Source organism: Mytilus californianus, unplaced genomic scaffold (genome assembly GCF_021869535.1).
Source record: "Mytilus californianus isolate M0D057914Y unplaced genomic scaffold, xbMytCali1.0.p SCAF_3, whole genome shotgun sequence".
NCBI classification, from domain to species: domain Eukaryota; kingdom Metazoa; phylum Mollusca; class Bivalvia; order Mytilida; family Mytilidae; genus Mytilus; species Mytilus californianus.
In genome coordinates, this window is record NW_026262679.1 from 102626056 (window position 1) to 102770234 (window position 144179).

Here is a 144179-nt window from a genome sequence, read left to right on the forward strand (position 1 = left end):
CTTGGGGAGTAAGACTGAATTTGTTGTGATAATCTTCTATGTCTAAACATTTGAAGATCCCTTCAATCAGGTTTACAAAATAACAGCACTGGTCCCAGTTGGTGTATTTTTTCGAGAAATGATTATACACAGAGTGTTTTGATTCGCGCGACGGTTAAAAAATAGAAGATACTTGTTTCTAATGTTATGCCTAATTGTAATATTGCCATGGAGTTCGTAGGAATTCCAGTTCTCAAATACGAATTTTGGATTCGGGTTTTTGTTGATTTTTTTATTCAGTATTGATCAAGATCTATACACTTTTCTTAAATCCAAGTTGTATTTTCCATGGTATTGACACTCAAAAGGAAGGTGTATTTTCCCATCTTTTTGTCGAGATTTTCAGTTGCTTTGGTCTACAAAGAAAAAAGAAACCCAAACGATGTCAGAATATAAGTTATACGCGACTCTTTGGAAATTTTGTTAGCAATGTTTGCCAATCTCATGCTATTACATTTCTAAATACTACGGAAAATATAAGAAGAAAAAAATCGTTTGAGGCAAAATAATTCTCTTATTTGGATTTCTGGGTCCTCGATGCTCTTCGGCTTTTTTGTTTGGCCTTTTTGGCTTTTTTGATTCGAGCGTCTCTGACGAGTCTTTTGTAGACGAAATGCTCATCCTGGTATCTATGATGAGTTTATTTGCAGAAGCTAAATTCTTACATATGTTTGAATGAATATTACGAAAATATCATGATAAGTATATATGCATGCATTACACAGAATTGTCAGCATTGTATTGTATAGGTACCGAATATAGAGCGAGCACTGTGCAATGAAGAAAGCATATATACTAGAACAACTGTTTGCACAAAACAACTGAATTCTTACTACTACGTATAGGAAAGTATATATCATCAATACAGTTATGAAATGGGAAGGTTAACTTATATTTATGGATTGAATAATACATTTTGAAATTATGATGAAAACTTCCCGAAAGATCCCCGGACACATCAATTTTGAGTTTAGTACATAGAAACCTTATGGAGATGTAATCGAATGAATGTACATTTGCCCCTCCCCAATATTACTATATATTTCTATACTCAAGATAATAAATGCTAGGAAATGAAAGATATGGTTTTTCAAGAGGTAACTTTAAAGGGGCACTAGCTACGAGATTTATAAAAAATTTAATATATGATTTTTTTGTTCAATCATTAATGAAAGTGAAATAGTGAAATAATTATTCGCTTTTGGCCGCCAGTATGGTTCAGTTTTGTCAAAATAAGCTAAGAAATATTGATGATGAATTATTCACTTGCAAGTGAATAATTCGACCTCATTGAATCCGTATTCATGTGAACTTCAATTTAACCCCTTAGCTAGAGATGGATAACACGTGAATTATATGAGTAAAGTTATTTAAGGGAAAAGAATGTCAACATTGAAAGTGAAACAAAGGTAAATCATTTGATTGACTGATCCGATCCACAAAAAATCATTCTTATACAGGTAAAAATTTGACAAAAATAGGCAGGACAGGAGTTTTGAGTAAAAAAAAGGGCAGGATGAGACACTTACTTAAAAAAAGATAGGATGACAATTTAGGTAAAAAAAAGTCAGGATAAACTTTAAAAAAAAAAAAGGCAGGACCGAATAGAGTGAAAAATAAAAAGGCAGGACAGAGATTACAACTGAAAAAAAATGCAGGACAAATTTTTCATCCTAGCCCCTCCATAAAAATCAAATGGTAGCTCCCTAATCTATTTATATCTTTATTTATGTTTACATCGCTTATATGGTTATCGGATGAAATTGGAGGTCAACTCGATAGTTAATTAGATGGCGTCTAGACTAAAATACACACGAAGCGAAGCTACGTGTTATCATGCCCATGTCCTGTTAACTGTTTATTTTAGACTTTTAATAGTTTGGATAAATGTTTTACATTGTTATAAATCAAATATGAGAATTTGAGTCAAATCGGTGAACATGAATTTGACAGCTAGTGCCCCTTTAAAATACATTCAGATTGTTCTCAAGGTATAGTTTTATAAATTATAACTATAATGGAAGGTTGAACCCTTTCAAATGTTGGTATCAAGAGACTACATCAATACTGCAATTATGTTCCCTTTGAACTTTGCAATTGATAATCTCAATTGTACTTTTTATATATATTGTAATTGCCAAGAAAAAAGCGTAATTGTTTTATGAGTAAGCATGTTTCACGAAAAAGGTATAAATACACAATTTTTCGGTAGGAAGTAGCGGATATTAAACCTCAAACAAACAATAATAGATAATTTTGATTGACAAAAAACTGTGTTAAAGTTCATTTTTTGTTCATTTGTTTAATTTGTTTTATGCGACATTTATAAATGTATATGATATTCCCAAAGGTTGCGTTTAAATGAAATTGCACACATAACTGTACTATATAAAAAGTGATTATACCATATAGAGTAAAACAACTCACGAGGATAAATGAAGTAATACATCAGAGTAAAAATTATGGGGAGTTATCAATTTTATAGATTGTGAAAATACATGCGTTCATTGGTGTCATTTATGTCTAAATTTTACCGACAGGCTATAGCTATATATAGAATTGCAATTTACCTAAAACCAGATTCAATGGATATGCCTTATAACTTTATTACTGATTTGCATACTAGATACACGATATTCACTAGTGTAGCTCGATCTGCTAACCCTTCCGGAGTAATCTAGTTCGACATTCTCGTTTTTTTTTTTTTTGGTGGGGTTATTGCTGTTCAATCTTTGGTTTTCTGTGTAGTGATTCGGAGCTCTTCAACTTCGTACTTTATTTGGCCTTTTTAACTTTTTTTTATTCGAGCGTCACTGATGAGTCTTTTGTAGACGAAACGCACGTCTGGCGCAAATACAAAATTTCAATCCTGATATCTATGATGAGTTTATTTGCATGTGTCTGTTGTTCTCTTTTTTTTTTTTGCAATGGTGTAGTCATTACTCGACTGATGATTCGAATTACCAATGATACTTTCACCCTTTTTCATCCTTTGAAATGGTCTCAAAACTGATTATATATTTGATGATAAATCTTCTATTGCTTCGATATACTTGCACTGTAGATTCCATTGACCTAACTGTATACATTATATAGTCACCCCTTGTCTAATTAAGGTGTCTTTATTATTCATGTTCAATTTAAATACTATGCCCAGTAGATCTGGCAACAAATGTCCGAGTCTGACAAATCTGAAATGAGAAGAAACTGACAAGGCACAGTGGAATCCGAAATATTGATATGCAATTATCAAGGTTCTAATCAAAATATAATTACAAAGTCGAGTTCAGTTGGTTTTGTTATTTACTATACACTTTATTCACTGTATAATTCTGTTGTCAAGAATAAGGAATGGAAATGTCCGTTAGTATTTGCATACATATTTCTTTATTTTAGAAATCATTTTCTGATTACAGGCCAACGATTTAAGATTGATAGAAATAAGTCAGCTTTGAAATTACCATGTCAAATAAAATGACTGGATGCTTTATAATGTGCAGTGGGACATTTAGATGTTGAAGGAAATTGTAGATTTTTTTCACTGAAAGACAGATTTAATCGTATATGTCCGCCAATTTTATTTTCTGCAAAATACTATTTAGAGAATATGTTCGTAAAAACATATTTTAGAAAAGAAATTAATTCAAAGGGTATACTTTGAATCTGTCCATGAAACAAGGACAAATTTCTGGAAAACTAGATGAACAGTTACGTAAATGATAATGCATTTAGAATATTTTTTCAAGACAACATTAAAAAAAGAAACGAGGACTATCATTTTGTACTCCAGCGTTTCGTCTACAAAATACACATCAGTGACGCTCGAGATTACAACAAACCAATACAGTTGACTAAGGCATGGTATTGGTTGCAAAAATTTGATATTTTTCATTTCAATGGAATATTTTTTATTTAATTGGTATATTTCTTCATTTAAATGCAATATTTTTTTATTTAAATGGTATATTTTTTCATTTAAATGCAATATTTTTTATTCAAATGGTATAAATTGTCATTCAAATGCAATATTTTTTATTCAATTGGTATAACTTGTCATTTTAATGCAATATTTTTTATTCAATTGGTATAACTTGTCATTTTAATGCAATATTTTTTATTCAATTGGTATAACTTGTCATTATAATGCAATATTTTTTATTCAATTGGTATATTTGTCGTTTTAACTTTAATTTGCAATGTTTAGTAGTTTTTTTTATTTATATGCAATAATTGCATTATGGAAAATTGTTTGCAACAACGTTTGTGATTGGTCGATTCTGGATTTTATATTTTATCTTGATAAGTAACTCTTGTACGTTTTTTTTTAAGTTCATCGTGTAACTACAACATATAAAATTCATGACTCAATATTTGGAGAATGAAAATACAAAGTTTGTTATTCTAATTAAAACAAACTTATAATAGAAGAAAAAAAAGACAAAAAATGACATGGCAAACAAAAGAGACGAAAAGAAAAACAACGGACCACAAAAAAAAAACATCACAGACCACTACATGACTGAGCAACACGAACCTAACTAAAACTGTCGAAACATGTGATCTGGAAGGATAAGCAGTTCAAAACGGACGTTGTACGTACGGTTTTGGGATTTTCCCAAGTCAATTAGTGACACCGGTAGTGTAACTTCAGTTTAAATCCGTTGTAGAGTCATAACCCTTTATAATGAATCATAAACTTGCAGATTGGTAAATCTTCCTCGCTATATCTATACATAAGACATAACCAAAATAAAACATCGGAACATGTTAAGTCTCCTACTCTAAATGTTAACAATTTGAAATGAAACCATTTTCTTATGACAAAGACATTAAATACCTCAAAAGATAATACAGAAAACTAAAGCAAAACTAAAACGTCTCCCCTCAAATAAAATCTAGGCGTGAACTAATTAAGGTTCTCTGGAAGGTTAGGAATATCCTGTTCCTCTAGTGGAACCCGCAATGTTGCTCATGTTATGCAAAATTCAGTAACCAACAGGGAGAAATATTCATGGGAAGAAGAGCTCTATTCATCCATCAAAAGTAATCGCCAATAATGAAAGATTTTCTTAAAATCCAGACTCGACCAATCACAAACGTTGTTGCAAATTTGACCTTGTGACGTCAAACAATATCCCATAATGCAATTATTGCATATAAAGTAAAAAACTACTAAACATTGCAAATTAAAGTTAAAACGACAAATATACCAATTGAATAAAAAATATTGCATTAAAATGACAAGTTTATACTAATTGAATAAAAAATATTGCATTTGAATGACAAATTATACCATTTGAATAAAAAATATTGCATTTAAATGAAAAAATATAGCATTTAAATAAAACAATATTGCATTTAAATGAAGAAATATACCATTTAAATGAAGAAATATACCTATTAAATAAAAAATATTGCATTTAAATGAAGAAATATACCAATTAAATAAAAAATATTGCATTTAAATGAAGAAATATACCAATTCAATAAAAAATATTGCATTTAAATGAAAAATATCAAATTTTTGCAACCAATATCATGCCATAGTTGACGAAGAAAACACCAAATGGGTTGGTCTGTATGTTAACAAGTATTATTATTTTTTGATGTTGTAAGATCTTATATTTTTATCTCTGAATAAACAACTAACCAGCGGTAGCAACATTTAGTACGTATAAACATATCGATTGCTTTTATTTTTCATTGTAGTTTTTTTTCGGCTCATACGCTGCAACTTGTTGCATTCTCAGAAGAATGTTAAAGATGTCCCATTTGATGAAATCTAACACAGATCTGAAGTTTTAGCATGCGATAAATATCGCAGGGCTTATAATAACAATGAGAACATGTCTTAAAGTTTCTACTTCTGGTTCAGATATTGCAGTTCGTTTTCAAACAAAACTTTCCGTTTCAGTCAACAATCTATTTATTAGTTTGTTTCCATTGAAAAGACCAAAACATGAAGTCTCTTTATCTGGGTTCAATGTATGGAGTGTTATGAATTCTCATAAAAACAACAACCTCGTTGCATTCTACTATACAGACAGTTTTCTGTTTGACGTCTCGTATAATTTGTCTTTCTTCAGTATGACAACAAACGAAGACAAACGAGATTCAATAACTCTATAAAGAACATCTGATGTGAACCTTCACAATAAAATGAATGCCTTCATAAATAACACAGAGCCATCGATCTGGAACTTAGACTAAATTGGTCACAGATTGTAATTGTATTACACAGCATGTACTTAACAAGAGGATTAAAATGACAACAAATCAAGATGAACAGTATTCTGGTTTGTATCTGTTGTCAAAAATTGCATTTATTGTCCTACAACATCTCCTTGAACATACAAGCTCATTGTCCGTTTTTATCCATCATATTATGTAAACATATCAGTGTAATGTCTTTCTACTGACCGTCCACGCGGTTCGATACTTAGTACAAAAACTGTATTTGCAGAATACTGAAAAATTGTATATAAAATTCAAAAATGCCGTTAAAAGAAGCCAAACAAAAAAGAATTACAAAGTTCAAGGTTGCCTGTAGATTTGAGGCCCTTTTTTGTAGAAAAGGAACATTTTTAATCTAAATATTAAAGCCTGTATAGTTAGTATCAATTCTCTGTAATAGTGTTCAGTTTAGAGGGGCGACGTGTATTTATATATTGAAGCAATATTTCATTTATGAATTTAATGACATGTCAAAGGAAAACCTATTAGTGAAGATCATCTAATGTGCACATCATGCAATGTAGCGTGCGGTCGCAGAAATAATAAACAATCCCTCTTAATAATAGATTTCTTCTCACAAAATAATACATACATGAGGAGAGAGGAGCAAAAGCCATAATTAGGACACAAAACCATAGTTAAAACCATAGTACAAAAGAATATTAACAAATATTACATACTAAACTTTAAATAAAAATGTGGAGATGTGGTAAAAATATTTAATTTTATTAATAAAAGATGTTTAAATGTAAAAAGAAAAAAGAAAGAAAAACAACGACTAAGCGTTGACGTAACTTGATGCATCAATTCATTTTATATGCAATTATAACGTGAAGTATTCCTTGTCAAATTTATTATCCAGAAATTCACTTGAAAAAATATTGCCTGTGCACATTTATATATAGATGTACTTTTTTTTTCATTTGGAAATTTACAATAATAATTGATAAGATCTAACACAACCAAAATAATGCTTATCAGCATATTTGTTTAGGATACCGATTGTAAAAATTGTTTCTTAACTGTAAAGCTGAAGTCTATTCGAACGTTTTACAGACACCATCATGTATTTGGTGGACTTTAGGGAATGTCTATGTCGCAGATGGCTTAGGATGTATTCTTCTTTTCTTAACCACAATCATGTCCTTCCTTCCGTGATTAGAACTCCACAGAATACGGACATCATCATGCCTTTGGTGAACCTGCGTGGAATGTCTATGGCTCAAATAACGTAGGATGTATTCTTTTTTCTTAGCCACAATCCGTGATTATGACTTCTCAGAATACGGACACCATCATGCCTTTGGTGGACCTCTGTGGAATGTCTATTTTGCAGATGGCTTAAGATGAACTCTTCTTTTCTTAGCCACAATCATGTCCTTCCTTTATTAATTTTGACTTCACATAATACAACTTATCACATTCTTTTCCCGTACTAAAAGCAACAAGACGGATTTCACTTGTAGAACAAGAACAGCTTACCCTTCCAGAGCACACTCGGTCGTCAGCGCACCCCGGCTTTTATATAATGATGTTCGTGCTGCATTACCTTTAGATGTAGGTATTGTTTTGAAGACTGTTGCTTGAATGCTCGCCTTTTTTCCCCCATTTGGGTCTGTTTAATTGTTAATATCAATTTATTTACTGTAAAACAACTGGGATTGAATCTACGACTGATGTTCATCGGGTCAAGATCCTATTTTTACAAGTAAACATTTAGCATGTTTAGTACAGATTAATATCAAATTAATGAATATCATATATCAACTCTATTACTGCTGTAAATCCGTATTGCTAATCTGTTTCAAGAAAAATGAATATATCGACATGAATAGTTACATTGTTCATATAAATTGATGGTATCACAGTTATCTCCCCTGATCTTTGATGAAGACAATATATGTATAAATTGAGATAAATAGCATTATTGTAGAACCGACAGTTATCAGATCACAATACTTTACCAGTCAATACAAGTTAATTATTAGTCAGCTTATTATCTGTATACTATTCTTTCAAGATTAATATAAATCATAACCTGTAAAGATGATATATTGTATGATGGTTTATTGTGAAATATTGATATGTGCATTTATATTAACTGCATCAAACACAGATCAAATATAACAATTGAATAAAGATTAAAAAAAACAATAAATTATATTGTGTTGCAATTTCCCTGTCCATATGTTTATTCTTGGATTTAAAAAAATTGAGAATAACAAAAATGTATTGAACTTAATTGTATAGATATATATATATATATATATATGTATGTTGTGTATAAGTTATCATTTTGTACAAATTATAATTATTAATGTGTACAAAATGACAACTTGCATTTGTACACAACATATATATCTATTATTTTGAGAAGCCCCTCAACGTTGATCAGTGATAAACTGGCATAATATTCCTAATCTGGAACAGATATTTTACATGTAAACTGATTTTAACACATACCAAACCCGCCGCTTATATATTAGGCCTTTGTTTTAACAGTTCTGTCTCCTATTTTAAATGAAATAGATATATTGTGTTATCCTGAATTGTGGTGGTAGTTATTGTTCTATTATTTGGTTCATCTGCTCGCCCAAGCTGACTGTTCAATACCTTTTAACCTTTTGACATAGGCTTTTGATATTGTACATAACCTAAACAAACATGTGTCGCATACCATTTTATAAGACATTTGACCTTGACATTTGACCTCAATGTCAACTCACTGACTTTGAGATGACATGATCTTAACCGGGCAATAATTTTTCAGCTTAATTGATATATTTTATATTTAAATAAGAAGACGTGGTATGAGTGCCAATGAGACAACCATCCATCCAAGTCACAATGTGTAAAAAGTAAACAATTATATATGTATATATTAGAAAATTTTCACTTGCAAGTTTATCTGGTAATAATGTCTTTAGTTTTTAGAAAGTATTTGATTATGTATCAAACAAGGTCACAAAACACTGCATAGAAACCCGAAGACTGAGCATCACGAACCCCATCAACTACCGGGGGTAATCTCAGGTGCTCCGAAAGGGTAAGCAGATCCTGCTCCACTAGTGGACCCGCCGATGATGAGTCTCATTCAGTTATGTCACGCTCGAGGAAAATAGCACGTATATTGTGGTTACACAATTTTGCTACATAACACAAGAATTTAGTTTAGAGATCATATATGATCACATATAAAAGATTATTTCTAATTCTGCATTTTATCTTGTATTGATGTGTTTCATACTTCGGGTTGTTTGATCCTTTAACTTTGCCTGTTATTTCCAAATTGTTTGTTGTTGTGGTAAATATGAAATGTACATTTCGTGTTCGTGTGATTTTGATTTATTATTGTAATTGGAATTACAGCAAATTCTAATTATCTAATTCCTATATTTGTTAAGGATACCACACATGTCAGATATATCATTGTATCTGATGCTGTCTGTAGAAACTTTGTATCTTTGATGTCTTGACAAACTCAGGTGGTTACTCTAACTTTAATAAGAAAGCGCTACAAGTAAAGTAACACGATATTAATTAAAGTCCTCCTTCAGAGCCTTGAAATTAAACAAAATGTGATGGAACTGTCTGTCTGCTCAATTCTCAATTCGCTTGTTCAACGACCTTTGATAGAGATGAAGCTGATTAACAGAAGTCGCAGTGCAGAAATTGTGAAAAGGTTGTCTAGTTTATTGGTGTTCGCAAAACACATGTTTTAGTCAATTCATCACAGTCAACACGAATCTAAGCTACAAAATGTCTCATGTCTTCGACTTTTAAGATAGGTGGATGAAGCAGGCTACATACAATTTTAATAATATGCAAAATTTGAGACACCCACATAGCTGCTTCTTGAAAAACTGTGTAGTAATGATTGGGATCTTAGTTGCTGTTATCTTTCGTAAAAAAATATACAACAAAACATGGCAACAAGAAAAAATTTTCATACAATTTTATGCTGTCGGGTTACTTTCATTACCGCAGAAAAGATAATGTGGGTATTAGAATACAGAGTTTCCCAGAAACAGCTGTGTGATTGTAATGTATATAAGTACAAATAATATACTCATAAGACGAGAAAAACTAACATCATGGCAAACAGCGAAAGACGACGAAATTTAAAGATAGACAAGTTCATTAAACAATACATATAGAAAACTAAAGAATGAGCAATACGAACCCCACAATAAAACTGTACTTTATTTTCAAATGTAAAGGAAATCTTGAAAAAAAACCAATTCATATAGTTGACCTAATATATATCAATCTATTATACAAAATGGCAGTACTACACAAACAGAAAAATAAACATATATTGTGTAACGATACTGAGAGATATACTAGTATACGAATATGATGAAAAAAATCGTTTTGAAAGACAAATATTTCGGCACAACAATTATGGCCTTCATAAGTGTCGATATTTGTGTTCTCTGAATGAAATAATACAGTATTATATCAAAACGATTGCATATTCAAATTGCATCATAATTTTAAAATTTTAAACATCGGTATGATCTATGTAATTTTCATCCAAATTGACCGTTGATTATAAACTAGATTCAAAAGAGACTTGTATGTAATTTCTGCTCAGTTTTTTGGCATGTTAACTGAACAGATATTTGCTATACGAATTAATTGTATGATATATATCATATCAGATTTATTATACTTGACCTAATAATTGCCACTTCCCACACAGATCATTTTTTTAACCATGTCGATGGAACAGTTTCATATAAAGTTTTAATATGAAATTCCATTAAGATTTGCTTTTCCTAGATTGACACTGTGAGTGCAAAAAATAACAGGAGCTCTAGCATGCCAGAATTACCACACGTCTTTGCAGTAAATTCGTCTATTTTCTTATTGCTTATAATGCGATCAGATACATAATGTATTATAATAAACTTGAATATGTCAATATAATGAAAATGCCAGGCAATATAGATGGTTTATGAATAAGTCGATAAGACAGCACCCGAAACTTAAAAAGCACAAATACTGAAGCATTATATATCTGTATGTCGTGTTCTTCAACTTATTATTTCACCCAGTAAAATATTTTGTTTTTAAATTATGTATATCCCATGTAACCAAAACATCAAAATAAGTAAGTACAGGTTAGAAAATGGGGCGTTATGAAAAAAAAATATGAAGCAGGTGTCATTTTCCATGTACCATGTAAATAGCACGGATTTAATTTGATTTTTATATTTTTTTAAATTTTAATCAGATGATGAATGTTTGAACTCACTATTTATTTCATTTGAAAGAAAAAAGAAATAATAAGCGAAAAATGTAATGGGGAGTTTTGGCGTACTTAGCGTGTGGTATTTCTGCAGACTCTGAGCTATAGGAATATTCATTTCACAATAATGGATACATAGCGTATATTTCCTAATCGGATTTGAAGTACCCTTATTTTTTTTTGAGTGGTATGAGTACTATTCTGCTTATTATCGTAACAATTCAGACATGGTACTTCAGGCAGACGACACCTAAAATCATGTAAACAAAGAAACAGTACTTGAGATCAGATGACATCGGGGTCTCAGTTACATGTTGTATAAATATGGTGGGATATTTGTTGAGTATATATTAACATTCGTCTAAAGAAGTTATATGAAGTACTAAGATTTAATTGACAATGTAATTTGGGCTAATGTATGGTATGACAGCATTCATAAACGCATGTGATCTATTACTTTAAATAGTTAATTCATCTAGTGCTTCACGGTATTGTATAAACTTTATTTAAGTACCAAAAGCAAAATAGATAAGACATATTAAATGTTTAAAAGTATAGAATTTGGTCGTGGGAAAGTTTTTATTCAATTAATACCAAAATCATATCATGCATGTACGTTTGTTGGTGTTTTTTTAATTGCCTTGGATTGATTGCGAATCGTAAAAGCTTTATATATAATATGGATTGTTGTCGTTTTGACCCTACATACATGTATTATTCATATAGATGTGTACAGCCAGATGTGTTAGAAACCTGTTACAAGAAAATATATTTGGGGAAAGAAATTCGTGTTTTATTCGGTAAATTATTTTGAAACGACTATTTAATATGAAAAGTTTAAGTTAACACTGATGAAAACTGCAGTCTAAATAGCTTCGAAAAGACATTATACAAAATAAAGATACTAGGCTTAGTTGGTTTCGTCGTGCATTGGACTAGATCATATGGAAAGCTGGCCTTTAATTCCCCATGTCATAATTAAATCCAAAATATACTATGAGGTCTAGGAAAATTTTTGGAGACAATGTCCGAACAAATTTTTAAAATGATGAGTACAAATGTAAAATTGATTGAATTAGTTAAAAACGTAATTGTCCCTACTTTTACAGAAAGTCGGGTTTTTGTTTTGTGTAAAAATACCTCAATGATTCAAAGGACATTCTTAATTGCAGAATTATAACTCTGTGGAAAATCCTTGGACATAAAAACATATAACGTTACATAAACTTCCACTTTTCATGATGCATTCGTGTACCAAGTTCAAAGCTGATACATTGAAAATGAGGATGCAGACGCCAAAGAACATTCAAAACTCTCAAGTCGAAGAGAAACTGATAACTTATGGGAAAAACGAAAAAGGACGAAAACATAAACAAGATTACAAAACACTTCACAGGATACCAAACACTGAACGACACCAACCCGGAACACAAAACCTCCGTAGGTGATTGTAGGAAAAATTCGGAAAAATTCAAAAATAAATGACTTTTTTTTTTTATTTCAAAGGCAGTAACCATGAGAAAACTTATTTGACCGGAACTAAACACGAATTTGAACTGTAAATCCTCGTAATAAACGTACACTATAGGTACAGCAAACATAGATATGATGTCTCAAAAGGTTTCAAAAGCATCTGGAAAACCGTATAATGCAAATAAATAATTTAAGTTCAAAGTACCAGAAGAATATGCAGACGTTTACTGTACATAACCTCCCATGATGTGCGTTTATATCAGATATGGAAATATTTAATTTTATCTACATGTTATGTAAATCTAACTTATTTTTTTTTAAGATTTGGGAGGACCCCCCGCCTTTAAATAGTGTGACAAACTGAATGACTACAGACGGGCGGGATGCAAACCTATACCTTCCTTTGGCATTAAATAATGAACAAAGAAAGGTTAACTTCAAATCATTATTTGTCCTTTAATTTTGATCATATATGGTCGATGCATATATAGGTCAAAATTGCATTTAAATTACAACAAAGACAAAAAAAAAAAGAATAAAAGAAAGATTCCAAACATCTAAATGATTTTGGAACAAAATGAATCATTAGGTAATTCTTCAAAGTGATGGAATTCTACTTTATAAAAATCTCCTGGGGGAATGCAAATAACGCAATAATCTATTAATTAGATAAATAATTATGAAGAAAGAAATCCCATGAAGAAGGGGTAGATTTGAAAGTCTTTATATTGTTGGAAGTGCATCAAAAGTATAATCAGAGGAGATTTGTTTTTCATCCAACAAATAAATTGGATAAAACCATTCAATACGATTCTTTATGATAAAATAACGAGATATTTTAGTCGATATCAATCGATGATAAGCATTATATATCAATATCATAACTTTTGTTCGCCGACAATGGCATAGATTCAACAGCCAAATTTTTACCAACACATAAAATGGGGAAAAATTAAGAGAGATACATTTGTAACATGTACAACGTGTATTCCATGAGAGTGAAGATGGTTCAATCGTTTTCATTCTCGACCCTTTTCGCACGTATTTCTCATCATTAACTTATGATAAGAGACTGAATAAAATAATAAATCCATCCTTGTTTCATAAAAATTACCAACATAGATATACATTTCTTGTTTGAGAGAACTGATAAATGATACTTTGTAAAACAAAAATGTTTCAAACAACCGGCTAAATCTGTGAAACTAATATGATGCTTGATATTTATAATCGACACATTTGCTATATTATATAGACTTGGTTTTTTTTTAACAGACAGCGGACTTCCTATGGGAACCAACTTTGTCCCTCTTGCCGACAGATTTCTTTATTTATTAAATTCAGACTTCATTGTTGATTAGTTATAACCTATCTATATATACCTATGTCAACACGATTTAATAACAACATCTTCGTATAATACCATCTTATATTAGTATCGTTGTGCAAATCTCTAGACTTATATATATATATATATATATAAACATTTTGGCAAAACTTCTAAGCATATAAATTTACAAGACTAAGAGGATGTTGAAATAGACTTTTTCACCTAATCTGTATTAAAACACATTTAGAGGTGATCAGGATTCTGCCAACTAGTATTGTTTTAATCAGAACCCGATTGAAATCAAAGGCCGATTGTCAAATATGTAGGCAGCAACAAACCCTTGTTTACCTATAATAGACGAAACTCCTGTCTTTCACCCTGGTCACCCTAATCTGCAGAACCTATCTATTGAATTGTTGTTAATTTGTACTCATTCTGAATATGTATGACCAGGTTGTTGGTCACCTCTGTCATATTAATTAGTTTCGGGGGAAACTAGCGGTAGTTTAGATAAAGTCCAAGTCGCTGGAAAGTTTACATATTTATTTCGCATCCATATATTTCAATCATTAAAACATCACTGAATAACAACATAAAAACAAATCTAAAATACAAATTCAAAAGACTGATTGACCTGCGGAATATCAACCAATCAAATATCTTTTCATTAAATAATATTAATTCGCGTTTTGCCGAAAGCGGGGATTACGGATTAAAAACATGCTTCGTATAAGTTTGTCAAGAATGGCTTTCGGCAGTTATCACTTAGTGTCAAATTATCTATGTTCTTTGTTACAGAACCTTTTATCTTAAAGACGGATATAAATCTTTGATAATTAATCTGAATGAAAGGATTATAGTTAAGTGTAAAATACAAGTAACTTTTGAATAGCGTAAAATACAATAAACTAATAAATTATTAAAACGCAATGAGGACTCGGAATAATAATAAAAAGCTAACATTTATAAAAATATACAAAATCCTAAATGTGAACTCTGTTACTACATATTTTAAGTTTCAGGAACATTTGTCCAAACTATCTCTGTAGTACTATATAGATATTTATGTACACATCTTTGTTCTTTCACATTGAATACATCTAATTGAATGTGACCATTTATCAAAATGTCGCTTATACCTGATATCTGTTTTAAACAAAAAACGAAAAGTGTAGATCATTTCGATACTTGAAAAGGCATTGTATGGAACATTGTTGATAATATTGATTTTAAAATTAAAAATATATATTTGCAAGTAAATAAACTCTCAACAAACTCATCTAAAAATATTATGATAACTTGGCTACTAATATGAAATGCTGGTAAAAAAAGGGGGGGGGGTCAAACTGTTGAACTTCAATTTGAGAAAATAAGACAAAAGAAGCAAATACGTATAAAATTCAAGTGTAAAAATCTTTCTGGTTGTAAACGTGCTGTGTATTTTTTTAAAAACAAAACAGGTTCTAATGGAATTTTTAAGATACTATTTTGTCTAAATAAAGCAATTCCTACTTATATTATGATAAATGCAAATGACATTGTGTTGTGGTGTTGTTTAAAAAAAATGCATGTTTTGAAGTAAAATACATGTTTAACAATGGTTTCTTAAAATGCAAAAAGCAGTTAAAATGATTTTTCAAGATTTGATCGTTTCAGCATAGGATCGTCACTCCTATATTGAAACTCCTTTGAACACGAATTGGGTGACGAGTCCAAATCATGCTCGAAAGGGGTCGAAAGAAATGCCAAACGTTTGGTACGCCTGTATCCATTATACCATTGTTAGAACGTGAAAATAACACCAATTTTGTTATTGCTGTTACTTGATGTATGAATTGTCACTGATGGTTGTCTGATAATACGACCATTAACTTGCGTAAAAACACTAGGTCCAAACTTACGACAAATATACTGTGACAACCCAATATGAATTTGAATGTTGTTATACTAACATTACTGTTTGAGAAAAAAAAATATGACTTGTTTTCTATATATTTTATTCTTGATTATGTTAATATCTATCAAACTGTGAGAGAGAAAAACGGCTTGTGTGCAAGTTTTGCTATTTGACTTGAAAAGTGATGTGTAATTAAAATGTGTAAATCTACAGAAGAATAAGGAGGGGGGGAGGCTATTTCTATCTCTTTGTTTTACGTGCTTTTATACGTTTAGTTTGATCCATGCGAACTTTAAATTCGTGTCTTAATTCTGGAGGAATATTTTCTTCCGGTTCCCATGAATTGCTTCTGTTACTAAACCCTAACCATTTTATTTTGTAATGCATTTTTTTGTTTATACGTTTTGCGTGAATTATCCGTTCTACTTGAAACAGATCTGGATCATCGTTAGTTCGGATATCATCGGTATTTCGTTGTACTTGGTTCTCTGGCTGTGTATCGGTTTCAACAATTTCGTCGGCATCTTGGGCATTTTCTTCTTCATCCTCTTCATCTTCGGACATTTCATCGTCAGTTGGGATGTCTACATTGTTTGTAGGCCTATCTTGGGGATCGTGATACTGTTTCAACCTGTTTGCGTTGACGGGTCCTTTGATTGGTACATCGTCTGAACAGCGCCGTAATTTGTATGTATTCTTTCCGGTTACCTCAGTTATGTAATATGGACCTTGCCATTTATTACAAAGTTTTCTTGAATATCCAACTGGCGTAGTCTTTGTATCCATCCAAACTTTATCTGTAATTTTAAAAATTGCCTCTCTCGCATTTTTATCATGCTGTGCCTTGTATTTCTGCTGTGCTTCCAGTGAATTTTCTTTAGCTATCTCTCTGGCTAATAAGACATTCCTATGTAGTCCATCGATGAACAGTCTTGCGTCTGGTCCAACATTTGTGGGTGCTGTCAAAACTGTATCAATCGGCGTTCTGCATTCTCTACTAAACACCATGTAATACGGGGTATACTGTGTAGATTCTGTACATACGCTTGTGTTCATCGCATGAGCAATACTGGACAATTTATCCGGCCAATCTAATTGGTTTGCGGCGATGTATGTACGAAGTTTTTCGGCTATTGTTTTATTATTCCTCTCGCAAGTACTATTTGTTTGAGGTCTGTAGCTACTGGTTCTCATCTTTTTGATCTCGAATATATTGCAAACCTCTTTTAATATATTAGACATGAAATTTTGTCCTTTATCTGTAAGAATTGCATCTGGCGCGGAATAACGGCATATCCATTGGTTGTAAAATATGTTGGCTACATCTTTTGCACCTGTATTCTTCATTGGAAAGATTTCTACATATTTAGAGAACGAGTCTACGACAAGTAAGACATGTGAATATCCATCTGGACTCTTTCTAAATGGTCCTAAAATGTCCATATGAACCCGTCTGAAAACGTCTAGTATTGGAAGTGGCTGTAAAGGTGTCGGGCGTTTGTGCGCATCCGGCTTAGCTCTTTGACACTGTATACACGTCTGTACGTATTGTTGAATGTCACTGTACATACCCGGCCAATAGTACTTATATCTTATGGTATGATAAGTTCTTTCAATGCCACCGTGTCCACCAAGTAAACTGTCATGGTATGACTTCAGGATATCATCTCGTAGTGTTAAGGGTACTGCTAACCGTTTGACTATTCTATCCGCTCTGTGACCTTTTCCTTTCGGGTAGTATAAATGATATAATACGTCATCGTCTATAATATAATCTTGGGATTCAATAACAGTTTTTCGCGCTTGTCTGGTCTTGTCGGGTAGTTCTTTATCTAATATGTATTTAATGACATCTTTGAAATTTTCATCTGTTCGTTGATCATTTACGACTTTTTCTTTTGGACTTGTGGTTATTTCGCAAATGGACGCATATGGGTCTAACTCGATGAAAGTGGCTTCTGTCTGTGTTGACGATTCGACTGTATCTATTGTAATAGTAGCTATTTCGGTATCATATGGTCTTCTACTTAACGCATCAGCGTTACCATTAGCCGTTCCCTTTTTGTGAATTATTTCATAATCATAGCTTTGTAGAAACATAGCCCATCTAGCAAGTCGGCCTGTGATTTTCTCCTTCGTCAGTTTCTGGGTGTGTAGAAGTGCTTCATGATCTGTATATATTGTGAATTTTCGGCTAGCCAAATAAACATGATATTGTTTAACTCCTTCAACCAAAGCTAAATATTCAAGATCCCTGATACAGTAATTCTTCTCGGCTCCTCGTAACGATCGTCCACCATACGCAATGACTTGTTCTCTACCTTTACGGTCCTTTTGTCCAAGTATGTAACCAATAGCGATCTGTGAAGCATCTGTGTACAGGATAAAGTCTTTTGAGAAGTCAGGAAACGCAAGAATTGGAGCTGAGATTAAAAGTGTCTTTATTTCATCAAATGAATTTTGACAATCATTGTCCCATATAAATTTGGCACCTTTAACAAGTAGTCTGTGTAATGGGCTGGCAATTTTGGAAAAACCTTTCACGAATTTTCTGTAATAGTTCGCAAGTCCTAAAAATGCTCGCACGTCTGTTATATTTTGTGGAACTGGAAATGTTTTAACAGCATCTATCTTTGTTGTGTCGACTGCTATGCCATCTTTTGACAGAACATGTCCCAAAAACTTAACTTCTTTTGCGGCGAAAGTGCATTTTGTTGGTTTCAATTTAAGGTTGACCTCCCGTAGTTTTTGAAATAAAATTGTTAAGTGATGTAGATGTTCTTCGAAAGTTTTTGAAAATATTAGTACATCATCCATATATACCAGTGCGCTTTTCCAGTTTATACCACGTAAGGCTTCGGACATTACTAGTTGAAAAGTATGAGGACTATTTGACAGGCCAAACGGTAATCTGTTAAACTCGAAGACTCCCTCGTGACAGGTGAAAGCTGTTTTATGTTTAGTCTCCGGATCTAACTTTATTTGATGATATCCATTGAACATATCGACAGTACTGTAGAATTTCGCCTTCGCCTCGCCTAACATATCTACTATATCATCCATCTGAACAATTGGGTAAACGCGTTTAACACAAAGCAAATTCAATTGTCGAAAATCAATGCAAAATCTATATTGTGGTTGGTTGGATGCTGAGGATGAAGATGTGGAACCTTTTTTTCTTACTAGACAAACAGGACTCGCCCATTCACTTTGGGACGGTTCGATTATGTTGTTGTCAAGCATTTCTTTGATATGTTTGCTTGATTCTGTTTTCATGGCTGGTGATTGCCTGTAGAACCTTTGTCTTACGGGTGCTGCATCGCCAGTATCGATACGGTGGGGATGAAGATCTGTACAACCAAGTTCGGATAAATTTATAGCAAAAACGTCCCTATTTGTACCTAACATTACCATAAGTTTTTGTTTTTGTTCTGTTGTTAAATCAGAGTTTGAAAAATCGAAATTTAAACTTTTAGCTATTTCGATGTTCTTTGCTTCATTATTATTATTTTGTGTATCCTTATCTATTGAATTTATTTCTATTGTGTCATCGGTGATTTCACTTGAAATCGAGTTCTCTATAATTTCACTGAACTTGCCTATTTTTGTGTGTTTTGATAACCGTACTTTGGCATTTGTAGGATTAAGAACTTGTAAAAATGATTTATTGTTTATTATTTGTACAAGACATGTGGCACCTACAATATTTTGTTTACCAACCAATGCTGGGTTCGGTTCAATAATACCTATTTTAGATTTTATACTCTTGTCAACAGTTTGAACGGGGATAATGACTTCTGACCTACTGGGAATTACTTCGTCGTTAATTAAAGAAATAAAGCAAATACTATTGTCATTATAATCACCATTAGTAAGGGGAACTTTAGTAATACCAGACTGTAGAACAAGGGTTTTGTCATCAAAATTCAGCCTAGCTTTTTGTTGATCTAAGAAATCTAAACCAAGAATAATTGAATGTGCGAAATTTTCAAAAATATGAAAGGTTTGTTGCATGGTTAAACGACCTATTTCTATAGGGACATCAATTGTTCCTATTCCTCTTAAAGATGCTCCACTTGCTCCTGTTGCAAGAAGCGATGCCTTTTTAAGTGTAACCTTCTTATGCAAATTTGCATAATAAAAATCTGCCGAAATTGCGCTAATAGTAGCTCCAGAATCAACCATAGCCATACCAAAATGATTTGCAACCCGAATTTTAATTAAATTTGATACTTTTGTGTTATTTAAACCTGTTGCCGAAATAAATTTTGTTGGTTGCGCCAAAAAATGTTTTTGTTTTGATCTACACATTTTTGCTTTGTGGCCTATGGATTTGCATTTATTACATTTTATTCTAATAAAGCGACATTGAGATGGTATATGGTCACACTCACCGCATCTGTGGCATGGGTTACGTCTGCGTTGTCGTCTTGGCGTTCTTGTACGTTGTTGAACTTTGGGCTTGCGATCAGCATCCGAATAAAGAAGTGGTTCCACCATTGTAGGGCTGGTTGTAAGTTGTTTTATTGTATTGCTGTTAACGGCACTTATTTGTTGAAACATCATATCTATTTTAGGTTTCAGTTCTGACATAATTTTGTCTTCAGTTTCCTTCTTCTCGCATTTTTCTAAATAGTGAGAGTTTGCTTCTACTGACCGCAAGCGCACTTCTGCCTCTTCGACTGTTTCCGGCCATTTACCTAGGGACATAAGTCTAACAAGTTCTGGTTTGCATTTATATTGCAGTTTCGTCAACTTGAATTGCTGTCCAACATCTTGGTCTTCAGACAAAGCGTTAACTCGGTTAATAAATTCTGCAACAGATTCTGTTTTTTGTTGTTTTAAATCTATAAAGTCCGAAAGTTTTTGAAAGTTCTGTCCGTATGAAATTTGATACTTCTTCAGAAATTCGCATTTTAAATTTTCACGAGTGTTTGTTAAATCTTCCGGTAATCCATTAAACCATATTTGTGCGTTTTCTTCTAGAAATAGTGGAAAGGCATTACAAAATTTAGATTCATCGTAATATAACGAAACGAAGTTTTCAAATAATTTCCACCAACGACTTGGGTTTTCGGTAAAGTCACCTTTGAATTTAGCTAATAATTTAGTAGGGTCCATTTTGAAATCAGTTGTACAGATCTATATTTATATTAAAAGTTCATCATAGTTGTGATAGGAAATATGTCCAATGGAAACGGAAAACACATTTTTCTCTTCTTTCGTCGTTTCATTTCCTCGCTAAAATTTTGTCAATAGCACTTATAACGAAATATTGTTAATATTAAAAGTACATTTTGTCACTCGCTTGGCTTTTGAGGTACACTTCTGAGATCACGGGACTTAATCCACCACATATGACCAGGTTGTTGGTCACCTCTGTCATATTAATTAGTTTCGGGGGAAACTAGCGGTAGTTTAGATAAAGTCCAAGTCGCTGGAAAGTTTACATATTTATTTCGCATCCATATATTTCAATCATTAAAACATCACTGAATAACAACATAAAAACAAATCTAAAATACAAATTCAAAAGACTGATTGACCTGCGGAATATCAACCAATCAAATATCTTTTCATTAAATAATATTAATTCGCGTTTTGCCGAAAGCGGGGATTACGGATTAAAAACATGCTTCGTATAAGTTTGTCAAGAATGGCTTTCGGCAGTTATCACTTAGTGTCAAATTATCTATGTTCTTTGTTACAGAACCTTTTATCTTAAAGACGGATATAAATCTTTGATAATTAATCTGAATGAAAGGATTATAGTTAAGTGTAAAATACAAGTAACTTTTGAATAGCGTAAAATACAATAAACTAATAAATTATTAAAACGCAATGAGGACTCGGAATAATAATAAAAAGCTAACATTTATAAAAATATACAAAATCCTAAATGTGAACTTTGAACGAACAATTGTCGGGTCATATATGCATGACATTTTGTCACATGGGAATTGACTCCCCGGAGCCGCATTGTAGCCTTTAAACCGCATTGAAGCTTCGACTACCAAGGGTTAAAATCGTTTGCCGAGACAAACGGGACAAGCTACAACACCTTCCAGAAACCAGTCTGTGACCAAATGAGGAAGTAAAATGGGTTTTGTAACTCATATCAAAGAACAGTATAACAAATAAAAAAGCAGACACGGGGTTGCCCTCCGACTTTTCTTTCTGATAATCACTCAACTGACAAAATCCAACACTAAGATATAATGAATCAACATACTAGTTTTAAAATTATGAAGTGCAACCTTACAAAACTACTGTGACGTTGCACACAGTGTTCGTTTCAGTATAAGTGTAACATACATATAAGAATACTTTGGACCGCTTTAAAAAATATAAAATAAACAATATTTACGACTAAATTGTTGCTGTTACATTTACATGAAACTATTTCTGCCTGTAAATGTAACATAGGGATTTCGTATAAACAAACTGCAAAAAGTAACAGATTGAAATAAGTGTGTGTAACAGTATGTTAGTTATGTCTCAAAGCAGTAATAACACATATGTATATGCATATAATATTTGTGAATTAAACTACCATAAGGACCAATCTTTCGTATTCTGGTCCATTTTTGTATATCATATAACCATACGATTTAGCGTTCAAATACCTTGATTTCAACTTTTTCTGTACATGTAAACATTTATTTTTATTCAATAGGTCTATGTGTGTTTTTTTTATTTTGGTTTATTTACATGTTTCGGGGTTTAGCGTGGCGTCCATTACGCTGAACTAGACTAAGTATATAATTGTTGTTTAGGGGCCAGCTGAAGCCCGCCTATGGGTGCGGGATTTCCTCGCTGCGTTGAAGACCCATTGGAGACATTGGGTCTTTTCTGTTCTTTGGTCAAGTTGTTGTCTCTTTGACACATTCCCCTTTTCCATAGTGTGTCTTTCTATGTTGCGATGTTACACTATTGTTTCAGAAAAAGGGTGAAGGTTTGGTACCATTAAAACGTTTAAACCCGCTGCATTTGTTTGCACCTGTCCTAAGTCAGGAATCTGATGTTCAGTAGTTGTCGTTTGTTGATGTGGTTCATAAGTGTTTCTCGTTTTTTATATAGATTAGACCGTTGGTTTTCTCGTTTGAATGGTTTTACACTAGTAATTTTTCGGGCCCTTTATAGCTTACTGTTCGGTGTGAGCCAAGGCTCCGTGTTGAAGACCGTACTGTGACCTATAATGGTTTACTTTTATAAATTTTGACTTGGATGGAGAGTTGTCTCATTGGCACTCATACCACATCTTCTTATATCTATCAACTATATCTCTAACATTAATGCATACGGTTGAATTGAACAATGAAAAACAGTAAATATCTGAATGATGTTTAAATAGTCAACACATATATTCAACCTGTCGCGAAATCCAATCAGTTTTCTATGGGATTCCAACACTTATTACTCACGGTACTTCTACTTGTTTAGTGCCCACAAACTGTTTTCAAGTAGTACATTTCTTCTAAGACTGTATACAATTAGAACTATACAACAAAACACAAAAATTGTTAAACAGTGTAGCCATCTGTAAACAGAAATCATTAATTTTATCTCTTTTCTATCCTTTAACATGTGCAGAATTTGATAAACGATAACAAATTAGTTTTGTTTTACCTCAGCATATAACCAATCTTTCAATTTGAATAGCGAAGCCATTATCATGCAAATTGCTTCTGTATCATCCATAATGTTATATAAATGTTGTCTGTATTCAACAGATAACGATTTTTATTTTTCCTAAGAAACCTTTCTTAAAAGGATATCAAAGTAACGTTTAAGGACTGTTTTTTATTTAAATTGTGAAATAATCTTCACCGTTTGTTAAAAAAAAAACCGAAACCATAAAATATTTTGAAAATACTATAGTTGCATTGACATATTGTATCTAATTAATTTCAGTATAATTGTACTCATTGTTCCGATTATATCGTAAAAGTCCATTCTTTTCTTGCTCCATAGTGATACAAAATTGTCAGTGTTGTGATTAATTCAAATGCCTTACAGACTACGAATATACTTATAGGCCAAATACAGTTATTTTTTATCAGATTGTTCAAGTTTGTTTTCTTTTTGCTCAAGTAAGAAATCATCTCCTGATAATTCCAAACATACAGCAACGTACACGATAGCATTATAGGAGTAATACCACCATTGATTTTCCCCTATTAGTCTTTGATAAATTGGCACTTTTCAAAAAAATGTGCAGAATTTATCTTTGTTTCAAATAAAGAAATACTTGGCATGAGTAAAGTTTAAACTTATCCTGTCCAGTACTACAGACAAATTTTCACATCACGTTTCATTGCATATAAGATAATGACCATCACTGGAAGTTAACCAATCAACTTTTCACCCTTTTTTTCCCTGTGTACAAGCTTTAGTAACCATGTAACCTCAAGTTTCCAAAATATTTTATAGAAACACCAAACAAAAAAAGAATGGTACTTTGAAGCAACCAAGCTTTAGTTGAAGTCATTATAATTTTTTTTCTGCAATGAAATGCAGGGTTAACTTCCTACAACTGTCATATTCAAGGGAATATATTTTTTTTCGACTCTTTTTCGCATGAAACCGAGTGTGACGTACTATGATTTGGTGGTATTACACCTATAACAACATTAATTGTGTCTTTATCATGATAATTTGATTTTGGATGTAACACGTCTTCTGATTGGCTGAAAGTTTTTTGTCTATTATAACTCATAGACATATTTTTGTCATGTGGCCGTGACGTCATCAACGTTTTTTTCATGATTGACTCCTTTAAAAAAACGGAATTTAGAATCAAATTATTCGGAATGACTGTAATAGTTTTTCTGTCTATTCAAAATAACCTAAAAAATGTGATGCACACTTTTAAATAACGCGCTACGTATCATTTATCGATCAGTTTCATCATTTATATAGATGTACATTGGTCAATGGTTTCTTGTACACTGGAATTTTTTTATTTAGAAAACAAGTATAACAAAGGTAATTAAACGCTAACTTTTTAAATTTTTTTGGTGAAAAATGATAAATACCACTTTAAAATGTCATGTTATAATATTACAAGAAAATTGACAGTTTGCTTCAAAATCAGATTAGATTTTTGAGTAACACAATAAACAGATTGACTTTCAAAGAATGATAAGTAGCTACTACGAAACAAAAATTAAGAAAGGATATGGAAAAAATCAAGTTCTCCGGTTTTTGTTTTTGTACGTTATGATTTTTTAAAGAAAAAACAGAGGATTGCATGGATTGATTGTTCCTTGCTTAACATCTAGTGACTTGTATGTCATTCGTATTCAGAACAAGATAAAGAAAATACAATAAAGAGACAGTAATCCAACAAACAATTCTGATACATATGTAACAAGGAGCGTTTACATGTACTAGTACTTAAAATTGTCAACCGACATTTTCAAATGTTTCCTTTTATCCTTTTTTTATTAAGCTTTCAAATTTGTTTCGCATGAATACAAGGAGGTAACGGAACAGTATAATAAAAGGTCGGTTTATTTTTTTGTGTTGCTGTTGTGACTGAAGTTAATGTGAAAAGATTTATGAATCTTAAAAGGAAGAAACTTCCGTATCCCATTGAAAAATATATGAATTCGCCGTTTCAGAATCTAATGCATTCTGGGTAATATTTTCAAAAGCGTAAACCAACAAGTTATGAGTGGTTTTAAACGTACTAAACAATGGAAGTTCAACCAATGACGTAACGTTGTTTTCATATTGGTGTACGAACAAAGAGAATACCCATATTTCTTTAGATTCTGAAAAGTGAATTACCCCGTATGACAGGAATGTAAGAATGAATAAGATAATCAGATGAATAAGCCAAGAGTCAAGTTAACTGAAAGGAAGCCGCTATAATGTATTTTACATATTGAAACCATTACAAAAAAAAAATAGGTTGAAGGACAGTCATCCTCGTCATCTTTTTTTTTTTATCTCTAGAGTTAAATCACAAATAAAACAAAACATTAAATAGTTTAGACAAACACTGAACACGATCTAATTGGTATAACAGACAACAACAAAAAAACATTACAGATGAAAAACAAAACAAAACAAAATGATACAGCATCAAAGGATGATTGTAGTTACTGAAAGGAAGTTCGAAGTAATTCATATGCTGATGTAAAAATAATGTATCCTTGTATACACTCTTATGTACCTGTCATAAGCAAGGAATCTCGTCAGTGGTGTTTGTCTGTCTTTGTATGTTGTTGCTTGAAAAATAGATGTTGGTTTTAAATATTTGGCATTATGTTGTAATCATTCACAGCATATGTAGACTCTTGATGGAGAGTTGTCTCAATTGGCACTCATACCACATCTTCTTATTCATATAACTGGTGGATTTATAGAACATACTTGGGAGAATGTAAGTCTATCAATGACGACGGTGGCTTGATCATTTAACAAAATGTTGATGGACTTGTGTTGTTGGGTATCTGCGTTATTGACGTTTAACAAAAAAAAAAATAGTTGTCAATATGTCTGGTATAATTGGTCAGCTTAATATGGGATTCTAAAAAGATTGATTAAAAAGTCAAGTATCATTAAGCCAGTAGATTCATCGATTGTACAATAATTACATATTAGACAAAGATTTCTGGCATACTCGAACAATTTCAGTAGAAAATAAATATGCCGCATTTGGTAACTAATAAGAAATATCTTAAAAAACTATAGATGATAATTTGGTAAATGAAATATTCATCATAAACACATTCGCAAAAATGCATTAGAAAATTCTTTCATTTTGAGTTGAAATTTCAGATAAAGAAAATTTATATTTTGAAGAAATAGGCATTAATCTATCACAGATTTTTTTCTATTGTGGAAAACATTTGAAATTAAGAAAGAAAGAATAAGAAAAATAAGAGCATCGGAGGAGCATATAAAGTCACACTGCATCAAAAAGTAAAATCACAACAATACTGAACTCCGAGGAAAATTCAAAAAGGAAAGTCCCTAATCAAATGGCCAAATCAAAAGCTCAAACACATCAAACGAATGGATAACAACTGTCATATTCCTGACTTGGTACAGGCATTTTCTTGTGTAGAAAATGGTGGATTGAACCTGGTTTTATAGCTAGCTTAGCCTCTCACTTGTATGACAGTCGCATCAAATTCCATTATATTGACAACGATGCGTGAACAAAACAAACCGACATAATAGGTAAAAATGTCAAAAATAGGGGTACAGCAGTCAGCATTGTGTTATCATCTTATTCACTATAAAAACAAACAAATGTAACAAAGAAGCACAAAAAGGCATACATCAAATTTAACATCCTCAGTTTGCTTTTTTATTATACGATTTCAAAATATACATGTCAAATAGAATAAGTATTTCTTCGCGATTTCAAATTAGATAGTGTTAAGGCACTAAAGTACGTTATCACAACAGAAAAGGCGCATAGCATATCAAACTTAAATAATCCAAAATTGTAAACGAAACTACTTTTGAAATCGATTCAGAAATGACTAACTGTTAGTCTTAACTAGACTGGAAGTCATATCTGCAAATAGGGTCATTAAATCAATATTACTTCTTGAAAACAAATATGTGAAATGAAACGGAGTCAGTAAATTCCATATTTGGTATCTGGTGGATTATTACAGTGAACAAGTCTTCAATTTTAAGAACCTACTTGCACTGGTGTATACAAAAACAAATGCCAAAAATAATAATATATGTATCTTACCTCCGTTATACTTCTAGGAATATAATTGGTTAAAAGCAAACACACGGAAAACCGTGTGGTTTATTCTAAATATACATGTACACAGTTAGTTCTTTGATAATATAAACGAAGTATGATTGCTTATAAAGATATCAAAATTCCTTTATAAAAAGGTACGGCCAATTTCCTCTGAATTTATATTTCTAATTATACCAGAGAAATAAAAAAAGTCCTTTAATCTTTAAATTACTTCAGTTCAAAAAAGACAGCTTAATGTGTATATACGTAGAGGTTCTTACGATGTGGCTTATTTCTAAACGAATCACAAAATTGTTATAAACGCCCAAATAATCCAAATTTTGACGGATTGTAGCATGCTTTGATTATTTCCCAAACTGTATTTGAAGGACATTCTTATCTAAAATCAAAATTTAGTTAAATTTGTTTTCGGATTCAAATTAATTCAATTTGGTTAGAGACGTCCTTTGGTGTAAAAGTTTACAAAAACATTCAAAATTATCAATTTTGTATCATAATGTATTTAACAGCTATTTTTAGCGCTGAATATGTTGTTGACAAATGTTTGAATTTCAGTATGTTTTGAATACTTTTAGATTTTGACCCTGTGAGTGAAAAAACGTACAGGGGGAAATTGGCCTTATAACCTCGTAAGGTGTAAATATATATATAAAAAAAAATGTAGGTTGACATATCTGTTTTTTTTCTTTTTCTATCGAATATTTGGATGTTTTACAATAACTAATTTATATTTCAATTCCTTCTTTGTGTATGACATTCAAACCAAGTTTAAATTATATTTACGGTGTTACCTTGTACTAACAGAAGCAGGTATTTTTTCTTATTTACATATAATTTTATCTTAAATTGAAGTGGTTAGATACAAAAAAATGTATGTACATGTTATACTTTACTTTCTTAACCATGTCGTAAATTTATGTTGGTTATACAACTGTGATGTCGTGTGATAAACCAATATCTTATCAACAACGATGTCGTCTTTCAAGGGTGTTTTGGTATATCAAGGATTAAAACTAACATTTATGTTCTCAGCATGCATGTATCAAATCGTGACTTTATTCTATATACAAAGAGTGAGAAGATATCAAATGTGTTATCCAACACAATAAGTCCAATAAAAACAAATAACACGTGTCAAGAACCTCGTCCGTTGTTGTCGTATGTCATATCTTTATGTTTTCGTTATATGGATGAATTGGCTGTTAATTGCTGATTTTAATATAAATTATTTCTGTTAAATTTTCAACAACTTCTATTAATATAGCCTATGGATGAATTAGATGTGGTTATATTGTATAGACACCTGTCTTTTGTTGGAGATTGTATTTGGGTCTCTAAGCGTCTTTTTGTTGTAATTGTCGTCGAGTTGCTGTCTACTTATAGTTTATCTCACAGCTACTTTTTTGTTCATAATATTTTGACCAAAAACAAAACCCTATACAGAAAAAAAAACTGAGCAACACAAACCCCACTAAAAATCGGGAATGAACTGGCACCTGTGGTATTACTCATTTCAAGTAAAAATTTGATAAGTCGCACTCAGTAATGTCGCAATCGAAGAAAATAGAACTAGACGGTGGCTACGAACATATACATGATCATCAGTTATCCTATAAAGGATAACCAAACCATGATGGAGTTCGTTCATTATCGAAGGGATGATTTCAACTTTACCATTTGGAACGCATGGTTTAAAAGAAACAGCAATATGATAAGAAACGCAAGCCCTATTCCTCAATATTCATTTTTTAAACATCGGGACTGTCCCTATATATATAAATCTTGTGTTTTCATGTGTTTAAAGAGCATGAATTTTAAATTTATGCTACTGCTAATAAATCTTAAAAGACGGATTTTATGTTATTTGGCTTCTTGTTTCCCTTTATATTATGCGTTCTTGGGGTGGAATTTCATAATCATTAAAAAATCGAATACGAAAAACTGGTGACCTAGATTACTTTTGAACATAGGAGAGTCTTAATGTTCCGGCGAAACTAATTTGGGAATTTCTTAATATTAGAATGAACGAATCTGAAGTAAAATAATTTGGGATAAAATTCTATCATAGAACCAATGGAACAAACGGCGCTTTAATTACAACTGTTATATCATCAATCTCTGTAAAAAGTATTTTTATTATTCCCTCGACATATCAAAGAACATACGGTTTATAACAATTATCAAATGTTGGAAATATTGTATTTGTGTATAAACAGATGTTTTGTACCACCACTGATGTATGTGCGTGTAAACATCTTGTACGGTTGTATTGATAAGAGCAATCAGCATTGTATCGATGGAAGACGATGTTTGGACAAATCTCAAGAGACACTACTTGAGGCTTGTTTAATAGAACGATGTTCTTGTTTTACGGTATCTGATTTATTTGTTTTAACCTTAGATTGTTTAGGTCTGGTAAAACATAACTGCATCGTTAAGAAAGAAACTTGGCATTTTATGCATTACATTTCTTTGTAGTTAGGATATGAATATGTTTTAAAAAGAGGAAACATAGTCTTGCTACATTTCCATTCCTAATATTTTTTCTATTTTATACCCTTTAACAAATTTACTACTATATAACAAGTGTTTGCCATTATATTGATATTACGTGCAAAGGCAAGGGCAATGAATGTCCTGGGACAATTAGTATTATGGCAGTTAGTAAGAAATAAATCAGCAAGAAAGAAAATTGTAGCACGTCTATAGGAGAATCAAACCTTGTGCACATGTATGCAAAGAAATACACTTGTATATGCTTTTATAGATGTTATAAATACTCGGAAAAGAAGACAGAGATAAAAAGATGCAAATAAAAGTGTAACAAAATACGAAACTGAATCATTAGTATTAGAATATCACGACAGTTTTTTTCCCCAGATCGGTGGTTTATTCCGAAAGTCGGGCTGTCTTCTTAAATAAACGAATTCTGTTATTACTGTTCATCATTTTTGATGTGCATATTACATGTTTATCTCTTTTTTATTTCTTAATCGGTACGAATATCTAAGCAATGACCATAAGCCAACAGAAACATGTTTTAGCCAAATAATTTACCCAACTATGACTAATACTTTGAAAGCTGTTTTATTCTACAGATTATCTGATTTAGATTTTGTGAGAACAGCTTTTATTTGTAGAGGTTTGTTACGGCATATGTTTATTTGTTCCCTTCTCTGTTTTGGGTTGTATCCACAGTCATTAAACAAATCGTTTTGAATTTAATACATCATATCTCTTCTTTATCATTACATTGACAGAACGTGTCTCTCGTGGTTTACGGACACAAAATGTTGCCATATGTTTGAAGTGTATGTTACTATATTTTTACAGCTATATCGTACTTTTTAGTACATCACTTATCTTAATATGTTGTACAATTTGGAGTTTAGTATGGCGTTCATTATCACTGAACTAGTATATATATATTTGTTTAGGGGCCAGCTGAAGGACGCCTCCGGGTGCGGGAATTTCTCGCTGCATTGAAGACCTGTTGGTGGCCTTCTGCTGTTGTCTGTTCTGTGGTCGGGTTGTTGTCTCTTTGACACATTCCCCATTTCCATTCTCAATTTTACTAAATTAACTTTTTCTCGATTGGTCTGTTTCAGTATTTTATTTTATTAAAACTGTTCTTCAGACCATTCGACTTCATTTGCCTTACTCATGTATTGTTTCTTACCAAGTTATCTGTACAAACATCATAATGTGCCCGCGGTTTTTGACAAAGAATTTACGGGCCAATTATGAAAGTATTTGTTATATGTCTTTGCCCGTCATCGTCTATAATAGCCTTGTTGATATTACCAATATATAGGTCCTTGTTTCTCGATGCGCAGAAGTAGAATTATAGAAATCTAACAAAGAGAATTCCACTCAAACAAGTGTTAGAGGCTATCATGAATTGCAGTGAATTGTGAGATTTTCAAATTTTATGTGTATGAGCAACCATAGGTTTGTCCCAAAGTGGTATTTAGTTATTATGACTTCAGATCTACGGCTATTTCGATGTGTATCAACCGTCTATAGTCCTTTCACACTATATACTCTTTCTATGAAGGGCCACTTGGGTCACAATACAATTGTTGACACGTTCACTATGGTACGAGAACCAACTACAACATGTTGCTCTAGGTTACGCGAACATACTGCAACGCGTTTTTCTAGCGAATGTGTGAAAAATTTGCATAGTGACCCGAATGACCCTTCTTATCCTTCTTCTTATATAAAAAGGATCCTATAATTGTATCGTTAACTTTAGATTTAAATCGTTTACATGTCTTGGCCAGTTTGTTTTTTTCAAGAGTAACACGAAAAGAATGTTAAGTCTTTCTCGTGTCTTAATTTGAGCCTTTCAGCATACAATAATGTTACGAACTAAGTTTATATGCGACTTTTCTTCTGATGATGTCAGAAATGAAATAATAATGAAATTGTTTAATGCGGATCCATAATGTGCACTCATTGCATATTTTACTTTTTAACTGATGTATTAACATGATAAATGTGTATACTGATATTAACATCGAAGCTTATCATTATGATTGAAAGGATATTTGAGATAAACATCAAATTAACAGCAACACAATAAACCTTAAAAACATCTACATATACACATAAAGGCAAGAAAACAAATACAAAATCTTACAAAATATCATCTTTAATATATTATTTTCAAGTAATATTTCGTTGTACAAATTTTCTTATGACGTATAGGAAAAATAAACAGATTAAGTTGTGTCAATACGATAGATGATTTAACGAACGCACTCATGTTATGAGAAATATAGAAAAATAATCAATCTTATATCTGTTGATAATATACTTCAAAGAAATGGATATAAAAAGTGCAACAAATCATTAAATACGATTCTTATCAAAGAAAGTTTGTGTTGTTTAAGTATTCTGGTGATAAATTTTCTGGTTATAGAACATATTTTTGCGATTTTAAGTTTATGATGAAAATGTTTATTGACAGTTTGAATTTTTTTCAGAATGATTTACAAATTGTACCGATATTTAAGTCATTACCGCAATATTATTACATGTTATTCCATTTGGTACAACCTTCTAAGTATACAATGCCATGGACTTACTAATGGATGAATTTGGATATTTTGATTATCAAAACTTGTAAAGCTTTGTTAAATTTCAATACAGCAACCTCGTAAGCAAAATGCAAAAAACCGAATCAAATGCATTTAGTAAGTGCAGTTCCCATACCTTTTGTCAGAACTTAACGGTGGACGTGAATCATAAAGGGAGGGAGCATATAGAAATATACTGAGTGTTCCGCATACACATGCAGTTGTAAAAATATATAGAAACAAACGGTCCATCACCATGGCAATATACTTCCAGTCACGTGCTTCCTAAAATATAAAAAAATGAAATGTTATACATGATTAAGTAGCATAAGGCAGAGTTAAGGTTCGTAGTTACATATACATGCATATTGTGAATACTATACTAACACTTACCTTAAATGTTGTCGCCAACATGACACGATCCATGTTCCATCAAAAAAAATATTTAAAATTGGTAACGATTCAATAACCGTGCATGAATCTGTTATAGCATCGACTCACACTTATAATGCATTATGACAGGAATTTTTTTTTTTTTTCTGAAAAAATACTAAATGACAAAAAAAGTTCCTAAAAGCAATACACAGAAAACTAACGATTGAACAACACGAGCCCCACCACAAACATCGGTTAACTCAGAGGCTCTGGAGATGTTAGCAGTTCCTATCGTTTATTTGTGTTAAAATCCGACAAGTAGTAGTCAGTGATATGGCTCCATACCACAGCGGCTGTGTAGAAAGATGGCCTTTATCTTATAATAGGACATAACATACTTATGTACTATCGGTACATGGAAATTTTCTAATCTTAAGGGAACGAACATTTGATATTTTTGGTGGGGGCGGGGGGAAAGGATTTTTTTTTGCGGATTGACTATTCATTTTCATCTGTTGCTACGAATGCTTATTTACACTTTTGTGTACGACTGTTTCCTGAATTTTGTGGAACAGTAATCCCATTTTCATCCTGTCTTATGCAAGATTATCTATTATCAGCTTTCACAGGGCCAGGATATTCATTTTCAAAATCTTCCTGTCCCCCCTACCCGAATATCAAACGGTCGTCCCCTAACCATGCTAAATCATGATCGAATGTATTGAACCTTAAACATGACCGAATATGAACACGTGAAATTAAAATACAAAATTTCAATAACACTAAGATAACTTAGGAATACATCCTTAAGTTGACAATTTTCTACTGATGAAGACTATGTTGACAAGAGATGTTTTCTATATGTTCGTTTGGTTATTAGTGTTGGTTGGTTGCTGTAACACTGACCTATGCTCCACACCAATCTTTTTATACATATTAAAAACAACGAAAATAATTTGTATGGATAAGAGAAAAAGACTCCAGTAGAAAATTGATCAATGTAATGGAAAGTCTTATTTTTATTACTAATTTCTTAGTGGCCTATACTATAATCTAATATCATAATCAATTAGGCAACCATTATCAGGCGAATGTGTCAAAAATAATATCCTTGACAATCATTTACAGAATCAGGCCATTACTGAATATATTATATTATGTGCTTTCACTACTGGTCAATTAGACGGATGGTACACGCAAATCACGAAGGATATTCTAATCGGTAAAATGTCATGGATAAAAAAAGTTTCTTTTGATCTACATGATCTACGCATTCTTTAAGAAGATGCTTTAATCATAAAAATGCATATGGTTCATTTATCTTACTCAATATGAGATCAAGGAGATGTGGAGAAAACGTTATTAAGTGACCAACCATCAAGAAAGTTCACTAAACAGATTTTTTTTTGTATATCTGGTAATATATTTCAGAGATATTGAATTTGAATACCGTCAATAGTTTTAACCATTGATCAACATAGGCCGGATTGATTTAAAACAATTTTTAGACCGACAATTGCATTCAAGTATAAATGGCTGTTTATTGTGCTATAAGGTACAAGTTTTTCCTGATTACTTGAGAAATAAAGCGAGTTTAAACAATGAGGTTTTTTCACTGATGACATCTGATCCCATTGCTCAACAATTATCATTTTTTTTAAACAGTTTATAAAACCTTCTTTAAGTCACTCTCGCTTGTGGGAAATATTACAAGGCAACATCGCTATGGATCAAAATTCTTTTTAACTAAAACTTACAGAATTTTCTTCATCCTCAGTTTTTAGATGATCTGCTATAGATATAACTCCTTGAAACGCCTCTCTAATTTCTCTTGGGTATTTTGTTAAGTCACTGTTAGATTGAGTGTTCTCATATGTAGTTTCTGTTGTCCACTCTTTGCTATGAGAAGACGCTTGTGAACTGGAATAAATGTCTCTAACATCACGCATTTCTATCCCGTTACAAGTTCGAATAGGCACTCTAGTTGTCCGTTCCATATCCGGTCTACGCATTAAAAGAATTCTGGGTAATATTTCTGTAAACACACGTCTCACCCATGGACTCATTCTATGAGTCGCAGGCCGACGAAAATTAATTCCTAAGGTATACACAGCTAAAAATATGGACATAGTCACAACTATCATAGTAAAAAGTAAATATTTACCTATAAGAGGTATGACAAATGAAGTTGGAGGATTAATATCAGAAAGCAGCAGGAAAAACACAGTCAACGCCAGCAATATTGAAATTGATAGCGTGATCTTTTCTCCACTATCTGATGGAAGATAAAACACCAACACAGTTAAACATGATATAGATACACATGGCATAATCAGATTTAAGGAATAAAATAAGGTACGTCTCCTCAGTGTAATATTAAATGTAATATCAGGATACGGTTCTGGGCAACACGGATAAAATTTTTCTTTCCGCCTAGCTGTTACGTTTATTATATCCCATTCAACGTTTGGGTAAAAATCTTTTATATCAATTCCCCATGTAATAACTTTTTCTTTTGTTTCTTCATTATATACAGCTTGTGCATCACATATATGTTGTAAGTCCAGCTCGTGTCCATCATATGTCCAAGAACCAAATTTCATAAAACATTCCTGCATGTCAAAAGGGAAATATTCCACATCAATTGGACAGTAACTCTTGTATATGACAGGCGGTTCCCAAATAATCTTCCCATCAAAATGTACAGTAGCTTTTGTTAGCAAAGTAACAACAAAATCACCATCAGCACTGAAAAATGGAAATTTCGTTGTAAGTATTGAGGTAACATGTTATTTTTTGTATGACTATAAAAATACTTTGAACACTGAGTCACGTTGTATCTTTAATGTGAATAATAATAAATACGATTTTTCTTTTATTTTGATTAGCCTTAAGCTTGTTAAATCCAAAAAAAAAAATGATTAGTTTTGTTACCACAGTTAGCCGAAATGTTCAAAATATCTTATAACATAGTAGGAAATAAAAAAAAGAAATTTGCGCTGAGACCGAAGAACTTTTTTCCACTAGATAAGAAAATGAACACGTCGTTGTATGAGCGTTAACTCACGTTACTGGTCCCTTTTTGATAATAAATCTTTCAATTCACTAACGAGACATGCAAATAAGTGATTAAATCCGTATGTTTTTGCTTGATAATACTTGCAAAAAATATGCTGTGAAGTGATTGATATTCCAGTGGGTAATAAATGTGCCCTTTTAATCGCAGATTTATTCCTTTGAAATCTATCCAGCATTACTAATTATTCCTACTAAATTTAACCTTAATAGTGATCATTGTCCATTTTGCCTGTTCAAAGTCAAGAATCTAGTTGGTTGTTGTTTTTTTTGCTTTTATGTTAAAGTTGTTTGTCCGTGAGGGAATTTGGTGATGATCGTGTATCATTGAAGACTATATATTAACATAGTTTTTTTAGAATCGGGTCCATATAGGGCTCGACAAATTGCAAAGTAATTGTAATCTATGTATAAATCATAATAATAGTTATTCCTTATATAGAAAGAGTGTTAAATAACTGTACTTGATGTAGAACATACACTATGTTTTATGTTTGTTTATTTACAACTTTTGTTCAGACTTGGGATGACTTAGGGCATGACATATATAGAAGAGCGTTTGTTAACCTTTTGGATTTCTTTGGGGTTTTTTTTGCTATCATTGGTTGATATTTCTCTGATTTTATTGAGTTTATTGATTTCACGTACATACGTTGTCTTTAACTTTGAGTCGGGCAGCAATTTATATGCATCTTAAAAAATTTTTATAAAAAAAGTTGAACTTCTTTTTAGTAACAGTAATTTAATACGGGAAGTTTTAGTGATTATCAGAGAGAAACATTATTTCATGCGGAAAAAGAAAATGACAAAATTGTATCCTTTATACTTCACTTGTCCATTGATGCACAATGATTTCTTGAAAGAAATCAACTTTGATTTATTAGGACAGTTTGCTTTTCGTAGTTTACTGTTATAGTGCTGACGAAAACCAAGATTTTATAATATGATTTGGTCAGAATCAATTTAATCAGTCTGAGCAGTGATTTCCAAATTGATGAAGAAGACAGTAAAATGAGGGGTCACACTTAACCATATTTTATCATCAAAAATATATTGTTCAATCGATTTACATGACAAGTAACTTTACTAAAATGTATTGTAATTTGATGTTGCTCATTCTCAATAAACTGTTGTATTTATTTGGACGCCATTTCTAACTAACACGATTACAACTATGCTCTAACAAAGCCGAACCAAATTGCACAGACTTAATTACACGGGATGATAGAAAATGTCATGTAAAACTGGGGAATTCCATACAAATTTCTTCATTTCACACGGAAACAAAATATTACACCATAACTTCATTGTAGCTTTAGATCATTAGTGAAGACGGAGGTTTTGCTCCAAGTGCTGTCAGACATTTATAGGTTTTCAGGTTTGTGTTACTAATTATTCTGAACAAGCCTGGAACAAGATGACAGTTCAACTACTATTTCTCTCTATCTCTCTTGCGCGCGCGCTCTCCCTCTCTCAAAATCCTCTAATCTTTTTGGCAGTTTTATTTATAAGAAGACCCAATCAAAAGTTCCTGATTTACCACTGTGTTTATACGAATTGAGTTTCAGTAAGGTCACCCTAACATTTAATATATCAAAGTTGGGATTATACTGTATCTAATTACCATTTTACATATTGGTATAAAATAAAGTTGACATCAAGCCTTCGTTTGTTGTTATGCAGTGATGCACAGATTAAAGGGACAGCTACTGTAAGTTGGTATCATCCGGACCATTGCAGTACCACAGTGAAAGATTAAATTTACATAGATAATAAGTTTATATTACATTAGACAAACAAAAACCGCCGTGATTGGTTAAACAATGGAAATTCAACCAATGACGTTACGTTATTTTCATTTTGGGGTACAAATAATTAAATTACCCATATCCCTAAATAGATTATGTAACGGCCAATTATACATACTTGTTGTAAAGAAGCATATCAGGACGCCAAAGATGATCAGATGGGATATGCGTCATTTTGATGCCTCCATATTCACTTGGATTCCATTTTAAACGCTGATCAAACCACTCCTGTTAAAATGTAGAATAAAAGTTTCTTTTGTTTCCAATCAACTGCAACAGAGATATCATAAAAATCTACTTACTGTTTAGTGTACAAAACACATTGTTCATGTCAATATTTGGCCAAGAATGAAGTCCCCTTATGAGTATGCTGTGGTATTTTTAGAAATATGTAACAGTGCTTGAATTTGTTCTACTTTCAAATCGAGATCATCGAACTTTAATTTTCCTTTAAATTTGTATGAATCCAAAATGTATATGGGGGACGATTATCTGTAAAATGGTCCAATTCTATTTCATCAAAATCCACTTATCAACGCAAAGCAGTATTGATATCTGAAACGCAGATCAAATCATTTGAATCATTCAAAACCCAGGCATGGATTACAAATATTAAATTGTAATTTAAATTTCAAAGTTTAATTTAAATGTAGGAATAAAAAATGTACGATTCGGTTACGTTGAGTTCTATATATGTGGAAGAGGGAAATAACTGGGACCGTGTTACGGTTTTCTGAAAAATCCCCAAAAAGTCTCACTGCAGTTAGATTTTTCTACAAGCAATGTAGATAGCTATGGACAACTGTCATCTTATTAATCAATTGATTTACATTTGTTCATCACTGTAATCTCTGTCATATTACGACTAGTATTTCTTTTTTTTTTAAACACACACATAACAAAAACAAAAATGTTGTCGTGCCTAGCATACAGCAACTCGTAATTGAAAATATCGGAAACAGAAAGATTTTAAATAAGTAAATCGCTCACAAGTTACAATTCATCACTGTCAAGCTCCTGAACAAATATGAAATCATTCTGTTTAGTAATATCCAAGAAAAGTATGAATGTGATGAACAATTTTTTTTAAAACAAATTAAAAAATTCAAAGTATAGACAAAACGGAAGTCGGTGTCAGGCAGGTCGGAAAAGAACTTGCACATTACAACTCCGAACTGTCAAGTAACTGACCAAATATGAAGTCATTCTATCAGGTGTACCTGAGAAAAGTGTGACTGTGGCGAAATTAAATGTTATACGAACGTACTGACAAGGAGAATGTCGCATAGTCCCCACTCCTAGAGTAAACTTAACTCAGTATCTCTGTAAGATTAAACCATAAAAGAAAAACGAAAAAGCATACCTAGGTGTATTATTGTTTATTTATGTTCCTATCGTTTGTTTGTTTGGATTTTTTTTTGGGTAATGGGGGGGGGGGGGGGGGTTGATAAAGGGAAGCATGCAAGGCGGATATGTTCATTTATGGTGAGTGTTAACAGTGGCTTTCAATCTGTTGTTTAATGAATGGTGTTTTTAAAGGAGTTCTAGAAACTGTTGCCAAAGTTTGTTTGTATAACTTTTTTTTTTTTTTTTTTTTTTTTTTATTATTATTTTTCAAAAAAAAAAAAAATTGTTCTTGACTTTTATGTCATTTGATGTTGATATTTCTTTGACCGAACAGTTTCTGTTTTATATTTGTCTCTCATCCTTAGAAAAAAAATCACTTTACATATTTAGGATTAACCTGATTAAATGTAATAGTATACCTGCCGAAGCCAAACACTTGTTGTCATAATCTGATTCTTCTCATCCTGAAAACAAAACCTAAAAATTATTAAATGAAACCTCTCATTTTTCAGTGTTGTCAATCTCGGATGAAGGTGGGGCAAATTTAACTGAAACAAAAAAAGTGATTTTTATTTCCTAAAATATTATACTAGTACTGGAATCTTACTGTCTACTTTGTTTCTCTGGCAATGTTATTTCATGCTAATGGACATTTAATCGATTGTGAAGGCTAATAGAACTCAAGAATCAAACTTGAAATTTCGATAAATTACGAAAAAATTTGAGTATTTATCTTAAAAATCAAAATAAAAGAAATATGTCAAAATTAAAGCTGGAATTGACTTTTAGATTGCAAATTAACTCATTTGGTTATAAAGTTTGTAATTTTCTTATACATTTATGAACATGTGAACATGTGCATACTAACGGGCGTATTGCATTTGCGCCATTTTTTGAAGAAAAAAAAACCCGCAGTATTTTATCTAGTTCAATCAGTTTTCATTATCGTAAAATTAAAACAGTAAGTAAACTTTCACATAGCAGTCAAATATAGGATTCGGAAAACAAGTTTGGAGAAACACTTATAAATCTTTGTCCCGAAAAAAACCCTGAGAAAAAGTCTAACAAACAATATGACGTGCCAACAGTCATATTGTTTGTTTATCATATACTTAGAGTAAATAAGTTGTAATTTATACAGTATGATAATAGTTTACCATTACATTTGCGTAAATTTCGAATTTTCCGAAATAGTGCTGAGCGGGCTGATTCCGGGATACATACCTAAATGGTACGTTTTCAATGAGAAAAAGTAACAAAGTTGGACGAAAGACAAACAGTAGGAAACAGGAAATATATAATGAAAAATGCAGAACAAATTATGTAATAAATGCATTTTGTTCAAAGATTTAAAACCTTGTATTCTCACAGAAGTATAATACTTCCATGGTACTATGCTCTATGAAAGTACTGCTAAATTTAACTTTAACTATTTTAAAAATGAAGGTCTGTCTAAAATGTTTTAATACAGTTTGTCTGTTCAGAAACATCAATATATAATCTTTAAGAAATATAAGAACATTTGACTGCGCCATTCTACGGTTAAATATTGCTTATATATGATGAAATATATTTACTTTTTATGTTGTTGTCTTGCAGTACAAATTGCGTAGTTGAGACTAATATTTTTTAAGTAAAACTTTTGTTTTTACAATGATATTTTTCGAATTAGAAGTATATGACAAAAAGATCATAACATGAAATTTTACGTATCTATTCAGATGGATTATCAGCCCTCGAGCCTTCCGCTCTTGGATTGATATCTTGTCCTAAGGCTGATAATCTATCTGATCTGAAAACTGCCATGTAATAATCTGATAATACCATTTGCGCCACAAGGTTATATTTCATCATAACCAAAAATAAATGCTGCTTTTGCGCAAATTCACAGTTAAAATATAACGGCAACGTTTTAATATGTTGTATCCTGAATACGAGGCTCGTATAGGAAATTTTGTGCATTATCCCACTGTGTAGGCAAGTGAGTTCATATTCATGGTAAGACGGACATAATTCATTCGCAGACAATAAGAGAATATACTTCTATATTTGTAACGACCACACATGATATATCTTAATATGTACTGAAAACCGCAGACAAGTCGTATAGATATACCCTTAAAAGTTGTATAGCCAGATCACAACAGATGTGAACAGCAAAACTATTATATATCAACATTGAATAAACATAGTCTACCTCGATACCATGAATATGTATTCAAATAAGATTTTGTTGTTTATCATTTGTATTTGTCACACATATTGTATTTACTTACATCACAATAAAGAATTAGTACTATGTTGTCAAAATATGTTGTCACATTATTATTAAGTCTTTTTCAAAATATCTAATAAGTATCGGCGCAAATGAAGTGTTTTATTTTGTTCAAAATGAAAGATTTTTTGACGCAAATAAAAGATTTCTTTAATACAAATGATATGCCAATTGGCGCAAAAGCAAAGCACTGATGTTGAAAGTACAGGTATATTTTTAAAAGCCTTTGATTGTTGAATAAGAATAACATAACAAGAACATAGAATGACGATTGTTAAGTTACTGTGTGCAAACTTAAACGAATTATGTTCTTGCCTTTATTTTACACCAATGTCCAAAAATTAATAAATGCCGTCAACAAATAATACAGGCAACTTTCTTAACTTTAGTATTATTATATAAAGTGGCAAATCAGTCAAATTCCACGAATACAATAAACAACAGAACATTTACAACCAAATATTTTATAGCGGATTTTGTTTAGTTATCTATCAAGTATCATCAGTATGATAAAGTCCAGAGATGTTTTACAAATGTCTGAATTTGCTTTATAATATACATAAACAATATTTAAAAATTATTTAGTATTATTTTACGTGTTCTTTTTGTATTTTTCGTCTGTAAAACTGCTATTATTATGGAGTTAACAACTCTCTGTCTGCACTGATTGTTGTATAGTTTCTATATTCTTCTTTATCTGTTGTTCGTGATCAAAAGAGGAAGTTGGTTGAGTGCCCAAGAAATTACTTGAACATCGCCATATGTTAATTGGCATGTCTCAAGTCCTAGTCAATTGTGATGATGTCCTTATTATTGTACTCGCAACCAGGCGATTTAGAGCTCGCTTTTAAATAAACATTACATGTTTCATACATGTAAACAGTATACACGCAAGAGGAACAATCGACATATAGCTATTTTTTTTTTTGTATTGTGTGTTTTACCCTAGTGTTTTCCCTTTTGTACATAGAAAAAAAAATAAAACATTGCTGTTTAACTAAATTATGTAAAACAAAAACATCATACAAATACCATTGCACATGGCCAATTTGTAAATGAGAGCCTAGTTTTTAAAAGCTAAGGCGTACACTTAAAAAAATCATGCTCGTCTATACAACAGTGATGTCACAGTATTTGGTTTTAGCAAAATTATAACATGCTAATCGCTTAGCTTTGGTAGGCCTTGATATTCCCTTAGTACAACGTTAATCACTATATACACTCCATCAATCTTTATTGTGATATGATTAATTGCATCATATATTTGCTTTTGTAAGTTCGTTTGGTTTGTTTTTTTTTGTTGGTTTGTCGCTTCTTTTATGATCTGACATATTATAAACTTTTACCAAAAGTCAAAGAGGAGGCGGTCAATATATCAATGGCATGACCGTTGGCGTAGTTGGCCAACATAAATTCAGCAGATCATTCAGTTCCAAAACCACTGCCCTGCAAAAGTCATTTTCGACAGTTTGTCCGGAAACAATTTCGATGTGTGCAGTATTCTCGTAAAATTCAATTATATATATCAATGAAATTATTATAAATTGTAATTGTAATTACTTCTTCACTGAGTCAGTCAGTATCCCCTTGCTAAGTTCTCTTTCTTGAATTATAGTTCTTTCAACACTCTGAAGGCCGTTAACAATAAATACCGTATCTCCTATTCATTAGCGCATCCTGATCAGACGTGAAGCTGCCCAGTTAATGGGTAGGCGTCAATCTTGTTTCCGTGCAATTTATTCTTAATGATCTCAATTCAACTAACACATCTGGGGTTGTATCAATGAAGGAAACATTACAAGATCTATAAAACTGTATAGTTTTTAATTGTAAAATAATGAAATTATTGATTTCAATTTGATTTAACTGCGTGTAATGCTACAACCGTTTGTTCAATGAGCAAGCTTAACAATCCACAGGAACATAGTATGGTATCTTACCCGAACATATTCTCCTAACTCCGTATTTTTAATGGGATAGCGGTAGTTCACACGGTAACAATCCACAGGAACATAGTATGGTATCTTACCCGAACATATTCTCCTAACTCTGAGCCGACCAGTCTATTCATTTACTCCTTAATGCTTCGAGCTAAGCGCAGAAACGGCAGTCACCACTTTTTGAACCTGTTTTTGACCAGGACGGGGATTAAACTTTCGACCTCTCGTATTCGAGACAATCGTGTTTCTACGAAGACAAGGCGGTACCAACTATTTTAATAAACTGGGACATTGTAGACAATCGTATAACAGTATTGATTATTCCATTCATTATTCCTTACATACTTCCTGAAATATATTTTTGGTTGTATATGCTTCTGTTTGTAAAATTTCTATAACGAGAACACTATTTTGCATACTGCATGATTTACAAATATACCAGCTGCTGATGCAGATGTTAATTACATGTTCCTATAATCTTGAATTGAAATCTAACAATAGGAAAACTGCAGTGATCGAATTTGTCAGAATCCTCAGTTATTTTGAGTTGTCCATGAGTGTACATTTCACGAAAAGATGTGGATAAGAAGAAGACCTGGCTCTGTAAATTGTTAATTTCAAGTTCACATAGTGAAGTAAGATGTAAATACTCAGTGAAAAAAAAATATTGAGCAAAAAGGACAGTATCTAAAATTAAAGTTTACTAGAATTGTGTTATGATTTATTTTGTTCTTGTCTTTATATATCTATAAGTGCCATATTGTATTTTAAATAGTGAATGACTTGCATCATCTTGAAAGCATTGTTCAAATATTTATACTTTCCATTTTTAAAGGGGTCTGAGGTTTCATAAAGTTTGTAGACCCAAATGCACCGAATGTTTCTGTTTAGTTTTGTATCTATCCCTGCAAATTATAAATATCTGTCCAATGTGTTTAGTTCTGAATACATCTTCGGTGTCATGAAACAACTGTTTTCCCAGTGATTTTCACTGGTGTTATATGACAATCCTTTCCTTTTATTGCTGCCTATACGTCTTCAGTATCATGCCGTTAACATTGTTATTATAAGTATCTGTAGTAGAATTGCTGTTTCTGGCTTCAGAATTATGCAATGTTACACTGAAGGCACAAATCAATTACAATGTCATGCTATCAATTGACCATCTGTCCCAGACACTCAAACTCTGTCATATTATTCGCAGCCAAACAATTAATTGTTTCCAATCTGTAAAATTCTATTTGCAGGAAGAAAACTGTCGTAGTTAAAAAATAAAGAAAATGTGTTTCCACTTGGGTTTCCATAAATTGATGTTATAAGCTACTTATCGCAACTGTCAGTTATAAGAATTCAGTAGTAATAAATCTTTTTTCCTTGAAAGCATTTTAATGTTTGGTAATAATCTGAACAAAAAGAAAACCATGGGTTAGGAATGATAACAATAAAATCAGACAGGAAAGGACAAATGGCGATGATTTTTGACGCGCAGATCCTCGGAATAATGATCAACTATCATAATATTTAACCGGCAAGAGCATACCAATTGTAAAAGATGCATTGGGGGATAAAGTTGAATTAAATTCTGTTATGTTCCTAAAGTGGAAGCTATTACATGAGTATAGTTCGGGATGTCGATGCTGCAATTGTATTAAGTTGCAGCTTTGTTTTATTATATTAATTTAAATACACTGCTTCAGTACTTCCTTCTGAAACAAAGTTATTTGTTAGATCTATAAATATTTATCTTCTTTCTTTGTATCCTTACGTTTGATAGCCTCGTCTCACTAGACAATGCTTTCATACTCCAACTTGAATGGTTTTTTTCTCTGTTCTAAATATCCTTGACATTCTTATCCTTTAACATGCATTCCTTATATATTTCATCTACCCTATCTTTCAATCTTGAGACTTGCTACCATGTCCTAATCGATGGTATGGCTGATATACATAGTCACTTTTAAGCAATATTTTCTTCTTGGAACAATACCAAGAAATATACATACATTTCACATACTTTGCAAAAGTAACTCTCAAAAATATCTAAATATATCATTTACAAATATAAAATATGAATGTTTGTTAACTTCGAATTTTGTATGTTTGTAAATATTGTCGTTTGTATGTCATTTGTGTTTTAGTGACACTTCAATATTTGATTTTTCACCAATAAATAATTTGATTTGATTTGATTTGAATTGATTTGATTCATAAAAATGGAAAGAGATTTATATTGTACAGAAAGACACTTTTTTATTTGCATTATAGCACTCCTAAATTTGATTCTATATATGATTCTATATATTAAATTTTAAGGTAAAAGGAATCTTATCAGGTTGAATAAAGAATTTAATAACAAAGCAGGTATTTGCTTGGTTTTTTTTCAATACTTGTCTTCTGAAATTTCTATTCCTCTGACTTTTCATTTCGAGTGAAACATATTTGACAAACTATTTTTTTATGCATTTTTGAATCTACATTAAATTGCCATCTTGATTTTTCACCTGGTAAATATACCTCTGAAGAAGAGAATATAAGTTATCCTTCAATACCCCAAGGGTGACTGGGGATTAGAAATATGGTCACGTAGGTCTTCCTCCGACGGACAGTAAAACCCTTGCCAAAGCGGAACGTCCGTTTGGCGGGATGTACTAGTACGCAAACGAGTCCAGTAAAAATGGCGATGTTAAATCCGATGCCTCGTGTAAAGAGAGTGCCACGCTCTTTGCACTTTAAGAACCATTACAATTACTCTTTGAGGGGTCGTAGGTGGCCTGTTGCAAGTCCAAATTTCTGTCCATATTCAATATACCCTAATTTTCCAGTGGCAGTCCAATTTCCCCAGACTTTCAGCTCGGATGGCCTTTATTACAGAATCTACCTACCGGTATAGCATTTATTGTTAATTTGTTCTAGTCCGAAACATGCATGAACTATTTGCCACTGGACGTTAAGCAACAAACAATCAATCAATCTTCTTTAACATGTTCAAACTGCATTTGAATTTTATGAATATTCTTTTTTAACAAATTTATTTCATTAGTTTAATTTTTTAGTCGTCTCTTGAAATTGATTTGAATTAAAAACATTTTCTTTATAAATAGTTACTACTGTCATGCCTGTAGAAACACTATATACTACATTGTCAGTGCAAATACAAACTCTTATAAGGGATTTACTGTCATACCTGTAGAAACACTATATACTACATTGTCAGTGCAAATACAAACTCTTGTAAAGGATTTATACACTTCTATAATATATTTTTTTTAAACTCCTTAACTTGTTTACCATTCTGACAATACTATTCCGAGTACAGAAATTGAAAAAAGTGCGATTAGTCAATTTATATGTTAACGACCTTCTTATTTTATTTGGCGAGTTCAAAACAGTTTCCTAGACTTATAAATCTGATAAATAGCTTTAAATTTGTGACATGTCAGCCGAAAAACAGATTCCGGAAGCAATTAGCGACAAAAATATTCCTATATGCGTACATATAAATAGTTACAATTACGGCAAAATATGTTAATGACTGCTTACTAAAAAACTATTTTTATTTTCAAATTATATTTTTTTTAAATGCGTTAATAGAAGTCAAACAAGTTCTAATTTCACATCGTAAGTTTTACTATATCTATCTATCTATATATAGAGAGATATGGTTGCAACAATAACACTAGTATGATTGGTACATTTCTAACTATTCAAGACAGGGTTCAAAACAAGCGTTGACGGTAAATCAATCATCATCAAACCTCATCATTAATCAGTATATGAATAAATGGGGTATTGGTTATAAATCAATGAGACAGCAACCTAATGATAAAAAACAAACAAACGACATCTAGAGGGTAACTTACAGTCTTCATCAATGGACAGGTGTCTTTACAATATGTCAAGATCTAAAACTTAAGAGTCTTTATTTAATATGACCTTTTATTTGTGGGTCGTTATTGTTGTATTGTCACATGTCATAGACAAAATCTCGTTGTTCTTAATTACTGTGCTATAATCTTGATAATGCACAGCTAAGGTGGGTATTAACTGCACAGTTCATAAGAAATCTTGTCTTACACAGTTGATGAATTAACGACTTCGTGCAAACTTCAGCGTTTCGAAATACGAAATAAAACAAATACTGTAAAGGTGCTAGAAATAGAACATCTTCCTAAATCTGGTTACTTTTTTAAATATTTTTTGTACAAAGAAAACCTCGAATTAGTGATTCAAAGGCAAACTAGATAATTATTCTTTGATAATTTCGGGGGGGGGGGGGGGAGGGGGGGGGGGCAATCAAATTTCAGATTTTGAAAACGTGAATAATATAAATTAATTTGGATTCGTTTGTGTTCAACGGAATTGATTTCGACTTTTTAAATATTTAGTTTTGTTTAGTGACTACTTCTCGGCCGAATAAATGAGGATCGTATTTTTAATGTACCTAAAATTCGCCGAATACAAAGGAAATAAAAATAGGGGATTATATAATGAAAACATTTTTCTTTTCCGTTTTAGTTTGTCCATAGATGTATAAACCTTGGGTTAGGGTTTATACATCTACGGTTTGTCCAATAAATATAAGCAGACCTCTCTTCAATCAATCTTGATCTTCACAAGTTATTGAAAGAAAGACAAACTTAACTCAATTACACTTTCAGTTATGATTTGTCATGAACCGATTTTGATGTATGACTAAACGTAGACGTGGTATATTCGTCAATGAGACAGAAAGCCAACGATAAAAATAGCCGTAGGACATCTGAAGGGCAGCATTTTGTTTTATGAATTGACAGGTGTCTACACGATGCCAAGCTCTAAATAGGTCAGAATCGAAAAGAAAAAAAAACTGTGAAAAATTCAACAGAAATTCAAAGTTTTGCCGATAAAATTCACTTCATAAAATAAAGTGACCATCAAGAGATAGACTGAAACAAAAATAAATTAAAAGTAAACAACAATTTACTTCTTAAAGGAGTATTTTCTCTTGCAATAAACTAAGAGGGGACTTTCACAGCAACCGTGGATCAAAGACGTATTCCGCATTTAAAATTATGTAATCTCTTCAAAACGTTTATGAAAATTGATGACGTAGTGTGTTAAAACAGTATTGACCAATCAATCAGTATATGTTAGTTATAAGTGCACAGCTGAGGTAATCCTACTGGACCCGTTCGACGTCAGGAGTGACGCAAGGAGTTCGGATCAACGGGTCACCGAGCTGTGCAGTATAACTAACATTATGATACCAACTTGATTTGTCAATAACTATAACTTAATATTTACGCCAAATCCACTCATGAATTTGCCACAATGTTACGTACATTTTAAAACGAAACCTGATGGAATATCAACAAGTTGGTATCCATAATTGATTTTATTAAGAGTTATACTTTTAAGAATAACTAACGTGGATAAACAGTACAAACAGGCCACGTTATTAAAATATTAGACCATTTTGATTGACAATTTGTTTTTTACTTCTATGAACAGGATTTCCAGAACGACAGCTATGGTCCTTTATTATACATCGCACTTTTTATGAAATTATTTCTTTACTTGCACAAAGCAGCGTTTATACAAGAACTATATTCTGAAAGATTTGTTTCTTGTATTATCATTTATTTACTGAGAAGGTGTACCTCCATTTCGTGTGTGTGGTGTTTTTATTCTATATTGTTTTAATGTGTTCTAAGAACAACGTTTTTTTTTAAGCGGTGATGCAAGTTCTTTTATTTGAATAAGCATTGCATTTATATTTTAAGTGTTCGATAAGCGTCGTTTTTGTTGTTTGGTCTTCTCTATTATGGATTAGACATGATTATTTTTTTTGTAAGATCTTAGATTATGTCTAGTTCATATGTTCAAATATATGTTTATTAAAGAATTCGATCTTTCCTTTTTCACTTGCTTGTAACTTAACAAAATTACTTTATATAAATACTATCATAATCTTTTCATGTGTTGACGAAGTAAAAGTCAGTGCAATTAAGATCTGTATTAACTACCAGATTGTTAAGTTTGAATAGCTCCAAGGAATGAAACTTCAGACTTAGAACGCGCTGTAATTGTATGAATTGAAATCTTTTCGATTGCCAACTCGACAGTTCTTTTAAGACACTGATGAAATGACATATCTAATGAAATAAAACATTTTCTTGAATAATTGTTAAGCATTTTATCTCTTGAAGGAGGTATTTCAGAACGATTACAAAAGATTCAATATCGTTTATAAGTCTTATCCGGGATTGGTGCCGTTTTTAGGTTGATTCATTATTGGTATTCAGCGGGTAAATGAAGTTTGTAATAATGATTTCCTCTATCTCAATCTAACTTGTATTTACATCTAAAATCAAATGAATTAAATGAGTAGACTCTTGATCAGATATTTACAAAGATCAATACTAGATGTCTTGTTACCCATGGATGAGGAATTGCAAATATGCTATAGGTCATTGTATGTCTGAATTTGTTATCATTTACTTTGTATCCAAAAGGATAACCTCTTGAGCAGACGATCCATTTATGTCAGCGTAAGAAAGCAGGCGTCGACGACTTAAGAAATATTCATTTCCAAGCCTAGGTATTCGAATTGGAATTTTCCCATCTTGTATAGACCTAGTCGCACTGTTTATTTAAAGAAAGTTGAACTAGCAATATAAAATCTTATTATGACCAAATATGCCCTATACTTATGAAAAATGAATGTCAAATGTGCTTTTTAATAATAGTTTATCATTAAATATATATATATTGCAGTTGTGAAAAGAAACAATTTATTTACATTAAAGTATTTCGTGATCAGTGAACGAAAATATATACAATGATTTTGATCTTATTCATGGAAGCTCTGTTAATTTAATACGATCAGAAAATGCTTCGCGCTTTTTAGATTTTTGAATATTCTCACATTACTAATGGGGAAAACAATGAAATTGTTCCATTTATTTTGACATCTCCGAATGAGACCTATCCTCCGAGTTGAACTTACATAAGCAACACGACGGGTGTCACATCTGGAGCAGAATCTGCTACTCTTGTTGAGCATCCGCTATCGTCCCTGGCATTTTTATGAGGTGCAGTTGGTTTTGCTCAGTCTTTAGTTTTTATGTAGTGTTTTGAAGACTGTTGTTTGCCCTTTTGTCGTTTTTCGCCATAGTTTTGTCGGTCTCTCTTCGACTAGTGAGCTCTGGTTGTCCCTGTGGTATCTAACGTGGTTTTTTTTAATTACGGTTTTTCAGCAGGGTTAATCAGACAACATGTTCGTCTCTTTTATTCAAAGTTTATAGTATTAAATTTTTCAACACCTGGTTTTCATCGTGTGCAATCAGATGTCCTTTTTCGGATATGTTCTTTTCCAAAGTAAAGAAAGTGAGTAACCGATGTTTAAAAGGATATGTAAATTTCACGCATACATCAAAGGATCTCTCGACAATTCAATAACAAAATGGTAACACTCATAGCCCAAATGTGAATATGAAAAGATAACAACTATAACAAAGGTTATTTCGAACAATTATAGTAAAAAAGTATTTTGTAAAAATGAATTAATTTTCTACTCAATGTTGTATCATAATTTTAACTGACATCAAAAAGAAATTTAAATCTACAAGAAACAAAATGTTGACATATCGCATTCAGTAATCAATTCAATTCTAAATTGGCATGACATTTAAGAGTAAATTATTTGAAACATTTGTTGTGTTACTTTCAGCAGAAACGATTTAGGAAAAATTAGGAAAAATCTATAAAAAAATGTTAAATTATATTCAAACATATTTGAAGCAAAAACAGACAATAGGATTAACAAATAGTCATGACATTCAAATTTTGACTTTGCTTAAGGCAGTAAGAAGATAATTTTGCTGTATCAAAATACAAAAAAATATTAATTAATAGTTCATCATAATGTGCAATGTGGTCCGAGGTCATAAGCAAATAAGCTGGAGTTTCTAAAAGTCATATTTACCATCATGCTTGCAAAAAAAATAATCATTGTGTGTATTATTCAAAACGGAACTTGACAGACGCCTATTGTGTAAAACTGGATGAAAGCAGATTTTTTAATGCATAAATCCATAACATCACTACAATGACTAAGTTAAATTATTACAGAAGCTGAGACGTATATTTTAAGTGTAGTCAGGTAGTTCAGCATGATTTTTTTTCAGCAGGTTTTAAAAGTACTCCAAGCTTGCTTTTAATACTTGCAAGCATTCTTTCATACGTTTTTTTTATTGCTTATTAAACTGTTATTTCAAAGTTAAGTGCTTTTCCAGTTCTGGTTGTTTTTGTGTGTTCTTTTGTTTATGTTTTGTTTACCTAATGATCGAGATTAAAAAGGGGGAGGGTTAAGATATTAGAAAAATGAATATACCCGCGACTTTTCGTGTGCCTGCATATCCCAAGTCTGGAACCTCGTCATTATCCATGTCATATGTTAACTTTATTTTAAGAATTTAGTGTTACTTATTGCCGATCTTTGATTGTTCCTGTTTAGTTATTTTAAGAATTTAGTGTTACTTATTGCCGATCTTTGATTGTTCCTGTTTAGTTATTTTAAGAATTTAGTGTTACTTATTGCCGATCTTTGATTGTTCCTGTTTAGTTATTTTAAGAATTTAGTGTTACTTATTGCCGATCTTTGATTGTTCCTGTTTAGTTATTTTAACAACGTTTACAGTGTTTATAGAACATGACAGACTGTATATGTCTATTGTTGAGGACTGAATCTTGCCCTTCGAATATCTGTTGGTTATTTTGTCGTTTGGTTGCTGTCTCATTGGCGTATACCCCACTAATCTTTCATTTATATGATTTCTAAAGTACTTGCATCTAACAATGCATAATGGATATGAATCAATACAAAACCACATTCAGCGGCAGTCAAAACAATAGTCAACTAACTTTTTCATGAATATATATTTAATAAGCGTTTCAAAGAATATTCATAATGTAAAATAATTTGCACTTAAGTATTATGTTGGTTTTTTTTTTATTCGAAGTTCACTTTAAATACAAAATTTAATATTACAGATCTTACATTAAATTAATCCTTGCCACTTTTGTGTCTTTAAAATTTGAAAAAAAATCGGTGAACACATGTAGCGAAAGGCGATAAGGATATTTGCTAGATTATGATCGTTTTAGTTTGACCTTTTTACACTGCTATTGTTATACAAAACTTGTTGTTGACTCTTAAGTGGCACGATTGCTATGTGTCAATGTGAAAAATGCATTTGTGACATGAATCTTATTCTAAAAGATTAACTGAACTTAACAATATGCAATGACAGATGATGCTTGTTTTATTTAGAGTTTAGTCCGAAATTTACACGTTTTCGGCACGACTTTCTCTTTATATTGAAAGGGGGTACTTATTCTTATCTACTTTAATGACATCATCGCTTTAATGGTTTTACTAAATAAAAGTTTCATAATGACATCCTTTAACAACATTTAAACTATAAATAACATACAAACATAATGTATATAAAAATGTATAATATTCAAACTTAAACAGAAAACAAGGCGAAAAATACAGAGAAGCGAGTGCCTCTTTGAATATAATAAACTTAATCGGACACTAAATCAAACTCTCTCACAAATATCCAACCTCCCCCCCCCCCCCTCTCCCTATTCATTAACTGATTTCTACATTAAGTTTGACATTGACTTACCATATCTAGAAGCTGAGATAGACGTAAGCCTACTTTAACAGTAAGCCGTTGTAGATTACTATCAACAGGTCGGATGAGTTTACTGTATGAACGAACGTGGAGAAGATCGTGATGAAGACGATTTTCCACCGGTTCTGGTGCTTTCTCAAGGCAATAACACAACCCTATAATAGTCACACTCAAAATTCCAGTCAACATTTTCCTATCAAATTAGTTTCCTTCATGTCAGAAAAACATCACTTGAAATACGACAAATATTTGTTGTAATTACCATAAAACACTATCCAAACTTATTACTCAATAATCCTTACTATTGGAGACAGGCGACATAATCTTTAAGCATTTATCAAAAAGTCTTAAGACTGTAAAATTGATTTTTTTTACAAATAATTGTCCGTGTCGTTTAAATACACCACACACATCAACATACTTATCATTTGTACAATAGAATGTAAATATTATTTCCGAATTACCAGTATATAATCCATTTTTTCAACATATCTATACTGTGTTCATTCATGTGTTGTCGAACGATTTTATTTGGGGGGAATGTAGCGACGGTACATGTACTAACTGCTCCGTTAACACATGGGGCACTATGTAAACAAATAATAATAAACTTGGCATGTCAGAAACTCGACTTATGATAAATTGTGCGTTAATTGTTGCTGCACGCGGATACAATATAATATTTCAACATAAGTGTGTGAAACCCCGCGCCAGCTGTTATTCATAGCATCTTAATATTGTAAATGTAAATACAGTTTACTTGTTAAGCACATATGCTACAACACTTATGTGTTGGACATTATATTGTGTGATACGGAAACATAATGAGATTTTCATTAACAATATCTACTACAATACTGTAAACGATCATTATATATCGTTTTCTTTGACGAGAAATTAATATTGACAACACAAATCCATCCTATTATGTAAGGCATACAAATGCTTTCAGTTACAAATATATCATTGTTTATATTTGGTGCATACATTTGGTGTTTATATTTGGTGCATAAAATCTCTTCAGTGTTTATCAAAATTCTTACAATTGACTATAACTACCAGTAATAGTAAAACAAATCCATGTATTGTTTTCCTTGACTTGCAATAAATTATTATTCAACTATATGCAAAAATCCTTTCATTTACAAAGATAGCATCGTTTCTCATATTTTTGGACACCTATTGCAGAAGTGCAAAAGCAAACAAAACGAAACATAAATTGTTTACATAGGTAATTTTATTTACTAATTGACATAGACATAAATGCATGGTGGGAAAATTAAACATAGCCAAGATAAGTGTTGTTTAATTAATGCAAAATGCATTGCGGATATATGACAAACATATGTTAAATACAAGTATATTTTTTTCACTAAGAAATTATGGATCAGCATGTACATGATTATTATGCAGTAAATCACATAGAAATCTGTACCACAAAAGACCCGCAACACGTGTTCCTTTTGTTGTCTGTATTTAAAAGGAAAGCTTACACAGCTGTTTTTCAAAGACAAAAAAATGAAGTTTCTGTTCGTGCTTACTTTTTAATCACCATGATTTTTCTTCTACGTTAGCGCATAGAGTTGCTCGTTAAACAAATATGCTAAAATATGCATAAATATGTTGCAATAGTTAAAATCAAACGGAAAGCGCATGTAAATGCTTTTAAAAACTTTACCTGTAGATTAAATGTATGATTGATAAAATTTATATAGTAAACAAAACAATATTACGTACATGTTGATTTATCATTTAATATAATATAAACAAATTTATTGATGCATGAAATGTTATTACTTTATTTTTATAACTTTTTATGTAATATTAATCCAATATGTAAATAATATAAATGCCATTATATGCAATCAATTATTAGTCAGATATTTACTTGCAGATTAGTCCTTTTAATGTCATTTTTGAAGTCAATATTTTTGTCTTTTGTATACATGTGTGGTCACTTTGTTAAAGATAACTAATTGTCGAATACTCAAGTATTTCCCAAATTGCTCAGGCAATAGTAAAACACAGACTGAAATAAAACAAAGATGTCATAACGTTCCGATATAGTATTGGGTTTTAAAACTTTGTCGACTCTTTTGTAGTATATGGAATATAATTGCAGAGGCACTGACCCATTGGCAGTATAAAGCAGAGACAGTGTAAAGGGTTATGACAGCAGATGTGTATATCTCTTTGTAGTATATGTCCTAAAAAATTTAGGATTACGATAAGCGTTACTCCATGGTTACATTGTAAACATTCATCATGTACGCTAGATTAAATTAATTTTGGATAGCACATACATAAAGCGTTAAAGAAAGTCCAACCCAAAATGTGCTAAACACAATAGACATATGGAAATTGAAATGTTATGATTAAAATGAATTGATTAAATTGCTATATTATTACCGAAGCACTGGCTTATTTTCATTTCCCTTTTCTCAATAAAAAAAAGGATGATAGAAATCCTTTTTTACAATGTTTATTCTTAATACTGTAATTTCTCACTCTTTCGGGGTGGGAGTCGGTGTGGTAGGAATGAGCCATTGAATATCACTATTTCAAGCTTCATTATATAAAAGACAAGAAAAGTACATTAAATATATGATAAGATTGATTTTATCAAAAGTATCTGAATCAGATGTTGGTATATTTTAAAGATAGGATTGAAACAAAAGTCACAATAGCATCAAATACTTGTCAAACCTAGTTTATACAACTAGATTTAACTCTTTGGAAAATGCCTATACCAAGTCGAGAATATGACAGTTGGTTTTCACTCATTCCGTTGATTGATAACCTTTTATTTTGTCAGTTTTTAATGAACTTCCCTGGAGTTCGGTATTTTTGTTTTTTCTTTGTTACTCTCCTTGAAATAGCTGAAACAAGCTATATGACTATTGTTTGTCAAAAAAAAAAAGTATATGAAAGGGTATGCATTATTGAATATTCAGAATATAAAAAGGGTTTAAATCTCCCCCACCTGAGACTCAAATATATGTACATTGGTCAATAGCGGAAGAGGAATTTAGTTTAAGGTGTCCGAAAAAACACTATTCAATTAGCAGTGATTATTATTATATATGGTTTTTAAGATTATCCATTCAACCGATACAAGAAAGATAATCAAACATTCCTATACTTGATCATAAATATTGTTTTCTACTAGTATACAGTCTATCATAAAAATATGAAGCTTGTTTACCGAAGTCAGTTTAACTATCATGAAACCTCGTATAATAAATAAATAAACATGGTAATGAAACCAGTCAGTATCGCTTCAGTTACAAGCTAAGTTATACCTGATGCGGCGACAGAATCAGCTGATATTTGACAAAAACATTGATTGGAGCATACTTTAAGGCTTAAGATTACTAATTTCATGGCCCATTGTTTTCTAAACTGACTTATGAATTAAAAACATTGATAGCTATTTTGTCTTAAATTTAATTAAAATGAATGTGATGAAAAATACTACATTTTCTTGCAAATTATTGCGCACTGGTTCCCGAAAGTTAAGGAATACAAAAAACAAGTACATCAGATCTGGGATTAATACAGTGAATTTATATATTGGTCCCAACTTTGATCTGAGAAACAGGCTAAATATACCCTCCTATTTCAATTTATATAATTTTATATCGTTCAAATCAAACTTTTAGCATGGGTTGTTATTGATCTTAAGTCCTTAAGCTTTCATTTGATAATTTTTTTACACTAAAATTATCAAAATATTTGGTTTAATATCGAGAGTCACTGACGAGTCTTTTGTTGACGAATTGCGCGTCTGGCGCATAAAATTATAAGCATGCTATATTTGATGAAAGTGTTTGCTTTGCGTAGGAACTATTTTTTTCTAAAGTTCTTTCTGACCGGGCACAAATACGTAGGCATATACATAAATAAATCGTTCATCCAACAACAAAATTACCTCTTCGTGTCAATTTACGGTCGTTAATTAAGAGATAACTGTATTGTATTTGAAGCTTTGCGGACGTCCATCGATAGTTTTACTGTCGCAAATTGAGTTTACCTGGCGATACGTATTATGTAGTCAAGTCCAAAACGAATTAAACAGACAATCCATGTTTATGTACATGTCTTCCATAAGTCATATCTAGAAGCAAGCGACAGAACTATGATTATTATGTAAATTTAGAGAAACAGTAGTTTACCCATGTACACAATTTCATCAATCCATTAAGAAAATACAAATCAAGATAAAAAAAGGTATTAACAAAAATACCGAACTCTAAGGTAAATTCAAGGTAAATTCAAAAAGGGGGAAGTACATAAAAACTGACGAAATCAAACGTTAGACTATACCAACTAACGGAACGAATGGAAAACAACTGACGGTCATTCCTGACTTGGTACAGACATTTTCCGAAGAAAATGGTGTGTTAAACCTGGTTGTATAGCTTAACCTAAACCTAAACTAAACCTCCCACTTGTATGCCAGGCGTTTATAGTTCCGTTATATTGACAAAATTGGATAAGCAAGCCAAACAAACAAAATTGGTTCATGTGACAATGATTGGGATCCAGCAGCATAAACTGTGTACATGTAAACATACACCAGACATACATCACAACTGATTAAACAATTCAAACAAACATACAAATAAATATGACAAAGATGCCAACAAAAAATTTATTGCAGTTGATAGTTAATCTGATAAAGACGTCAACATAAAAGTTTTTGTAGTTGATAGTACATACAGTGAATACAAAAACAAATAATGCCGTAGTATATACTTTTCCGATAAAGTGCAAATAAGGTAAAATATAGATACAAGGGTAAACAAAATGGAAACAACACTTTGAAACCTCTTGCGCCCGAATCAAACCTCTGGGCCCACCTTCACCACTAAAGCCAAAATTATAATATGAAGGAATCGCATGAACTTCAAAAAGAACAAGTCTTGTTGCGTCGTCAGGGTAGGTGTCACCTACTTTGCATGCCTCCTCCGCCATGTGAATCCACACTCAAATTATCACAATCGAGAATAGGACATAATAGGTAAAATTACAGTTCAGACAACTATTCTGGTATCTCCAGATCTAAGACCGCGAACACATGTTGCTAGTGAGTTGAAACACAGACGCGCCGTATCGGTCAACCAAATTGTGATAGTAACCGTAAAACTTTTGAAGTGTCAATATCAGTAGTTCTTTCTCCTGTTAATGACGTATATATTATGTATAGTGTCTGGACTGATAGTGGAAATGATGAATATGTAGCAGAATTAACATGATTCCTAGAAAGCTAAGATCAAAAGATTCGAGATGACTTCAGTAGTTGTTTATGAACACCCTAATGAATATTACTGTAAACAAACTAATTTCCGAGAGCGCAATTCATAAACGCGATTTTCAAGCATTCTCAGGTCTCTATATACTGGTGAAGTCCATGCAGTAAGCATCCCAACTGGGAAGTTTTTGATGACTTCAGAAAATGTATGATCTTTTCACCACACGTTTTTATTAAAGTTCAGTGATCGTAATCGAAGGCAATCAGATATCATAGGGGGATCATCATACATCTGAACGACGATAATAGTTGAGTACACATATTTAGAATAACTGTTAGAAATTCAAAAAGAATTTGAGAAGAAAACTGAAAGATTCTGAGATTTAACTTTTTTGAAAATTAGTTTCCATTATTGCAGTGAGGATGATTGTTAATTTAAACATTAATCAATGTGAACATGTTATCTTAATATCCAATTTAAGAAGGTAAGCTTTCAACCCTCTTCTTTGGCATTTATAGGTAAAAAGAAAACTAGAATGATACTTTTTATTATTATTTCCTCCTCAGTGAAAGATATAGATGTATCCAAAGAACGACCCATTGTATTGCAAACTTTTTTGTTTTGTTTTTATGTTTGTCCATCATTGATTTACCAATTCTAGTTGACCATCTTGTTAACTGCAAATTTACCCATTATCCTGTCATTTATCAATTGCTATAAGCTGAGAGGGATTTTAATTGCATCTTCTGTATCGATTTTACTGCAAGTGAAATGTAAATCCCTGAGTGTGCCATCTATGAGTACCCAAGTTTCGGCATTAGGGAACAATCATTTGATATTCTTGGAGGGGTCCAGGAGGCTTTTTGGCGGATTTACTTTTTATTTTCATCTGTTGCTATGCATGCTAATTTTTCCCCGTGGCTTCGATAGAAAAAAAAATTAAATCACTTTTTGAAATGTGTATGTTTCACTGAAGCCAATGTTTTTGTTTTCAGCTTGTTTCCAAGTTTGTGGCTGTCAAGCACTTCGAACGCTATACATTTCATATGGTATTTTTTAATTATTTGTCAGTTGTTTAGCAGAACCTACATAAAACATTCACTGCCAAGCAAGTCTGGTGATTGTCAAACATTGTTTATCCTTAACTTGATGTAATAAAGTATTATGTCAAACAGACTTTTACTTTTGACCTTATCAATAACGCGATGACTGAATTTGCATTTTCTTTCAGAAATCAAGGTTGCACTACAATCAAGCATAATTTATGCAAATTGTCTTAATATAGCTTCTTTTGTATTTTTACATTTTCATCTTCCTATAGTTTTGTTGGCCTTAATCTCGATGAAGATGAAAGATGACACGTTAAAAACTCCCAGTTGCTGACATTATTAGTTTGTTTTCGACTTATGAGTTTGAATATCCCTTTTGTATCTTTTGCCTCTCTTTTATCAGTAAAACACTTTCGTCTTTATCCTTCACATCGATAATTTTGTGGTTTTTTGGCATTGATGTTATAACCTCGTACAATATTTTCCAAAGTTATTCCTATGATATCAATACATATTCATACTTGCTAAGAACATGTATTTTAAATACTGTCCTGGTGCCGAATTTTATTCATATGACGAAGATCTAAGGGCAGAGTAAAATAAAAGCATTAAACCTTTTAATCAAAAACTACTTCTGTGGTGTATTTTACTTTACATAAATGCGTGAGGATGCAAGTTGTTCCTTATTGTAACAAAATTGTCACATTTGTATGTTTATTTATGTTTCATATTATTAGTTGTTTAGATTTTAATAGTTTAGTGCGATATTTTATGGATATGCATATGTTTTCTACGAAATTCAAAAGATGTATTGGACCTTCACTCAAATCCTTACCTGGACATTACAATAAACCCTTTTATAACCCAACTCGTATATATCGAACTATCCATGATATTTAAGAAAAGATGATAGTATGAGGGTAATTATTTCAATTTCACATTTTTTTTTTATTCTGTCTGATATATTTTTTACTGATTCGGTGGGTCTGTGAGACACGGTTTCGCGTTGTACGATCTTTAGGCACCAGAATAGTCGTCTGATCTGTAAAATTACATATTTTATCCTCTTCCATATCCATATCTTACGAGCTAAAATTATAATTCTGGTATTTTTGGTGACTTTTTACAACTACTGGGTCGACACCACTTACGTTTCGTTCCCGCAGGTATCACCAGACTCGTAGACAGGACTTTTGCGGTGAATTGAAATAAAATTGATCGAGGCAGTCATTTTCTTAAGACAAATTTATTCTTATTCCAAAGTCTATAGTTTTTCTTTTCATAGGCATAGATTGCTTTGGACTGATTTAGCACTTCTTGGAAACGCCTGTTTTGAAAGTTCTTTATTTTCAATTTCGCAATTTGATTTTGTCCTCAAACTGTTTTGATCCAAGCGCCGCTGTAGTTAGATTGACGTTAACGAAACGCGCGCCACTTATTAAATTATAAGTCTGGTACCTATATGTGTGTTATTTTTTATTTTTTTTGCATTATCGCAACGTTTTTATGAACAATATACTTACTTCTTCTATTTATGTTGTTTACAGTTTACTGTTAAGTTTGTGTACTTTCTAACATAACGATTTTCTTGTCAGAAAAAAAAAAGATTCATACCGTCGATTTAATTGAGAAGACAAAACGCGCGTTTGGCATACTAAATGTTTTTGGATATTTTCATGCATCTTTACAACCACTTGATAAATGCAGTTGCTGGTTGACGTTTTGTTCCTGAGTATCACATCTAAGTAGTTGGCATGAAATATCATTAAAACAGTAATTTTCTGTAAATTTGCTGTTCATGAGAAATGTTTAAATCATTCTAAACACTAAGGGTTCTTACACACCGCTAGCATTGATGGGATTTACCTGATTTGGTAAAACCGTTTGGAATTTTTGGTTGAATGCTCGTCCTCTTCGTTATTGATTTGGCCTTCGAACTGTTATGATTGAGCGCCACTGATTAGATTCATGTTTACAAAACGCGCATCTAGCGTAGTAAATCATAGGTGATTTATTTTAACACTATGTGTCGCTAAAAGAGGCAATCCCGAACATGCATAAGTATGTTTTATGTTCCTTTTTGAATTTCAACCAAAGATGAAAAACTGATTTTTCTCCCTTACACTCGATACCAAAGGAATATTCAAACTCATAAGGCGAAAGCATACTGACAATGCCATGACAACAAACGAAAAACAACAGTACATAAAACACATTATGGAAAACTAAAGATTGAGCAACATGAAAACTCCAAAAATTAGGGGTGGCTCCTTACACAGAAACTGCTCCAACAAAGTTATGAGGAGGACAGATTAAAAATGACACTCCGTAAATTTTACGGACACCATCACAAATTGGTTAGTCCATACGATGTGTCTTTGTCCAAACTAACTAAGGACATTATTACCACGTGTTAGATTGTGGTTTGTCATTACGTCGTCTGATCTTTTAATTACCGAACGTGACTTATTCCCGATTGTGACTGTTTTGCTGAGTGTGAAACCGCATTGCTATAAGACGTGTCACGGTACCTTTCTATCCCAAATTCATGTATTTAATTTTGATGTTATATTTGTTATTCTCGTCGGATTTTGTCAAATGTCTTAACGTCTTTTCTGTTATATTCGTGTGTTATGGTAAAGATAATTAATCACCCCCTTCATTTATTAGATTTTAGTTTATACGATATATTTGGTTTACATTTTGATTCAGAAGAATCACCGACATAGCTAGATAATACTATAAATTATCTAATTACTACCACAATTTGATATTAATAGGTATTGTAATTTTTATTGTTATTAATAAATGTAATGTCAGTATTACAAATCTAATCTTGAATCAATCCTAATCCTATCTTATTTTTGGGAAATATTTTTACAAATTCAAATGTGACGTCACTTGTGTGTTTTTTTAGAATTTCAAATGTGACGTCACTTTGTGCGTTGATGCTCGGCTGTGTATTCTTATATGTTGGATTAAGTTGTTTTATGTAATATATCCGTTTTTATTCTGTAGTTAGTCCCCACTTCGGTTTTATCATGTATATCTATTATATAGTCATTTTATAAAATTTACTGTTTGCAAAATTATAAATTATTCTAAATAATAAGGATGTTCTTGTCCCAGGCAGAAAACCCTGGCCGTGTTAGGCGCAACTTTTTGGAAGTTTTGGTCCTCGGTGCTCTTCGGCTTTGTACTTGTTTTGGCTTTCAAGCTTTTTTCATCTGAGCGTCACTGGATGGTCTTGTGTGGACGAGACGCACGTCTGGCGTATTGAATTTTAAGCCTAGTACCTTTTGTTAGCTATTATTCGTGTGTTTCTTTGTCCTATATGTTCTCCCATTTATTTGTATTGTGGTTCTGTCATGTGATGTTGTCGTTTGGGTGTTGTGTTAGACGTTGTCATTAAAGCGGGAGGTTTGGCATGCCACAAAACCAGGTTCAACCCACCATTTTTTTCTTAAAATGTCCTGTATCAAGTCAGAAAAATGGCCATTGTTATATTATAGTTCGTTTCTGTGTGTGTTACATTTTAATGTTGTGTTTTTGTTGTGTCGTTGTTCTCCTCTTATATTTGATGCGTTTCCCTCAGTTTTAGTTTGTAACCCGGATTTGTTTTTATCTCTATCGATTTATGAGTTTCGAACAGCGGTATACTACTGTTGCCTTTATTTTTCTTGTGCTCCGGAAGGATAAGCAAATCCTGTACTACATGTTGCACCCGTCGAGTTGCTCGTGTAAGTACAAACTCGGTGATAGGTCTAAATCAGTGATGTCACAATAGAGGAAAAGATTACAAGACGTGTGGTTATACAATGTTGTGACATAACACAAGAAGCTAGTTTAGAGATCCTTACAAACAACGTTAAAAATTAATGGGTTTGCGAAAGTTCTTTCCAAATTATCAACATCTGTTTTATAAGTAATAAAAACAAGTTTTAGAGTTAATGTAAGATAGCCTACTCTTCAATGATGGGAATCAGATGTGGATGATAAAAATTAAAAAAAAAGTCTGTTAAAATACATACAATCTATGTCTCTTTCCTCGTGCAAAGATATTAAACCATTTGAACCCCTCTACTCTTTACTCATGTATTCTTCTTTCTAAACTTTTAAGACATATTGAAAGAATAATTCGAGCTCTGCCGCATAGACAGAATGGCCATCGTACACAAAAATGCTTTGTGTAAGGAAGGGATAAATCATACTTCGTAAACAAATCTGATTCAAACGAAAACTATTCTAAATTGGAAATTTATTTGACAACGCATTTGTTACGTTTGAACGACGTGGTTTTCAGCAGACAATCGGCATTCCCATGGAAACCAACTGTGCTCCTCTTCCTGTCGACTTGTTCCTTTATTCATTGGAGACAGACTTCAAACAGGAGCTTTTCATAAAGTATCAAAAGAAGCTTAAATTATCTTTACGTTCTGCTATACAGATAATGTCTGTACGCTAAAGGAATAAAGGTTTGGTGACTATCTTGATCGCATATATCTAGTCAAACTTGAAATAAAAGATACAACAGAGACAGTTGAGTCTGCCTCTTATGTTGTCTTACGTCTAGAAATTAAACTAAACTATTCGAACCTAAACTTCTAATAGATGTGGGTTATTTTATTACTTGAAAAAATTCAGTATGCATCATCTATATAGTGGAAGATCAAATCGATGTTTTCTATCAGTGGTATCAGCCCTTCTGTATTGAACTAAAGTAAAAGGCGTTTAACGTACAAAATTCAGACATACAATTTGAAACGCCAAAGATACAAAGATAAATACAACGTGAAATGTAAGACATTTGCTTTGCCTTATAATTCAATCGTATGTATCAGGAAATAGTGTTACTATTAATAGCATTAATTTAACGTACTAAATAATACAATAAGAAGTTTTAGAACCAGTATTTCTGAAATCGATATCGAAATTAAAATGCATTGTGCAATATACGACTGCGGATTGTGATTTGTGAAGATTTTATATTAGGAACCCGAGAAAACTTCTTAAAATAATTTCGGTTTTAAACAATAATGAATCGCCATATGATTGTCTATTTATACTTCTATTGAATGTTTATAGTATAAAAGGTATAGTATGTGTTTGATTTGATATATAAGAGGATTGGTTTAAACGTCTACTTCATGACATGTAAAATTTTAGGAAAATACTTTTTTTTATATTGCATTTTTCTAAATTTGAAATTAAGTTATAGTTAGGAGTAGGAACTATTTAGTGTGAAACATTTACTACTTACTTATATGTTCTTCCTTACTTGGCCAGAATTAGTGGTTCTATACCAATAACCTATCATTTTTCAAAAAGTTTATTTGGAGGACAGGATATCGAGAAATAATAATTTATGTCAAAATTGCTGAGTTTTGGTTTTAACGATATTAACGTGTATTCCATATATATCTACTTCTTAGTTTGCTATAGCCTAAATAGCTCCTTACGTTTCTAAATATTTTAGGTCACTGGCTTTTAAATGTTTCGGTTTGAGAGTTCCTGATGGAGGCAAAGCCAAAATAAAGCGCTTCGATGTTATGAAGTATATTTTCATTTCTCTATGTTCATATGCAACTCCTCATGTTCTAGCTAAGTACAAAGTTTAATTAAAATTCTGAATAATACAGCAGATATCCCAATGAAGGAAGAACTTATCATACTAGGAATGTGCGATAACAATAAAAAAAAAATGTCATAACCAATACCATTATGAATACAGTTCAATGGGTTATTTTGAAATGTAGGAATATAATCAAATATCAGTCAAAAGTTTTACTTCCAGCCAATTGATATCATATGCAAAACGGGAACTCGACAGTTTAATTGAATCTATGGATACATCATTATCTTCACAAAAAGAACAATATGCAGCTGAAATAAAACTTATTGTAAACTTTATATCTTAAATAAATTACTTATCAGTATTAGAATGTAACTTATGTGCTTAACACAATATATTTTTTTTCTTATATAAAAATAATCGTGAAATTGCTTAGTTACCTTAAAGAATTTAGTGTTTGTTGCAGTTATACATAAGCATATTTTAAAGTAAGAGATTTCAATTAGAAGAGGAATACGAGAAAGCAAGAAAATTTTAAATGATTGGCATTATACAGAAACAGAAGTTACATGTATCAATTTAACAAAAATATAAACGGTTAACATATCAGAAAAGACATATATACAGCTACTTCAGTTGGACCAATAGAACAATAAAGAGAGGTCAAAAACAAATATCCTTAGTGATCTTATGTAACCTGGCTTGACGGAGTTTCAAATTTTAAAACAAAATAGTTATTAATTGAGCATTTATCATCATGTTTATAAAAAAAAATAATTGTCAATACTGAGTTTTTCATACTGACGATACTCTTTGGAAATTACAGTCAAGAGGATATGGCTTCCGTCCGTTTAAAGTTAACCAAAGTAAGACGTATCGAGTTTGTTGGGTTCTATAACAATTTCTGTAAACGAAATTTCATTCACTAGTTAAGAAGAACTTCCAAATTTGGAAGACTTAAAAAATCATTCAGAAATACAAAGGTTTAATTTTATGCTTTTTAAAAAACTTAAACATGCACCGAACTTGGATAAAATACATGGCTCTGAGAAAGATGTCAAAGGTGCTAAAAAGAGACAGAAGATACCAAAGGGAAAATTAGAAAAAACTGTAAGACAAAGAAAAATAGGTCATAATTTTAAAATATTTTATTAATATGTCGAATAAAAAGACATTATCACGTGAGAATATTTTTATTTTTTCGTTTCTTTTGCTTACAAGTAAGTACATTCAGTTGATAAAAATTGTGTATGTGTTATTAACATGATCTACAGAAAATAATAACAAGACGTCCTATCAAATATGTATTCCTAAATGTATATGATTCTACTCTGCAAGGATGTTGCATGACACTCAAAATATATTGATACGAATATAAATATGCAAAGTGTACAAATTGTCGAACCAAATTATATGGAAAAGGTAGTTTAAGCAATTACATACCATTTCAAAGCATTACTTATGACCAACAGAAGAAACCTTTATTTTCTAAACAGGATTTTCAAACGTCGTCAGTTTAAACAATCTCTAGATAGATAAAGAATTGAACAGGCCGAAACGATAACTATAGACGGGTTGGTAGTGAAAATGTTACGTATACATAAACGAACCAGCAACCAAACAACACATACAAAATAAAAATAAGTTGTGAATTTACGAAAGAAGATTCAAATAACAGGCCTAGGGTCGACAACATGTGTAAACAAGTCTACATGCAACCTCCAACGAGTTAAATAAGTAAGCTAACTGGAAAGTAAACGGATCGATAGATGAAAGGCTAATTAGTGAAGGCAATATATTAACAGCAGACGATTCGTTTTTTTTTAAATCAAATACTAAATGAAGCACTGTGAAAGGATTCCTTTTAACTACAATAGTATATATCAACACACACACACACACACACAAGATGAAATGACTTTATAAATGGGCGGGGTGGAAGTAATAGGACATTGATCATTACTAGAACGTAATTTGGTACATTTTCATGGAGGTGCATATCATCCATATGCATATGTATAACCTTCATTGTCAATATGTATTAAGCCAGTTAACAAAAAATTATTTACAAAATTAAAATGTTTAAGTACTTGAAATTCACCGAAAGCCTTTTTTTTTTTTAGAGAATTCTATTGTTAAAGATAGATAAAATATTTGTTCTTTTATTTCTGAAAATGAAAGACATTCCAAATTACATCTTTCAATTGAAAAGTCCCAAATCTTTAGGATTTAAGAAAATAAGAAGAACAAAGAACACAATAAAATGCATCCTGTCCGAGTGAAGATTGAAGAAGCATTAGTGAAAGTTTCATTGAATTCCTTTGACTGGTTGTTTATGAAATTTTAAAATCTTTACAAAATTAAGTTTTTATACCACCAGATGTCATTCTCCAGATTTAACATATCCTCTTGGATAATTGTTAAAATGCTCTTCAGTTTGATAATAATTTGTTTGTCCATTTTTTTTCGGGCGCCACTAATGAATCTCAAGTAGACGTACTTAGCTATAAGCCTGGTATGTATGATGGCGACAAATGAAAATAGACGGACGGACGGACATCGATTCACTATATACCGCCGATTAACTAGACGAGTATATACCTAAATGATATGAACACTATTAACGGCATTTACACGAATAAGGCACTGAAATTCATTGAAATCACATCACATATAAATAGTAACTTTACAATGAAAGACAAATGTAGATTTTTTAAGGCCAAGTCAAATTATTTCAAAGTAATATTAAAATAAAGCTCAGTTTCAAACAAGGATAACATATATATATATAAAACAGATAGCATATGCATTTTTGATTGTTAAATTATCTCTGATTATTCAGGGTGTGTATATAACTGATGGGAATGAAGTCTTAATGTTATTGTTTTGTAAGTCAATTTCAAATACGATTTCATTTAAAAGTATCTCAAGTAAACAGACGGGTAATAAATAACCTCTATTTGTTAAATTTCAATTTAAAGTAGGATGTAATTGCTTTTATAAATATTGAACGCTGGTAAATCACCAAAAATTGCCATTAAAGCATGGGTATTGCCTCTTAACGGTTTAATAATATGCGAAAACGATGAAAAAGAACAAAAATTTAAAATGAAATCTCTATACCTATGGCTTGACCTTAATATTTACACGCCCCGTCATTTTGTATGTTAGAGCTTAGAGGTGGACGTGAATCATAAAGGGAGGGAGCATATAAAAATATACTAAGTGTTCCACATACACAGGCAGTTGTAAAAATATATAGAAACAAACGGTCCATCACCATGGCAATATACTTCCAGTCACGTGCTTCCTAAAAAATAAAACAATATCAATGAAATGATTTGAAATAATATGCTGCATTTACACCCGCCCTATATTTTTACCATATAAAAGCATTTTAATTTGCACGATATGATCCTTATACAACTACAATATACTAAGGTAAAGGAGAAAGTAATATACTATCATACAGTCAAGATTCTACTTCGTCAAAATTATCTCCTCATTACGCCACCTAATTGTTTTAATCGTAAAAATGGAAGCCATTGTAGGGATGGCGCGCTGTCAATTTAGCTCTTTAAAACCGATAAATTTATCCATATAGCTTCATTACATGGCAGTTGTATTTTAAAAGACAAATGTATGTACTTGCTATTAAGCATCATTTAATGTACTTTCAGGCCTTTAGTCAACTTAAAAAACAGTTTTCTGATTGGTTGTCAGGGGGAATTTTCGAAAGTTATAAAAAATAGTAAAAAAATCTAATCAAATATTTCGTGGAAGGGTAGACAAAATATTTTCAGAGGTTGAAGACTTATTACCCAAGATACCACAAACAAAAAAGTTTTTTTGAAGTTATGCACTTTTAAGATCCACTTGTAAAGTCTGTCGTCAAGTACTTTCAGTAAAAATTTGTTATTCAAACACACCTACTTGGTTATTATGTCTCATTAGAAACGTTTTTCACTTGGCCCATAGATTTCATTTTTTTTAGTACTGTGGATTTTTAATGTTATTATATCAACCTGTAGCCAAAATATATAAAAAAAATAATAGAATCTGAAGTGAGATGATGTATCAAGTATACGTTTTTAAGACAAAACTGTCAACTCAAAATCGCCCGAACATAAAAAGGTGTACTCGACTTTCTCTTTTCGATGAGAATATTGCCGGGGGCAGAGATGCAAATTAATGCTTCAAAGATCATTCTTTTATCTTTCTGTGGAATTTATTTCGGCGGAATTTATACTTATGCACAAAAAAGATCCACATGAATTTGTACCCACCACAATCGACTGTTTTATGAAAATTTGTCTTTGATTTAAAAGTTTACACATATCTCGAAGTAGAAATTACTATAATTTAAGTAAAACACGTATATAAGATGCAAAGAATCCAAAATTATGCCCCTACATTAAACTTTCAAATCCATATACATACTTAAAACAGTAAGCTTTATTTGTTATGAGTGTCAACTTTTAAGTATTTTCCAAACTGTGTGTTGCAGCGTATATACGTATCCCTGGCTTTCAAATTTTTAGGTTTGAGCGTTTCAGATGAAGGTTAATCCAGAAAATGACTTCGGACGCACGTTTAGGAATTATAAATGTGTTTTTATCAGAGACAAACCGAGGACACCCCAAAACAGTGTAATCATTCGTAAGTGTATTTCCCTGTCTGAAGCATGGAATTTTGACAGTGGTTGTATAATGTCATATACATTTTGTTTTTCATTTAAAGAATTTGACGTTGATGGCACTGTAAATACAATTTTCATGTTTAAAACTCGGAGCGATTTAAAGGTTTCTTATACATTCTTACACATGTCTATTGTTGACCACACTTTGTCGACCTGTAGATATATTTTGGGGTTTGTGTCGTTAATTTGCCGTCTCTTTGAGGTATATCCAAGCAACACCTTTCTTTTATATTGACCATTTAATAGATCAAACTTTGAAGAAAATAAAGTTGAGCAGCTTGAATTCACACACTATTAGGTAGCTAAAATAGCATTTATCGTTTCCACAGATATGTCAGTCGGAGAGTGTTTTCAAAAAAGAAATTTTGTCGAAATGTAAATTTTACCTCCCCTGAAAATATATCCAATTAGTTTACTTACAGAATTCTCCTGATCTTCCGTTTTCAGGTGATCAGCTATTGAAATAACTCCTTCAAGAGCCTCTCTAATTTCCTTTGGATATTGTTTGAGATCCTTATTAGGACGAATATTTTCATAAGTACTTTCTGGTGCTTGTGAAGCGGAAAGTATATCCCTGACATCTCTCATTTCTATACCGTTACAAGTTCTTAAAGGCACTCTTTTACGCATCCGTTCCATGTCAGGTCTGCGCATTAATAAAACTCTCGGTAAAATTTCCGTAAACACACGTCTCACCCATGGACTCATTGTATGAGTTGCTGGTCGACGGAAATTGATTCCTAATGTATAAACAGTTAGAAATATAGACATAGTCACAACTATCATAGTAAAAAGTAAATATTTGCCTATTAGAGGTATGACAAATGAAGTTGGAGGATTTATGTCTGAAAGCAGCAGGAAAAACACAGTCAACGCCAGCAATATTGAAATTGATAACGTGATCTTTTCTCCACTGTCTGATGGAAGATAAAAAACCAACACGGTTAAACATGATATAGATACACATGGCATAATTAAATTGAGCGAGTAAAATAACGTACGTCTTCGAAGAGTAATATTAAATAAAAGATAAGGATACGGGGCATTCGGACAACATGGATACAACTTTTCCTTTCGCTTAGCAGTTACATTTATAATATCCCATTCAACATTTTGATGGTAATCTTTAATATCTACTCCTCCGATAATCAACTTTTCTTTTGGTTTATTTGGTGCAGTTTGTAGTATTATTGAATGAGAATCACACACATGTTGTAAATCAAGCTCCTGTCCATCATATGTCCACGATGAAAATTTCATGAAACATTCCTGCATATCAAAAGGGAAATATTCCACGTCGATCGGACAGGAACTCTTATAAATGACAGGAGGTTCCCATATTATCATTCCATCGTAATATACTTTGGCTTTGGTCAGCAAAGTAATCACAAAATCTCCATCAGCACTGTAAGTAAGAATGTTGAAAGATCAGACAGGCAGAAAGAAATCCGGTTTCTATTATGTACATTGTTCAACTGTATTACATTTTTTCTTTTAATATGTATATTTATGTTAAAACACTTACTCCTTTGCTTGCCTACAATTTGGCTATTAGTTATGTCCCTTTTGTCACTATAGCTCTTCAGTCCCCTTTGTTCTTTTGACATTGTGCGTTCCTGATGAATGTAGATCAAGAAAAGCGCTTCGGGCGCATGAACTTTATAAAGTGTTGTTTTCATTGTTTACTACTAGTTATAGCTTGTTTATCACTTAAAAAGAATAAAGCACACGCCAAAAGTTTCGAGTACCAATTAACTTAAAGGCTGATAAAATTAACAAGAGGTTCTCAAGAGCCTGAATCGCTCATCTGTAATTTTTTTGCTTAAATCTTTCATCAATGATTATTTTTGCTTTTCAATATATATTAATGAGTGGCTTAAAAATGCCATTTAAATGTTCTTTGTATCTGTCATATTTTCTTCAAAGGCAAAAAAATATACATTTCACCCCTATGTTCCATTTTAGTCATAGTGGCTATATTTCTTGACAAAATACAAAATTTATATTAGAAACTCTGAAACTCATTCAGCCCAAGTTTGGCTGAAATTGATTCAACAGTTTCAAAGGAGAAGATTTTTTAAAGTAAGCAAACTAGATGAACAAATTGTGAAAAAAATGTCTTTAAAGGACAATAACTCCTTAAGGGGTCAATTGACAACTTTGGTCATATAAAACTAATTTCTAGATCTTAGTTTGCTGAACATTTTTGCTGTTTACAGTTTATCTTTATCTATAATCTATAATCATATTCAAGATAATAACCGAAAACTGCAAAATTCAGGAGCAAAAACCTAAAAATCAGATACCAGATTTGGCTGATAATTTCAGGGCAGGTACAAATGTAGACCTTGACCTAATGAACACTTTAACTTCTTGTCTGATTTGCTCTAAATGCTTTAGTTTTTGAAATCTAAGTCAAAAACAGCATTTTACCCTATGTTCTTTTTTTAGCCATGGCGGCCATCTTTTCTGAGGAAACAGATAATAAAACACAAACCTTATTCTACCTAAGAATCATTCAGCTTAAGTTAGGTTTAATTTGGTTCAGTAGTTTCAAAGGAGAAGATTTTTTAAAGTTAAAAAAACTTGATAAACAAATTGAGTAAAATTGTCATTAAAGGTCAATAACTTCTTAAGGGGTCAATTGACAATTTTAGTCATATCAACTTATTTATAGATCTTACTTTGCTGAACAATTTTGCTGTTTACAGTTTATCTTTATCTATAATAATATTCAAGATAATAACCAAAAACTGCAAAATTTCCTTAAAATTACAAATTTAGTGGCAGCAACCCAACAATGGGTTGTTAGATTCATCTGAACATGCTACGGCTGATAGAACTTGACCTACTAAACAAATTTACCCCATGTCAGATTTGCTCTAACATGCTTTAGTTTTTGAGATATATGCCAAAAACTGCATTTTACCCCTATATCCTATTTTTAGCCATGGCGGCCATGTTTTTTGACGAAACAGAAATAAAACACAAACTTTATTCTTGAAACCCTAAAGATCATTCAGCTTAAGTTTGTTTGGAATCGGTTCAGTAGTTTCAGAGAAGATGTTTGAAATAGTTTACACCGGACGGACGACGACGGATGCCAAGTGATGGCAAACGCTCACATTTCCTTTGGAAAGGTGAGCTTAAAAGGGGAAGCGGAAGATACCAAAGGGATAAGGTGACTTTTAAGCTCCGCCTGCACGTTCGCCATCTCCCAAAAAATGAACATCTTCACAGGAAAACCATTACTCTCCTGCTATTTCCTACCAGAACAAATCAATGTTATTCTTAAAGGAAGAACTTGTTAGTAATATAAGTGCTCCAAATATAAGGTGGTATTTCTGTGTTTAAACACCAAGCGTTTATGTTTGATATTAAAATTTCAAATATTTTAAAAATGTCAAAATAAAATATTAAAAATTACAATAAATACGAGAAAATGATACCACACGAAAAACATGCATTATGCTTGCACGTTCTATATTGATAAAAGCTGTGTTCAGAATGTCCTGCTTTCAAAACAAAATCTTTTCTTTTGAATGAAAATTCAAGTTTTTTATGTCGATATCATGTGCGTCTGTATTATACGTTTAGAAGCTACTAATCGAGAGTCCTGGAATTTGTTTTAGCTTTAATTTTATACTTTTCTTTACATCGCTAGTATTCGGATGTTCGCTTCGTACATGTACCTTTCAACTTTGTGTAATTAAGCGATGTCTTATTCTGTTTTAATTCGTTAATAGCATGCTCCAAATTCTCATTAAATTTGTGTGTGTGTGGGTTGTTATTTATGTGTTTTTTATGGGGTGGAGGATATATATTTCTACAGAAAATATAACCACACTGTTTCTGTTTACCAGTAGTAATTATTTGAAGAGATGTGTTATGTTAAAGCATCCAAATCGTATGTTACAAACATGTGTCTTGTACTTGAATAAAAAATCGACAAACCTTTAAAATTAGTTCATATTACTTTATGATTATAATAAATACTTGTTATAGAGAACGATATCAGGACGCCAGAGATGGTCAGATGGCATATGTGTCATTTTAATTCCTTGGTATTCTTTAGGATCCCATTGTAATCGGGGGTCTGTCCATTCCTAAAAATGAAAGATATGACAACTTACACATAATTTTAAGCTAGATCTGTTTCGTTTATTTTCAAGAACCCCAAGGGTTTTCTGAGGTAAGGAAATATGGTCAGCCATTGGTCTTCTTCCTACCGGTGGAGCTTTCATCTGGCTGTGCGGGATGTTTAAATTCTCATCCACGCCCGCTCAGAATGGGGATGCCTAGTGAAGAGTACCACGCTCTCTACACGTTTACAAACAACTATTTGAGGGGTCCGGTGTTTTGCCTGTTACAAGGCTAAATTTATGTTCCTATCCAGTATACCCTCTTTTCCCAGTGACATTCCAAATTTCCCGCCAATCATCCCGGTCGACCCATTACATGACCTACCTTTTGTATGTATTGCCTGAGCAGAAAGTTGATGAGCCAAGGTTATGTCAAAGAACGTCTCGTTCTGTTTCTAAAAATGTTCATTGGAATATACTAAGACCTTGTTGATAAATATTCCGTATCAACTTCACTAATAATACATGATGGTCTTGAAGTATAGATTCTACGTACTGACGTTGTTTATCATCTTAATAACGTGTTAAAGTTCCCTTTTTTGTCCTTGTATATTTTCAACCTTTACTGTTTATCCATTTTTGATTATATACTTATGATGTGGATCGGTACTTATACAACCCGGCATTGTGTTATTGTGCTATGGTAAATGAATTTTGTCTTTCATTTTTGCTTATAAACTCTGTCTATATGCCATTTTGTGTTTCTTTGTTGAAACAGTTATTTGTTTTATAGTGATTAAAATTATATTACAATATTGACTGCTGTACCCCAATTTTTGACGTTTTTACCTATTATGTCTGTTTGTTTTGCTCACACATTGTTTTCAATATAATGTAATTCTATGCGACTGTCATACAAGTGAGAGGTTTGGCTAGCTATAAAACCAGGTTTAATCCACCATTTTCTACTTAAGGAAATGCCTATACCAAGTCAGGAATATGACAGTTGTTTTCTATTCGTTAGATGTGTTTAAGCTTTTTATTTTGCCGTTTTATAAAGAACTTTCCGTTTTGAATTTCCTTGGAGTTCGGTATTTTTGTTATTTTACTTTTTGCTAATTTGTTCTTGTTCTCTGCATCTTTGAAATGTTTGCCAATGGACGTAAAGCAAACAACAATCAATCAACCAATTTATTTTCAGGTTTTCACTATTCCAATCGATACCTTTACTGAGCGCATACTAAGTTCAGGGTATCATTCTTTCGTTTGCCAAGTTAATTGAAGAAACAGTGTAGCATGATTTAGTATAAGTAAATGTGGTTATTAAAAGATACTATCGCACAGTTCAGTCTGATAAAAGCTATATACAGGCTACATGACGCAAGATGAATTAGTAAAGACACTACAGACGTTTTTATATTATGAACAATGTATTTAAACTGTACATTTGGTATGTGTATTTTACAAGTTCAGATTTGTTACTATCAATCATGTAGCACATGTAAATCATGCTATAAGCCTACATCATATTTTCAAAGGAGATAAACAAAATTAATAGAGATCGAGCGCAAGCACTGACACGTTTCCCGCATTAATTGAGCGATAAACATTCTTCATTCCTTTGAATGGAAGAACAAAAGGTTCACTTGAAGACTCATAATGAAATAATGCTAGGAAAAGTACTTGAATTATTTGTATTGGTATTGTAGAAGAGCAACACATAAGTATTATACCGTATAAAAGAACGCTCTCAGGAATGAAATTTAAAAACGAACGCAAACTATTTCACGAATGTTATAGACATTACAATAAATCGCTTGGTAAAAAATACTGTTTTAACGTTAAATTATTCGAAACACTTATGTGTTTTTTGTACCACATACATAGATTGCCTAAGCAGTATCTCTCTCAATATTTATAACTCTGCTATAAGAGTTTGTTTTAAAAGTACAAGGGTGTTATTAGACTGTTGATGGCATAAAATCTTTTGTTAGTTGTTAATATTCTTTAATACAGTCATATACTATGACTATACATGTATTAATTGATTTTAGACATTCAAAACAATTTTATGAAGGGGTCGACCATTTGATTTTCTGGGATGGGGGAGGGGGTGGTTTGGTCAGGAAAATTTTTAAAAACGAATAACTTGGCCTAGGCCTGGAAAGAACTGAAAATAAATTACATTGCACAAGACAGGATGGGCATGAATATTCTGCAACATAAAATGCAAGATAGTTGAGGATATCAATGTGTACAAAATTTTAGAGTGGAAAAAACAATAATTATGCGTACCAACAGATGAAAATAAGTGGTCAATCCTCGTTTGACGTTTGGATTTGGACCTGCATTAAAAATCCTCGCGGAAAATAAGTAATTTGAATTAAGCATGTAAGTACCTGTCTAAGCCATACGCTTGTCTTCATTATCTGGTTCTTCTCATCCTACAAAGAAAATATTATATTGAAATAAATACACATGTATACCCCGAGGAGTTGAAGGCACACAAGTCAAAACATTAAAAACATGATCATATGGTAAAGAAAGTATGTAGGTGTTGTGTCCATCCTCCTATGTGCAAACGACTTTTTAATGAATGGAACAGCAAGTTGCATAACCTTAAATGATGATAAAAGTAATTGCAATCTATCCTTTTTTTATGACTCTGTAAATCCTGAATGAATAGTATTAATTTTGTTTTTAAGCTGTTTACGAAAAAAAATATTACTTTCACATGGTAAAAAACCATGGGTTTCATCTTCAACCTTATTTCTAAATTTAAATGTTTACAGATTCTATTTATTTTCTCATTGGATTCTTTTATATCTGCCCCTCTCTATTTCCAAGAAATTGTCACTTTCTTGCATTTTACTTTCTTTTTCTTTTTAAAATTATTTTAATAATATATTTTGTCTTACTTTTCTGGTACAAGAAAATGCCACAGTTTTCATTAGTTGATTTTAATTTTTCAAAGACTATATTTTCTACTGTTTGTGCTGATCCATTCAGTTAACAGATTCGAACTTGGTTTGTATTTGGTGGTAATAAGCATTGTGTATAAGTTTCATAACATTTGGTTGAGGCAAACTAAAGTTAGAGAACGGAAACCAATTTTGGGACGTACGTACAGACGTACAGATGAAAGAACGAACGTATACGTACGGACAAGGGTTACACTTAATGCCCCCTCTCCGGTGATGGCGGGGGCATAAAAAATCTATATACCAAATTAAAAAGTTATACATGTGAATTGTTTTAACAAGGGATTCAAACAATTTCAATCTACAACCAAGATTATACCACATTATTCTATCAAATGTCGTTAAAGGAGAATGCATTGATGAGCTGTTACTATCAATAGAAATAAAACGATCAATTACAAATATTATAGAACGTATACAAAAGTATTCACATGATTAACTAAAAGAACAGAGAGTATTTGGAATAGAGGAATTTGTTTCGTTCGAAACTCCTTGTTTAATTTAATTTTGATTAATCCAAATATTTATTTATTTAATTAATGAATTATTTCATTAACGTTACCAAAACGCTTTAAGTCAAAGTTTGGTAAATTTACAAAGCATTCATAATATAACCAAAAGAAACATAAAAAAGAATAGACACCACAATAGTCAACTGCGATTGATTCTTAATTCCCGATGTCCGCTGCAGACATTAAAACATGTTCTGGTCCAGATAAAGTTGAAAATCCCTGAATTGTTAGAATATAAAAAGTATTCGAACCCTAGGAAGAAATTATTTCTAACTGCTGCATTATTCTAAAAAAAAATATATAGTAGAAGTGAGTATTTGGTAAAAAGAGCCTGACAACAGGTCACCGAATGGCCTAACATTTTGCGAGAGAATTAACGTCAACAATGAACCACGACTCTATATATATAATGTTTAAATTGACTTCGGAACTTGTTGCATTCGACAGTTATACTTTTGTGCATAGATAAATGGGTGTGAGTCATCATACTTGTCACCGAAGGAAATGTCAAAGAAAACAATACATGCTTTTGATTTACAAATTTCTCCTACTTAGAAAGAGCCGTTATGTTATATTATAGAGCTAATATAACACTTCTTGTTTATACAGATAAATACGATATCGACAGGAGGTTATAAGCTTTAACAACAACGTTTTTATATTGGGTGTAAGATAGTCATGGCAACGATTCTTAAAAACATCGGAAAACATTGTACTGATTGACGTCCTCTTTTCGCCAATTGTCTTGTATAGTCCTCTACTACATATATTATTAGTAAGTTTTATATGTTTGCGGTCCTTTTAATCAAATGCTAAGTAGCCAGTCATTGTAGTTGTATGATTAAGTCCCAACCAATAATGTGAGTTGGACTAAATACACGTATAAACATAAAACAGGAAAGAAAATGGTTTAAACGATGTGTCTTTAATACCAAGGCCACACAACTTGTAATTAAATTAAAAAATCATTGTTAAAATTGTATATTTTGGCTATTCAAACATTTTGAATTTTCCTATTCTGTCTATTCCGACATGAAAAGAACAATAGATGTTATTATGGCAATCGATAAAGCATGTTTAAATACAAAATGGATACGAAAATATCTGATAAAGATAAAAGCTATGGTCATGGCAGACTGTTTTATTTTATCTTTGTTCTTTTTACTTCTTTAGAGACTTAAAATATTATGTTCAATATGGAGTCAATTTTTATTTTGATGATAGAACCGATTTCATTCAAAAATTTCTCAACGTTTACCTGCTACCGTCAGTCTGCAGATATGTAAATTCTCCAGTGGAGAATTGACATCAAAATCTTTATTTCTTGTCACGTGATTTTTTTCCAAGTCGTCGGTGATCTCTGTATTTTTGTTCCTTAAAACTAGTTTTATGCGCTGTAGCAATTATCAATGCCGTACAATATGAAGCATTACCAATGCCGTACAATATGAAGCAACGATCATTATAACCCCAGTGTGTTGTCAAATGACGGACGTGGCTGGATTTTTAGCTTCCCTTGTAATAAAGCATCGTGACATTTAAGTTCCCAAACGCTCATATGACACATCTGCATATCAAACTATATAAAGTTCTTCTATCATACAGAATACATTTAGTTACTAAAACATTTCTTTGAATTGCTTAGTTTTACTGTGATTTATGATCTTACCCAAAGAAGTGACAGGTGCATTTTTAAGACAAGTTATACAATACATAAATTAACATGTAACCACAAGAGCTTAAAAAACATTGTTTAATATCAAGGCGACAAAATAGGTCAAATTGCATATTTAAGGTTAAGTTCATCTTAATATCGCAGTTTTCAAAATGTTAAGTTTCAATGATATTTGCTTCTTTCTTCATTAGATTTTGAAATGCGATGATATTTGCTTCTTTCTTCATAAAATTTTGAATTGCGATATTTGGTTCTGTTTTCATTAGATTTTGAATTGCTACATGTATGATGTTGCTTCTTTCTTCATTACATTTTAAATTGCAATGACATTTGCTTCTTTTTTCATTCGTTTTTGAGTTGCGATGATAATATTTGGTTCTTTCTTCAATTGATTTTGAACTGCGATGATAATATTTGCTTCATTCTTCATCAGATTTTGAATTGCGATGATAATATTTGCTTCTTTCTTCATCAAATTTTGAATTGCGATGATAATATTTGCTTCTTTCTTCATCAGTTTTTGAATTGTGATGATAATATTTGCTTCATTCTTCATCAGATTTTGAATTGCGATGATAATATTTGCTTCTTTCTTCATCAGATTTTGAATTGCGATGATAATATTTGCTTCTTTCTTCATCAGTTTTTGAATTGTGATGATAATATTTGCCTCTTTCTTCATTAGATTTTGAATTGTTACATATTGCGTAATTATATTGGTAATATGTATACAATGTAGTGAGAATAGGTCTGTTTAGGACATTTAATGCAGTATTATAGAACAATAGAATAAAGAAAAACTTCTACGCCAAGGATTTATGTATTGTATTTTCGATATCAAAGGGAAAAATGTGCTTTAGATATATTTATTCGGTTTAATAATGCCCTTATGTTATTGGCAAAATGACTATAATGATGTTAAATCGTCTCATCCCGAATTCTGTAATGGAAGCGTTGCAGCATTGCAAGACTTTTTACTTTTACTTGTCTATATTTTTTTCCTAGCTTAATACATAACTGAGTTTGTATTAAATTTACTTTGAGGTAAAGCGACCGATATAAGAATGCGGAATGCATTATATCATTATTAAATAATGAAGAACTTTGACATTGTTCCTGGAACTAGAAGCATAATTTGATGAATTGAATTGTAAATTTCCGTCTTTTTACTTTGTGATTTGATCTTCAACCCAAGTATGAGTATACTCGCAGAACTTAAATACGGAACAATATCTGTAAGCATGTGTACAGTCGGGAATACGTGGTCTAAATGAGGGGGGGGGGGGGGACACGGGAGTGCTCATTTACCAAACCCGCTTTTTTATAGTTTGTTCTCACTTACGAAATTTTTTCCTTCTTTTTCACAGATCCCACTTTATTTTACCCCCTATATCCCTCATCCCCACTTTTTTACCAACTATATGCAACATCCCAAAAGCGTGTCACCCCCTCTTATATCGTTTTCCTTTTACAAATTTGGTTTTAACATTCAATCTTCAATCGACAGAAGGATTCTGTTGAAGGGACGTACTTTTGGCTTTGGATGTATAAATACGCAGCCACGTCAGGTCCTCCTGAATGCGCACACGAAAAATCCACTGGGCGTTAGGCAAACAACAATCAATCGACCTCTGGTGAACGCAATTTAAAAAATGCTATAATCCGGTCGATTAAGAGCTTACAAAATGTTTGCGTCATTAGTCTATCAAGTTGAACAAAATAATTATGACTTCGACTAAATGTCTACATTTTAGTTTTGTGCCTTTTTTTTAACCTTTTCTATCAAGTAACAACGGTGAATGAAGGTTTGAAGATTGCACAATATGCTCATATACATATTGTATATAGCTCCTCACTTATTTTTGTTATTCATGGGACATTTATACATGCTTGCATGGCTTTTAAATGTTAAGTTTTGAGCGTTTCTGATGAAGGTAAATCGGACGCACGAAATTTAAAAGGTGTTATTTTTTCTTTGTACATCTTATGTTACAAAGTCAATGATCACGAGACTTGTGACATTTCATCACTGAAGAGACATTGTCGAAATCCGGATATGGTGTACTAATTTTTGCACCTTTTGTTTGCGGTATACCATCTTTTCCGCAAGTTTATTGTTTTCTGTTTGATATTAAATTAATATTTAAGATCCATTTTGTTACATCTGGTGATCATTTTATTTGGCAATCGCCAATGGCAGTCAGCAGAGTTTAAGAACATTTGTTGTTCGACCTGTTAGTCAAATGCGTTTTGTTAAAATATACTTTTTCACTTTTTTGGTGTTTTGGAAAATGTTGTTTGTGCTGTATTTAGACCCCTCTAACAAGAAATTTGTTTTACATGCACACGTATAAAAATTGCGGTTTTTATCCAACGCAATCATAGGTTTGAACGTTGTTTTCAATTTAGACTTGTTTATATTTTTTCGTTTGGGCTTGTATTATATTTGCCTTAGGGTTTATATGATCCGTTCATCCTATTCTGACTCCTCAAAATTCAAGAGTCTATCCTAAATTGAGGTAAATTGTTGGGCTTTCCAAATACCGTTTCGATTCCTAACATCACTGAAGAGACATTATTTGTCGAAATCCGGATATGGTGTACAAAAAACTTTGCACCTTTTGTTTGCGGTATATCATCTTTTCCGCAAGTTTATTGTTTTCTGTTTAAGTATTAAATTTAAAATTAAGATCCATTTATTACATCGGTGATCCGTTTATTTGGCAATCGCCAATGGCAGTCAGCAGGGTTTAAGAACATTTGTTGTTCGACCTGTTAGTCAAATGCGTTTTGTTAAAATATACTTTTTCACTTTTTTGGTCTTTTGGAAAATGTTGTTTGTGCTGTATTTAGACCCCTCTAACAAGAAATTTGTTTTGCATGCACACGTATAAAAATTGTGGTTTTTATCCAACGCAATCATAGGTTTGAACGTTGTTTTCAATTTAGACTTGTTTACTAGTATATTTTTTCGTTTGGGCTTGTATTATATTTTCCTTAGGGTTTATATGATCCGTTCATCCTATTTCAGCACTCAAAATTCAAGAGTCTATCCTAAATTGAGGTAAATTATATGGCCTTCCAAATACCGTTTCGACTCCTAACATCACTGAAGAGACATTAATTGTCGAAATCCGGATATGGTGTACTAATTTTTGCACCTTTTGTTTGCGGTATACCATCTTTTCCGCAAGTTTATTGTTTTCTGTTTGATATTAAATTAATATTTAAGATCCATTTTGTTACATCTGGTGATCATTTTATTTGGCAATCGCCAATGGCAGTCATCAGGGTTTAAGACAATCCGTTTGTCGACCTGCTAGTCAAATGCGTTTTGTTAAAAAATATACTTCGTCACTTTTTTGGTCTTTTGGAAAATGTTGTTTGTGCTGTATTTAGACCCCTCTACCAAGAAATTTATTTTGCATGCACACGTTGAAAAAATTGCGGTTTTTATCCAACGCAATCATAGGTTTGAACGTTGTTTTCAATTTAGACTTGTTTATATATATATATATATATATATATATATATATATATATATATATATATATATTGCACACGTATGAAATTGCGGTTTTTATCCAACGCAATCATAGGTTTGAACGTTGTTTTCGATTTAGGCTTGTTTATTATCCAACGCAATCATAGGTTTTTATATGTGTGCATGCAAAGCAAATTTCTTGGTAGAGGGGTCTAAATATAGCACAAACAACATTTTTCAAAAGACCGAAAAAGTGAAAATTTAAAGTATATTTTAACAAAACGCATATATATATATATTATATTGAAGTCTAGGTGGTCGTGTGGTCTAGCGCGTCGGATACAGTGCAGGCCATTTGGTGTCACGATATTTCAGTAGCATGAGTTCGAATCCCGGCGAAGGAAGAACAAAAAATTTGCGAAAGCAAATTTACAGATCTAACATCGTGGGCTGATGTTTAGACGAGTTGTATATACAGAATGTACACAGCCATGTATCACCATCACTGCTGGTGATCCGATGGATAAATCTGTTGTAGAGTTGTCACTGGTTCAGACGTACTTATAAATATAATTATTTCTGTGACTGTATCTTGCATTAATTTGTATGATCCTTTACAATAGATATTTCAGCTAATCTGTAACAATTCCATCTTCATGCCTTATATATCACGTACTGTATTACGACTTAAGATTAAATCTGACGAGGAAAGGTAACACCCGGCCACCGAAAGCTTTATTGTTTGAAGCCTAGGTGGTCGTGTGGTTTAGCGCGTCGGATACAGTGCAGGCCATTTGGTGTCACGATATCTCATTAGCATGAGTTCGAATCCCGGCGAGGGAAGAACAAAATATTTGCGAAAGCAAATTTACAGATCTAACATTGTTGGGCTGATGTTTAGACGAGTTGTATATACAGAATGTACACGGCCATGTATCACCATCACTGCTGGTGATCCTATGGATAAATCTGTTGTAGAGTTGTCACTGGTTCAGACGTATATTCAAGTCTAAATTGAAAACAACGTTCAAACCTATGATTGCGTTGGATAAAAACCGCAATTTTTATACGTGTGCAATATATATATATACTTGGATAAAAGGGGGACATTTTGACTGCCACTGGGAAATGAGGATACATTGTGTTGATACGACTGAACTTTTGCCATTTAACAGGTCACCTACGGACCAAACAGAGAGTATTTGTAATTATTTGTAACGTGCAGAAAGCTTGACACTCGCGCTACTCGAGCAGACGTGGCTACGTATTCATACATCCCGCACAACCAAACAGATGTCCTTCTTTAGCATGGGTTTTACTGCCGGATGGGAGAAGTCGGTGAATGACCATATTTCTATAACCCAGTCAATATATGGGGTATAATACAAGGAAAGAAGGATATGGTGATATATGTCAATTAGACAGCAACCCAACGACAAAATCAATAATATCCCGAGAGCAACAAACCGTCGTCAATAATAGACAGGTGTCTATAAAATCTGTCCAAGTCTAAATCGTCCCGAATCTATTTTTCAAAGTAAAAGTATTGTGCAGGTTAATGCCCATCGATTTCTCTAAAACAGTCCTCAATTTGTGTTTTATAAATGAGACACACCTGTTGACCCGAGGTCAATCGGCGTAAAACGACATCCGTAATCGAACAATCGGTTCTTACTGTGACGTAATACCATAAGGATTGTCACATGTGAAATTTTTGGGATAGTCGTCTATACTGGTATGAAATTTCCTTGCATTAGAATTAATTTTAAATTGGCATACGATGCCTTAAGCAGGGGCGTATATTATTTTTTATATGTTTACCTGAGCGTCCACATCATGTAAAGGAAAAGGGCAAAATAAATAGGTTGGAGAAAGAGTGAAATAAATGTACACTTAAATTTATCCTTTTTTACAAAGTTTGTATGATATGATATGATTGCCAACTATTTGCTTCTTTTCCATTGTAAATCAACTATAAATCAAACACAGTGACTGGCTATGATAAATGTTCCACTGATGATAAGTTATATACAGATTCTACTAGTCAAGCAAGATATCATATTTTTTTCATTCTTCTGTTCGTAACCATATCGATGTAGACTAATGAATTTCTTGCTTTTCATCCATGCACAATGTTAGATCTATGGAGTCTTCCTTCATTATACATACATATGACCTATTAATCTAACGTCAATATTTTCAATATGAATTGAATAGTTCTGATTCATTTTCTATTTGTCTTTGACATATTATCTGAGTCAACGATCAGCAAAATTATTTATAAATCATATTTGCAACCTTGAGGTTTTGAAGATTGAGACAGACGGCTTACTATTTTCCCTATACATTTGTACATTGAAAGAACTGGGTTACAAAAACTAAATTGGGAGCAATTCGTTAAAAACACTCTTGTTAACTATTAACGATTGTTTATGATTGAAAGTACGGTTCAGAATTTAGTTTACGATCCCATTTGTTTCTTGAAATTAAAGCACAATGGCGTAAGTCATATACTGGTATGGAAAATCCTTTTATTAAATTTGAATGAATGTGGATTTAACGTACGATGCCTAACGGCATGAGCACCTGCTGCGATCATGTATATGCCAAAGCATCCTTATCATTTAGAGGGGAAAAACAATGAAGAGGGTCGGAGGAAGAAAGAGAAAGAAAATTGCTGTATCTCCATTGTCAACTTAAGACACCAGTATAGTCGTGTACTTACTTTCTTACTGCCCAGTATGCCATTGGCATGTACAATGTAGTGCTGGTAACAATGTAAAAAGTATATATAGTCGTTTGATCTGTGTAAATACAGATTTGGTCCTACTCCCTATCGTAACATTTTACTGGATTCGCAAGGGTGGCGAAAGAAGTTGCCTGGTATCGCTCCATTTGGAGTTCATGCGATTCTACCAGTTGTTTACTTTTGATTTGTGTATTCAAAATGGATTAATGAGATCTGAAATGTGTTAAGCTACTGGTGCCTCTTATTCAATGTCATTTCAGTTTTAGTACATCTTGTCTAGGGGCGCATAGTTGTTAAAGATCAATTATGTTGTAACTGTAACACTATAGGAGATAATCTTTTGAATTAAAGTGTATCTGAAGAAAGCAGGTGTTCACGAAACGTCGATATCATTATTGGCAATCAAATCAACCTTTTTACTGTGATGTTGTGGTTAGAGCAATGGAAATGCGACAATGAACGGTACTATGAATCCTATTAAAGATACATGTTTTTTTTTCAAATTAGAGGTATAAGGGGAAGGTTGAGATCTCACAAAACATGTTTAACACCGCTGCATTTTTGCGCCTGTCCCAAGTCAGGAGCCTCTGGCCTTTGTTAGTCTTGTATGTTTTTTTTAATTTTAGTTCATTTATATGTTTTGGAGTTTAGTGTGACGTCCATTTTCATTGAACTAGTACACATTTTGTTTAGGGGCCAGCTGAAGCCCACCTCCGGGTGCGGGATTTTCTGGCTGTGTTGAAGACCCATTGGTGGCATTCGGCTGTTTTCTGCTCTTTGGTCGGGTTGTTGTCTCTTTGACACATTCCCCATTTCCATTCTCAATTTTACAAAATCGTTCTGTTTACAATTTATTTTTTTTTCTTGAATATCAGACGATATATGGTGAAGAAAGATAAAACTTAATTGATGATACCACTTCACAGAATATCAATCGGACAGTTTAAAGATCATAGCAATTACATAGATCTAGAGAAAGGAAAATCATATTAAGAAGATCGCATAGTATTGAGAATTAAATGATTAAAAATACGAGAAATGTTACGAACAGGATTTTAAACAAGCTACTCAATGAAGGTCAGTTGACTATTGAAAACCCAGTTACGTTCAGCAATACGAATTTACTGCGTTCCTCCTCTCGCTGACTTTTTTTTTGTTTTTTGCATTGAATGATGTAAATGTTATACAAGGGCTTATGAAGAAGTGCAAATAGAGTCTAGTGGGATCCTTTGATTACACATCATATATATAAAGATATATATATAATGTCTAAAAATAGCAACAACCAACATCCAATCTATTTAGGCGTGGATCAGTTTGTGAAAATAAACTGATACAGTTACTGAATTAAAATTATATAAATGTCTAAGAATATAAATTGAATATATACAGGTTCTCCTTCACTGAGAACTTAAAATAGAATATCATCTTTTCATCAAAAACGATGCATGCCTAGACCTACTATTGCAAATCTAGGCTAGGATCGGTATACATTTGAGCAAAGGTGTAGGGCCAATTTCCCATGAATTTATTTCACACAAGACCCATTTTCAGAAAGTCTTTCAATCTTTACTTAAATTAATAGTAGCACACCCAAATGTGTTTACTTTGAGGTTGTAACAATATTTTGTCTTATTTCTTAAAAGGTAATCAAATTATAAACACCTGAAAAATGCCAAAATCACAATTTTGAGAGATAATGGCATAATTTTATGTTGTACAAAAAATGTATAAGAACATCGTTAAACGACATTTTTTAGAATTTGACCCTGTAAGTAAATCAAATACATGGGAAAATAGCCCTATTACTTTACGTTTTAATTTACTCCATCGTCTTTCTTTCAATTAAATATTTTCTTAAAATAAATGTTATTGCGTCACTTTAGGTCCGCTACTTTGGCTAATAACTTGACCTGGTAAGGCCTTAAATTAATTATACCAATATTCTGTTTCCCCGCCTTAGATAATAGAGGTCAACTATTTGTCTGGTCTGTGCGTCCGTTAGTCCGTCCCGTCAGGCTAAAGTTGTTGGTTAAGTTAGTTTATCATGAAGATGTAGTCATATCAACTTGAAACTTAGAACCCGTGTTTGTTTTGATGGAAACTTTTAAAATAATACGAATTAAACCATATTGTGAGCGCAAAACGTACCATCCCTCTAACCATATATATATATAAATAAGATGTGGTATGAGTGCCAAATGAGACAACTCTCAATCCAAGTCACAATGTATAAAAAGTAAAACAATTATAGGTCAAAGTACGGCCTTCAACACGGAGCCTTGGCTCACACCGAACAGCAAGCTATAAAGGGCCCCAACATGACTAGTGTAAAACAACTCAAACAGGAAAACCAGGAAAAAAACGAGAAACACTTATGAATCACACTAATAAACGACAACCACTGAACAACAGGCTCCTGACTTAGGACAAGTGCATAAAAATGCAGCGGGTTTAAACGTTTTAACAGGCGCCAAACTTCATCCTGACCTAAGACAGTAGTGTAGCATTACAACATAAAAAGACACACTATAAAATATCAATTGAAATGGCTTAACTCGACCAAAAAGACATTTAAACAAAAACAAGTAAACATACACTGAGCGAATAAGTGATCTGTGACACAACATAAATACAATATTAATAGAACAGGATGTAGGAACAGTGTCAAAAAGACAACTCTAACCTAGGACAAAATGGCGTTAAATAAAATAACGTACAGAGGTAAATTTAAATATAATAATTTTGTTGTTAGGAGTACGGAAGCAAACATTTATTACAAAATTAATGAATTTGTTGTTCGCAGTATGAGTACAGAAGTGAAAATGTATCGTCATACTTAAATACAAAGGTGGTACATATCAAAAATAGTGAGAAAGATATAACACAAAATAAGTAATCATTAAATTACAGAAATGCGTTACAAATTGTGTTTTTTTTCAGGGATTTAGTGTTTTATCGCCATGGACGGTCAAAGAAGACATGACTTGTCATTAGCAAATTAAAACATAACTAAATTTGTATTTTTTTTTTCAAACGGGATGTATAGAGACACACACACGTTCATTTTTATCTATAAAGACGTCACTCCTAACTATCCTACTACCTGTCGATACATTTATTTTTGGCATTGCACAAGTCATGTCTTCTTTGACTGTTCATGACGTTAAAATATCAAATCCCTGGGATGTATTTTAGTTGATTTTAGTCTCTGATGCATGATTTTTTATTATTAATTGTTTTGGCTTTAAACTAGCTGTCAGTAACTGCGAGTACTCTCAAATCGTACTTTCTTTTTAATTTGACCTGTTGATACTATTTGTAATGCTTTTTTGTTATTTAATGTTAACATGGATCTTGTCTATATACCAGCTTTGATTATTTGGTATTACTACAAATTTTCACTTCTTCGTACTATGAACATCAAAATTATTTCATTTTTCCTTAGATGCTGTTCTTGGACCTGTACATGAAGTTTTATCTAGCACTAATTGTATAGTTTTATTGTTGATATTCACCCCATATGTACCAAGTGTTAGATTAGTTTTATTGATATTAAAGAAATTTCTTGGTATTCCTAAACGGAAGATTTTATACACACAGAAGAAGTATACTTAACAACAAAATTATTTTCATATACCTGTATAATATGACGCAGGTTTCTTCAAAAGTGATGATTTTCTAAAAATTGTTTGAAATTTCACAGTGATATCATACTTTAACTTTGTTTAAACCTGTTTATTTACTTTTGACTTTAATTATTTATCCCTTGTAATTTTTTATTAACTGTGTATTTGCATTCAGGTGTCACAGGTCAAATTTATTCGTTCATTGTGTGTTAATTTACGTTTTTTGATTGAGTTAAGCCTTCCAATTGATATTTTATAGTGTGTTTTTCTATGTTGTGATGTTATACTATTGTTTCAGAAAAGGGAGAAGGTTTGGTACCATTAAAACGTTTAATCCCGCTGCAAATGTTTGCACCTGTTCTAGTCAGGAATCTGATTACAGTAGTTGTCGTCTGTTTATGTAGTTCATACGTGTTTCTCGTTTCTCGTTTTTATATAGATTAGACCGTTGGTTTTTCCGTTTGAATGGTTTTACACTAGTAATTTTTTTGGGGCCCTTTATAGCTTGCTGTTCGGTGTAACCAAATTCTCCGTGTTGAAGACCGTACCTTGACCTATAATGGTTTACTTTTATAAATTGTAACTCGGATGGAGAGTTGTCTCATTGGCACTCATACCACATCTTCCTATATCTATGACTTGTGCAATGCCAAAATATCGCCCAGGCAGTGGGATAGTTAGGATTTAACCTTATAATAAATATGTATCATGTTATATATAGATAAATCAATCTCTAAATAGAAAATAAATGTAGATGTGTATTTATACATTCCAAAAACCATTCTAAAAGAATTGTAAGGTATTTTTTTAATATTATATGAGACATTAAGTCTTAGACTTTGACTCCGATTTTACGATTTGCTGAACATGAACATACTAATGTGCGAGCTGGGTCTGTTGTTATACTGTAAATTCAGAAATTATTGCGAGGTTTTTATTAATGCGAATAATGCGACTATGGTGAGTATTGCAATAATAAGAACTCGCATTCTTATAACTGAATCATAGATATGCATGCAGATTTGTTCGAAATCGCAATAATTAAACTCGCATTTTTGTCAATTCTTGAAAAATCGCAATAATAAAAGCACGCAATAATTTCTGAATTTACTGTATTAACGCATACTTATTTTTTTTCAATTTGCCGACATGCATTCATTTTTGAAGCATCACTAACACTTCCTTGAGCTTAAAGCAAAAAAACGCAAATTATTACAAAATATAGACCATAATAAACGACCTAAAATCAATGGTAAGTTTGATAGGAAAAACATTTTAACTTGGAGTTATATAAAAGTCCCTCATGGTTATCACATTTTGAAAAGAACAAAGTAGTCTATTGCTTCGTATCAATCTGATGAGTAAAGCCCTTTTTCAATTGATTTTTATAGATTGTTCTTTTGTTGTACTGTTACACCACTGTCCAGGTTAGGGAAGGGTTGGCGCCATCAAACTAGTTAAACCCCGCCACATTTTGTGTGTGCCTGTCCCAAGTCAGGAGCCACATGGGTTTTGCTCATTCTTGAAGGCCGTACGGTGACCTATAGTTGTTAATATCTATGTCATTTGGTCTCTTGAGGAGAATTGTCTCATTGGCAATCATACCACATCTTATTTTTTTTCTTATTTTTATATAGTTAGACATGATTTGAGGATAGTCTACTAACCAAAACTAAAAATATAAAATAAAATGATGTCATGATATTGTCATCTGATATAAATATAACAAGAAGTCTATTACTAGGCCCCAGTAATGGAATTCTTATACTACCCATAGAAATGTGATGCTGTCATAATATTACATTCCAGTATAAACTAAAACCATGGAAATGTAATTATGTCATGATATTACTATCTGATATAAATCTAATCCATAGAAATGTGATGATGTCATGATAATTCCCTAAGATTTACATACAACCCTTAAAAATGTAAAGATTTCATAATATTGTCTTCTGGTATAAATTCAACCAATAGAAATATAATTATGTCATGATATTGCCTTCTGGTATAAATTCAATCCATAGAAATGTAATTATGTCATGATATTGCCTTCTGATATAAATTCAACCCATAGAAATGTAATTATGATGTCATGATATTGCCTTTTGATATAAACCCAAACCATAGAATGAAATAATGTTATGATGTTGCCTTCTGATACAAATTTAACCTTTAGAAATATAATGATGTCATGGTATTACATTCTGATATAAATTAAAACTAGAAGTGTAATGATTTCATGATATTGCCCTCCGACATAAATCCGATCCATAAAAATTACTTCTTTTTCCATGCTTAAATTTTTAGGTCGAAAAGGATTATAACACAATAAACGTATGAAGATATATATACGTGTAGTTCATCGATATCAGTTTACATATACATGTATATAGTATGTCTGAGTGTAAAGATTCGAACACGAAAAAGACATCGGAATCATACGATTCAACAGTCATATGTACAGCTATCTTACAGAGAAACTTTTACATAACCCTTACTAAAACAGAGGTAAAGATACTACATGTGTACCTACTTAGTGGAGAATGTTTCCAAGCCAAAACAAAAGTGCTAATGTTTTCGCTTAATACGAACAGTTTATACAAAAACCAGCTCAAGACTTCAGTTTTGCATCTTTTGTATTTGTTTGAAACCACAGCATGAATAATATTGTACTAATTAACTTAGCGGGATAAGATGATTCTGTCAAGAATGATCTAAAAATGATAAAAATTAATACTCATTAGAAAAAAAATGCGATAAAATGAAAGATTGAAGAAAAGAAGTCAATGTTCTGTGTTAACCCCAATGTTTTAAGATAAATAGTATGTACTTACAATGTCGAGCAGCTGAGACAAACGTAAACCAATTTTGACTGTCAGTTTAAGAGAATCATTTCCAGTAGGTCGAATCAGTTTACTGTAAGAACGAATATGTAAAAGTTCGTGATGAAGACGATTTTCTGCATTCATGCTCACAGTGTATGATAATCCAATTATTGCCAAAATAAAACATTCCGTCAACATCTTGGTTTCACATTAGTTTCCGTCATGACAGAACGGCATCGTTTAAGTAGAATATATTTATAACTGTACCTTTCCCAAACTTATTGCTCAATTATTCCTAACAGAAGACAGTCAACCACATCTATCAAAAGTCGCAAGAAGCTGAAATTGATTTTTCATCGCTATAACTCCCATTCGTTTAAATTACATCACACACACAACTTATTTATCCGTACATACAAAAGTATATTACTGACGACTTATTTTTGTTGATTAGACAAACATGATTATTGTTCCGTTCAAAAACTTGGCATACCACAATAAAAATGTGAGGTAATCATTGCTACACACACTAATTCTTTATGATATTTCAACATAAATGTATGAAAACTTAGCGTCAGATGTTGTTATTTTTTACATGTAAATGTAAATACGGTTTTCTTGTCAGTGGCATATGTTACAACACTTATATGTTAGATAGATATAATACACTCACTACATAAGAGAAATTAATAAACTTTCATTCATTGTGTATGATACAATACAAACTATGGCACCATGTGGTACAGAAGACAACTAATAAAAGCAGTTATCCATTTCATTTATATTTAAATGTAATACGAATGTGAAGATCATTTCAAGTTATTCTACCGTTTATTAACGATATCGCAAGGTTTTTTATTCGGTGGTATACGTCAGTTATTGGGTATAAGCTGTAATGATGATCTCGGTGATGATATACAATAAAACAAGTAGATCGAGATAAGCTTTATTTGATTTCCCACCATTTTTTAGATTGATATTAATATTCGGGTTGAATTTACCCCTGTACCCACCATTTTTTAGATTGATATTAATATTCGGGTTGAATTTACCCCTGTAATGCAAATAAAGTCCATATGTCTTAATAATATCAAGATAGATTACTATTGCACAAGTACAAAAATATACTAAAATTGAGAATGGAAATAGGGAATATGTCAAAGAGACAACAACCCGACCAAAGAGCATGCAGACAACAGCCGAAGGTCACCAATGGGTCTTCAATGCAGCGAGAAAATCCCGCACCCGGAGGTGGTCCTTAGCTGGCCCCTAAATAAAAGTGTGTACTAGTTCAGTGAAAATGGACGTCACACTAAACTCCAAAACATATAAATGAACTATTATTAAAAAACATACAAGACTAACAAAGGCCAGAGGCTCCTGACTTGGGACAGGCGCAAAATGCGGCGGGGTTAAACATGTTTTGTGAGATCTCAACCCTCCCCCTATACTTCTAGCCAATGTAGAAAAAACAAACACATAGCAATATGCACGGTAAAACTCAGTTTAAAAGAAGTCCGAGTCCGATGTCAAAATAGTTCACAAAAGAAACTAAGCAAAATGACAATGATACATAAATAAACAAAGGACTACTAGCAGTTACTGACATGCCAGCTCCAAACCTCAATTGAACTGATTGAAAGACTATGTCTTCATCATATGAAAATCAAGTACAATCCCTCCCGTTAGGGGTTTAGGATCATACCATCATAAAATATATGAGAAGAACATAACCCGTATCAAGCCAACAACTGGTTTTAGAATAACTGCATGTTAATGGCTATTAATTAGTTAATTTTATGAACATCTTAACAACACTACGAGGGTTTGCTTATTTTGTTAGCTCTCATCTTTGATGCAAGTACATGTATATGGAGTAAAAACTGTATAGAAATTTCAATGATAATGATGGTAAGTTAAAACTAAAAATTTTACTCAAGGTACATGTATATAAAGGTGTCAGACCAACAATTCACCCACTCCAATTTAGAACGTATGTAAAAGTAGCCCTACTCTGACGAAAAATTGAACTTTTTATGTCATTGTTTACGTAAACTAACCAACAAATTTGCAGAAATGAAACTTTTGGTGAAAGAGAAATATATTTAGACAATTTTGAGCCAAAATTTACTTGTCTATGAGTTTGCATTAAAAATTGAGGATTAATGCGCTCCATAGTATACTAACTTAAGATTTCCAGAAAACCAGGGTTTATTTTAAGTAGTACTTGGCTTCCGAAAATCAGTTCTTCGTTATAAGACTTTAAACATGGGTGGAAAATTGGCTTTTAGAAAGGTGATGCATGTACAATTCAGGATACTATACCTGGTTTCTATGGAGTTAAACTTAAAGTAAAATATTTAGAAAGCTGCAAAATTTGGTTTAATAGATAGGGATTTTGAATTGGTGGTCTGACACCTCGAGTAAAACTTTATAAAAATTCCAATGATGATGATGATAAGTTAACTAAAACCTTTACTCAAATTTAATTTTCCCTGTAAGAAAATGATATGGTGCTCAAATTAAGTACTATTATATCACTGTTGGTAGTATCACTATTGTACCACACTATCATAAAATACTTCATTTGATAGGATGCATCATAGTGTATCCATTATTCAAGATAGTGTTAACCTTCGGCAGATTTGACTGAAAGATTAATGCCCTTTTTAATGCATAGTCAAGTTAATGTGCCTTTCAAAATTTTGGCTACAATCACACTTAACGATTTTTTTTTCTGTATGATAGTCCTTCGAGTGCAATAGTTTGGTAGATTTGCTAATTAGGAAATTTTGGCATCCGAACTTAGCTTTTTCCGATACCATTATGTAAGCTTTGTACAATTTTGACAAAGGCTCGGGATGCTCCTGCTGCAAGCAGCTTTTCTCCAAGCACAGACTGGTTTACATTTATAGATATAAATACAAATGTATAGAATTTAATCCCAGCGGCAACTGTTTCTGAGAGCGATGTTATTGTTTAACGCCATTTTCCCAACTGCATATTTGACAACAAAAGTTTTCCGCAATCAATGTTAGCAATATTTTCCATAAAAATCTGTTCATGAAAAACAATCTATAATACTTTCAAAATTGATGTACATCTGGTATTTATTATACCAATAATAAATCTGTTACTATCACAGTCATCAAACTTTTTCAAAAACTCTAATGAACGCAAATTGATATTTGAATTTCATCATACAGTCGTAATTCTAATTGACATTTTTATGCACCAATTTAGCTGACTTTGTCTGGTACAAGATAATTACAAGACATTACTTGCATTTTACCTTTATGTTCTATTTAAAGCCTTGTTGATGCGTATGCATGATCATCGAACATATTTGTAAAACAAAATACCCGTAGAATTTTGGCCAAGTTTGGTTTCATTTGGCTTAGTAGATTCAGAAGAAGAAAAAATATTTGTAAAAGTTAACGGAAGAGTCAGACGACGGCGACCAAGTGACGGCAAAAACTTACACTGTTCCTTTTGACAAGATGAGCTAAAAATTAAATAAGATTAAAACAAAAAAGCAAAATAGATCTGGAACGTCGTATCAATTGAGAAAATATACATTTGATGTACTCTATAAACAGGCGCTGTTGTAATGTTACTAGATATAATTTGAAAGTTCTAGTCATTTGAATGATGCCAAAATAAAACTTGCCATTTAAAGATGCCTTTATTGAAGCTTCTGGTACCGCTAGCACACGCCCGGACTGATATTCAAATAGCATCGATAATGACCCTTTTGTTGTAATATAAGTGTATGATACTCTAAATGGTCCAAATATGTTTCTCCATCAGCCAAAGTTTCATTTATGTTAATCCATTCGCTAATTCTTGTAAACCACAACATCAAAAACACTATATTTTGACACGGCAGGGCTACTTGAACATATGCTCTCAATGGGATTGGTTGTTTTGATAGTGTGAAACCTACAGTTCGACTCTATGCGGACAAACTGTTGATGAGGCGTAAGAAAAAGTATATTTTTATTTATAATCTTGTTAAATGGCTGATGTTCGGGTATTATAATTATGAAATCAAATCTTAATTGTGTTAAAAGAGAGATAATTCAAAACAAAATCTTTATAAAAATTATATTGCTTGAACATTTCATATCCTTAGTTAGTAATCTAATTTTGTGACGGAATTTGTCGTTATCTCTTACTACCGCAGTTCATTTAAACAGATATGAATACATTTTTGTTCCTCAACATAATTGCGCTCGCTGTTAATAACTACTTCAATGGTACAGCTATTATACATTGAATTATCGTATATATTAAACATGTAATATCTAGTTACACTCGACTAGTAATTAATCATTAATGATAAAAAACAATGTGATTGTTGCAAACTAATCGTATAATTTAGATAAAAGAATAGTATAATGGAAACGGGAATGTGTCAAAGAGACAACAACCCGACCAAAGAGCAAAAACAGCCAAATGCCACCAATGTCTTCAACGCACCGAGAAGATCCCGCACCCGGAGGCAGGCCATCACACTAATCTCCGAATGATAATTCAAACTTAGGGGTAAGAGATGACTGTCCATATGATTTTTCTGATCATTACCCTATATATATGTCTCTGAACAATGATCTGCTAAGTGGTTCGTCAGGTAGCTTCAAATTAGGCCGTCACGTACTAAAATGGACGAAAGCTGATGAATTTGAAATAAAGATGTATCAAACAGAAATTGATAAAATTTTGAACATTAGTAAACCTTAATCCGATGATTGTTGCATAAATGATCTGGAACATTATAATACAGTTTTGACTAATGCATTACATATGTCGGCGAATGCGTATATTCCGTGTGGTTAAGTTTCGTCACTACCTTAAACCATATTGGAAATCCAATGACTTAAATACAGTTCACTACGAACAGCGCGAAGCACGTCGTGAATGGAAAAATAATAACAAGCCTCGAAACAAATCCAACCGCCTTTACAAAGATTATAAAGATAAAAAAAGAATATTTATGAAACGTGGTGAATCATTATTAAAACATTTAAGTGTGTTATACATTTTAATTTTCAAACAGGAATACTTACCTATATCATTTAGACATGGAATAATTATACCTCTTTATAAAGGAAATAATAAAGACAAAACAAGTTCAAATAGTTATCGTGCAGTTACTTTAACTTCTTCATTAGGAAAGCTTTTTGATAAAATAATTTTGAATCGTATTCATAAACTCCTTGTTGATTTCAATAGTGTGACGCCGCATCCACTCCAGTTTGGATTCGTAAAAGAACATGGTTCGATACCGGCTATATACTCCTTAAAAGAAGCATTTCATTATTATCTAGAACGTAATTCGATTGTTTTGCCATTTTTCTTGACAACGAAAAGGCTTTTGACCGTGTGTGGCAAGATGACCTATTATACAAACTGAATCAAATTGGAATTCAAGGTAAACTGTGGAATCTGATATATATGTCGTATAAAACTGCAACAGCACATGTGCAGCATAGTTGTTTAACAAGTCAGGTGTTTCGGATAGAACAAGGAGTAGTTCAAGGCCGTGTGTTATCTGTCTGGTTATTTTCCGTATTTATTAATGACTTGATTTGTGAACTCATATCGACAAATTGTGGACTACTAGTAGGCCCGATCAGCATACCAACAATTTTGTTAGCTGATGACACAACTCTATTAAGCGCAACAGTAAATGTTGCTCAGACATTATTATACGTTGGTAACAGTTATGCACTGAAATGGCGGTTAAAATATAATGCGTCGAAAAACAGTTTTATGACTTTTACACCACCAAGAAAGAATCGCAACAATAATGACTCTGCAGCATGGTTTAACCTAGGTAATATTGTACTCGAAAGAAAACGTACATGTACTTACGCTAGAACACTTATTAATTCAGATGGAAAAACGTTCGACAGATCAGATAACTCCAGTAAAATATTAAAACAGAAACTTCACTCACTTTATACTATTGGTGTTAATCCACGGGGGATGAGTGCCTTAACAAATAACTTGATATGGAAAAGAATTATCCTAAAATCTTCGCTTTATGCATATGAAACTTGGGGTCAGCAACCCTACCGTGAAATTGAAATGTTGAAAATAACTCAAAGATACTTCTATCAGATTTATACTAATGATGGATAAACGCAGTCCGACTGACTCTTGCATTAGTAATATTGGTTTGTGGTCTGTAGAAGGATATATTGATAAAATGAAACTTTTGTTTTTTGGAAGATTGTGTAGTGCAAAACCAACAACAATACATAAACAGATGTTCAATTTTCGTATTGGATAAATAATAGCCGGTGAGTCCAGTCAAATATCATTGACTTACGATTATATCAAAATTTTGATGAAGTATGATGTTTGTGTTGAAAATTTTGTGGCTGAAAATTTCTTTCAAGACAAACAACTGTGGAGCAAAACTGTAAAACAGACTATAGACATATACGAAGAAAACAAATGGAAACACTCAGTTGAACGGCGATCAGAACTTAAGCGGTAGTATAAAATACATACATGTTTGACGGAGCATCGTTTATTACGACTAGCGGTAACTTATCCATCTTTATATTCAAAATTTATGACGCTTGTGAAATTAGGAGCCATGCATAGCTATAAAACAGGCAAATGCTCTTTGTGTAACTTATATAATACGGATATTTTTATGCACTATATATCATGCTGTACATCCCTTTTACAAATTCAGACAGAAATGTTCTACAAAATAGTTGATATTCTTGACGTAGAAGATTCCGTTAGTTTTTTAATCAAGATGGTGACGAAATTGTAAAGTCGTTTCTTGGAATTATGAACCATACCATGCAAACTCTAAATGCTGATGTATGGAGCCTCTTGATGTGCCATATAGCAGATTACATGTTTAAACTGTATCAGGTCTTCAAAAATGATCTTTATAGATATAAAAAGATGTGGTATGAGTGCCAATGAGACAACTCTCCATCCAAGTCACAATTTGTAAAAGTAAACAATTTCAGGTCAAAGTACGGCCTTCAACACGGAGCCTTGGCTCACATCGAACAGAAAGCTATAAAGAGCCCCAAAAATGACTACTTTTAAACCATTCAAACAGGAAAACCAACGGTCTAATCTATACAAAAACGAGAAACACTAATGAACCACATCAACAAACTACAACCACTGAACATCAGGTTCGTGACTTACATGTAGGACAGGTGCAAACAAATGCAGCGGGTTTAAACGTTTTAATAGGCGCCAACCTTCACCCTACCTGAAACAATAGTGTAACATCACAATTGATAGTCACACATCCACATAAACTAATGTTGTTCTTGTATGAAAATTTGTTTTTTTTTTCTATTGTATTTCCTATAACTATGTAACTATATATATATATATCCTTTTTTAATTGGTGTTAAACTTAGATGTTTTTTAGAATATGTAAATATGTTTTTGTAATATTTTTGATGCTGTTCGTATAATATAAATTATAAAATCTTCATATATATGGAGAAAATAAAGATAATTAATCAATCAATCAACTAAAAGTACTCGACGACGACAGGCTGAACAAGTGGATTTTAAAAATGGATAACTTAAAAAAAAACTTCATTTTTTTGTGTGTTATCTAAGGTTGTTAGTCTTCATTCAACCTTTGAAAATATTTAGTCTGCCCTTAAGTATGCTTGATTTATCAGTAGCATATGTAGTTTATGTTTCCCAAAACCGTATAGAAAAAAAAATGTTCATAATCCTATGTTGCAGTGATTACAGTAAAAGTCGAGACAAAGTTTACTTTTTATCAATAAAACTTTATTTGGAAGAATAAATTGTAAAGAATTGCAATCGGGATTGCGAAACTTTTTTTAATAACTAGAATTTTGAAACTAATAAATAATCTTCCTTAAGAAAAGAAATTTGGCTTCTTATTTTGACAAAAACTGTACAACTATGTTATTTTGTAAACATTAACAGTATTGTCGGATAAACAAGCTACCATTAACATATTTCTTTCTTTGTCAACATCAATCGCCCAAGCCTTCGTTTGACTTGTTTTAAAATGTCCGACTTTGTGTTCCATCAGGAGATATAACCACAATGCTGTGATTGCCATTCGATGCCAGGTAAACGTTTGAGTATTTATCAATTGAAACACTACATGGTGAATGGATAACAGTTTCATCTTTAAATTGCCAGACTTTCTCCCCAGAAACTTTGTAGCATGTGACCGTATCATTGAAGTTATTAGTCTGATATATGTTATTTTGGTGATATGCTACATAGTTTGAACCTTTTAATTTATTATCAATATCGAAAGAATTTTGATGACTGCCATCTGTCGGCTTCAACATATGTATGCGTTTTCCAGATTCACAGTATAATAACTTTTCCTGTCCAAGAAATTCCCGATTGTACAGTTTTACGTAATTTAATCGTCTTTTCTACCCCTTTAGATAGCAAATCTATGATTTGAATTGTTTGCTGTCGACAGACAGCGACTCTTCTATCATCGATAGACGTAACATCATATGGTCTCGAAAGTTGTATTTCGCCGTCTACAGTCCCATCTGCGTTCAGAATAACAAGTCTCTGGTTATAAGTAAAATCTGCGAAAACCATTTTTCCTGACTGGTTTATTGTACATCCTGTTATATTAGAAGCGTTACTTCCTTTCGGTAATGTAAAAGTTTGTACCAGCTGTATCTTAATATCATGTATTGATGTCTGAGCTGTAGGTTGAACAGTCATGATCTGAGCTTGTTTTTCTTTTTCTTTCGTTAGAAGAATACTTGGATTACTTAATTCAGTTGATATTGTACAAAAGGAGGAAATAGAAGATAATATTCCAGAAACCTTACTGTCAATACTACAGTTCAGAGTAACTTGTTGTAGACTTCCATCCTCTTCTAAGGAACTGATAAACTTCTCTGATTTTGCTACTTCTGTTTCAATCTCATTCCTTCCAAGAAATATTTGTAAATCGGAGGCATAGCTCGTCATTGCTCAAATAATATTCTCCAAATCTTTCCCTTCTCTTCTGCTGTTGGAAAGTTTGCTTAACGTTTCAATCTGGCATTTAACTTTATCTTCAATAGATTTTAAATGTTTAAGTGCTTGCTTTTCAAGTTTATCCAGATATGAATTTATTTGTTGTACCTGTTTGAATTCACTCTGGAATTTTATTAGCTGTTCCTGAATACTCTTAAGATTTCCTTCACGGTCAATCTTTATTCTTTCAATGTTATTTTCGACATCTCTTAAAGTCTGTTTCATGTCTTCGAACTGACTTGATAGTTTCGATGTCTTCACGACTTCTTCTAAGACTTGTAATCCCTTACATTCACTGTGGCTGGATGTTATACAGAATGGACAGCAGGGGACTTCATGGCTTGAACAATAGTGCTGGTACTTTCTATTATGATCCGAACAGTGCTGACGTATACTTGAAATGTTTTGTGGTAATTTTTTATAATTTTCTATGGAGATAATACCATGGCCTCGTGAAAACTTAGACGAATTATGAAATATAAGACAGTTATGACATAGACCTTCTTCACATTCAGGACACCAGTGTTGCGCATCCTTAGTGATAAGCTGGGAATCACACACGCCGCAATTTAATGTACTAGATTTTGCCATGACCTGTATTACAGAAGTAAATAAAAAAATCAAACAACAACAAAATAAATACACTGACAAACATAGTCATCGCAATTTAATCAGTTATTCTGAATGGAAAACATGTTAAAATCCATTTTCAGTACAGTGACATCTGATACCCAGATATATCTTAGAAATTGTTCATCTGATATGATATATTGAGGATGAACAATCATCAATGTATGATTTGAAGACGGTACTGTTAATAGGATAATTAACAACTACAATTGTAGGAAAACTCGACAAAAAATAAGGTACCCAAAAAATAAATGCTTTATAGGCGCAATTCAAAATTATCCTTCTTTTTAATGTAATTGAAGTTTTAGGAATAGATTACCTTAGCTGTATTTGGCAATTTTTTTAGGAATTTTTGGTCCTCAATGCTCTTCAACTTCGTACTTTATTTGGCCTTTTTAACTTTTTTTTATTCGAGCGTCACTGATGAGTCTTTTGTAGACGAAACGCGCGTCTGACGCAAATACAAAATTTCAATCCTAGTATCTAAGATGAGTTTATTTACATATATTATTGGTTGCATATGTTAAAGGATATTCATTGTTAATATTTCGGTGGAATAAAGAACATTTTTATCAAAAGAGAGAAAGAATATAATGGAATTTAATATCATTCAATTCAAATCATCCGAGCAAGTGGAAATAAGTTAAATTCTAGTTCTTAGACGGGAGCGTGTTGCCAGATCTTTAAATTAGTTTTCTGTGTAAACGTAGTTATTTTTACTGTAATTCGTCATTTTTTCTTTTGTCGGTGTGTCGTTCGTTGTTTTTGTTTTTACTGCATCATTGGTATCTCCTTACATTTAAAAAACAACCAGGATATTATGTAGTTGGGGTTTTTGTTTTTATCTAATATGGTGTAACATTTTCAAATCATTTACTTTGGGATCTTTCATGTATAATGGTCATTACTTTTGTCGACAGTGAAAGTCATATTAGCAGTGACAATAGTCGTATTTTCACACCACAAATACAAATCATATAAGTGTAACTATGTTTATAAGATTGAAAACAGTTGACATTTACCTGAAATAACGCCATGTTTTTAATCCAGATGATCAAGTTTTCTTTGTATCGATCTGATGAGTTAAGCCTTTTTCAATTGATTTTTATTGTTTGTTCTTATGTTGTGCTGTTACACCACTCTCCCAGGGTAGGGGAGGGTTGAGCGCTCACAAACATGTTTTACCCAGCCACATTCTTTATGTGCCTGTCCCAAATCAGGAGCCTGTTGTTCAGTGGTAGTCGTTGGTTCATGTCTGTCATGTTTTTCGTAAATTGTTTTGATATAAACTAGGCCGTTAGTTTTCTCAATTGAATTGTTTCATATTTTTCATGTCGGGGCCTTTTATAGCCGACTATACGGTATTGGTTTTTTTCATTGTTGAAAGTCATACGGTTGCCTATAATTACTTACATCCACTTCATTTGAACTTGGGTGGGTAGTTGTCTCATTGGTAATCATACCACATCTCCTTATTTTTATATTTATGATGACTAAACGCATGACATATCTAGTTTTTAAATGGCGGGAAAAGGTATGATTTTGAAAACTTATAAAATTATGGAAACCGTTTGTAAAAGCATTCTGATAAGTATTGAATGCTTTTTATATAGTTTCATTGGGGTGAACAAGCGTTGACTGAAGCACATTTTGTTTGAAGCGTGGAAACATGGATCAAGATTGATCAGTTATAACATAGGCATGGATCATGATTGATCAGTTATAACATTAGCATAGATCATGATTGATCACTTATAACATTAGCATGAACCACTATTGATCAGTTATAACATAAGCATGGATCACGATTGGTCAGTTATTATTCTTATAATGTATCACGATTAATCAGTTATAACTACGATCTCTACCAAAATAACACTTTATCATTACTATCAATTATGGATACTGATTGGCCCTTAAGAATACTTCCCCTGAGAATAGAAGTTCAGTAACGGATTTGATTATTCATATTGTGAACCTGTTGGAAGATTTTTAGAGTTGTCGCTTTCCCGCAACATGGTCGCATGTATTAAATAAGAATTTTCACAACCGCCATTAACTATATATGTCAATCCCTTCTCTTTGAAGGCGAAACACTTAAAACAAGTAAACGAAAATCACTTCACGTTTCTGTAAATGCAGGAGTAAAATAAACAGATTATTATAGTTTGTGTATGCCCACAGTATATAACACATCATTACATTGCACACTTTTCTGTTCATTATCATAATTTATGAACGTTGCAAAAACTTCCTGGACTAACGATTGAAATCTGTACAGAGATGGTTCGTTTCCTTTGAAAGAAAGGTGGACACCGTCATTGTTGAATAATCCTTAAAAAAATAATCTCTTTCACACTTATTTCGGGATATCTTTATGTCTTCCGCCGGACTTATTACATAACCAATCACCAAAAAAGATAACTCATGTAGCAACCTAGTTCGATGACTTAGTGTTTATATCATGATATACCGCTAGAACAGCAAAGACAGTATTTGGGACTAAATAAGTTAGTTTTCTATAGCTTTTCCAGTATACTTGATGATGATTTCTAAGATTATGCAATTTTCATGGCGGCTAGTCCCTTGGATCTTATTCGTCCCAGCTGACTGTCCCTTTACCTTGTCATCATATGGTACAATTTTCCAGCTTCAAATCCAAATTGATGCCGTCATAGGTGGCGCGGGCATCGGTAAATGGAAGTTTTACAATGGGCGAGGCTATGGTTTTCTAATGTCTCCCAACAAAACCTATTTAAAAACAATTGTGTTGTAATAACACATGTTAAAACTTTTTACTGCCAGCAACAATAATTATTCCACTTGTTTTGCATAGTCCATATCAGAAAAAATCCCAATCTAATGTATGAACTAGATGCCCCAAACTTACAATGTCCTAGTTTTATAATTCCATCGTCACTAATTGTCCTAAGCTGAAGCTTCTGAAGCTACCCAAAGCTTGAATTAATGTGACTTGTAACCACCCACTTGAATCAGTACTGCATCGATCAATATACAAAAGAACTGATAATGAAAAATATGTCTTCCACTAAAGTTACAAAATAATGGAACCTTACATTTCGTTTTGCGCACGCTGCATGTTACGTATATTTTAGTAGAATGAGATTCAAAACAGCTTAGACATTTGCACCTTTTATGTTTTGCTATTACAGAACTATCAACCTTTGTCGTTCGTGGGACTGGAAATGATTTCACGCACTTACAGTATGTTAGAGGCCTCTCAATGTTGATGTCCATTGAAACAATTATAGTATATTTATAATATATACACATTTCCATTCGTTAAATAAAAGTTTTTGCATGAAGGTTTATGCGAATGAATTTGTTTTAAATATGATTTATTTTATTACACCAAAAGGTCTCTTATGAAAGTAAGATTGATGTTCAGAGGTAAATCAATATGAATTAATCTAGGAATCTTTGCAAACAACTTCTGCGGCCTATTAATAGAATTACGAGTTGAAATATATGAACATTTTAATTTAACCTACGATCAATTTTCATCATAAGATTATATTTATGTGAAAAAAAACCCGGCCCTTCATAAAAATCATTTTGGTCCTCTGGACTAGATAATTTTTTGCACAGATCAAATTTGAAGTCACATCAAACACAAAGTTTAACTTATAGAAATATCATTCAAGTTGCAATATATGAATCCGGTCGTTTAGGTGCAAAATTTACGTTGATGTTTTGCGTGAATACAAATCTGGGCTCGATATTAGGCTTTCTACCTTTCTTCGGAAGGACCTTTTGATTTTGAATGGATTATTTTTTTTCTTCTGCCACTTTTGTTTCTGATTGGTTGATTGATTGCTTGTTGGTTGTTTTACGTCCAGTGGCAAATAGTTCATGCATGTTCATGACGACTTTTGTGTCTGAAAATTTCGCTTTTCGATAGGATAATTTTTTATTAAGTTTAATTTAATATCGAACAGATATTGCGCTTTTGAAACTCACTCCCACCGTTCTAGCGAACTCGTTGCCATATTAATGTTATCTCCCCGTACTATGTTTTTCTAGTTACCGTTTCTCCTCAGAAACGATAAAAGATATTGCGTAATTTTTCTCCAAAATGTTCCTTACTTCCTCAGTATGATCTGTTAAGTATAGACCAAAGCGATACCTTTACAGAATTATTTCATTTTTTTTTTGTATGCTATAAGTGGTATCACTATAAAGTCGCCATCATAAATTAAGATATAATATGCAAATTACTTTAAGTAAATTGGCATTAAATGCAGAACTGTCATGAAAAGCAATATCGTTTTTGTATTTTTCGTTCTAACTACAAACATATACCGGTATGTTATGATGTTCACCTTAAGTAACTTATCTGTTTTAGTATAACAACAACATTAACCGGTACAAATTTTATATCATCTGCTGATGTGTATTTTGACAATTAATGTCCCTCCAGTGATGCTCGGGACCAAAATGTTTGAAAATCCGAAATCCTCATACAAATGTTGAAGAGCTGATATAACCAAAAAGGACCAACAAGAAAGCAGCTTAACCTGGAGAAGGCAGCAATGCTATGTATGCCCCATACACGTATACATTTCTAAATTCAAATATTTTACAATATCCGTATTTTCATTTTAGGTCTTCGACAACAAGAAATCAGCTTAACCTGGAGAAGGCATCAATGCTATATATGCCCGATACACGTATACATTTCTTATTTCAAATATTTTACAATATCCGTATTTTAATTTTAGGTCTCCGACAACTGGATATGAATATGGTTAGGCAATTGTAAAATCAATGGGGGAACCAGCCTTCGTCGGTCAACCTGGTAAAGATGATTTGCTTAAAAATTAAGGAAATATGTTATTTTTGTCAACGAGACAAATATTCATAAAGGTCAAACGACAAAGAAAGATGTGAAAAATTGTAAATTCAAATGAGCGAAGAATTTAATGTCCACCTAATTATGATTTATATAGTAGCATATGGTATAGACATTTGTGTTTTGTTGAAGTCTGACTTCTAGGTGTATTGTTGTTTTATTTAGTTCCTTGGTTGTGTAGTATAAATACTTGAATTATCATATGAACACGAAACGATTATAATTTTTCATACCAGTGGCAGATTTTACAAATTTTTCTGCATACAATGGCCTAGGAACTCCTTCCTTATATTCTGATGATGATTTCGGAAGGTGGTTATTTTTCTTATGCGGGTTACTACCGCTGGCTTGGGTGTAGAAAACTCAAATTATAATATAATGAAGGAGGTTGTATAAACGTATTGCCTAGCGACCCATGTATACAGGGATTCAATTCGCCCTAACAATACTGAATTCAATATTGTAAAGCAAAGTTCGGTTTGAAAATGACAATTTACATCGAGACAGTAATAATTTAAACTTACAAATATAATACTTTTGAATACTGGAATACACAATGTTATTCGGACAAAAGCAGTATTAATTTGATCAAGTTTTTTGTCTTTGCTTACTTTTGTTGCATCTTACATGCATCTAATATTATATTTTTTTTTTGGCAATGTCTTTCATATATTTCACACCCTATCAACACTGCCTTCTAATCTACATTCCCGACCCACATATACTATACTTGTATTTTGTTTTTATTTTGGTATTAATTTACCTTTAAAGAGACTCTTTCTTTTTGGTTTGTTCTTTCTGAGTAACTCTGTTTATAACCTTATAAACAGTACCATCCAAAATGTCTAACGTAATATTATTAACCTAATAAACATTGGCTTTTGTACTTGAACAGCAATTAATAGGAAAAAGTATGAAGTTTCTACCTAATGTGTTGAGGAGCATGGTTGACTTGCTTAATCAACAGTCAATGTCTAGAACCAAAAAAGTTTAAATAAACAAACAAAAACGTGGGGGACCCCCCCACTCGCCAAAAAAAAAAAACCAAGGAGTTTGCTTACATGTATTAAAAAGAAAAGACACAAATAAAACTTGGAAATGATTCTGAATAACAAATAATAAGAACAACCAATATCGATTTCATGTCTTTAAAAGTTAATTCCGCTCTTCCTTTTAAGCTATAAAAAAAGTTTAGAAAGAATATTGTGTAAAAAAAGTAAAACATTATTTTTACTTTTTTAAAAGTGCTGATGCCGATTTGAAGTCATAAAAATGGAACAACAGTCTTGGCTTTTCTTTTAGCTCAGTGTGCACATTAAAAGAGAAATCTAACACTCTTGATTTTCAAAATTATTTCATTTGATAAAAAATAGTTGTGCAGTTATGTCATAATATTTCAGGTACCAATTGTAATGCACCAGATGCGAATTTCGACATTTAATGTCACTTCAATGATGCTCAAGGCCAAAATATTAGAAAGCTGAAAATCGAATGCAAACGTTGAAGCGCTGATAAAACCAAAGAGGACCAAAAGCACAGCCAAAGCCAGAGAGGACCAAAAATACCGTCAAAGCCAGAGAGGACCAAATTACAGCCAAAGCCAGAGAGGACCAAAAGTACAGCCAAAGCTAGAGAGGACCAAAAGTACAGCCAAACGCAGAGAGGACTAAAAGTACAGCCAAAGCCAGAGATGACCAAAAGTACAACCAAAGCCAGAGAGGACCAAAAGTACAGCTAAAGCCAGAGAGGACCAAAAGTACAGCCAAAGCCAGAGAGGACCAAAAGTACAACCAAAGCCAGAGAGGACCAAAAGTACAGCAAAAGGCAGAGAGGACCAAAAGTACAGCCAAAGCCAGAGCGGACCAAAAGTACAGCTAAATGCGATCAAGAAGTCAGAGCTATGAATGCAGGAAATACATTGAGATATTGATGCGAAGTGTGGCATTGTTTTTCTAAATTTTAACCTATGATATTTCAAATTAGAACACATGCAACTTGAAACTGCAAGAGTAGTAAAAGGACTAACAAAATTTGCAAACTTAGAAGTCCTTTATATTGAAACTGACTAGGAAACATTAGCAGAAAGACATAGACAACGAAAAGTAACAAGTTTTGAATGAAATGCATAATTAATCTTGTCCCCAGTGTTTAGTCGAATGTCTACTTCAAGTTGCATCTCGTGTCCGTGTTTATAAGAAACAGTAATAACTGTGTATCCCCTAGATGTAAAAGAGAGGCGAAAGATACTAAAGGGATAGTCAAACTCATGAGTCGAAAACGAGCTGACAGTGCCATGGCAAAAAACGAACTGACAGTGCCATGGCAAAAAACGAACTGACAGTGCCATGGCAAAAAACGAACTGACAGTGTCATGGCAAAAAACGAAAAACGACCAATGATAGTCTACAAAACACTACACAGAAATCTAAAGAAACCCGCCAAAAACCGAGCGTGAAAACGAATAACCAAAAAATCGTTTTTACTATCCTGTCAGAATATGGAATAATTTAAATCCACCTACAAAAAAAAACTCGTGGGGGTTTATCTATTTGTGGTAGGGTGATCAGCTGAGACATCCAGTACCCTTCCCTTTTCGTATAATTTGAATATCAAAAAAACATACCCTATCATATATTGTTTGACAAAAATATATCTTTTATAATAGCTATCATGGTTTCGCTATTTAATGGAGAGATAAATAGACTTGAAAAAATGATGATGCATTTACGACAGCGGTTTTAATCGCATCTGTGGAAAAAAAATCGAAATCAGATTACTTTAAAAAATACTTATGATTTAATCAACAACCTTCTCATATATTTCATCTTAATTTCTCGACCTTATCACATATCATGAAGCTGGGAAAAGTGAGCTATTCCAGTGGATTATCCCTACCACAAATCACATAGTAAGTAGTTCCCGAGGAATAAATCTCACAATTTAAACGAAAAGTAAAGAGTGAACCATTCAGACCAAAAAAAATGTTGTGACGAAGGGTCCAGAAAATTTAACATATTGCATACAAAGCTAAGGCACCAATGCAGTTCTTTAAATTTTGACTTAAATAAAATACATGTTGTAAATGATCCTAAATGTTCTGGCAGCTCTCCTGTCGAAGATGCCATTAATGACTCTCTACAACGCTATTGTTTTGAAGATTAATTTTACATGATTATAATTACAAAACTAACCTGAAAGTTTTTGATAATTTAAAAGTTCGTTGTTATAATAAAAATTCAAAACGATTCTAACATCTTAATTCAGTAGGTGTGTTGTTTTTCTGTCTTCTTTGTTTAGTTTTTTTCTCATCATTTTTTCCTCTCTTGTACCAATTTGTGACTCTTCTCTGTTTTTTTATACACTGTAAAAAGCGTGCTAAGAAAATAAGTAATTGTATTACATGTTTAGTTCTAAACATGTTCAGGATTGTATTTAATATCTTAACACATTTATCAGTAAGTTCATTAAATGTACACGTGTCTTGAATTTAAACACTTTTAAATGTGTTTTAGAATTAAAGTGCTTGACGGCTAAACACAATCCTAAAGCCAATCCTAAACACATTGTCAACCTAAACATTATTGTCATGTTTTGAACTAAGACATGTTTAGACCCCAAAAAAAGTGCATAAAAGATGTATTTTGAATTGTGTTTAGGATTTAAACACCATGTTACGGTGTAACTACATGTAATGCTTTGTTTATATGTTTTACTGTCATCGTAATGTGTATTTTAGTAGAGGCTGATGATATTACCCTCGGGGACTAATAGTCCACCTGTCAAGGTATGTACCCAGTGGTATAAAAAAATGAACATAACGCTTTATAAATTGTATGCGTCCGACGAGCTTTTTTATTTACCCCAGACGTTCAATTCATGCAAAAACTTGCTGAAAGAATTATATATTTTCAAATCACAAATTTCATGGAATTTGACCTTTTGAAATTGATAAAAAAAAACAAATTTGGCTAACATGCAGACATTAGAAGAAGAAGTTGCATTATTTTTTCTATGATACCTTCTGCATGCTCTCTTTGCAGTATGCTTGTGTGTTCTAGTGAAAATTGTATTGTCCAAATAATAACTGCAGTCAGCTTTGATATGTGAAAAATAAGTCAAATTCTAAAGAGGCGGAAGATACCAACATTCAAAACTCACAAGTCGAGATAACAACGCCATGGAAACGATGAAAGCCAAATATTTGAATGCCAAGAATGTATAAGTACCGAAAACGTGAAGAGCTATTTGACAAAAAAAGGGACCATAACGTACATGTAATATCCATATAATCAAATGTCAACTTTGTGTGAGGGAGTTGGAACCTTTAATTGTTTCTTAATTATATGGTTATCTTATAAACGGACAATTTAAGGAAGGTATATTTTAAATCATGTCAATACCGAAGCACTAACTATACAAAAGCAAATACTCCACAGAATGATTAAAGGTTGTGCTGACTGTTTGCAGCAAAATAACGAAAAAAGAGTTGGCTATCTGGACTTCACAGTGCTGTTTCCGAGGCGAACTTAACCTTTCTTCCAATAATCTTTACATGTAGCTTTATGTGAAAAGGTGTAATAAACTGCAAAAAAAAAATCATGAAAACTAAATATAACTTTAAAGTTCAATATGCAGAACCGTAACAAAGACTTGATTGTTTTAAAATGTTGATGTTCTTGTAAAGGCGGCTGAAACATTTGTCTCGTGTGCATCAAACCCTTAGCCCAATAGGCATGCTCATCTAAATATACAAGTACGGCAAAACGCTTTGGAATTTCGGGTCCTCAATGCTCTTTCACTTAAACGTACTTCATTTGGCCTTTTTAACTTTTTTTATTCATACGTCGTTGATGAGTCTAAAATTTGTAGGGAAACGACTGGCATGAACGACGGGAAACAGGTGCGTCTTCGAAGATTATACAAACACAGATGTATTTTTACGTTTTTAACTTATAGGTAATTCTGAAATTTGTTTTTGGCAGTGGAATGTTTGATCGTTTTTAATTTCCCTGTTATAATCGATTTTTTGGTAATCAAAATATTGCGTTCATTAAAATATCCCTGAGAACGAGGGAACATCGAAACGATTTAGATATGAAATTGGGTCAATTCCAATTTTTGTTTTAGTTGGGTTCGTGTAACTTAGTTTTTAGTTTTTTATGTTGTGTTTTGTCTACTGTTGTTTGTCTTTTGGTCTTTTTCTTTTTTTCCATTGCATTGTCAATTCATTTTCGACTTATCAGTTTGAATGTCCCTTTGGTATCTTTAGCCGTTAAAATGCTATAATTTGATGGTAGTTATCTCTCTTGCCATACAAAATCTCGACCAGTTTACAGAGATATAGTATATAAATAAATATAGTGTATGAAAAGGATAACAGATATTACATCCTCTGCCAAAAACAAAAGATTGGACAATACACAATCCACAACAACCACCAAAAACCGGCTCATTCGAGAAATAAAAAACTCAAAGACAACTAAAAACAACCGACTCCTTAAAAAAAAGACAAACAATAACAAACTACATTTGGCAATCCTACCTCATCTTTTTATTTTTATAACACATTGTGCATCTTTATAAAATCACAATAGACGGTGAAGTTTGATCACTTTCTCGTGCACATACAATCCATCCAAGGTGTGAATCTTGGATTTTGAAAAAGGGGAGCCCCTGGCAAGCCAACGTTTGGAGTAAAAAGTCTATGCATTTATCATACATGAAGCTCCATAAAGGGGCGGGTCCCCTGACTCCCCCACACCCCACCCCCTAATCCGCATCTGCTTCCTTTTTTTGTCTATCTGGACCATATGTAGTACTACTTAAACACAAAATAATGACTGGCGTGCACAGTTCAGCTTCCAGCATGATGATTACGGACTGGAACAAGGTAATAAAAGGAGGAGCTTAATTTGACAAGCATGCACCGTTTTTGTGCTAATTGGACTTTCTTTTTCCTCTGTGTTCCTTTCCTCCATTTTTATGTCTGTCGTTACACTCATTTAATATGGAAAAAATGCCAAAAAAAGAAGTCCTCTAAAAGGATTGATTGATTGGTTGTTTTTAAAAGTCCTGTGGGTAATATTTCATGGATATCCATGACGAGAACAAATTAAAATTGGATTCAATAGGTCTGCAGTAGGTGGGCCGGGATAAAGGACAGGGTTTCGATAGGTAAAGTCTGCAGTAGGTGGACCGGGATAAAGGACAGGGTTTCGATAGGTAAAGTCTGCAGTAGGTGGGCCGGGATAAAGGACAGGGTTTCGATAGGTAAAGTCTGCAGTAGGTGGGCCGGGATAAAGGACAGGGTTTCGATAGGTAAAGTCTGCAGTAGGTGGGCCAGGATAAAGGACAGGGTTTCGATAGGTAAAGTCTGCAGTAGGTGGGCCGGGATAAAGGACAGGGTTTCGATAGTAAAAAGTTTGCAGTAGGTGGGCCGGGATAAAGGACAGGGTTTCAATAGGTACAGTCTGCAGTAGGTGGGCCGGGATAAAGGATAGGGTTTCAAAAGGTAGAGTCGTCAGTAGATGGGCCGGGATAAAAGACAGGGATTCAATAGGTAAAGTTTGCAGTAGGTGGGCCGGGATAAAGGACAGGGATTCGATAGGTAAAGTCTGCAGTAGGTGGGCCGGGATAAATGACAGGATTTCGATAGGTAAAGTCTGCAGTAGGTGGGCCGGGATAAAGGACAGGGTTTCTAAAGGTAAAGTCTGCAGTAGGTGGTCCGGGATAAATGACAGGGTTTAGATAGGTAAAGTCTGCAGTAGGTGGGCCGGGATAAAAAGGACAGGGTTTCAACAGGTAAAGTATGTAGTAGGTGGGCCGGGATAAATGACAGGGTTTCAAAAGGTAAATTCTGCAGTAGGTGGGCCGGGATAAAGGACAGGGATTTAATAGGTAAAGTCTGCAGTAGGTGGGCCGGGATAAAGGACAGGGTTTCGATAGGTAAAGTCTGCAGTAGGTGATCTGGGATAAAGGACAGTGTTTCCATAGGTAAAGTCTGCAGCAGTTGGGCCGGGATAAAGGACAGGGTTTCGATAGGTAAAGTCTACAGTAGGTGGGCCGTGATAAAGGACAGGGTTTCAATAGATAAAGTCTGCAGTAGGTAGGCCGGGATAAAGGACAGGGTTTCAATAGGTAAAGTCTGCAGTAAGTGGACAGGGATAAAAGACAGGGTTTCAATAGGTAAAGTCTGCAGTAGGTGGGCCGGGATAAAGGACAGGGTTTTAATAGGTAAAGTCAGCAGTAGGTGGGCCGGGATAAAGGACAGGGTTTCGATAGCCACTTGAAAATGAGGATATGCTAGATAGTGACAGAAATTTTTCCCTGCAACAGGACATCTCACAACTAAATGAGTTGTTACAAGGGTTCTTTATCGTGTAGATAGCTTGGCATTCTCCTTACACGAAGCATGGGATTTTACGCTCCCATTCCGACAAACGTGGCTGCGTATTTATACATTCATCACAGCCAAACAGACGCAAAAAAAAAAAAAGACACAAAATTGCCAAATAGAATAAGACAAAAAAAAACTCTATATCATTTTTTTTTTACATGAAAACAATGCAAAATTGCAGCTGTTGAGCTTTGTTTTAATGCCATTTGTATTCGGCTGAAATTTTTAAATTTGAGTATGGTGTGATATACGACAGCAACACAACGCAGTGAAACATAGTATTCATTAAATACAACATTGTTTGGAATGCCAGTATAAACTATTATGCTAGGCCTTCGATATTTGCAATGTAATTCAAATAACGGTAATCATCAAAATTTTCGAGGCTGTTTAGTGGCCATAGGAAACTTTGGAGTGTTGAACTATCCAATCTCTTATCGATGCTAATTCTATGACAGTATTCAATTAAATTTTAGATTTGTCTTCAGTTCTTCGTAAATATATGTTTTCATCCTTCTAAATTCCGCAATATCGTTTTAAAAAAGTTTTATTCTACGTTCAGTTTTCGGAAAGGCCATCCGTCAAGAACATTTTTTAAAGTTACAATATTGACCAATTGTCCAAAAATAAATTTAATTTATGCAAGGAGTTTCCCCTCCAAAGGTGCAATTTCTTCATGTGAAGTTGTCCACACACGGTTTTTCTGTTATGTTGACTGAGCTCCCTTTTATCTAAATCATCTGACATTTTTGGCTTTTGTGGCCTTGATCGGTTTGATGTAGGTTATTCCAGAAACACGTTTGAGCACACGAAAATACGTTTGCACGGAGCTAGTTTGTAATACTTAAATATCAACATAATATACTGAACATTCTCTTAATTTTAGCCAGCACTGAATATAGATTTTTCTACAATATTCCCTTAGTTCAGTTCTTTATGCTCATTGGACAATTTGGTGTCAATGAACGTACCAGGAAGCTATTGTAAGAATGTATTTCAATTTGCTTCTTTACATGTATAAACAAAAGCTGCGTGAATTATCTAAAGTACAATTCAAAATTACAGTAAAAACTATAAAAGATGTATTCATTCTTTATAGATTTATTGATTCTAAATAAATATGTGTAGATTCTTTATAAAGATGTGTTAGTTTAATTATGTTAAATGAGTTACTCTACTCATGATGGAAGTAAATAGAATATACGTGAATTGTAATAGTCATATTTGTTCCCAAATTTGTGTTGACCATTTCGTTTGTTTTTATATTCATTAATTAATAAATTTTCTGTACATGAGTGACATTATTTTCTCTTCATGTTAATAATCAATATTGCATAAGATAAGAAAATTAATAAAGAAATATGAACAAGAATAAAATAACTACAAGTAGAATTATTAGTATGCTATCCTTTTTCCGAAACTGTAAATTAAAAAAATGTTGCCCGCATTCATTATTGTGAATGTTGAATAAAATACAAGAATGTGAGATAAAATTGTTGCGTTTTTTTAAGAAATACTTCATACAAAAAACGCTATACAATTAAAGTTCGAGTTAAAATTTTAGCGTTACCTATATATACCGTTGCTATTTTGAAATAATAAAAACATAGAAAAAAAATCTAAATATTCAGTATATTATGTAGCAGTATTCGGATGATCAAATTTAAGTTTGTTGTTGAGAGGATATCGAGAAGTCCATGGAAAATAGAACGTAGAGTATGCTTTGGCAGAGTCCACCAAAAGGCGGCTTTCACATTGTTTGCAAAACAGGCGAGCGTTTAACATATTTCTCCTTCTAAGTTTGAAAACTCTTGTAATTTAGTCTTTATTTTTCTATTTGAATGTGTAAATCAATAAGAGAATTGTATTGAAATTTTTTTCTTCATCTGAGACTCCTGCAATCTAATGTCGGCGAAAATGTTTTCAACTTTCTGTTCTCAGTTTTTTTCGCAAAGCACACGATATGTTTTTCAGAACCTAAAGTTTTCATATTTTATTCATCTTCAGTTTTGAAATTATAGTTATTCAACTTATTCATCAAATTCAACCAGATCAGCACTTCAAACAATTTACTTATATTTTTCAAGATTATCATTGAAGTCAAGCTGTTGTCATAAAAGAGAAGATAGCTTGTAGGCGTGGAATGTAGACCCATCCATGCGAAGATCACATAGCTATATGATAATTGATTTCTGTCTGAACATTTTTTTTACATAGCAACATATTTCGTCTCTTCACTATTCTATGATGATGACGAATATTGATGTACTTATAATTATATAATTTTATAAAACAGTACATCAGTTCGTAACTATCATAAATCATAAAGCTTAATACGATGTTGTTAAAGTTTCAAATGATTGACGTATAAAATTATGCAGAATTGCATATTTTTAGTCATCATTTATTTGATATATTTATAGGATAATTTTATTTACGAAATAAAGAATGTCTGTGATTTAACAATTTAATGTAAACAGTTTAAATGTTTAAGATTTATATTGCCAGTATATGTTTTATCTCCCGAACATTTATCATATATATAGATAATAATAGTGCATTGACTTGACATATCAACGATATAAGGATGAGGCATAGAAACGGGGAAATGCGAGGCTCTGCCGAGCTTTTTCCCCGTTTCGGGCCGAATCCTTATATCGTTGATATGTCAAGTCAATGCACTATTATTGTCTTTATACTGCAATCTAGAAAAAAAAACATTTTCAATTGTTGTTTAATGTGTAAATGTTATTTATTTGATTTAAATATTGGGAAAAATCCCCCTTTAAAAAGGCCTCATACCGGTATCAGGCGGAGAAATAGACAACGCAATGAAATGTACATTACCTGTTGAAACCCGCAGTCGATGGTGAACGAATTCGTTTGAGTATGGACTAAAATATCAACAATAAGCATAAAACATAATGATTTATAGGTTTCAAACAAATAATATTAACAAGTGAAATATGTTTTTACAAAAATTGTAAAAGAAATAAGTTTGGGTCGTTCCACGCTTCATTGTATACATTGGAAACAAGAACAGGTTGAAGAGGTCGTATGAATAATTAAATATAGTTTCGGCAACTTCTATTTAAATATTCATGAGGAAAAGTGATATCGGGTCAGTGACTGTATATGACATAGAAATATACAGTCAACGCATTTTGACTGCTCAAATAGAACGAGTGCAGTATAAAAGTATATTTTGTGTCGGCGCCATGCTCCGAAACGTTTATCGTATACTTGTGTGGGCACCATGCTCCAAAATATTTATCATATATAACTATATTTTGTGTCGGTGTAAGGCTCCGAAGCGTTTATCATATATTTGTGTCGGCGCCATGCTGCTAAACTTTTATTGTTTATGTTGTATCGGCGCCATACTCCCAAACGTTTATCGTAATAGGTCAATACCAGCGCCAATCGGTACCCCATCAGACACAATACACGATAGACCTTTCTTTTTTTTTTATTATTTCTGCCCTTTTTTTGGTAAAGAGACTGCTAAAGACTAGTTTTATAATTTGCTTTGCAATGGTTGTTTCCACATAAATGGTCTTAATGTAGGTACACCAAGAAACGTGCTTCAGAGGTATTATTTTTGGTATGATTTACTGTTAAATTATTAGAATCACTAAGGTTTGTCTACCCCTAAGCAATATTGCCTAACCGTTTTATGCACAACTTTCCGAAATTGTAGCATTTTAATTCTCATCACCTTATTTTTTTTTTTCGAGCTTCACTTATGAGTCTTTTTAGACGAAACGCGTGTCGGTGAGTTTTTACCAATGATTTCAATGGATGGTTGTATACCTAATGAATGGGAAATACAATGTATACATTATGACGAATAGAGATTTCTATATTTACCCGCATGATAATGAGTTTATAAATGAGGAATAGGAGTTACAATGGTTGATCCATGAGAAGGGGGAGTTGAATGGTTATCCGATTACAATGGTCACCTGTCGGAGTTGATGAGCTGAAATGGTAACGTGCATTGAGAAATGGGTTAACAACAGCTACATGCATGGGGACATTTTGGTTTTAACTGTATCAAAAGCAATTGGTATACAGGCTAATATTGTTACGTTAGCCAACACTTTTAATGCGAGTTAATCTAAATCAGCATCTTTGTATTAGGTTTCACTTTACAATGTTAGAAAGTGGCTTTTGAACTTCATACGTGTTCATCTGACGAAAGATGTAAAAAAACTTCCTTCTACGTTATAGTTGGTTATCTGCGTGAGCTGTCATCAGCTGTTACATACTGTTTGAGTATATAGCTATGTAACATACAACACGACTGACCACAACACCTACAGGTCTAACATGAAGTTTGTAGCAACCCTATTGGCGTTGGTCATCTGCTTGGCAGAAGCTGGTGGAACCAGTAACCGATGTCATCCAAGTAAGTATTTATCCAAATTTAGCTACCTTTCGACAATCATTCACATTTAAGATTTCCATTTCATCATACAGGACAAATTTGATTATGATTTTAGTTTCATCATCATTCATACTCATATATTCCGAAATAATATACAATAAAGCCCAAAACGATTCGTCGAGCGTTTAAAACGGTTTTAAAGTTAGCAGCTGTTTCATTTCAATTCATTGTTTTAAGTTTCATTGCTACATTGGAATATGAGTCAGTTTCTTTTTGTTTTATTGTTTTAATTCAATGTACATTCATCCTTCTGTATGTAATTCACTGTCAGTTTTTTTTAAGAAAGAAACTTACATCTTTGAATATTCATCTTTTTAGGTTGCGGTTTAGAGAAAGACGAAGGGAAGTGTTGTGGGCTAAGATATTGTTATCCAAAAACTCTATATTACTATGACTATGGTAAAGGGAGATGCCATCGGTTTAAATACAAGGGGTGTTATGGTAACAAAAACCATTTTTACAGCAGATGGGAATGTATGAAAGCATGTCAAGGTATTGTTTAATGTTTATTTTCCTTGATAAAAAAAAGAATAATGTACGGTTTGAGTTTATATATTTAAGGGACATAGCTGGTCGGATCTTTTATCCTGCATTTATTTCACACAAGGGTCAAAAAGTTTGTCAACCTTTCCTTTAATTCACTGTTTCTTGTCTTTACCTAAAGTTTCTAACAACTTTTTGGCGTGTTTCCGAATATGTGACCATATTGGATGCATTTTTAGAGCTTATATTTTTAAGTTTGCTAGATTTTGGCATATCTTTTTCAGAAAATAAGTTTCTTTTGGAATTATATTTGTAATTTAATATAAAATCGTCTTTCAAATTCAAATTAATATGTTTTGGTTAAAGATGTTCTTTGATGCAAACCTTTGCAAAAAGTAAAATAACAAAAATACCGAGCTCCAAGGAAAATTCAAATCGGAAAGTCCCTTATCAAATGGCAAAATTAAAAGCTCAAACACATCAAACGAATGGAAAACAACTGTCATATTCCTGACTTGGTACAGGCATTTCCTTGTGTAGAAAATGTTGGATTAAACCTGGTTTTATAGGTTAAATACATTTAAAATTTGCAGTATTACTGCAACAGAAATATGTACTATAGAGATGATTTACAATGTTATTTTTATTTTAATGAAAACTTGTGGATTTTTTTTTTCTCTAAAGAATATGATATTGACTCTTTGATATATGATTTTCTGTAGTTTAAATAATTTTCTGATTTTGAAACTTTGGATAATTTTACTTCATCTCTCTTCTATCGTGTGCACGCCAAGAAAGGCCAGCCTTTAGTAATCAAAAAGCAAAAGGCGAAAGGAAATTAGAAGAAATATACTGTAAAATCCAAATAAAAAAGGTCTATAGGAAAACAAAAACTATAGGGCGAAAAATATGTGAAGACGAGCCATTCGTCGATATTAGTACCCGATTATGACGTCACAGAAAAGGGAAACGTCATCTTAAACAAACAAGCATTCTTTGATAGTTATTTATTATATCGTTATTTTATAGATTAGGGCTTTTCCTGTACTAATGTGTGTTGTATATAAAAATAAGAAGATCGGTGATAACTGCCAATGAGACATCTTTCTTCTAGAAACAAAATGAGTTAGAAACTAGCAACTAAAAGTCACCGTACGGCCTTTAGCAATTATAACCCATACCGCATATTTTCTTATATATATATATGTACGTTTATTTATCGCACTGGTCGAGATTAAAAAGGGGAAGGTTGAGATTTAAAAAAAAAGACAACCCTGCCATTCATGGGCATGTCCAAATTCAGGAACCTCGGCAGTGGTTGTCTTATTTTATTTGGAGAATCTGGTGTTGTTGGTAGATATTTGATTGTTTATATCTAATTTATTCCCAACTGTTGACGAAATGTATAGATACCCGTCTATTGTTGAAGAATGAATGTTGAACTTTTGGTTTCTTTTTGGGATTGGTTTGTCGTTTGGTTGCTGAATCATTTACCCCACATATCCTTTTATACATAAAAAGTAAAATAACAAAAATACCGAACTCCAAGGGAAATTTAAAACGGAAAGTTCTTTATAAAATGGCAAAATGAAAAGATCAAACACATCAAACGAATGGAAAACAACTGTCATATTCCTGACTTGGTACATGCATTTACTTATATAGAAAATGGTGGATCTAACCTGGTTTTATAGCTAGCTATACCTCTCACTTGTTTGACAATCGCCTATAATTCCATTATATTGACAACAATGTGCGCAGAACAAACAGACATAATGTAAAAATGTCAAACATAGGGGTTCAGCAGTCAACATTGTAATACAATCTTAATCACTATAAAACAAATAACTATTTCAACATATTAAACAGTCGTCTCTTTTAAATAAAAATGCAAAATCATATTTAATAATGGTATTGTCACATCAATATCTTTGTATAATTTGAAATTTTTATTACTAAACCGACAATTTACCGACATTACACTAACGTTTTCCAATATATCATGATATTTATTTAAGGAATGACTGTAATATTTTTCTGCCTATGAAGAAATAACATCAAAAATGTGGTGCACACTGAATAACCCGCGTAGCGTGTTATTTTAAAGTGTGCACCACATGTTTAATGTTATTTCGAATAGACAGAAAAATATTACAGTCATTTCTTATAATTTAATTCTAAATTCCATTTTAAACGAGGGGCGTAAAGGGGGGTATCTGCACGGAAGAACGCGAAATAAAATTGCCATTTCACGATGAACGAACAATTAAAAATTTCTTGCACCGATTTCACGAAACACGGTGAATAACGAACCTTTTTCACGGCTGCACGTGGAATAAAAATGACAAAACACGTTGCATGAAAATAACCCTTTATCACCCTCTTAAACCGGAGAAAACCATGAAAAATCGTTGATGACGTCACGGTCACATGACAAAATCATGTCTATGAGCTGATAAACAAAACAACGTCAGCCAATCAGAAGACGCGTTACATCCAAAATTAAATTATAAACAAATCAATAATGATAAACTTTATTTTAACTTAATAACAAAAATCTCATTGTATTTAGGATGTGATTTCAAACATGGCTACGGCTATGGATATCATAAGGGAAAAGACAAAGGTCATGGTTATGGCTATCAAAAAGCAAAGGGCGAAGTCCACGGCTATGGCTATGGATATCAAAAGGGAAAAGACAAAGGTCATGGTTATGGCTATGGATATCAAAAAGGAGAAGGCAAAGGATATGGCTATGGATATCAAAAGGGAATAAGTAAAGGTCATGGATATGGCTATAAGGGACACGGATATGGCTATAAGGGACACGGATATGGCTATAAAGGACACGGATATGGCTATAAGGGACATGCCTATGGCTATAAGGGACACGGCTATGGCTATAAGGGAAACGGCTATGGCTATGGATATCAAAAAGGAAAAGTTCATAGTTATGGCTATGAAAAATTAAACAGCACTAAACATGGTTATGGTTATTTATATCAAAAGGGGAAAGGGGTAGGTCATGGCTATGGCTATGGATATCAAAAAGGAAAAGGTTATGGTCATGGTAATGGCTATGGTTATCTATATCAAAAGGGGAAAGGCAAAGGTTATGGTTATGGCTATGTTAAAGGAAAGGGCAAAGGACATGTTTATGGCAAAGGTAAAGGACATATGTATGACAAAGGTAAAGGACATGTGTATGGCAAAGGAAAAGGAAGTTTTTATCACAAAGGCATGTGGAAGGGACGCTTTTATCGCAAAGGCATGTGGAAAGGACGTTATTATCGCAAAGGCATGTGGAAGGGACGCTTTTATCGCAAAGGCATGTGGAAGGGACGTTATTATCGCAAAGGAAAAGGACGTTTTTATCACAAAGGCATGTGGAAGGGACGTTATTATCGCAAAGGAGTAGGACGTTTTTATCGCAAAGGCATGTGGAAGGGACGTTATTATCGCAAAGGAAAAGGACGTTTTTATCGCAAAGGCATGGGGAAGGGACGTTATTATCGCAAAGGAGTAGGACGGTTTTATCGCAAAGGCATGTGGAAGGGACGTTATTATCGCAAAGGAAAAGGACGTTTTTATCGCAAAGGCATGGGGAAGGGACGTTATTATCGCAAAGGAGTAGGACGGTTTTATCGCAAAGGCATGTGGAAGGGACGTTATTACCGCAAAGGAAAAGGACGTTTTTATCGCAAAGGCATGGGGAAGGGACGTTATTATCGCAAAGGAGTAGGACGTTTTCATCGCAAAGGCATGTGGAAGGGACATGCTTTTGGCAAAGGAAAACGACGTTTTCAACGCAAAGGAAAATGACACTTTTATCGCAGAGGAAACAGACGTTTCCGTCGCATAAGAAATCGTCGTTTTTAAAATAAAAATACCTCAATATAGCTTTGACAAAATCAACATATAATTTATACATATGAGAATTTAATGAAAAAAAGTTAAGACTTACAAGAATACTGGAATTATTCGGAAATTATTGTAAGATAGTAACCACTATATCTCTTTCTGTTAAGCTCCGTTGGTCCATAAGATCATTTGAGCTTTATCACAACTTACTTTCGATTTTTGTGTGTGTGTGTTAAAGCCATACGTCTGTCTGTAAGCTTTATTTGCCAAATATAGCATTAAAATTCTTTGTGAAATACTGTGAGAATGTTATTTATTTATCCCATTGAATTTAGATAAATTGCATCAAATAGCAGAAACTTGCAATACATTATTTAATGTTATCTGTGTAATAAATTCACGGATTAAGTGTGACGGTAAAAAACCAAGCAACTATTCTCAAAACACTCAATGCTTTCAGGGGAAAAAACAATAGGTAACGGACAATTATAAATACATACATGATCACAAGTAATGTAATTAGATATAGTTAAATATAGAAGCAAAAGCAGTAACAGATTGTACAATCTGTACAATCTATACAATCTGTACAATCTGTTACTTCTTTTGTTTCTATATTTAACTTTATCTAATTATATTACTTATGTTCATGTATGTAATTTCTAGTTTTGAATTATATTGTAACTGGACATTTTATAAATAGATCCGTGTCCAATATGTTTAAGACCTCAATGTTTTCTTTTAGAAATATATCCTATTTATTTTTTCCTATTATATAGAAATAAGAAGATGTGGTATGAGTGCCAATGAGACAACTTCCCATCCAAGTCACAATGTGTAAAAAGTAAAAAATCAAAGGTCAAAGTACGGCCTTCAACACGGAGCCCTGGCTCACACAGAACAGCAAGCTATAAAGGGCCCCAAAATGACTAGTGTAAAACAATTTAAACAGAAATTAAACCAATGGTCTAATCTATATAAAAAACAAGAAACGAGAAACACTTATGAACCACACCAACAAACGACAATCACTGAACAACAGGTTCCTGACTTAGGATAAGTGCAAACAAATGCAGCGGGTTTAAATGTTTTAACAGAAACCAACCTTCACCCTAACCTGAAATAGTAATGTAACATTACAACATAACACTATAAAATATCAATTGAAATGGCTTAACCCAATCAAAAAGACATATTTACAAAAACAAGTAAACGTACACTGAAAGAATAAATTTGATCTATGACACAATATAAATACAATATTAAATAAAAAAGGGGGGAGATGTAAAGCAATATCAAAAACACAACTATGACCTTGAACAAAAAGGCGTTAGATAAAATAACGTACAAAGGTAAACTTAAATATAATATTTTTGTTGTTAGGAGTACGGAAATATCTTGTTACAAAATAAATAAATTTGTTGTTCATAGTACGAGAACAGAAGTGAAAATTTATCGTCATACTAAATACTTATCAAAGGTGGTACATATTAAAAATAGTGAGACGAGATATAACACAAAATAGGTAAGCATTGAATAACAAAAATGCATTACAAATTATGTCAACAGGTCAAATTAACACGAAAGTACGATTTGAGAGTACTCGCAGTTACTGAAAGCTAGTTAAAAGCCAAAAACAATTAATAACAAAAATCCATGCATCAGAGACTAAAATCAACTAAAACATATCCCAGGGATTTAGTGTTTAACGTCATGGACAGTCAAAGAAGACATAACTTGTGCAATGTCAAAATAAAAGTATCGACAGTCAGTAATAAATATGTATAATGATATATATAGATAAAGAAATCTCTATATAGAAAATGAACGTGGATGTGTATTTATATATCCCAAAAAAACATTCGAAAAGAATACAAGTTTAGTTATGTTTTAATTTGTTGATGACAAAATCGATACTTGTGCCAATGTAAAAAAGATCTTATTACAACATAAATAAGATAACCTTTACTAATAAGTTTGTTTAAAGGTTCGATGAGTTTACACGAATCACAGAGTGATTTCCGCGCTTTTAGTACAATATTGCCGTAAAATTTAGGATGTGAAATACCGTTTTTAATAAGTTTTCTACAGGTACAGCCAAATTTACTGATCAAATCTTTGTATCTATGAAAGAATTTAGTAAAAGTTTTAAGTAATTTTTGTTACCGAAATCCCTGACTTAATAATTTACCAGTGATGCATTGATTACGTTCGTTAAAATCTATGACAACACTACAAATACGGACATAACGAACGAGTTGGGAAATATGAACACCGTATGATGGAGCCAAAGGAACATCGCCGTCTAAATCAAAGTACTGAAGTACTGAACATAGGATGACCGCAAGTTCTTGTGGATGGTCAAAAGCACTTGTCACAGAAAAAACTCACATCTCTATACCTGAAACTGAGGTTAATGTACAGAGATATATTTTTTCTGAGACAAGTTCGTGCGTGGATGATGAATAAATGACAGGAAATTCAACCTCACCGTAATAACTATTATATTGTAGTGATACAAATCAGTATACACTGGTTTGTTGTTATATATTATATTAATATAACAGATACATATATATATAATTTTCATCCATTTGTATATCATTCTATTATACTATTCTAATAATAGTGCAGTGTAAGTGCATGGTTGACACTCTTCTATAATAATTCGATTATTCTAAAAGATTGGATATGAGTAGGCATTCATATTTTCCCGCAAAAACAATTACTGAGTTACCGGTCCTTTCCGGGATTGTCGCAAAACGTTCTTGAGATATTCTTCCGCATCCTTTAACACAATTTTTCGGTACGTGTGCATAGATATTATCAATTTTTTTTTTACTTATATATATATATACAAGTCTAAATTGAAAACAACGTTCAAACCTATGATTGCGTTGGATAAAACCGCAATTTTTATACGTGTGCATGCAAAACAAATTTCTTGTTAGAGGGGTCTAAATACAGCACAAACCACATTTTCCAAAAGACCAAAAAAGTGAAAAAATACATTTTAACAAAACGCATTTGACTAACAGGTCGAACAACAAATGTTCTTAAATCCTGCTGACTACCATTGGCGATTGCCAAATAAACGGATCACAAAAGTGTAATAAATGGATCTTAACTATAAATTTAATACCAAACAGAAAACAATGAACTTGCGGCAAAGATGGTATACCGCAAACAAAAGTGCAAAGATTTTTTGTACACCACATCCGGATTTCGACCATTAATGTCTCTTCAGTGATGTTAGGAATCGAAACGGTTATTGGAAGGCCACATAATTTACCTCAATATATATATATATATATATTATATATATATATATATAATGACTGAATAATAGCCAACGATAAATCTTACGGGGCGATGGATCATATAAATATGATACAGTACACTACAAAATATAATATATAACCACTCTAAAAGGGTACATCACCAAAAAATGACAATAAACGAACAAATGTAACTATAAATATTTCGGATAACAGATATCCTTCATCAGTATGAGCACGATGTAAAATGAATCAGATCAATCTATTCTGATTATTAAACTATAGCAATCTTGAATTCTATACAATAAAAAAGGTGAAACAGTTTCACCCGACCATCATATGTAGAGACGCTAATAAATTTTTTAAATTTCCAAAAAACGACTCAAAGACATGCCTAAAATGAAAATAGTAATTAGAGATATGAACTGGCACAACTCTAAAATTCCAAAATGACGTCAGTTAAAATGTTACAACAACTGCGTGTAAATACATTCCCAAAAAAATAGCACTGATCGATATAAGCTGGTAAAATATGTCAAACAGAGGCTGCGTATTTATCATCCCAAATAAATAGCAGTTTTATAATGAAAAGAAAAAATAATAGTAAATTTGGGCTAAGGTTAAAAAATTGGACGTGGATGCGTACTTGTACATCCCTACCAAATGAAAAGAACCCTGGTATTTAAACTAGTAAAATTCAAAAAATTCCAAAAGAATCCTTAAAACTATAAGAGTCAAGTAAGGAAGTCGGGGTAACTGGAAACAACTGATGCTAGGAAAATGAGTGATGGTAGGGAAAATGAGTGACTCATTCTATGTTTTTTCATTTATGTCCTCTGGGGAAACTGTCCTTAGCTTTCTTATCCAAAACCTTTCCCGAGCATGCAGTATATTGGCGAGACAGAACAGCCATTCAACAAACGCATGAATGGTCATCGAAGTGACTACACCTGCAAGCCGGACCTCCCCGTAAGTCGTCATTTGAGATCACCTGGGCACGCCCAAGCTGATCTCAAAAACCTTACAATCACAATCATAGACCACAACGAGGGTTGGTCAAGGGCCGAAAGACTTGCTCGGGAAAGGTTTTTGATAAGAAAGCTAAGGACAGTTTCCCCAGAGGGCATAAATGAAAAAAAAACATAGAATAGATTGATCTGATTCATTTTACATCGTGCTCATACTGATGAAGGATATCTGTTATCCGAAATATTTATAGTTACATTTGTTCGTTTATTGTCATTTTTTGGTGATGTTGTACCCTTTTAGACTGGTTTTATATACATATCGGTGATCCGTTTATTTGGCAATCGCCAATGACAGTCAGCAGGGTCTAAGAACATTTGTTGTTCGACCTGTTAGTCAAATGCGTTTTGTTAAAATATACTTTTTCACCTTTTTGGTCTTTTGGAAATTGTTGTTTGTGCTGTATTTAGACCCCTCTAACAAGAAATTTGTTTTGCATGCACACGTATAAAAATTGCGGTTTTTATCCAACGCAATCATAGGTTTGAACGTTGTTTTCAATTTAGACTTGTTTATATTTTTTCGTTTGGGCTTGTATTATATTTACCTTCGGGTTTGTATGATCCGTTCATCTTATTTTGACTCCTCAAAATTCAAGAGTCTATCCTAAATTGGGGTAAATTGTATGGCTTTCCAAATACCGTTTCGATTCCTAACATCACTGAAGAGACATTAATTGTCGAAATCCTGATATGGTGTACAAAAATCTTTGCACCTTTTGTTTACGGTATACCATCTTTTCCGCAAGTTTATTGTTTTCTGTTTAGTATTAAATTTATAAATAAGATCCATTTATTACATGGGTGATCCGTTTATTTGGCAATCGCCAATGGCAGTCAGCAGGGTTTAAGAACATTTGTTGTTCGACCTGATAGTCAAATGCGTTTTGTTAAAATATACTTTTTCACTTTTTTGGTCTTTTGGAAAATGTTGTTTGTGCTGTATTTAGACCCCTCTAACAAGAAATTTGTTTTGCATGCACACGTATAAAAATTGCGGTTTTTATCCAACGCAATCATAGGTTTGAACGTTGTTTTCAATTTAGAAATATATATATATATATATCTAACGACAAAACATTTTCATATTATTGATTTATGTTCTAAACAAAAATATTTTTATCGGTATTCATTGAAGAGATGTATTTATAACAAACGATAATGAATGTTAGTTTGCACTCGTTAATATCCGCGTATTTATCATGTTTATAGATCGGTAAGAAACCCAAGACGAAAGTTACGTAATGGAAATCTAGGCGATAGCAATACATCGGAATGCCCTCACGGTCATCGCGATGTAAAAAGGAAAATTAACAAAAGGGAATGAAAATCCGTCTCTTAATTTTGTCGTAACTTTTAGTATGGCGTTTCCCTTTAGAAATTGAAATGTCTAAATCTAGAAAAGGACAACTACTGATGTTTATTTTAGATTTATTCAAAGTAAGTTCCTTTCGGTAAATTTCGGTAGTATATTTAGAGAAATCTGGATTATCTAACGAAAACATATCATCAAGATAACGGTAGGTATTTTTGAATGTGTCAACCAAATGTAACAATGACGTGTCTTTACTGAGTCTGGTCATAAACTGAGATTCATAGCAATACAGGAATAAATCTGCTATCAAAGGGCGCAATTGGTGCCCATAGGAATACCTACTACCTGTCGATACACTTTATCGCCGAAACGTACATATATGTTGTCTAGGAGAAATTTTAAAGCTTCAATCATGTCTGTTTGTTTCGTTCACACATTGTTGTCAATTTAATGGAATTTTATGCGACTGCCATACAAGTGAGAGGTTTGGCTAGCTATAAAACCAGGTTTAATTTACCATTTTCTACACAAGGAAATGCCTGTACCAAGTCAGGAATATGACAGTTGTTTTCCATTCGTTTGATGCGCTTGAGATTTGATTTTGCCATTTGATAAGGGACTTTCCGTTTTGAATTTTCATTGGAGTTCGGTATTTTTGTTATTTTACTTTTTTCAAATAATTTGAAAAAATGGCTTATGATATCAACACTTCAACAAATCAATCATCAACAATGTTATTCTTTATCAAATGTTTCATTCTGGTCGTATTTAGAACGAAGGTTTAGTCCATATAATCTTAAAATCTTATTGTTATTGACCGGGTTAGCCAAAAAAGTCGATATATGTTTTTGGTTTAATGCATTTCGAATTGGAAAGTTGGACTCAAAATACTATAAGTATCTAGGTATTCACATAGCGTATCGTGTAGATGTGTAAAGTTTGGAAGTGTTTGGGGTTCAAATATTAAATATTTGACGTAAAGAAAAATAAACCTACCAAATTTTCTTTTATTTGCTATATATTTCATAGGGTCCAAATGCCGTATGATCTTGACACGGCACTTTATAAGGACATACGTTATACTTTAGTGAGTAACATAAGAAGTTTCATAAACGTTTACTAGAGGATTTTGAAATACAGATCATCAATTTGTTAAATCATCCATATGCTTTGTGGCATTGGCATTTGAAACCCATATCAATAGTGTTACTGGATGTCATCTTGGCAGCTTAGTGCAAAGTTTAAGGGGCCGGGCTAAATACCTCTAGTTAAAAGTAGATGTAGGACCACACTCTTAGACTCCAGCATAGATATGGTTAGTTATACAGACAATGACCTGTGAAATTTTTATGGCAGTTAACCAAAGCCGTCTTCGGTAACAACAAACAGACACACAGTCAATGCAGATAATATACAGTACAGCTCAAACAAGTCAATGATGGAGTTTTGGGTATTTTCCTTACTGATCCAATTTTTAGCCATGTTTATAACTTGAATATTATTTTAATTACAAAACCAAAAAGAATGGAGTAGTTTTATGTTAATGCGTTTAAATGTATAAATGTATTATGTATATAATTAATGCTCAACTTCGTACTCGATTTGGCTTTGCAACTATTTGGTTCGATCGCCATCGATGAATCTTATACAGACAGAACGAACAAGAACACATTAAATTCATAGAGAAAAAGTTTGGCTGTACTTGTTTACCGAGCCTGGAAATTTATATACGACCCGAGTAAACTTATCAATCCTTTAAAGAAACTTATTCTAAAAGGTTAACAATTCAACACTGTAATTAGATCTTTGAATATTGTTTTTTTTTTATGGTATACATATTGATTTTGTTATCAGAATAATTAAAAACATACTAAATATTATTTTATAGACATAGGCACTTACACGGTACTACAATCTGTCGATACCTATATTGTGGCAGTGCACAAGGTCATGTTTTCTCTGACTGTTAATGACGTCTTAACACTAAATCCATTGAATGATGGATGTGTACTTAAGAAATAATTCATTGGGGCTTGACTATATCGTGATTTTACCACGGGTTGGCCCTTTATGACAAATATTTTACCCTGAGCGATAGCGAGGGGTAAAATATCGGCATAAAGGGACAACCCGTGGTAAAATCACGATATAGTCAAGCCCCCATGAATTATTTCGATTCTAATAGGACAAATACGGCAATTCTTTTGGATCGAAGCGCTCTAGGTGAAGGCATTATTTGCCGTTCCCATAAATAAACGCACTAATAAATTGACGTAAAAGAACGGAGCAAACTGAATAAATGGCATGCTTAAACTATTTACAATGACATATTTAGATAGGTTTGAATAAATCTAAATGATAATTGTATTTATATATCTTATATGGAAACAACAAACGGCTTATATATAACACATTTTAGCATCGTTTGTTTACGTTTCCTTGTTGTGATGATTTTCGGTTTCACAAGCGTGTATTTTCCGGTAAAATGCTTATATTCTTACGCCATCGTTCTATGACGTCGGGTAGCTCATTGATAAAAAAGCATATGACGCGGGAGTACGATCGGAACAACACAATCAATATATTCATATTTTACAACGGGTGTGTACTCAAAGCGTTTGAAGAACGTCATGTTAGAATGATTGATATATATTATTCTTAGATACATGCTTTTTTATTAGTTGTTATTGGCTTTGAACTAGCTCTCAGTAACTGCGAGTACTCTCAGATCTGTACGTTGTGTCTCTTGTTGTTAATGATGTATAAATACCCTGCCACGTCCTGTCTGTGTTTTTGTTAGATGTTTTTCTGTTTTGTATCAATCTGATGAGTTAAGCCATTTTCAACTGATTTTAATAATTTGTTCTTATGTTGTGCTGTAACTGAACTGTCCCAGGTTAGGGGAAGGGTTGAGGGCTCACAAACATGTTAAACCCAGCCACATTCTTTATATGCCTGTCCAAAGTCAGGAGCCTGTAGTTCAGTGGCTGTCGTTGGTTCATGTATTTGTTTTTCGTAAATTGTTTTGTTATAAATTAGGCCGTTAGTTTTCTCTATTGAATTTTTTCACATTTTTCGTGTTGGTGCCTCTTATAGCCGACTGTACGGTATGGGTTTATTCATTGTTGAAGGCCGTACGGTTGCCTATAATTGCATACATCCACTTAATTTGAACTTGGGTGGATAGTTGTCTCATTGGCAATCATACTTCATCTCCTTATTTTTATTTATATATTATGAACTGCTCTTGATGAACTGAATATTTAATTATCAAGTAATTCCCTGAACATTACTGAATTTACCACAATGAATTAGTCTAGAAATCGACTGAAAGATTGAACATGACTTAATAATTTATTGTGCAGACTGTTCAGATCGAAAAGACCGTTTAAGACTAAACTACATTAAATAATTAAACACAAAAAGGGGGTCCATGCCCCAATCGACAGTGAGTTGGTTCGATATGCATGTGCGTACAGTTACGTCTCATATTTCAATGAAAGTAACTATATCTCAATTACTCAATCTTTTTACAAGAGAAATAAATAATCATAAGTTAGTTAATTGAGAGGTAACTGCTTTAACTGATCGGATTTTATCTACGTTTTGTTAGTTAATCGACAGAAATTTAAAAAAGATAGAGGGTTGGTATCTTGAAAAGAACTAGACTAAGTTCAACGCTCCAAATATTCATGTGCCGGTCTCAAGTCAGTAAACCCCGTCAGTCACTGTTTGTTCTAATATGTTATATCTTAATATTTTTTTCTTTATTTCTACTTTTTTTTCTTTCATTTGTTCTTTTTCGGTATTCAGTATTGATGCAAGAAAATTGTTTCTGTTATATTTTTTCACATATTCTTTCTTCTCGTAGAAGGTTTAGGCTTGGCATAGAATATAGACACCAATCTATTGTAGATAACTTAGATGTCTTTTTCTTATTTTTGTCGTTGATTTGCTTAGTATGATTTTATACCTCAATTACTTTCATATAATGAAAATGAGAGGACATGGTGCATCAAATCATGAGACAAAATCACTTAGCGCATATAAAAACACAAAATAGAAAGGGAATGTGTTGGTATTGCTATTCTTTGTCAATGATTAGACATGCTGATATGTTTTTTAGATAATAACCTTTTCAAAAAATTCCTATCTTATACAATATAATTCAAAAATGATACTTTAAAAGTTGATACCATAAACTAAACCACTTTCAATTTAGTCAAACACAATCAAGTTTAAGTAGTGTTTACGAAAACTTGTTCCGCTAGTTTATATTGTTTAAAATTAGTCTACTATTTTGTATTACATAATGTAAAAGCATGTGAATTATGTTTTTACCATCAATTATACAACTTTTGTGTAAAGCTATGTGAATTAGGTTTTTACCATCAATTATACAACTTTTATGTAAACACTTGGTGAACCGTTATTTACATATTGAAGGTTTTGAATGTGTTTTTACAAAAAGAAAACAAATAGAAGCAATAATCTGTCATTTTAAATGAAAAACATACGCGAATTATAAATGAAAAAACCCATTCTTTTGTTGTGTTGTTATATTCCGAATGTATTTAAGAGTCTAGAACTTTTTTTAATAACAATCATCTTTTATTTTAAGTCAAAGTTTGCAATTTTCTGATACAGGGATAACGGTACATTAACTTCCTCTTTTTATCATTATTTCCCCCAAAAGTATACAAATCTGGCTCAACATATGTGTAAGTATGAAAAGACAAAACGCACACAAATTTTAAAGCTCATTTTGCTTTTGCATTTGATTTCTGTGCTGAACGGTTTCTACTGTTTTATCTCACCTGGCCCATAGATCCAAGCGAGCCTTTTTCATCACTTAGCGTCCGTCGTATGTTGCTAACTTTTACAAAAATCTTCTCCTCTGAAACTACTGGGCCAAATTTAACCAAACTTAGCCACAATCATCATTATGCTATCTAGTTTTCAAAATGTTTCTGATGACCCCGCCTGCCAACCTACATGGCTGACATGGCTAAAAATAGAACCTATGGGTTATATGCAAGTTTTGTCTATTACCGGTATCTGCTATAAATAGAAGACGTTACTAAGTTGAAAAACTTGTGTCTAATCCATTTGTCATTTTTGAACAATAAAATATGTTTAAACTATAACTATAAATAGAAAAGATCTGACAACTGGATAAATGTTCAAAATGATGAGGTCTACCTATCATCCTTCAAATCAAAACTGTCAGGCGACAGTTATTGTCCTTAATCGACGAATTTTAACAATTTTTTTTCATTTTTGTCTATTATCTTGAAAATAATAAATGACGACTTTTACCAATTGTTTGAGTTTTTGCCAAATATCTTAAAAACTATAATAGAAAGATGGAAACTATAAATAGTCAAAATGATCAGCAAGACAAGATCTACAAAATTGTCAGTCGACTCCTGATTGAAGTTATTGCCCTTTAATGATGATTTTTTTTTTTTACATTACAGGCATTTTTGCCTATTATTTTGATAATTATAATAGATAGATAGAAACTTAAGATATCAAAAACAATCAGTAAGACAAGATCCACAAATAAGCCACATTGCTGAAATCTTCAATCGACTCGTTGATGGAGTTATTGCCTTTTAAAGATAATTTTTACCATTTTTTTAAATTTTTGCCTATTATCTTGAAAAGTATAATAGATACTAATATAGATAGAATCTTTTGAAAGCAAAAAAGATCAACAGTACAAGATCTAAAAATATGTCAACATGAAATTGTGTGTTAGCTCTTAATGAGGTTATTCCGCTATTATGAGCCTTTAGTTTATATTTCTCTCGGTAAAAATCTTGTCTTACCTTTGTTAAAAAAAAAATCAGTTTTCAAACGGAACGGCAATTGCAATCGGTAACAGATATTAGAACAATGTATTGCTATATGAAAGTTCCAGTGTCTCACACATATGGGGGATTTCATTTATGATTGAAAAAATAAATTCAGTTGAGAGTTCTCTCGTTTTCACGAAAATTTCGTCAATAATAGCATATTTCTTTAAATTTGAATTTTCATAAAATATATGAGGACATGAACGACTTTCTTACCAAAGAAGACACTATTTGAATTGGTCATTTAAAAAGTTTTGGCTATCATGTACAGCAGACCCGGTAAAGGCTGACGGAAGATTTTGCCGGAATAAGGCAATTGTAAACAAAAGTTGTTAATATACTTTTACAATTTATTGCTGTTGTTTTAGGTGCAAAAATCTTCGAATGATCGCAAATCTTCCTCATTATTTCTGTTTTGATTAATTCCAAAATTTCCAAAGCTCAATCAGTCTGTAGCATTCCTATTTAACTGATTTTAATGGTTTGTTCTTATGTTGAACTTTAACACCCCTGTCCAATGTTAGGGAGAAGGTTGGACGCCCGTTAACATGCATGCTAACCCGCTATGTTTTGTATGTGCCTGTCGTAAGTCAGAACCCTGTTATTCAGTGGTTGTCGTTTGTTGCTGTATATCATGTTTGTTTTTCGTTTGTAGATTTAAATATAAATCAAAACATTTGTTTCTCGTTTGAATCCTCTTCTTATCTTATACTTATTGATAAAATATTCAATACGAGATTATATTGCTACTTGTCCAAGACGTCGTTTCCAGGATAAACAGAGATAATACAGACAAAGATAAAGAAACTATGTATGGCTCAACTGTTTTAGTAGAAAAACAGAAACCTTCATAGCAATTTTTAACTCGACAAAAAACGTTTAGGACCACTTATTCTATTTTCCATAAAAAATGTCTGAAAATCTTCTAGATATAAAAAAGATGTGGTAAGATTGCCAATGAGACAACTCTCCACAAGGGACCAAATGACACAGAATTTAACAACTATAGGTCACCGTACGGCCTTCAACAATGAGCAAAGCCCATACCGTACAGTCAGCTATAAAAGGCCCCGAAATGACAATGTAAAACAATTCAAACGAGAAAACTTACGGCCTAATTTATGTACAAAAAAAGAACGAAAAACAAATATGTAACACATAAACAAACGACAACCACTGAATTACAGGCTCCTGACTTGGGACAGGCACATACATACAGAATGTGGCGGGGTTAAACATGTTAGCGGGATCCCAACCCTCCCCCTAACCTGGGACAGTGGTGTAACAGTACAACATAAGAACGAACTATAAAAATCAGTTGAAAGAGGCTTAACTCATCAGATGGATGAGCAGCCTGAAGTTCAGAGTAGCACACCGAAACATTGTTTTGCCAGATTATTGACAAATGATATTAACTGAGTAAAACGTTTATGAGTTTGACTAAGAAGGTCTTGGTGCACAGGCACTTGTGTTTGAAAAAAATTCTTATATACCTTAATACAACACAAGTTACTTAACTCGAATTTTTGAAAAATGACAATTGGTCGCGAACTTTCGTTGTATTTCGATTCCTCGGTTGTCTATCCCACTAAAACTTGCTATGCCGTAAATCTACATTAATTTATCTGCACAGTGGTGTATGACACGCCTACCTTTGTTGTCGGAATCATTCGTAGCAGGTCTCCCAAGTATGTCAACCGTAATTTTTTTTTCAGTGCCTGTGTCTAGGTTGTATCACTTTGTTATAAAATACAGCTTTCTTAAAATCGATTTTTTGTCCCTAGAATGCGACCTTTTACAAAAATGTGCTGACCTAAGAGTTATTATGTCTCCAAAAAGTCTTTTTTAATTGGTTGTTATTTACAAGTAAAAAATTTTAATTTCAATCACAATTTACATATAATTAATAACATAACTATCATTGTAAAAATCGTGTTGATTAAATGGATTCTTGACCAAAACTATCTTTTTTACAGTCATTTTGCTATTGAAACAGCTAAATCTTCTTGAAGTGATAGTAAAATATTGTTTAAATTCATTGAAAATGACAAAAGTACCAGTTGTCATTGAAATGATTAGCGGGCTGTACAGCTGATCGCAGAGGTTCTTAAAGGCAGCAATTATAAAAGAACCATCCCTTGGTATAACTAATAACCGACGCAACACCAACCAACTAGACCATCCTTCTGCCTACTAGTCATTTATAAAAAATAAACGTCAACAAGGTCTACTTATATGCATCATAAGCGGCATATTGTACAAAAATAAAGTTATAAGAACCGTCATACTTAGAGGACTCAGTTCCTTTGTAGAACGTTAAACACTCTCATCATCATCCGACTAAAATTATTGAATTCGATCTAGCTTATACGTTGAATTTAGATCCAATGTTGTAAACTGATTGTTCCGTGTTTCTTTAATTGTTTAACATTTCACAGCGGTATAACATGTTACTTTTATTATTCTTCCCTTAGTTTAAATTATTTTGTATTTACATTGTATCATGATAGATCAAATTCATTTGTTCAGTGTATGTTCACTGGTGTTAATATGTCTTTTGATTGAGTAAAGCCATTTCAATTGATATTTCATAGTGTGTCTTTCTATGTTGTGATATTACACTATTGTTTCAGATAAGGGTGAAGGTTTGGTACCATTAAAACGTTTAAACCCGCTGCAATTGTTTGCACCTGTCCTAAGTCAGGAATCTGATGTTCAGTAGTTGTGGTTTTTTGATGTGGTTCATAAGTGTTTCTCGTTTCTCGTTTTTTATATAGATTAGGCCGTTTGAATGGTTTTACACTAGTAATTTTTGGGGCCCTTTATAGCTTGCTGTTCGGTGTGAGCTAAGGCTCCGTGTTGAAGACCGTACTTTGACCTATAATGGTTTACTTTTATAAATTTTGACATGGACGGAGAGTTGTCTCATTGGCACTCATACCACAACTTCTTATATCTAATTGGAACCTGCTGGTGTACTATATATTACATTTTTTGAGACTGGAGCATTTAGTTTGGTATGGTGCAAACGGTTTTGATGCCAAGGTTTTGCGGACTACACACTCTATAATCTTCATTGAGTGTTTGCTGTTCAGACCATGTATTGGCGTTGCTTTGAATTTCTGTGCATTTGGATTTACGGTCACAGACATGTTCTATAAAAAATAATCTAGTTATAAACAGGTTTATGACGGATAATAAAAATCATTTTCAACAAAAAACCGGTCGGGGTTCAAATTGGAGTTTAAAGAGATTTTTTTGATTTTTTTACAGTTGTTTTTTTTTTTTTTGGAAAAAGACCTGATCGTACGACTTGATTCAATGATATTTTTGTTTATAGGTGAAGTCCTAACTATATATTTGACAGTTGCATGGCCTATTGCATGGTTAATACATGAAACCAAAATAATTTACCATAGAAGTACTGGACACAGTAGAAAATGCCTATATATTTACAAATTTTCCATGCCGTATTGCTATGTTACCGATTTAATCTGTAATTGCCGGTAATATGGTTTTTTAAAGGATTAAAGAATGTAGGTCACAACGTACGGATGTTACAGAGTAAAAGAAACAGATAATTCCTCCGGAATACCTAGTACTTTAACACTCAGTTGAGTAGGATGTGTGTTGCTCAATCTTTAGTTTTCTGTGCATTATTTTATGAATGTTTTTTTTATCCTTTTCGTCTTTTGTTTTATCATTTGTCTGTATTTAGCTGTAATTTCCCAATTTATATCTTCTTACTTTTTTCATCGTTAATCGAGTTTTTAATATGACTAGTGCATAATTGAGCGGTTTGCATCATCTATATTTCAGACATTTATACAGAGCACTGTCGCTTCGAGCTTTAACCCCAGTCTATTTTTTGTCTCTTTCTTATTGGGTGTTTCTTTGTTTAGTATATTCTCTTTTTTTTATTTTCACTTATTTTCACTTATTCAAGGTGTTCTTGCCCTTGTCTCTACTATATTGCAATGACCGTATTATACAAACAGAGAGCAGTATATATAAACTATTGTTAATGTGATATCGTATACATCATAAAAAGGACACATCAAGTAAAGGGGATCCATACTCCAAGCGCCTGTGATACTCAGGGTTTAGTTGAGATATTACCAAATACTGAAAAGAAAACTAAAAAATTATCCATAAATTTGATTTAGACGTTTATTTTAATTTGTAGATGTTTCGTTAAGCTATTGTTCTTCTCAGCTGTCATTTGAAAACAAATGAGGGCAATTATAAGTAAATGTTAGATGAAAATGAAAAAAATGACAAGACAAATAATAGTCAATGGGACAAAGTAAAAGACCTGATTTCAATGGGATTTTAACTATTTTTGACAATCTTAAACGTGATTGATGATGGAATGAGGATATAGAGAATGATTTAAACTTCTGCTAAATAATATATTTTCTGTCATGCAAGTACGTTAACTTAAAGATAACGTAATTGATAACAAAGACTGTTTACGAAGGCCATTTACTGGTTTTCTGTATAACTCAAGTTCAGAAGAAGAAAAGGACAAATGGAAAAAATACTGAACTCCAAAGAAAATTAAAAACGGAAAGTACTTTATCAAGTGGCAAAATCAAAAACTCAAACACATTAAACGAATGGAAAACAATTATCCAATTCCTGACTTGGAACATGCATTCCCTTATGTAGAAAATGGTGGATTAAATCTGGTTTTATAGCTAGCTAAACCTCTCACTTGTATGACAGTCGCATAGAATTTCATTATATTGACAACAATGTGTGAGCAAAACAAACAGACATAATAGGTAAAAATGTTAAAAAGTGGGGTACAGCAGTCAACATTGTATTATAATCTTAATCACTATTGAAGCAAACAACTATGTCAACAAAGAAAAAAATAAAATGGCATATAGACACTCTATAGACAAAGCACAGGAGCAAAAATGAAAGACAAGAAAACAATAAATGAATGTAAGAAAGACATTTGTAGAAAAAGAGTAAAAGACGCAAAAATGTCACATAAAAACGATTTTTTTTCTCATGTACAGAACATAAAAATCGCATTTAAAACAAATGCAATTGACCTTTAAAATTTGATTAGATTGAGTATTTTTTTGGATACATAAAATTGCGAATTTAAATTTTTCACTTAAAAAATTGATTTTATATATATATTTTTTTAAACTACCAAAAATGATATAACCTCATTTTTTCTCAAACAAGACAAATTTGTGATTTTAAAAAATAGAAAACAACACTTTATACATGTCATACATCCGAAGCGCTTTTCTGGATTGACTTTTATCAGGAACTCTCAGCTGAATATTTGAAAGCTAGGATGTATTAGAACCGAATACCAAAAAGAACTTAAAAAAATACCCAATATTAAAATATAGATGAGATATGATTGCCTATGAGACAACTGTCCGCCAAAGTTCAAATAAAGTGGATGCAAGCAATAATAGGCAACCATATGGCCTTCAACAATGAGAAAAAACCCATACCGTATAGTCGGCTATAAAAGGCCCCGACATGAAAAATATAAAACAATTCAATTGAGAAAACTAACGGCCTAATTTATAACAAAACAATTTATGAAAAACAAATATGACCGGCACGAACCAACGACAACCACTGAACAACAGGTTCCTGACTTGGGACAGGCACATAAAGAATGTGGCGGGGTTAAACATGTTTGTGTCCATTTAAGGTCAACTTTGCCTGAGGGAGTTGAAACCTTAGTTTCTTTATAATTTCTAAACACTTTTTGAAAGTAAAAATAGTCAATGTTTGAAGTACTATTAAAACATCCAATTCAGCCATAAAACAAATGACGACGGTATCACCTAGTACAGACATTCTATTCAATCATAGAGATGTTGCTGTACTCATGGAAATCAAAATAGTACGTTTATTTTACAACAACTGACGCGTAGACATAATTGCTGATGGTACATACCACCTTGTAACCAGTATCTGAATGCTCAAGTAAGAAACCAATTCAGAGTTTAAATATTTCTAGGGTGTAATCGTTTTGTTAGTCATGTAGCGTGATAAGATCCTGGAATTACCCGCCGTAAACGAATTACGACAGAATCACCTTGTACAGACTTTCTAATCGATCACAGCGATAAAATGAATGATTTCTCGAGTAGTCTTCTCCGTGTCGTACACGAAAATAGTAAGTTTATTTTAAAACAACTGACGCGTAGACATAATCGTTGATGGTACATACCTCTCAGTACTCAAGTGTCGATATGCTGATATGTAAAAGAGATGAGTTTATTTCTTTGAACGATGCGTTATTTAAACAGTTCAATAAATGGCGGGGTATCTTTATAATCAAGTAAGTCTCAAGGTTTGTAAATGATTCTCCAATCCGGAAGAGGGCCGACATGAATTTTGCACGTGAGGTCTGATATGGCTCTCCCATTGATTTTGTAAGGGAAGCCCATATTGGCCCTGGTTTTTTGCTTCGGATCGCAATATGACTTAGGTAAATCAGCGTTTATTACAGATACAAAACCCAATGTTTTCGTAACAAATATGTGAAAAGAGTCATTATTTTGCCCCTGAAATTGCAAAAATAGTAAGCTTAGTCTAGCCTTTAAAAACTATGTTTATTTGTAAAGATAAATGAACAGGTTTACATACTCTGGACACTTTAGTTGTCATTAGTCATAAATATTTCGGGATTTACCTATTTGACATAAAATGTCAATTTCACAAATTATTTTTTTTGTCAAAGTAATATAAGCAATAGCTTTACCCAAAAAGATATTTTACACCCAATAACATCTTTGTAAAATACATTGTGTAGCATAATATCTTTTAAAGCTGTTGCTCATATCTAATTATTAATGACAAGATCTAAAAATGAGGCTATTTAGCAGTTTTTCCTTTTTTTAAATGAAATGTTTAAGCTTTGAAGCCAAAATGTCAAACTATTAGACAAAATTCAAATATAAATACTCTTGTCCAACATACTAAATTGTCTAATGAGCACCTTTACGGATGTTGTTTGGTAAATTTATAATACATTTTTATTTTCGAATTCAATGTGCCAAAAATTGGCCTTATCACACATTTTACCTGTTTTCATCTATCGATTTTTCTTCAGATTATTTTTAACATTTTAACCAATTTTATAAACCTCTTAAAATGGTTCAAAAATTACTCTTTTTGTAATTTTAACAGATTTGAGTATTTTTCCGAAAAATTATAGAAGGACATTCTTAACCAAAACCAATATAATATCGGACGTTTGTACTTTCTTTCAGATACAAATTTATTCATTTTTGTTAACGATGTCCCTCGTTGCAAAATTTTACAAAAAATGAAAATTTCGTTATATTGGATCCAAATTTCCATAAACAGCAATCTAAAGCCCTGGCCAATATTTATTTATGTATTTTTACAAAATTGCCGGAAAATCTTGTTCTGTGTTGAGATGAGTTATCATTGATATGGTCATAATTATAAACTAACTGTTTGTTATTTATGTATTTTTACAAAATTGCCGGAATATCTTGTTCTGTATTGACATGAATTATCATTGATATGGTCATAATTATAAATTAACTGTTTACAAAACTTTGAATTTCTCTTCAAATTCGTACTTTGTTTGGCCTTTTTAACTTTTTTTATTCGAGCGTCACTGATGAGTCTTTTAAAGACGATACGCGCGTCTGGCGTACAATACTTCAATCCTGGTATCTATTATGATGAGGTTGTTGTGTAAATATCATTTATACTCTTACATGTTCAAATTCAGGTAAGTTTCAACAACTTTCGATTTTGGATAAGTGAGTGTTTTAACGGGAATAGTGACTCTACCTCCTAATAGACCACTTTCGAGTTCTGTCCTTCACCGGAAAAGTTCGTCAAGTATGCGCGACTTTATGACGTCATTTACCATATAGCGGGGACCGTCTGTATCCCTGCACTTTTAAAGTTCATCACGCGTGTTCGTGATCGTCATTACGCAGGATAAACTAGAAATAATGTTTGTTTCGTAGGTACTTAATCACAATTCCCTAAAGACAGAAGTGCTGATTATCAATTATAAGAATTTAATTTGCCGAATAATTCGTGCAATTTAGCATCATATTTTTTCAACCACTCGCTCAACATGGGAAGGAAGTGGCGATGCTCCTAAAGGCAATGATGTTCACTAAAACCAAAGTTTTTGACGGAAATGCAACGAACTCGAAAGTGGTCTATTAAGTCGGTGTTTAGAAATTTTGGTAAAATATATCATACCTTTGACATCTTGTCATGTATTGGCTGTGACATCAAAACATCTTTTTTAAGTCAAGCGTCTGACAGTAAAGCAACAAGTTTAATGTTGTCCCAGTACAACTGGTTGTGATGTACGGTTTGTTTGTATTGTTTTGATAGAATCTTTCCAATAACTTGTTTATTTTAAAACTATGGCAGGTATGTAAAAAGAATCATATTTCTTCAGTCTTGTGCCTCTAAACGTGACAAAACAGTGTACTCTCAGGTTCAATAATAAGTGAACGTGCGATGTATCAATTTCAATGATCGACAAAGAGATGCATAGTCTTAATTTTTTTTGTGACGTCACAATAGAAAAAATCAAAACAAATGTATGTTTGACGTCATAATTGAATTTTGGCCAATGGATTACTGAAATCAAACGAGCAACGTCAATTAGCAAAGCGATGAACCGTTAAGTAAACGTATAAATCGGCTTTGGATTAAAGAAAGATTAATACTCAAAGTTAAATCACACATATAGATAAAAAAAAAAGAGACAAAGAAAAGTCATTCAAAATTATATATTTAATTTTTTTCATTCGACAACAAATATCACCTCTGCTGTTAAAAATATTCTTCACATGTCCAGCATTCCAGTGTAGGATCCCTGTTTGTTGATACCAGAAATCCAGGTTTGATTTCTGGTATATTCAAAACTATAACTGTTAATTGGTACTATTAATATTTGCTTTATTTCGATTTATGACCAGCGTGTAAAAACCCTCTTTCAATTTTCCTCTTAATGGTAGTTAAAAATCATGATCATTTTAATGAAATAGAAAAATGACATATGCAAGATAATATGTGTTTAAAAACGTATGTAACCATTTTACTGATACAGAAGACGACCAAATAAATAACTATGAAAATAAGAAGATGTGGTATGATTGCCAATGAGACAACTCTCCACAAGAGACCAAATGACATAGAAATAAAAAAAAAACTATAGGTCACCGTACGGCCTTCAACAATGACCAAAACCCATACCGCATAGTCAGCTATAAGGGCCCCGAAATGACAAATGTAAAACAATTCAAGCGAGAAACTAATAGCCTGATTTATGTACAAAATAATGAACGAAAACCAAATATGAAATATAGCAACAAACGACAACCACTAAATTACAGGCTCCTTCTTTGGGACAGGCACATACAGAATGTGGCAGAGTTAAACTAGTTTGAAGGCGCCAACAATCCCTTAACCTAGGACAGTGGTGTAATAGTACAACATAAGACAAACAACATAATTAACTGTTTACCAAATTTGAAATTTTCAAAATACTAAGGGTTTTATTCCCTAGGAATACATTACCTTAGCTGTATTTTGCAAAACCGTTCTTTTCCACATCGTACTCGCTGATGAGTCTTTTGTAGACGAAACGCGCGTCTGGGGTCTAAAATTTTAATCCTGTTATTCATGATGATTATTTATTTACTTGTTACCTTAATTGCAAGAAAGTTACTTTACTTTTGTTCTCAATTCTTCGCCACAACATACCTTATTGGTATCAAGGATGCCTTGACACTTGAACCGATATTTTACGACACAAGATGTATTGACGTCATACAGCACTTATTTTTGCACGGTGGCGTTAGACATTTTTCTTCGAGCGTCAAAATGTTACGGGAAACGTT

At 32.5% G+C, this 144179-nt stretch overlaps 1 protein-coding gene across 3 annotated transcripts; it reads right to left on the reverse strand.

The window, feature by feature from the left end:
• Positions 1-32611: 32611 nt before the first annotated feature.
• LOC127735571 (acetylcholine receptor subunit alpha-like 1) lies at positions 32612-92685 on the reverse strand. Of its 3 annotated transcripts, none has more exons than XM_052245812.1 (5): positions 92085-92685; positions 76617-76661; positions 74132-74241; positions 70556-71540; positions 32612-33339 (listed from the first exon to the last, which is right to left on the reverse strand). In XM_052245812.1, exons 1-5 carry the CDS (start codon positions 92271-92273, stop codon positions 33169-33171), a joined length of 1500 nt encoding a protein of 499 aa, XP_052101772.1. In that variant the 5' UTR covers positions 92274-92685; the 3' UTR covers positions 32612-33168. The 3 variants fall into 3 exon arrangements, with proteins under 3 accessions (XP_052101772.1, XP_052101770.1, XP_052101771.1); XM_052245810.1 differs by lacking the exons at positions 70556-71540; positions 74132-74241; positions 76617-76661; positions 92085-92685 and adding exons at positions 35187-36177; positions 38431-38540; positions 40079-40123; positions 53552-54224; XM_052245811.1 differs by lacking the exon at positions 32612-33339 and adding an exon at positions 68164-68746.
• Positions 92686-144179: the final 51494 nt, after the last annotated feature.

Excerpts from the sequence above, each read along its gene's own strand:
- LOC127735571 (XM_052245810.1), bottom strand. The coding sequence starts at position 53,749 with ATGTTGACTGGAATTTTGAGTGTGACTATTATAGGGTTGTGTTATTGC. Across the intron at positions 40,124-53,551 it reads TATCTCAGCTTCTAGATATG|GATGAGAAGAATCAGATTAT; the intron begins GTAAGTCAATGT and ends TTTTGTTTTCAG. Across the intron at positions 38,541-40,078 it reads CAAGTGTTTGGCTTCGGCAG|GAGTGGTTTGATCAGCGTTT; the intron begins GTATACTATTAC and ends ACATTTTAACAG.